Genomic DNA, 144,179 nt, shown 5'->3' on the forward strand with positions numbered 1-144,179 from the left:
CTAAGCATGCCTTTCATCAGATGAAAGTTGTTATCGCATTCATTGAAGTCCCACAGAATGGTGAGAAAAGTTAAATTAATAGGTGAGACCTGCCGAAACAGGATATTTCTGAATAGTACTGTTTTTTTGGAATCTGCGTATGTTGTCTTGTTCGTTTCCATGGTACAACTAAGCTATAGGGAGGAATCAAACAAATAGAAGCACAGGCAGTGAGGAGAGAATTGCTGTCATTATTTGAAGAGATGAAATTTTGGTTTGCGCATTATAGAAGTTGCTGCTTGTCCAATTTTACATTTAGGTGGTGAATATGCTGTTATTTCCATTTGCTGGAGGTACTACTAATCATGATTTTCTGGAGTTGCTATTAAATGTGACATTGTTACAAAATATTTCAAAGCACCATATAAGTCTCAAGCTGTGCAATTCATTGGGATTCCCACCCCCCACCCCCACCCCACACATATGTGTTGCGTTCCTTGTGGAGCATTTAGTGATTGCAACAGAGTTCAGTATTGAAACTTTGAATGCTTTACTTGCTCTCTTGTTAGTAACCTTCTATTATTCATTCCAAAGTGCGCTGGACTGTCAGCTAAATGCCATGTTAAGAGAAGGCAATTCCTTGAAGATATTCTTTTCTTAGGAACAGGCTGTTGCTCTCATTTACCTTAACCAATGTCAATCAATACCCCCAGTTCCTAAGCAAAAGCAGAAAGCAAACTAATTGGAAATTGATGAAGCTTGAAATACTACAGTGCAACAGAGAATCTATGTTTCTAGTGGGATCATAAACACAATGGAACAGGTAGTTATGACAATAGTTCCAATGTTATTGCCTCTGTGAAAACACCAAGAGGTGCACATATTGGATCAAGAATAGTCATTTTAGCACTGTACACTGCCAACAGATCTTAGATGTCAGCAGTGTAAGTGTAATAAATACATAATAATACTAAATTATTCTTAGTGAGTTTACTTGATAGTTGACAATTTGACAATCATTTGGAATCTCTTGCTAAGGCAATGCTGGTAGTTAATGAATGTGCTGTTGCTCCCATCCTGGGGAACTTGTATTACTGTTTTGAATGCTGTCATAGTCTATAACAGTGATGACTAATCTTTTGGTTGTTGCGTGCCGACAGCACGCATGCACACCCATAATGCAATGCACATGTGCCCCACCCCATTAATGCGTGCAAGACCCTCCACATGTGCCCCAACCCCTGCATATGCATGTGCAACCCCAGCGCTCCTCCTATGCATGCACATGCACACGTGACCCCCACATGTACTCCGTGCATGTGCATATGACCCACATGTACAGTAAGTAAGTAAGTAAGTAAGTAAGTAAGTAAGTAAGTAAACTTTTATTTATAAACCGCGCCCTTTCCTAAACAGGACTCGGGGCGGTGTACAGACATATTAAAACCATATAGATACAAAATATAAATGTGCATAAATATATAAACATATAAACATATAAACGGAGGAGGTAGAATGTGCTGTACCAAATTTAAATTAAAATACAAATATAATTAAAATTTCCCTTAAAAATTACACAGTAAGATGTTTGCCAGGAGGTTAAAGATGGGACTATACATCAGTCAAGCCAGCTAATTGGAACAGATGGGTCTTAAGCTTCTGTCGGAAGGAGCGGAGGTCGTTAGTAGTTCTAATATCGGGGGGGAGGTCATTCCAGAGGGTTGGGCCCATCACAGAGAAGGCTCTACTCCTAGGCCCCGCCCGCTGGCACTGCTTGGCGGATGGCACCTGGAGGAGTCCCTCCCTGTGAGAGCGGATTGGTCGTGAGGATGTGTGAGGTAAGATGCGATCCCGCAGGTAACTAGGTCCCATGCCATGGAGCGCTTTGAAGATAGTAACCAACACCTTGAAACGCACCCGAAAAACCACAGGCAGCCAGTGCAGCTCGCGCAGGAGTGGTGTTATATGGGAGTATCTTGTCCCTCCCATGATGGCCCGCGCGGCCGCATTCTGAACTAGCTGTAGTCTTCGGGTGCATCTCAAGGGGAGCCCCATGTAGAGAGCATTGCAGTAGTCCAGGCGAGACGTCACCAGCGCATGAGTGACTGTGCGTAAGGCGTCCCGATCCAATAGGGGGCGCAATTGGCGCACCAGGTGAACCTGGTGGAACGCCCCCTCGCCACGGCTGCCACATGGTCATCCATCGACAGCCGGGTATCAAGGAGGACGCCCAAGTTGCGCGCCCGTTCCACAGGGGGCAGTTGTTCGCCTCCTATGGCCAGCGATGGCATCCACTGGTTGAACCGGGGCGCCGGTAGCCACAGCCACTCAGTCTTGGAGGGGTTGAGTCTGAGTCTGTTGTCCCCCATCCAGACCCGGACGGCTTCCAAACACCGGGACATCATTTCGACGGCCTCGTTGGGGTGGTTTGGGGTGGAAATGTACAGCTGGGTGTCATCAGCGTACAGATGGTATCCAACCCCAAAACCACGGATGATCTCACCCAGCGGCTTCATGTATGTGTTGAACAGGAGGGGCGAGAGGACCGACCCCTGTGGCACCCCACAAGTGAGTGGCCTCAGGGTCGACCTCTGCTCCCCTGCCAACACACACTGCATCCGGTCGGAGAGGTAGGAGCAGAACCACCGCAAAACAGTGCCCCCCACTCCCACCTCCTCCAGCCGGCGCAATAAGATACCATGGTCGATGGTATCGAAAGCCGCTGATAGATCTTATAGGACCAGGACAGAGGAACAACCCCTATCTCTGGCCCTCCAGAGATCATCTACCAACGCGACCAAGGCTGTCTCCGTGCTGTGACCGGGTCGGAAGCCGGACTGGCGCGGGTCTAGATAGTCAGTTTCCTCCAGGTGACGTGGGAACTGTTGTGCCACCACACTCTCTACAACCTTCGCTAAAAAGTGAAGGTTGGAGACGGGACGATAATTGGCTAGCTCCACCGGATCCAGGGAAGGCCTCTTGAGCAGAGGCCTCACCACCGCCTCTTTCAAGGCGGCCGGCAATGACCCCTCCTCAAGTGAAGCGTTCACCAGACCCAGGAGCCAGCCTCGTGTAACCTCCCAGGATGCCAGTACAAGCCAGGAGGGACACGGGTCCAATAAACATGTGGTGGCTCGCAGTCGCCCACGCAACCTGTCCAAATCCTCGGGGGCAGCAGAGTCAAACTCCTCCCAGCGTGGTGTCTCAGGACTTGCTTCCGACGTCTCCCCTGGTCTGCTGAAGGGGGCCCACCCACTCCGGATCTGAGCGATTTTGTCCTGCAGATATTCCCCAAACTCCTCTGCTCTACCCTGCAAAGGGGCTTCCCGCGGCCTCTGAGATAAGAGGGAGCGAGTCACCCGAAACAGGGCGGCAGGGCGGTTATCTGTGGACGCAACGAGAGCGGCACAGTATCTACGTTTGGCCGCTCTCAGTGCCACAAGGTAGGTCCGTAAATAGGCTCTTACCTGTGTTCGGTCAGATTTGGAGCGTGAGGACCTCCACCTGCTTTCTAGGCGTCTCTTGTGGCGTTTCATCACCCTCAGGTCCTCGGTAAACTAAGGAGCCAGGGTGGTTCATTGCCGCAGGAGAGGCCGCAAAGGCGCTACCCGGTCCAAGGCCCCAGCAGCCGCCCTATTCCAAGCGGCCACTAGGTCCTCCGTCCAGGAGCGGGTCAGGGCTACAGGAAGTGGCCCAAGCTCCGTCTGGAACCTATCCGGTTCCATCAGTCGCCTGGGGCGGAACCATCTGGGACAATCAGGTTCCGCCTCCCCGCGGTGGGGGGTAGCGCTGGGGAAGTCGAGCCGGAGAGATGAGTGATCTGACCATGACAGGGGTGTAATAACTAGATCCCCTATTCCCAGATCACTCGTCCACTGTCCAGAGACAAAAACAAGGTCCAGTGTGTGCCCACCTTCGTGTGTGGGGCCCTGAATTAATTGGGTCAGGTCCATGGCTGTCATGGAAGCCATGAACTCCCGAGCCACCTCGGATGCTTCGCCCGTCGACGGCAGGTTGAAATCCCCCATAACCACAAGTTTGGGGGTATCAACCGCCGTCTCCGCGATCAGCTCGAGGAGCTCAGGCAGGGCCGCTGATGCATAGCGAGGAGCCAAGTATACAATCAGCAAGCCCTACTGCCTCCCTGGGCCCCATTTCACACCAAGGGACTCACACCCGGAGATCTGTGGCACAGTGAACTCCTTCGGTTCCAGACTCTCCCGTATGATTACCGCCACCCCACCACCCTTACCCAGGGCCCGCGGCTGATGAAATGCATGGTAACCTGGCGGGCACATCTCCACGAGGGGCAAACCACCCTCGTGGCCCAACCAGGTCTCTGTTATCCCTGCAAGGTCCGGCTCCCCCTCTGAGATCAACTCATTAATGAGGGGAGCCTTGTTAACAACGGACCTTGCATTGCAGAGCATCAGCCTCAGGCCCTGGCTCTGTAGGTCCTGGCCACCTAGGCTGCGGGGGTTGGTACGAGCGACCAGGCGTGTCCAACAGCCACGGTCTCCCAACCGACTACGAGATTTTGTTCGGTCCTCACACCCACCCCTCCCCACGACCGTTGGAATAAAACCCTCCACCCCTGCACATGTGATGCCTGCATGCACCCCCCCAACATCCATGCATACGTGGCAGAGACCCGAAAACCAGCTGGCCGGCAGGAGTGCGTCCATGCACGGTGAAACTGAATTGGGGTGACCGCTCATGTGTCCGCAGAGGGGGCTCTGCATGCCACCTGTGGCACAGTGCCATAGGGTCACCATCACGGGTCTATAACTTGCAGTGAAAAGGATTTAACCCTTGATTTGAGCTGGGAGTGGTGCAGTGGCCTAGCTGTGGAGCTCGCCCCTCACAATCAGAAGGCTATGAGTTCGATCCTAGGTAGAGGCAGATATTTCTCTCTCTGGGCATATTGAGCATATATCTGCTGAACAAACATCCGCATTGGTGACAGGAAGGGCATCCCGCCATTAAAACAGTCTACTAGCTCCATTCAGTTACTCTACCCTGCAAGGGATTATGGGGTGGTTAAATGAAGATGATGATAGATTGTTTTGAGCTGATAATAACTCTCACTCTCACACAGAGAGAGGGGGGGGGGGATTATTTGCTCCTAACTTTAAAGTTTGCAAGATACCCATCTTCTTTCTAAAAGGAAATGAGCTCTGGGTATAGAAAATGTAAATTTGGTTCTGTCAGAGAAACAGAACTCAAAACAGTGAGAAGATGCATTTGAGGAAAATTGATCTCCTTTTATTTCATTTTATTTCAAATAGGAAATTATTCTTATTCATTTTAGATTTTAAGTCCATTAAGAGGACTTTTTAACATCTCAGCCAACACTTTGGAGGTTGTTTTTTTAAAAAAATTTGGATGAAAAACTTTCAGAAATATTATATTTGCTTTGTGTGTTTGAATGTTTCTTTTTTCTGACAATAAATAATTTTATATCTTGCTTTTTTAAAAATAATGAATTAATGGTTCACAAATGAGTATTGACATTTTAATTTTTTTTAATGAAACACGCGTCAAACATTATGCTCTCAATTTATATACAACAAACTACAGAGTAATTTTCTATCTACTGTAATTCACAATTGAAAGTTCATCCAAAGAATGTTTCAACCTTATTCTGTATAATTTTGACACTTCAGGAGAAGAGAGGCACCTGCTGGTTGAAAGAGGGATTTCTTTTTGCTGTAATAGTTGTATCAAAGAGGCAGTATAGGACATATATAAACCAGGTTTCTCTAACCCTCCAGTACAACTGAAAGACACCATGGTGCAATTAAACCAGGGGTGGGTTCCTGCCAGTTCTAACCTCTTCTATAGAAGAAGTTCCACAAATCTACAGTGTCGTTTAGAACCGGTTCCAGCTCCCTCCCCCAGCCTGTCCACACAACATCAAGATGAAGAGCAAGAGGAGGAATTCTGGGAGATGAAGTCCACAAGTCTTAAAGCTGTCACATTTGAATACCCCAGTGTTTTTTTTTCTAAAGGGTTAGGGGTACAAGGGTCTTGTAACTTGACAGCTTTAAGGCGTGCTTCAAATGCCAGAGTTTCTGAGCCAACATTTTGGTTGCTAAGCAAGAGCGTTGTTAAGTGAGTTTCACCACATTTTACAAGTTGGCCATGCCCACCCAGTCACATGGCTGGTAAGCCACTCCCACCCAGTCACATGGCTGGCAAGCTACTCCCACAAAACAGGCCACACCTACAGAAGAGGTTCTAAAAATTTTTGAAACCCACCACTGAATTAAACCCAGCTGCCTTGAAACTACAGGTCCCAGAAGTGCAAGCGATCAGTGCCAATAGTCATATTCCTTCAACTCAAAAGAGCAACATGGGTGCTAAGGCTGCTTATGCTGCTTTCAGAATTATATTTCTGAAGTACAGTTGAATTCTTAATTTTCTACTCAGAACCACTAAAAACACTGCACCTTTTACTGTGTTACAGACTGAGCCAAAGGTTTCTCTGTCTCGACTTTCTGATTGAAAATAACAGAATAATTATCTGAGCTCACAAGTTATACATGGGCAGATAAGCACGTTGGTTTGTAGCAGTGATGGCTAACCTTTTTGTTGCTGCGTGCTGAAAGTGCATACGCATGCGCGCACCCATAATGCAATGCATACCACACCCCTGTGCATGAACCCTCGTGTGCTCCCTGTTCCCTGCGTGCAAAATCACCCTGCCCCCGTGCATGCACACACGACCCCTCTCTCATGTGCCCTGCCCCATGCATGCATGCATGACCCCCCTGCATGCATGCATGACCCCTGAGCATGCCTTGCCCCCCATGCACGTGTGACCCCCATGCTCCCCCACCCACACATGCGCACACATCTCCTGCATGCACACCACCCGCTGCGCATGCTCGGCAGAGAACCAAAAACTAGCTGGCCGGCAGGAGGCGTGTGTGGATGTGCAATGGAACTGAACTGGGGTGGCAGACGTGCCATAGGTTCACCCTCACAAGTTTATAGGGTATTTATTGATCACATAAGGATCAAAAACAGATGCAAACCAACACCAAGAATAGATACACCCCAATATGTTACGAAATACTGTATATGACTGCATCAGGAAACTAGGATAGATAATCGGACTCTATATAGAGTTACAGCAGTGATTTTTGTCTAATGTTAAAATGCCTAAGTTACACAAAATAACATCCATTATCAGATGAAGGTTTTTAATTGTATCAAGCTATATCTCTGTGAGTTGCAGTCAAACAGAAGTGAAAACAGGAAACAGCCATTCTCAAAGAATAATTTCAATATTCAGAATATTTGTTTTTCCATTTTGCAGGAAATAAATATTGTGTTTCAAGGGAAATAGTTCAACGGGATTTTTAAAATAATGCCACAAGTCATGCACAGACAGACATTCATCAAATCTTGAGAAAATTAATGTTACTACTTTTCATTGATTGTTTAACTGCACCAACTCCACTCCTTACTGTTTGAATATTGGAGACGTTACTTTTTGAGGATATTGCCAGTAGATGGTGCTCTTCAGTTGTCTAACTCTTACAAAGGTTTAAATTCTAACTTCCCGGTTTGTAAACTTTAGAGTTGCAAAGGGATTGCTCACAAAGGAACTGAAGGTTTTTACCGCAAAGAGGTCATTTTTCCATTCCTCCCACAGAATCATTGTTCCAAAGCTCAAAACTCTGTTCTGAAGGACTGTGGATCAGTGGTGAAATTCAATTTTTTTTTACTACCGGTTCTGAGGGCATGGCTTGGTGGGCTTGGCTTGATGGGTGTGGAAGGGGAAGGATACTGCAAAATCTGCATTCCCACCCCACTAGGTCCAGCCAGAGATGATGTTTGCCAGTTCTCCGAACTACTCAAAATTTCCGCTACCGGTTCTCCAGAACCTGTCAGAACCTGCTGGATTTCATCCCTGCTGTGGACCATCCAGAAACATATGTGAGGCATCATGAGACTGAGAAAGAGCAACTGATCCATTAAAAGTTTATCTGTTCTCCCCTCCCCCTCTTCTCACCTTAGAAAGACTCTGATTCATCCTGGGTTCTTTCACTAATGGCAAAAAACTCTTGTACTGGAAGAAATTCTCAGTTGGTGCCAACTCAATGTTTACAATACATTCCTCAAAGCCATAAGTATACACATAATGATTGCAGATAATCGCTTGTGCTGCAGTTTCACCACAAAGTAGCTCTAGAGAAGAATCTAGGAACGAAGGCCAATGTTTGCACTCTGGACTTTCAACTATTACATAAATCTGATGATTGCCTAGACTTGTTGGATGAAAATAATTGGGATTTTGATTTCGTTTTTCAACTGCAAGTTGTATGCCTGTGAAAAACCTGCAGGTCCAGTTCTTACATCAGTGGTTATAACTGGAAATGTTATTTCTACTTCTGAAACATAGGAGAAATCTGACAGAGCTTGCAAACTATTGGCTGGACAATGCTGACTCAATGGAGGAAGCTCCATATTGGGAGTTGGGCATGTTGTGTCTTATGTGGTTAAATAATTCTATATATATATATACACACAGACAGTTTCCACACCATTCCTTTGCATTTCTGGCTTTTCTGTTAATGTCATGCCACCACAGGCTCAAAATGCCATACAATATATATGGCTGTGTGTGTGTATGTTCCAGCATAACTCTGGAATGCCTTGAGCAATTTCAACCAAACCTGGCACACAGATGACTTACTCTCTGGAAACAAATAATGTGGGATAAGACACCCCTAACACCCTCGGGATGTGTGTTCTGGTAAGATACAGCATGTTGTGCCTTAAAATGGCTTCTATTGTACTGATGTAAATGGCTTCGAACCCACCACTGATTATCTCCCTATAAATAAATACCCAGGCAATGCTGGGTTATCAACTAGTACTATAATAAAAAATAAGCACACGCTTTGAACATCTTCCATTAAGCGAGTTTCCCTTGAGTTTGTTTTTTTTAAATTCCCTTTCACCCCTATGGGTAGTGTGTGACTTCCTTAGCCTCAGATCCTCTCTTAGAGGCCTGGAATTTGGGGATTTTGTGTAGTATCTTACCCTGTTTCCCTGAAAATAAGACCTCCCCGGATAATAAGCCCAATCGGGCTTTTGAGCACATGAGCTAAAATAAGACCTCCCCCAAAAATAAGCCCTCCCTGAAAATATTGCAACACAGTAGGAGCCAGGAGGTGACCACGCTCGCCGCCTCCTGCATCTCAAAAATAATAAGACCACAGTAGTTGTTACTAGCATTGCACTCTTCTGGACAAAGTGCTCTGATGTTGTTCCTAGGATCTGTGGGAGCCACTCTCCCAGCTTAGGTGTCACAGTTCTGAGAGCTCCTACCCCAATGGACTACTTTGGCCTTTACTTTCCACATCCGCTCTACTTACTCCTTCAGGTCCTGGTAGTTCTCCAGCTTCTCATATTTATAATGTTACTGTCACTAAGCACCTGTACCTTGATCACCACTGCTATGTCCTGGTCCTTCTCTACCACCACAATTTCTAGTTCATTGGCCAGTACTTGCCTGAATCTGGAAGTCCCACGGGATCTTAGTTCCTATTATGCTCCACAATCTTCTGTGGAATCTGCTATCTGGGCTTGGAAAAATCTACATAGTGCAGATATTTATGCACACAATACCAGCTATTTGTGCTGTTCAGTGCATATTATTCATGTCTGGATCTTATACACTACCACTGTATTTGTATGTTGGACTGTTTGAGGTCTCTCTGCACAGACTGTATCCTGCATCCTGGACTGCCACAAAGAGGGGGAGGTCAATTTCGTTTCCAAAGTACCAGAGAGCAGGTCAAGAAACAATGGTTGGAAATCAATCAAGGGGAGAAGCAACCTGGAATTAAGGAGAAACTTCCTAACAGTGAGGACAATTAACCGGTGGAACAGTTTGCCTTCAGAAGTTGTGGGTGCTTCATCACTGGACGTTTTTAAGAAGACACTGGACAGCTACCTGTCTCAAATTGTATAGAGTCTCCTGCTTGAAAAGGGACCTTGGAAGACTTCAGCTCTATTCCGATTGTGCATGTGTAATCATTGAATTTGGAAGAACTGCCTACTGAGCAGATGGCCAGTGATGGCAGCAATAATCCGCCCTGCAAGGCAGGGCAAACTGACGAATGCTTCCAGCAAATGATAGCAATAAATACCGTATATTTCAGAGTATAAGACACACCTTTTTCCCTCAAAAAAAAGGATGAAAACCTGGGTGCTTCTTATACACTGAATACAGCATTTTTGGCCTCCCGAACCCCCCCCCCCTTTGCAAAAATGGCCATGCATAGCCTTTAGGAGGCTTCTAGAGTGCTCCTGGGGGCTGGGGAGGGCAAAAAAAATAGAAAAACGGGCTGTTTTTTGACAAAAAACGGACCCATTTTCACGAAAAATCTTAAGGAGAAAACACAACTTAAACATGGTCTGGGGATGAGATTAAACACAATATTGTGACATCATGGCAGAAAAAAAATTTCATGGTAAATGTTTTAGTTGCATTAAGTACATTTGGGCAAAGGTTACCTTTAAAACTAAATTCCATAGTTTTGCCACTGTATCAACTTCAGTGGGGTTTTATCCTAGCAACCCCAGGACCTATGCATCATAATTAAAAGATGGCAATGGATATCGGAAATGCATGAACTGCTTTGAGCATTATTTCTACAAATAATAGCAGTAAATTGCAATCCTAGGGAGTGGGACCTTACAATATGTGTGATTTCTATGTTACTTTCTGGACTTATTTTTCATCCTGATCAAAATCTATTTGTCAGACTGGAGGAGCATCTTATCCTCCTGTTCATGTTTCCCAGAGAAGAGTATTCACATGCCTTCAATATTAGGGGTAAAAATATAGCATTATAACTTGTAGTCACTGGTATTTTGAGCTTTACTCCCAAAGCATTAGCCTCTTATGGTAGATGGTAGTTTTAATTATACTCTGCATGAAGAAGTGCTTCCTCTTATGTGTCCTGTAAGTCCTTGTTTCTCTTCCTTGTTATTTTTCATCTGCAAAATAGAATTGAAGAAGATAAATGAAACTGGCATGGTGAAGTTGCTTGTTTCTGCATTTTATTTCAGAAGGAAAAGAGAAGCTTTACATCAAACTCCATGGCTCAGGACCTAGGTACTTGCGGGATCGCATCCTCCCACACACTTCCCTGCGACCGATTCGCTCTCACAGGGAGGGGCTCCTCCGGGTGCCGTCCACTAGGCAGTGCCAACGGGCGGCACCTAGGAGTAGAGCCTTCTCTGTGATGGGCCCAACCCTCTGGAATGACCTCCCCCCCGATATCAGAACCACCACCGACTTTCTCTCCTTTCGATGAAAACTGAAGACTCACCTGTTCCGTTTAGCCGGCCTGGACCATTCATAACCTCATTATACCTCTTGGCAGATATATTTTAACTGGGTAATTTTAATTGGGTATTTTTAGGATTGTTGATATACTGTTTTTATCTGCTTTACCTGTACAGTGTTGTATTGCCTCCTCTTCTATGTTTGTATGTTTGCATGTTTGTAGTCCATTTTATCTATTTCATTTGACTGTACACCGCCCCGAGTCCCTTTGGGGAGAGGGGGCGGTATAAAAATCGAAATAAAGGTAAGGTAAGGTAAACTATCATTTTAGAGCAACTTTATGCTTAGATCAACAGGAAGCTGAGTTTGAAACAAACTTAACCTATCGTAAGAAAGAAGCAAAGCATTTTCATCTTTCCATCAAGAATCCCACTGGGGTCAATCTTTTAAGATTAGCAGAGGGACATACTGAACAGTGAAGGTCACTTCTGTTGATTTCCTTTTGTTGCCAAGTTGCTCTATTCAAGATACGTTGAGTGTGCCATTTACAGGTAGTTCTCGACTTACACCAGTTCATTTAGTGACCATTCAAAACGACAATGGCATTGCAAAAAATGACATGACTGTTTTTCACCCTTAAGACCTTTGTAGCAGCTCTACGATCATGTGATCAAAATTCAGATGCTTGGCAACTGGTTCAAACTCAGTGGTGTGATTCAGCCACTTTGCACCACTTCAGGATAACCGGTTGTTAAGTTTCTGAGCGGTTTGGTGAACTGGCTGTTGGGAGAAATCATTAAGGCAGAGAACCGGTTGTTAAATTATTTGACTCCCACATTGTTCATACTTGTGGCCATTGCTGTGTCCCAAGGTCATGGGATTGCCTTTTGCAACTTCTTGGCAAGCAAAATCAATGGGAAAACCAGATTCATTTAAAAGCCATGTTACTAACTTATCCACTGCAGTGATTCACCTAACAACTGTGGCAAAAGAGGTCGTAAAGTGGGGCAAAACTAACTTAATAAAAGTTTCACTTAACAAGAGAAATTTTGGGCTCAATTGTGGTCATATGTTGAGGACTGTCTCATTGTTTGGTTTTTATTACTCATTATATGACTATAGTTTTAACTTCGCTCTGGATTTATTTTACAGCATATCTTTTCCCCACCCAAATCTACACAATTATAGATCTGAATGGGGGGAGGGGGGGAATTGGTTAGGTCCTTGTTTTAGAAGAGCGCAGATACTGATTAATTAAGAGACTATGCCACCAAGAATTCAGAATTAAACATATTACAAAGAACCAGAACAGTATTGAAATAATTTAGAAATGATCACAAGAAAGTTCACACGTGTCTGAAACAGTGTTATAGCCTATTCCTGTGTCAATAAGTCTTTGGATGCCTGACATGGGCCCTTTGGACATCTTCATGCACTGAACAACTAAATAATCCTTTGGGCACTGGAGTCGTAGCTCATATTTAATGGCTTGCTTAACTGTGTCTTCTTTAAAGCACCATTGGCTGGATTCACACTATGCACTAAAGTATGCAGCACAGTATACAAATTAAAGTGGTATGGTTCATATAGCATGCTAAGCTGAAACCAAGTAAACTGCATTCATGGCTTAATGCAATGTATGGACCAAATCTATTTTTTGACATTTCCCTATTTCCCATTGATTTTATTGTTACCTGTTGTCTCCAAAGGATAGAGAAATACTTCAGCATCCTTTATAGCTTGCAAGGATGCAAGGGCTCATCTTCTTCTCTACTGGCTGAATGCAGACAATATTGATTTCAATTTATCCGCATCACCGGGTAATTGTAGCTCATCAAATGTCTATTAAATGTACAAGATAAATCTGTGTTTTAGGTGGTCCTCTGGCAACTTAAATATCATTAAAACTGCCCATAATGTATGGCAACAAAACTATGTGTACAGTAAAATAGGTATGCTATAACTGAGCTGTAAAAATCCAAAATTCTATTGGGTGGCAGTAAAGAAATACAGAAAGCTTTAACTCTGCTGCCAGCTAGTGGTCATCTGGATTTTTGCAACCTTGAGATAGCGTACCTAGTTAAAAAGTAATATCTTGAGCCTTTAGGGTGTGTATATTTAATACCAAGTCTGTTCATAGGACTTTGAGCCAATAATATATTGCTGGGTGTAGTGCAGATAATTTTGCCACATCACTACCCGCTTCTGAAAAAAATGTTATCACAAAAACTGCACGGACTGTTTTGAATGCATACAATAAAACTGATCAAAAACTTCACCAGAAAACTAACTCTTTCCATAATGTATGAAGTAAAATTATTTTTTTTGAAATGCAACACAAGCTATACATTCCGAAACAAAAGCTTGTAATTTGGTTCACCGCTATAAACATCAAGCATGTACAAGCAATGCACCTTCAACTTGTTTAATTTAAACTGCTGTTAAAAGCACAGTGACAAAAACTGACAAGCCTAATGTCTGTGCCTCTGTTCAAAAGCAGCAAAATATCTGAATGTTGTATACACCTACTATGGAATAAGGGAAAATTAAAGCTACTTTGCATGTATATTAATATATTTATACTTTCAGTTTCTTTTTTACGCAACTATTGGGATCTCAACAGACTAGAAATCTTCCCCCTGGAATTTCCTCCCAGGGCAAAAAGAGTGGAGTTTCATTAGGAAAACAAGGTGGGAGTGAGTGTCAAACTCATATTTCTCTTTCTGTCTAGGTTAAGGCCACCGAAACTGCTTTAAAAAGATACATAAGTATGATTCTGTCTTTAACATACCATCTACTTTTACTCTAAATCCATAGAATACAGGAGGCCAAAATTCTGACCAAACATATTGTAAGGTTCCAGCAGTTTTCCCGAGCCACTGAGATGCCAAAGAGCGTGAAACTCAAGATGAGGCTTGCAAAAAGTATCAGCTTTTATTTATGGCCATAGCAAAAGCTGGGTGACAAAACTATATCCAAAACATACAAACAAAAAACAAATGCATGTAAGGAATAGCCACACTATTCAAGAATGGTTCAGAGTATTATATACATTTTAGGCAGATAGAAACAAAGTTTATCCAATCAGAGACAAAGATTTGTTACCAATGTGATCCTTAAAGTGTTCTTTTGTTCAAACTCCTGTCTCTGTCTACCTTATCTGTGGAGTATTCCTATAGCCTTGTTAGGGGGTGGCAGCCCCCCTTTGCCAAGTTGGTTTAAAGATTTATGAGCCAGGAAAACTCCCTAGTTTGGTTCCTTTATCTATGCGGCCTGCTATTCCCGTGTAACGATTTCTTCTTCTAGCTTGGCTCCTTTATCTATGGGGCCTCGTATTCCAGTCTAACAATTTCTTCTACTAGTTTTCAAAAATGTGCCAAGCTTTGAAGCTAAGAATAGAAGCGAGACGCAACAATGAAATAACATTTGCAGTCCAGTATTAAGGTTACAATTTGCTATGCTAGAAAACAACTAATTTCAGACAGTATACAATAATATAAGCAGAAGCTAATAGCAAAGCTTAATTCTTAATAAATGATTTCTAGTAGTATATCATATCAAACGCAAACAGCAAATATTGGTTTAATCAGTGGCAATTATATAATAACATAAGCAATTCACAATAAAAGCAAATAGCCAATATTAATTCATATCGATTCATATACTCCTTCAATATAAAGGATTGTGTTTCTATTATCATTCCCCATATAGGGCTAAGAAGTATCATGAGGCCATCTTTCAGGGCTGAAGCTAGCAAGGCTGGAAAGAAGGAATCGGAGACCCAGATTGTATATTATCAATGTCCCGTGAAGGTGCCTTCAACAAACAAGGTCAAGAAATATGTTGCCATATAAAAGCAGAGAAAGAGATAGACAATATGAATTCTAGGTCTCGTGTAACTATGATTTGGAAGATCCTATAATAATTATTTCCTCAATTATTAGATTTTCTAAGCTAATAACATATCTATCCAGGCTCTGTCTATGAGTCTTCAATTGCAAGATCCTGCATATGTAAGTTTAAGCTTCTAATCTACAGGTAGATTCTGGTCCATGCCCTGGGTGAAACTTTGATGCATCTCTGTATAAAGAGTTTGATATCTTAGGCATGCCTCATACTTTTTAAATAGAAAACTCAACAAGTTTTGATTGAGCTGAGGAAGTAACCACCCTACTTGGTTTTTTATTAGAAGATATTTGGCAAAGGTTCAAATTTCAGGTGAGTTTCACTTCCTGACCAGGGAAGTTTAATTCTACTGGTAGAAGAGTACTCTTCAACATCTTCATCAATGATTTGGATGAGGGAATAAATGGGGAACTCATCAAATTTTCAGATGACACCAAGCTGGCAGGAATAGCCAACACTCCAGAAGATAGGCTAAAGGTACAGAAGGATCTTGACAAACTTGAACATTGGGCACTATCTAATAAAATGAAATTAAATGGTGAAAAAAGTAAGGTTCTACATTTAGGCAACAAAAATGAAATGTACAGGTACAGTGTAGGTGGTACCTTGCTCAATAGTAGTAACTGTGAGAGGGATCTTGGAGTCCTGGTGGACAACCATTTAAATATGAGCCAGCAGTGTGTAGCAGCTGCCAAAAGAGCCAACACAGTTCTAGGCTACATAAACAGAGGGATAGAATCAAGATTACGTGAAGTGTTAATACCACTTTATAATGCCTTGGTAAGGCCACACTTGGAATACTGCATTCAGTTTTGGTCGCCACTAGGTAGAAAAGATGTGGAGACTCTAGAAAGAGTGCAGAGAAGAGCAACAAAGATGATTAGGGGACTAAAACATATGAAGAATGGTTGCAGGAGCTGGGTATGTCTAGTTTAATGAAAAGAAGGACAAAAGGAGACATGATAGCAATATTCCAATATCTCAGGGGTTGCCACAAAGAAGAGGGAGTCAAACTATTCTCCAAGGCATCTGAAGAAACAATGGGTGGAAACTAATCAAGGAGAGAAGCAACTTAGAACTGAGGAGAAATTTCCTGACAGTTAGAACAATTAATCAGTGAAACAGTTTGCCTCCAGAAGTTGTGAATGCCCCAACACTGGAAGTCTTTAAGAAGATGTTGGATAGCCATTTGTCTGAAATGGTATAGGGCCGTGATGGCGAACCTATGGCACGCGTGCCACAGGTGGCATGCAGCGCCATTTGTCAGGGCATGCGTGCGCTGGCCAGCTGAGTTCACCGTTTTTAAAAGCCATTTTTTCACCCTCCCCAGGCTCCAGAGGCTTTATAGGAGCCTGGGGAGGGCGAAAAGAGCCTCCCACCGCCCGGAGGCCCTCCGGAGACTTCAGGGGCTGTCTGGAGGCTTCCCTGAACGCTTAAAATGACCCTTCGAGCAAACCGGAAATGACTTCCGATTTGCTCGGAGGGTCATTTTGAGCGCTCCGAAGGCGTCAGGGAAGCCTCTGGACGGTCCCTGGAGCCTTCGGAACACTTAAAACAACCCTCCGAGCAAACCGGAAGTGACTTCCGGTTTGCTCAGAGGGTCATTTTGAGCACTCCGAAGGCATCAGGGAAGCCTCTGGACGGTCCCTGGAGCCTTCGGAACACTTAAAACAACCCTCCGAGCAAACCGGAAGTCACTTCCGGTTTGCTCGGAGGGTCGTTTTAAACGCTCCGAAAGCGTCAGGGAAGCCTCCGGACGGTCCCTGAAGCCTTCGGAACGCTTAAAACAACCCTCCGAGCAAACCGGAAGTCATTTCCGGTTTGCTCGGAGGGTCATTTTAAGCATTTTAAGCCTCCGGATGGTCCCTGAAGCCTCCGGGGGGGCGGGGGAGGCTCTTTTCACCCTCCCCAGGCTCCTATAAAGCCTCTGAAGCCTGAGGAGGGTGAAAAAAACATGTAAAAATGGGGGGTTGCGCCTGTTGTGCGCGCATGCGCACTGGGGGGGTCGCGCATTGCATTATGGGTGCGGCACACTCGCACACGACCCCCCTGCGCTCCCCCCACTTGTGACACGCAAGCCAAAAAAGGTTCGCCATCGCTGGTATAGGGTTTCCTGCCTAGGCAGGGAGTTGGGCTAGAAGACCTCCAAGGTCCCTTCCAACTCTGCTATTGTATTATAACATATTTCATTTTCCAGTTCCACATCCAAGCTTAAAGTATCTTTAGTGTGTTCCTCAATAGCTGGTAAAAATTAATACTTCCATATATTTTTGTAATCCTGTGTCTTTTGATAATAAAACTCAAAAGAAACAAATTATTAATTTATCAAGGGAGTGGAGGCAAAATTTGCATGTATCCATGTCAAAATGGTTTACACCAAGAGCAGGATCTCCAATAAAGTAAAGCTACCACGCCTTAGGCACAGTTACATTTTAGATCTTTCCCAGGTGGTTCACCTGATTTGGGGCTATAAAATCTATGTATATGTGATTGCTAAAAATTGACACTGACCTAATGGTATATAATCAATTAAAACAGCTAATTTCAAAAATATTCTCTTCATTCACATACACTGGCTAGATTTACACATTTGCTAAACCCTACAATGATGGGACTAGTTGGATTTTGTATATTACATAAATCCGGCTTTGATGATTTAGGAATCCCAGGAGTAATACAATCTCAGTCACAACATTTAAAGTAGCATCTGTGCAACATCAGCAAATGTTGAGCAACACAGAATTATGTAGAAATCATTACTGCTTTTTAAGAAAGGAGAATTTTGCAAGCTGTGGTTTCTTTTCCTCAGAGAGCGAGCTGGGCCTGTCACAACTACTCCTTCTCTAGGTCACTATTTAACTTTAAAAGCCTGGGATTTCTTTGAGTCCGATCACTAAACCAATTATAGAGGGGTTGGGTTTTTTTGTGGTCATGGGATGAACCAGCCCTGATGCATTCTGGGAGTCCTCTGCTAATTTTGCTGAATGATATCCTAGATTTCAGCCCCAAATCACTTCCCAAAAGTTGTAAACAACCTCAATTTCCTATTAGACAGTATCTGAATGACATATAGATTTGCTCCGAGATGTCTGTGACACTTTGTTTTCCAGTTTTACGGCCAAGCTTAACTTTTTTTTTCCAATGTGTTCCTCAATAGGCAAGACTCCTAGATATTAGAGGTGAGAGACAGAATTGGCTATTGGCTAGTTGGGAATTGGCTAATATGGGTTTTAATCAGCCTTCTCCACCCTGGTGCTATCTAGATGTGTTACACTCTATATCCTGCCGTCCTCAACTCATTGGGAATATAACCCAATGCATCAAGAGCTCAGAATGGGCAAGACTAATTGTAACTAAGCTGCAGTTGGAAACAGTGGGCAGATATACATTTCTGCTTGGCCTATAATTACTATGGGCCACTCACTATGTTCTGAGTACAGGCTTAGATTATATCACCCTCACCTTCTCCTTTGCAAACATAGCCTCTGACCATGATTTCCAGCTTCAACTAAAAACTGTGGTTTTCTGACCGAAGCTGTTTTAAGTCCTTCAGAGCAGATGGTCTCCAAAGCTTTGTTCTGCTCTAGTAGAACCTGCCACATTGAATGGCTGCAGAGTAAAAGCAGGGGAATCAGATCCTGGCTTTTCATCCATGCATTCACAATATTGTCAGCCCATGGGCACCACCATTGATCCCACCAGGGATCTTGGAGTCCTAGTGGACAACCATTTAAATATGAGCCAGCAGTGTGCAGCAGCTGCCAAAAAAGCCAACACAGTTCTAGGCTGCATCAACAGAGGGATAGAATCAAGATCACGTGAAGTGTTAATACCACTTTATAATGCCTTGGTAAGGCCACACTTGGAATACTGCATTCAGTTTTGGTTGCCACGATGTAAAAAAGATGTGGAGACTCTAGAAAGAGTGCAGAGAAGAGCAACAAAGATGATTAGGGGACTGGAGACTAAAACATATGAAGAACGGTTGCAGGAACTGGGTATGTTTAGCTTAAGAGAAAGAAGGACTAGGGGAGACATGATAACACTGTTCCAATATCTCAGGGGTTGCCACAAAGAAGAGGGAGTCAAACTATTCTCCAAGGCACCTGAGGGTAGAACAAGAAGCAATGGGTGGAAACTAATCAAGGAGAGAAGCAACTTAGAATTGAGGAGCAATTTCCTGACAGTTAGAACAATTAATCAGTGAAACAGTTTGCCTCCAGAAGTTGTGAATGCCCCAACACTGGAAGTCTTTAAGAAGATGTTGGATAGCTATTTGTCTGAAACGGTATAGGGTTTCCTGCCTAGGCAGGGGGTTGGACTAGAAGACCTCCAAGGTCCCTTCCAACTCTACTATTGTATTGTATTGTATTGTATTGATAAAGGAGCTTTTAGGGCCATTTTCAGGATGTCTGCATTGTATGTTGCAAATTTGAGAAATCAAGCAAGAGTTTCTTTTTTTTTTAGATTGGAGGTGTGGGACAACTTTTCAGAAATTACCTTTCTATATCTTGGAAGGGTTCCCTCTATCTAATGCTCTCACATGTTCTGTCAAAAAAGGTTACAATAGTCATAAATTTCCCTCCTTTGTATAACTTTCCCCCCCCCCCTTTTAGGCTGAATATAAAAAGAGGAAATTGGATTTGCTTCTTGTTTCCTTCTGCAACATCTGTGATACCACGATTATCTTGCATCTGTGCCCAAGTCATATGCCACCTATTCATTTTGATTTTTTTCTGCCATAAAAGTCTGCTTGCACAATCCAATATAGACTCGTGGGGCAAGATATCTAGAGGTACAGATAGTCCTTGTCTTACATTTAGTAACCGTTCAAAGTTACAAAAACACTGAAAAAAGGGACATGACCATTTTTCACACTTGTGACTTATTTTTAGCATTCCCATGAACATGTGATCAATATTCAGATGCTTGGCAACTGATTCTTATTTGTGATGTTTGCGGTGCCCCCGGCTGACATGATCACCTTTTGTGACCTTCTGACAAGCAAAGTCAGTAGGGAAGCCGGATTTATACAATACAATACAATACAATACAATACAATACAATACAATACAATAGCAGAGTTGGAAGAGACCTTGGAGGTCTTCTAGTCCAACCCCCTGCCTAGGCAGGAAACCCTATACCATTTCAGACAAATGGCTATCCAACATCTTCTTAAAGACTTCCAGTGTTGGGGCATTCACAACTTCTGGAGGCAAGCTGTTCCACTGATTAATTGTTCTGTCAGGAAATTTCTCCTCAGTTCTAAGTTGTTTCTCTCCTTAATTAGTTTCCATCCATTGCTTCTTGTTCTACCCTCAGGGTTAGGGTTATTGCATCTCATTTCTGCATCTTCAGTGGCACTGCTTAATTTCTTCAAACAAGGCAGAGAAGGAACAACTTCTATGAACAGGAAACTTAGTGTGGGTGGCTATTTCTGAACTTTTCAAACTGTCAGACTATCATCTGATCTGACCACTAACCACAGAAAGGAAAGAGTGAAGCCAATACAGCAGAGGGATGGATAGTCCCATTCATGTCAAAACGGAACTCATCCAAATCACAGAATAAATTGTTGCTTTGAACCTGAGAATGATCAAGTGCCTTTTAAAAATGCTCTTGTTGCAGTGACATAACAGTTAATTATGCAGACATAAAATAGGTGATTTTCCTGGCCTGTAATAAATGGAAGCTTTAAGTCATAATTTGGTCTGCTGATGAAACCCCATTGTTGCTTTTTTGTTAGCTTAAATAGGATGTGTGAACCTAGCCACTGCTGTTGGTAATCCATTGATGAATGCTTTAGTGCTGGGTTTCAACACACCAGCTCGCTAACAATAGTAAGTGAACCAAATTGCAGAAACAGAATCAACAAAAAAATAGAAAAGCAAAATTTTACATTGAGGCAGGAAAAATTAAAGGTATTAAGTACAGGTTAGGCAAGACGTGACTCAAAAACAGTAACTGTGAGAGGGATCTTGGCGTCTTAGTGGATGATCACTTAAATATGAACCAGCAGTGTGCAGCAGCAGCCAAAAAAGCTAATACAATCCTGTGTTGTATAAACAGAAGCATAGAATCAAGATCACCTGAAGTATTATTACGGCTTTATAAAACCCCAGTAAGACCATACCTGAATATTGCAACCGATTTTGGTCACCATATTATAAAAAAGATATTGAGATTTTGGAGAAAGTTCAAAGAAGAACTAAGGTGATCAAAGCAGAGGTGGGTTTTAATTTTTTTTTACTACCAATTCTGTGGGCGTGGCTAGATGGGCATGTGACAGAGTGGGTGTGGCCAACTTGACATCGCGCGCGCGCACACGCACACACACACACACACTCATTCACATGCACCCCTGCCTACCCACACCCACAGAACTGTGAAAATATCTGTTTTGCCAGCTAGGAGGCTGGCAAAGAAGCCTCGCTTTCCCCGCTGCTGCAGCTCTTGGAAGAAGGCGGCAGGGATGCTGGCCCAGGGCTCACTTCCCTTACCACTCACCGCTATTCCCTCCCTCACTTTCTCGGCCAACCCCCCCTATGGTCTATTCTATTCTATTCTATTCCAGGATTTTGCAATAGCAGCCACCAATTTTAACAGCTGGATGCCTTCTGAAAAGGCACCAGTTGCAACAGATGTTCTCAAATGCAGCTGGTCAGCCATTATGGGCTCCTCCACATTTGCCCCTAACCACAGCACAGAGACATCCAGCAGAGTTGTGTGTCAAAATCAGCAAGATGATGGATCTTTGTCACACTGCAAGCCCAGCCCCTTTTATACAAGTGCATAAACATACAAAGACACTGTCAGCGTTCCAGAAAACCCCAACTCAAATGAAAGACATTTTCTCAAAGCTCTCATTTATTAGAGTAGGTATACAGGCACATCTGGGAAAACCCAAATCGGAGATTTCTGGGCTTTCCCTCAGTAAGTCAAAAGTCCAAACCCAACCCCTGCACCCATCAGTCCATCAAATGGTCCAATCCCAATCCTTCCCAACTCCAGACATCACTTCAACCATTCCTCCTCCAGATGCAGGAATGCCATGACCTTGACCGTAAAGCTATCATGTCTAACTACATTCCCCCTACTAAATCCCCCCTCCTAATTTCCCAAGCACAAGAATGTAGCAGCGTGGAAGTTTCCGGTGTTAATATGGCTTGCAATGCTGACAGACACATTGTTCGCACTATGATGCTGCTCTGCTGCTTTGCTAGTTTTGATCCTTCTGTAGGTACCTTTGCTTTGACATGAAGATTCTCTGGGAACCACGTCTGGCTTTATCCTCTGGCACTATCTTCATTTCAATCCCAGCCCCCAACTGGAGTGACCTAAAATCATCCTTAGTTCTGAAGGTGCTTTTTCAAGAGAAAACTGGACTTTCTGGTTTTTCTTTGAAGACGTTTTGCTTCTCCTCCAAGAAGCTTCTTCAGCTTCATCTTCAAAAAACCAGAAAGTCCAGGTGCCTCTTGAAAAAAAGCACCTCTGGGACTGAGAATCTCCATAGACATCCTTAGTTCTAGTTTTAAAGTAATCTGTTTCCTCTTCTCCTGACACCATTTTGCTGTGGACATTATTGGGCAATAAATCATGGTACAGTCAACCATGGGTGTATTGTACAAACATAGCAAATTGAAATTTAAATGATAGTATAAGCATAGATATGACGCAGCAAATATACCATAATTGACTTTTAAAGTGAAGATTAAACTGCCAGGTTTATGTATATAAAGAAGTGATCCTTAGCTGGCACAATTTCAGAAAGGTTTTGTTTTATGTATGACCTCTGTTTCTAACACATTTAAACAGTTCTTTTCCCCATCCAAAGGCCTGCTGCCTATTCTCTCAATGCATGATGTCTGCTGGCTGGGCTTCTCCCAGTATGGTTTTTACAGTCTCATTTGCTCGGTCTCCCCTGAAGTTGTACAAACACTCGTCATAAAGAGAACTCTGGTCCAGATGTTACTGTGTGCCTCTAACCTGACTCACTTCACTTCCTCCTTACTCTGAAAGGAACGGTTGGGGGTGGGGGGGGGAAATAATGTTGGGGCTATGTGTGGTTTGGAATCGAGATCAAATCCTGTGGTTCAGGTGACTCTCATCTGATTCTTTAGGCTGATTTTGTTTCCTTCCTTCTGACATTCCAGAAAGATCTTAGTGTGCAAGTGTCAACAAGATGGAGTTCTAAAAATTACCAGTGGTGTCCTTTTATTGTATTTAGACCCATCCCAGCTGAGGGAGTGGGAGGGGGGAAAAAAGGTAATAGAGCTGAAGCATTCTGTTTTGCAGCTGTTCTTTTGTGGAAGAGAGTCCATTCTATCAGGTTGGTGAAAGTTTATGTGCTAACTTTATCACAGTAGATTTTAAGATGCCAGGAGACTGTTTATAATTTTTACACGTAGTCTTTGACTTATGACCACAACTGAGCCCAAAGAGTCTGTTGCTAAGTGAGACATTTGTTGAATTTTGCCTCATTTTACAACTTTTTTTTTGCCATGGTTGTTAAGTCAGTCACTGCAGTTTTTACCTGCATATCACAAAAATACCACCTTATTTTCAAAAATGACGGGGTATTTATTGCCTTCATTCTTATCAAAGTACAATTCTATTTTTAAAAATAAACTTCAGAAAAGTCCTTCACTATCAGAAGGAAGTACTGCTACCACATTGAAATTCATTTTGTTGGATAGGGCCTGTTGTTCAAGTTTGTCAAGACCTTTTTTTATCTTGAGTTTATCTTCTGGGGTGTTGGCTATTTCTGCCAGTTTAGTATCATCTGCAAAAATTCTTTCTCTCTCTGACTCTCTCTCCCTCCCTCCCCAGTTTTCCCAGTCACCTTATTTTTACAGTAAAATGGTGCACCACACAATCACTGCTACTTTTTTTTAAGCACAAGGAAAGTAGAGACCTAAGAACAAAATAGCAATTAAAAAGTTCTTCTGCTGGCTTTTAAAGCAGCAAGCTTTTATTTACTTGGCAAGAATTGCAGCAATTATGTTGTTAAGAGACCTATAATAAAACATAGGCTTAAAAGATGTTGGAAAGAAACACAACGATCATTAAGAAATAATTTTAAGCTGCTTATTTTGCCACAATTTATGTCCATCTTGATATTAATTCCACATAATTTTATGTGTGTGTATGTTTTATTATACATGCAATACACATTTGAACATGTACACATCTACATACACAAAGGTACGTATTTAAATATATACTGAATCCCTTGTAAGTTGTTGTTGAACTGTCTATCTTGACAGAATTTTCTTAACGCAGTTTAGAGTTACATCAGCATGAGCACAGAACAGGAGCACTTAAAATAGGAAGTGCTGAAAAAGTAGCATCTATGGGTTGGGGTACTTTAAAACATCAAGATGGAGGTTGCAACCATGCAATCCAAGATTCACACCTTTGTATAAACCTACGATACTAACACGAGTGGGATGGGGATTTGATTGCATGGTCTTAATTGCCATCTTAAGCGTTTTTGATGCCCCTTCCCCTCTAGGACATTGTTCTGCAGTAAAGCCTTCATCCGATTATAGAAAGCTAACATTATGGAGCAAATGATCCTAAAGAAGAAATGCATGCTCTGAAATGGATTTGATTCATCTTTATTTATTTTTATTTACGGTCTGTACATTTTTCAAATGAACAAATCTCTCTCAGACACCTTAGAACTTGGCCTATTCAATAATGAACTCGACTAAATTTGAAATCCTTTCCGCCTTAAATCCACAAGCATTCCAGTTTTCTACAGATCTTGATTGTCTCAACATGGTTCTTATCACTCCCTGGACACCTTGGCTCTATACCAGGGGTGTCCAAACTTGGGAACTTTAAGACTTGTGGACTTCAACTCCCAGAATTCCCCGAGCTGAAGTCCACAAGTCTTAAAGTTTCCAAGTTTGGACACCCCTGCTCTATACGATAGACGTTGTACAGGTATCCCTCGACTTACAACCACAACTGAGCCCCAAATTTCTATTGTTAAGCAAGGTATTTGTTAAGTGAGTTTTGTTCCCTTTTACAATCTTTCTTAGGATGGTTGTTAAGTGAATCACCACAGTTGTTAGGAACAAGTTGTTAAGTGAATCTAGCTTCCCCACTGAGTTTGCTGGTCAGTCTCAAAAAGGTAATCCTGTGACCCCAGGACACTGCAATAAATCGTAAAGATGAAGCAGTTGTCAAGCATCTGAATGCTGATCATGTGACCATGGGGATGCTGTAAGGCCGTGATGGTGAATCTATGGCAGGGGTGTCCAAACTTGGGAACTTTAAGACTTGTGGACTTCAACTCCCAGAATTCCCCAGCCAGCATGGCTGGCTGGGGAATTCTGGGAGTTGAAGTCCATAAGTCTTAAAGTTCCCAAGTTTGGACACCCCTGATCTATGGCATGCATACCACAGGTGGCATGCAGAGCCCTCTGTGGGCACTCCAGCCATCGACCCACCCAGCATGCGTGCCTGCTTCCCACCAGCCAACTGGTCTTTGGGTCTCTGCCGTACATGCGCGGGGCGGGTGGGGGTGGGAGGCATGCAGGAGACACACACAATGTGGGGGGGGGGTGCATGTGCAGGGGACACTCACATTGCATTTTGGGAGTTTGTGCAGATGCATGCAGAGTCCCTCAACCCCGTTTTGGGCCTGGAAAGCCTCCTGCACCAACCTGGGAGCAAAAAATGGGTGAGGGGGGGGGAACGGGGTGCATATGGGGGGGGGCGCTCACATTGCAATTTGGGGTTGGGCGCTCAGCACCAAAGAGGTTAGCCATCACTGCTGTAAAGGATACATGTGTGAAAAACGAAGTCACTTTTTTTAGTGCCGTCACTTCGAACGGTCACTAAACGAACTGCTGTAAGTGGAAAGACCATGTTTAATCTAACACAGTTGCAGGGCACTCGTTTGGGAAAGGCCAGACACCTGGAAAGCCTCGAACTTTCTCTTCCTACGCAAACTGTTTTAAACAAAGCAATTCTAACTGCAGTTTCGCTTCCCCGAAAAAAAACAATTGTAGATACTTCTTTTCCAGAGGAAACCCAGCTGGCGAATGAAAGCTTAGCTTCTTGGAAAGCCGGGCCGTGTAACGGGATCGCCCTCGACTGGGCAGCACCGCTCAGATGGAAAAGGAAACTTAAACTTTCACGAGGGTCACGCGGTTTACAGGAAGAGCGCAGACCAGAGCCAAAGGAAGCCCGAGTTCCTCCTCCCGACTGTGCAGTCCCTCTTGGCACCGAAGGAGGCGAGCGAGAGGCATGCTCTGGGGGAGGGGGAACATGCCTCCCCCCCCCGGAAAGTGCCAATGCGAAAGGTGTTTCTCTCTGATTGGCTGTCATTGGCCAATGAGCTTGCCTTCCGATTCGTAATATAAACATCATGCAGCTGGCCGAAGTTTGTGGTTTCTGCGTTCTCCTCTTGTTGCGTCCTAGGAGATCTCCGCTAGTGAAAAAAAGGTAAGGATTTGTCCTTTTCATGCAGTGGCTTTATCTGGCAGAAGGGGTTAGCTGAGCCGTAGTTGAAGAAGAAGAAGGGGAAAAAAACCACTTTCTTCTTCTAAGTGGGTATTTTCCCCTTTTCTGTATCTTGCTGGAACAAGAGATTTTTGCGGATGCTTTTCTGATACAGCGTCCAAGTGTGACCATTTTTTTATTCAACTAAATTCAAACTACCAAATTAAATTATTTTTTTAGAAGTTTCTTGAAAATCCATTTGCAAATATGAGCCGAAAAGAGTGCAACACCGAAGCGGCATCTTTATGCACCTGAGCTGACCCACCACGCCCCCTCCCCCCCCATCCCAGATCGCAGGTGTAGAGATTTGACCTGTCTGCGATCAGGAAATACTGGGTGCGATTTGCTCGTCGGTGGCTCCCGGCAATAGTTACTCAGTAGATTTATACAGGATTTTCCCCTGTTGCAGTTCCCTCAGTCCCTGAGAAGAATTTAGATGCAAGTGGTGATAGCAAACGACTACATGGTGCAGAGAGAATCCTGCAGTATATCGCTTTATATAGTTCTGCAGATTGCATGCAACAAAAATTCTTGCTTGCTGGTAGGAGACCTACTTAATGTTATCTCTTAATGTGTTCTCTGGTAATGTGCCTATGGATGGGGTATTAAGCAAGTTGGCAACCAATATAGGAGGGGACACAGAATGTTGAAGCCTTTGCTTGCTGCTAAGTTTATTTTCACCAGCATTTGAGCTGATGGAAAGCTATCTCTGTGCTACTAAAACACTTGAGTCTGTTTTGTAGCCTTCAATTGGTTGTTTCAATTGTTGCCATATGATGCACTGAAATGATGCAACAGTTTTTGAATTGACATACTTCAGATGGGCTAACTAGAGAGGGACTAACTTACAGAATGCATCCAAAATCCAGGACCTATGACTATTGGGTTAAAATTTGGCAGTTGTGGCGACTTCATTGCTGTTGCAGCCAGCTGTCATCATATGATCGTTATTTCCAATACTCTGTCAGCTTCTTACAAGGAAAATCAGTGAGTAAGTTACTCCTGCTCTCACTGCTCTTTTGCCTGCCAGTAATCCAGGGACCTGCCTCACATGCTGCCCCGCCGGATTTAATGAAGGGGGGAAATGTCCCCATATGTCACATGATGACACAAGTTTGACATCCCAGCAGTAATCATTCTGTTTCTCTAAGTAAGGAAATACCTTTAAAACACAAAGTAAAATTTCCTGCTTTCATTGTCAACCTTTGTTTTCTTTCTGTAGTTTCTGATGTTGAGGGAGGGAGATGATGAAATATGATGACATCATGCAAATGAGGTTATGTTTTATAGCTGTTTTCCCTGAAACAATGACTCTGTATGGTGGGTTGGGCTGAGGGAGAATGTGACTGGCCCAAAGTCACCCAACCAGTTTTGTACATATCCAGGGCTGAACTAGGACTCACAATCTCCTGGTTTCAAGCACTGTAATGTGTTTTGGCATTATTATAATATGCTGGAGATGATGTCTGCATTCACAGTTTGAACAAGTGTAGCACGGGTTGACAATTTTTTTTTTGCTGGATTTCTAATTTTATTTTTCTCCCTTTCCCCTAAACATTAGCAGTTGGAGGTGATTAATCTCCTTAGCAGATAATAGCATAGGAAGGGAGAGAACAATATACAGATTGTGACAAATGGGTAGACCTGTAGCTGCAAAACCTGTTCATGAAGTATTTTGTATGGCTAAGTTCAAAGGAGCTCAACTAGCTGCTGACCACTTGTTTAGGGTACACAGTGAAAACCTCGGCCTACCTCCTGGTCATCTTAGCTTTTTGATCCCCACCAAGTCACAGGTGATTGATACTAACAACAACTCTGATCTGGACCAGAAGGGGTGGCAGGTGAAGTAGAATTGTTTGTTCTTCAAAAGACTTTGGGGATTTCTGTAACACAGTTTTTTTTCAAAATGTATCCCTTGCATATCACACCTTGTGATGGTGAAGTTTTCTTAACTGACTGTGATTACTCTTAAGTGCCACACAGTTGTTTTAGGGCAAAAGACCTCTTGTCATCTTCAAGTGCACAATATAATCAGCTGAACATTGGTGCACAAATTTGTTGTGGAATACAGTAAAATGATAAAGTACGTGTGGGTAATGATTTAGAAATGTTGTAAGGAGTTGCAAAATCTTTTAAAAGCTCTTGTGGGTCTGTTACATAGAGACTAAAAACATATTTTCATTATGGGCTTCTATCATATCAAACAGGAATTTTCACCTATTTAAGGCAAGTTTTGTTCATTCATTGCTTTAAATATTTATATTCTTTCCTCCTGTAGTTCCTTGAGATAAACTTTCAGTTTGAGAAAATCAAGCTTGCAATATAGTCAGAACAGTCAAAATCTAAAAATAGTGTGAAATTGTCCTAATTAACATTTCACCCTTTAAAAAGCAGGGATTTTTTAAACAAACAATCTTTACAACATATTACTATGTCATTAAAGTAAATTTAAAGCAAGTCTACTGCACAAAATGAGATGTTTGAATCCTTATCACCTGCTATCCCCATCCCTGAAAATCTGAAAGAGAACACACAGCAATGATTATTTTGGTGGTCAGGCAGATCTATTTAGCTAAAGGGACACATGTTTTGACTGATGCGCCCTTAAGTACAGCAAAATATCTCAGTTTTTGCAAAGCACTTGAAGCATGTATTCATGTACATTGTGTGGGGTGGGAATATTTGGGCTCAGGGCTAATCACATGTTAGATGAAGACTGCATAGCTCTGATCAATAGTGTTGGACCCTTATCTGATGCCAAGTCCAATTACCTCAATGTAATTTGGAGACTCCCTAATTTGGCTTTTGGTCCCTCTTTGAAACTCCCCAATTTAGTACCTATCATTTGAAAACTATGTTTCATGATATAGGCTGGATTAGAAATCTGGGAATTGGGGACTCAAATGGGTGAATGGTTGGAGAAGGTAGGAATTGTCATCACTACTTGCAAGGACAACAAGCTTAATTTCCCTACTCCATCTGGAGGCGGTGCATAGTTGCTTTTCTTCAGGGAGTGTGGCCAAGCTATGGTGTGCTTCTTGAAATTGTGATAGAGCACTTTCTGGGAGGAATGTGATAACTGAATGAGTTCAATCTGCCATAGTGATTACTTCACTGAGCTAACTATTACAGTATGATGTATGCCAGGTTTTATTTATCTGTCCAATGAATATGGCTGCCATATCTCTATTGTGGGCACTATGGGCAGTAAACAGAATGAAAACAGAAATTCATTAAAAGCCAAAACCCAATTAAAGGCCTGCATCAAAGCTCAATAAAAACACAAAACCACCACAGGAAGATTATTATACAGTAGTATCAGGAGCTATTTCATGACAATTTATTTCATGTAGGTAAAGGTAAAGGTTCCCCTCGCACATATGTGCTAGTCGTTCCCGACTCTAGGGGGCGGTACTCATCTACGTTCCAAAGCCGAAGAGCCAGCGCTGCCCAGACGTCTCTGTGGTCATGTGGCTGGCATGACTAAATGCTGAAGATGGTGCACGGAACGTTGTTACCTTCCCACCAAAGGTGGTTCCTATTTTTTCTTCTTGCATTTTTACATGCTTTCGAACTGCTAGGTTGGCAGAAGCTGGGACAAGTAATGGGAGCTCACTCCGTTACGCGATGCTAGGGATTCAAATCGCTGAACTGCTGACCTTTCTGATCGACAAGCTCAGCGTCTTAGCCACTGAGCCACTGCGTCCCCTTTTATTTCACATACATGTGCACCAATGGGGAGAATGCTTAAGAGCGCTCTACCTAAATGAGATTAGAGGTATGTAAACTCACAGACAATATTTCTCTGGGGAAAGCCCAAGTTTTGTAGCATCCTGCGTTTACAGGTAAACATTGCAATCTCTTCTTGGTATTTCATATTGCTTAGTTATTAATTCATCATTATTGCTAATTAATCAATTGATATTGCACGTTTTGTGGGCTTATTTTGAATGGACTACCATGATAGTGTGACAAACATTTATTGCTGAATTCTGGTCTGAAATGATTGACTTCTCTATTTCTAAAACTGCCTAGGGTACTATAAAAGTTGAGAACGTGATATGTGAGCTGAATTTGAAGCCTACTTGACTATGAAGTAATACTATCATGTAATAAAAGTTCATAAACCTGTAATTAACATGGGTTACATCATCTGATTGTTGTTTTGGAACAGGTTCTCCTTGGAGGGTTCTTCCATTAATCCATAAGTTACTCAGTATATGAAATAGAAAATTCTTTCATATTTCACCTGGCAGCTACACAATGGCAACAGCAAATAAGGGGTGAGTGCTCCTGAGGTAGAATTGTAAAACAACAATAATAAAAATGTATGTTTGTGCAGAGGAAAAGTAGGTTTGGGTATCCTTACTTTTATTCATACACTGTGCTTTTCAGTTAGTGAATAGTATGATAAATCTGTCAATGAAGCCAAGCACTTTTCTTTTCTGCAAATAAGAGCTTTTGACCTAAATTACATGGAGAGGGATGGAAAAAAGCAGCAAAGCAAGAAGAAATTGGGACTTCTTTATTCAAGCATTTGGAAGTAAATTCAATAGCATTTTCTTCCCTGTATATCTGCTTAGAATTTCAACTTTGCACATCAGATCCTATAAATAAAATAACAAAAACCAAAATAATACTTTTTACAATTCCATGCTGACCTTAAGATGCTGGCAGAAAGTGAACACAATATATCACAAACTTGTGAGCCACCTTAATATTTCAGCATAGCATCTAATACATTCTGACATTTTGCATTTACACTCCTGGGTTGGTTGCAAGTTACATCACTTGTGCTGGGATGTAATTTTAATATTTTGCCCTCCCTCTACAGATACAGTTGATAGTGTCTGTTCTATTTTAGATGAATCAGAGAGTTATACACATTATTACAACCTTGGCTAACCCAGTACTTTCCATGTATCTTGGACTAGAGCTCCCACAATGGTATTACTTTCCTGTCAGGTAGTTAGTGGGTGTTGTAAACTAGTAATGACACTAGATTTGGGAAGAATGTATAATCACAAGTAGCTTGTGGCCCTACAACCTCCATATAGCACCTTGTGCTTCTATGTAGGAGCTGGAAATGTTCGGTTTCAGAACAAAAAGAGGACTAAACAATGAGCATTACACTGTAAAGGGTGGGGGATTTACAACAGCCATAATTCTGCACTGACGTAATAGTGTAGTATAAGTTACTTATTAATAATTAGGAAGACTCTTGAGTTACTGCCTGTGTTATTTCTGGAGGAGTTACTCATATAAAAACATTTCCTATCTTATCTAAATCTGATTTCATTGCTGGGCATGTACTATAGCTCTATAGCTATTTTGCTTTGAAGGGGAGAAAGTGATTGTACACAACAGGTACAATACCGTCAACACTCCCTTAAATCAAATATACTCTCTCCTTAGGATAGTAGAGTATCAGCCAGACTAGGTCAGGAAAAAGCGCAGTTCTTCCTAATTGTTGGCAGTTGCCCAGCGAACATCCCTCTCACAATTGCACAACTCTATTGTGTCAAATTAATGATTTGTTCTTCTTTTGTCTGCAAATTCACTCTCTTACTGTTGTCAAGAAATAATTAAGTGTTCCAGAACAGGCAAATTAACATCCACAAGCTAAACAAGTTCAAGTACAAGTTCAAAATAAGCACATCTAACAGCTATTGCCTGCCATGTTTGTCTTTTGACATTTTTCAACTTTGGAATAAAGATCAAGTGAGAAAACCAGGAAAGTCCAGACTAGATAAGAAAGCTGAAAAACATTCCAGAGTAGTGACAAACCATATTTGTATTGTTACCAAGAGAAGAATGGATGTTGTCTGTGCATCATCACGTGTTAAGCTTGGTTTGAGGGAGAAAAAGTACTTAAGTTACACAAGGTTGCTATACTGTATATTGTGATTCTCAGATTCACCTAAAATGGAAAGGAATGATCCAATCAACCTATACCATGAAAAAAAGGCATTTTTGTAAAGTTCAGGGGGAAAGGATTTGATTCTGGCTTCTTTATTTGAAAACTCTATTATGAAAACTGCACTTCTTTTTCTTAATTAGAGGTTTTATTGTTTTGTCTAAGGTCTGCAATCAGATTTTGGAGATCATCCTGCATGTGGACTTTACATGTGGGGAATCTGGGCTATAATTTTCTAGGAGTAACGTTCTTCTCTTTGTTCACTCAGGGATCCTAAAAAAGTTGGGTTTTTTGACTGGTTGATTGAACAGATCAACAGTGGAAGATACAAGGGTTTTTTGGACTGGACAGACGAGAACCATACAACCTTTCGTATCCGTTGGAAGCATATTTCAAAGAAGTCTCTTGTGGCAGATGATTATGAGATTTTCAGGGTATGAATATCATCTCCTCAAAATGATTATATATATATGTGTTTGCCCTGCCAAATGGAGTACTATCTTCTGTAACCATTGCAAGCTTCTAATATTTTAAATAGATCATGATGTAAGCTTTCACAGGTCTACTCATTGATGCTGAAAGAAACTAACATAGCAATTTTTCTGAAAGCTTGAAGAATTCATAAGGGATCCTAAAGTGACACTTCCATTGTAGGTTGGTCTTCCAGACTTTTGATTGTTGCTGCATATATCTTCCTTTTTATTTTTGATAAAGGAGAAAGTGGTAGTAATAATATCTGATAGTTTAATGAAAACCATCTCTGAATAAAAAGGTATTTTAATCTTTGTTCTCATTGTAGTTGCATTCAGAAACTGCCCGTAAGCACACCTGTTATTTATAATGGGTGGAGATTGGCATCAGTTCTCCCATTTTGAGTAGCAGATGCCTCTCTCAGTATATGTGATTACTTTTATTTAAATAAAGTTTTATTAAGGTTTATTATAAGATAAAATACAATGCAAATCAAGATTAAAAACTAGAGAGCGCGGGATAAAAAAGGAGAGAAAAAAAGATTCTGATTTCCATTTCTTTTCAACACAGTAAAATATTAGTACATTTATGACCTCAACTTTTTACATTACCTATAATTATTATAAGCCAGTTCCATAACTATAATTATTAAATGTTCAAACCAAATCCTAGATTTCAGGCTTTTCTGTTTCAAAAAAAAAAAAAAAAACAGAAGTAGTAATCCAATAAAAACAAACCAAATCTCCTTGTTTAAAACAGTTTACATCACCATCTAACCAAATCCATTTTCCCCCTATTGTAAGAAATATATATATGTGTGTGTGTGTATGTATATGTGTGTATATATGTGTGTGTGTGTATGTATATATATATATATATATATATATATATATATATATATATATATATATATATATATATATATATATATATATATATATATATATATATCTGTTTACACTTACTAATCTTTCTAAACTATGATCATCAGTATTAACAAAAATCATCATATTCTTTCAAATTCTTTAAACTTAGAGGGAAAACTTATATTTATTTTAAAACTAAATGTTTCTTAAGAAAGTTTATCTTTATAACTAAAACAATTCTAATGCATCTTTTTAAACTTTCTTTTAAGATACATATGTTCAATCATATTTTGTAAACTTAGGAATTATTCAAGCATTATGTAGAAGAAAAATGACAGATTAAAAACTTCCTTTTCTATCCCTCTTCCTCTTCCAAGTTTAATTTCAATAAGATTGTACAAACTTAACAGTAACCCATTCATCCCATTTTCAAGTCCACTTTATAAGCACAAAGCAGTGCATTGGAATTTTCTTTTTATTATATATATCAAACCAATAGAAAATCCATCTTGACTAATAAGCTTAACTAAATTTAAGTCATTCCCTCCAACTTGTCTACATAAAATAAAATATTTTGCTTCTTTGGAATATATGTCAAATAAATAGAAACTTCCCTTTTTCTCAAAAGAGTTTCCAATATGATTTTTAAAACAAATACGTTAATGTTTTCAATTTCCAATTCAATTTTGAAGTGGAGATCTCAAACTTGTACCCTTGTGGATTGTAGATTTACTTGCAGTTCTTTCAACCACACTGGGAGGCTTGTAATTAAAGCCATCATTTTGTGGGAACTGTTGATGTCAGATTTATGTTACAAAATTATTGTTGTCCTTTGTATTGTCAAACACTTGTGCAGTAGCCTCAGTAGTTTGATAACTTTCTGCTCTTGGTTGCATCGCTGGATTACTCCTCTTTCTTCTTTGAGTAATTTGCGTATCTTGCTTCTCATTTGTGACATCATTTGAATATGGTTCTATAAAGTGAATTATTTTGTTTAAATAATCCTCCAAAATACTTTTTGCAACTTCTTAAGTGGCTTCGATGTTGCATCAGCTTCTGTTCTTTAACTGCCTCTTGTTGCAAAGAATAACTTTTTTAAAACAAAAAGCTTTTTGTAATCAGTATCTCCTGACCAATCAGAATCCATTAAGTTGGAAGATTTCAGCCTCCCACAACAAGCTATCCAAAATTGTAAATTATAACTCCCAATGTTAAATAAAGGTCGCAAATTCATGTAAATGACAAAATAAAAACCTTTTATTAAGAGAAACAGGTTATGACTGAAAAGAACCTCTTTTAGCTCAGCAAAGGTAATAAGAGTAGTCTTTCCCAACGTGGCATTCTCCAGATGCTGGATACTTGCATTTTTGAAAACTTGCATCTCTAACACACATTAGAAAGGGCACAAAATTGGAAGAGGCTATACATGAAAAACTACACAATGAAATAATATCTCTAGTTACATCTTTACCTTTCATCAAGTTTTGGACTATTTGCTTTTTTGTTAGATTCTGATTACCCTATTCCTGATTAGTTGAATCAGGAATTAGACAAGGTGGGACCTGACTTTCTATTGAATGGAGAGCTATCTTTTGTGTTTACATTTTAATCTCTTTCTTTTTTGTATTTTCATATAAAAGGCATGGGCTATGTATAGCAACAAATATATTGAAGGTATACCAACTCCTAGTAAATGGAAAATCAACTTCCGCTGTGCCCTGAACAGTACAAAGAGATTTGAAGTACTGATGTCAAAGGAACCTGACTTTCACGAATACAGAATCATCCCCCTGAAACCAAAAACTGATTCAACAGCTAATACCTCTTCTGGTACAAGTGAGAGTTCTTGTGTTATATTTTTACCGTAGAAATAGAGAGGGATGCACTTCCTGTGTATAGGAAATGATGAGAAAAGTTAAAAGTCTGAAGTTTTGAAAGGATATCATTTAAACATAAATGGTGGATATCCATACAGGTAATCCTTAAACTTACGACAGTAATTGAGCCTACCCATTTGAATTGTAAAGTGAGAGGAAGTTAATTGAAACTCTTAAGTGAATGAGTCCTCATCCTGGATCAGCCCAATGTATACATTAAACAATGTAGGGGTGAATGCAGGGGTGGTTAAATGTGCATGGGGTGCCTCAGGGATGCTTGCCTTGGGCCTTCCAGGGCTTCCCCCACCCCCTGAGATACCCCCATGCTCTGCTTCCTTTCCTTGGGGTTCCCACAGCCATCTCCATCCCTCACAATCCCTTGCTTACCTTTCAGAGATCTGGAGAACTCAGTATTATGGGCCAGACATTTGCAAACTGACCTCAGCAAAGCAGCATTTTTTCTGCCTTTCTGCATGGCCTCTTTAACTCAAAACAGGATTACTAGCTAAAGTTTGTGCTTCCCAGTTTCTGTATTTCCTGGTGAAAAAAAGTTTTACAAGGAAGGGGGAGAAACAGGAGCGTGGTGCAGTGAGACGTCTAAACAATGAAGGGTTAAGTGTTAGAAGGGCAATGCAAAGGGAGGGGGAAGAGAGCAGCTTTGCCTTCAAGGTCAGGTTGCAAAGAAGGCCAAGCAGCTCCCTCTGTATTGCCCTTTTAATACTTAACTCTTCACTGTCTACCTCTGTCTCACTGCACCATGCTCCTGTTCCTCCCCCCTTCCTTTTAAAACTTTTTTTACCAGGAAATATACAAACTGCAAAGCACAAACTGTAGCTCATAATCCTGTTTTGAATCAAAGAGGCCATGCAGAAAGGCAAAAGGCAGGGGAAATGCTGCTTTGCTGAGGTTAATTTGCAAACGGCTGCTCTATGGGCCCAGTAAGAATGGCCCATAACACTGAATTCTGCAGATCTCCAGAAGGTGAGGCATTGTTAGGGCTTTAATGGGGAAAAAGCAGGCCAAGTGCCTTTAAGGACCTGGCAGGGCAAGGATGGGTGGGGGAGATAGGTGTGCATGCTGCCGCATCTCTACGAAATTAGAAGCCACCCAGTCATTCATAAGTGCTAAAGATGAGATAACTTTTGTAAAATTCTTATCTTCAAATCATGGCCGTACGTGGCTTTTGGGAAGTCTGTTTTAACTTTGAGCAGGCACTAAATGATCTGTCATATCTTGATGATTACCTGTATTATTCCAAGCTAACTTTGCCAAGCCTTATCTTAGGGAATTTAGTTGCAATAGCAACATCTGCGTACATCATAGACTAGCAACTGCATCTTAAAGTACTTCAGGTTTCTAGAATCATTTCATATATGAAAATTTGCAGTGGTACAGCATTGGATTTTTGAACAAGGATTACCAATTATTAGGCAATGTGCAATAAGTACATTTCAGTTTAGTGTTAATTAAGATAGTATGTTTGGGACTGGAATGAACCAAGAGAGTGAACCAACTTCATAGCTTGCTTGTCTTTGTCGCGCAAAGATTCCTCTTGATGAGATGGGGGCTGTGATGTGTCAAGATTGTGGAACCCAAATAAATGAGCTTGGAGGTGATCCTCCTGAGGGGGAGTATGGTATTTTCAAATGCACATAGTAATGTGCAATTTGGGTATCCGCTTTTAAAAACAGCTTAAACACTACAGAGTGAGGCTAACAATCAACATATTGGGAAAATAGTTCTGCTGATGTGAATCCAACTGCAAGAGAGAAATTAGAATTGTACAACATGCTTTCTTGACTCAAAAAACAGTAACAAATTACCCAAGCTGAATAAAAGTTGTACATAGACTACTAGGAGGAATTACTTGTGACTCAGTATATGTAGCTTATGCTGGACAAGCAAGTATTTGAATTTAATTCTTAACAAGTAAAACATAAAATTCTAAATATCGCAATAACAGTATTTTTGCTGTTAATGCCCCTTTTAAGGTAATGGGAGTGACAATGAAGCTGAAGCATTGCATTTCAATCCATACAGTGAAGAATGTCCGGCTCTGCACCAATCTACTCAGCTATACCAGGTACAAATCTGTAGCACTTGCTGCAATAACTAGATTTGAAAAGGCAGAGGAGTCGCTGAAAACATGAAGTTTTGGAATTAGTCAACACTGATAGTAAATTGTATGGAAAAATCACTGAAGGAATTCATAACAAATAATCTCAGCTGACAAAATTGAAAGGCATATGGCTACAGAGATTATGGGAATCTTTACAGGACTGCAAAAAACCCTCTCTCTAGAGAAACAGCATGTAGACCAGGGGTTCCCACCCACCCCCACCCCGGTCCATAGACCTGCATTGGGCTGCGGGGTGCCAGAAACCGGGCCATGCAAACAAACAAAGCCCCATCCACCGGATGCATGTGCATGCCAATTCGCAGAAAAGCCTCTGTCCATGGAACTGGTCCCTAGTGCCCAAAAGGTTGGAGGGCCCTGATCTAGACAATCAGCTTATTTATAAATAAAGTATTTTGCATTAGCTGCAAATCTACTTCTGATTCAGAGGTTATTTTGTAAAACGTATTTAAAATGGAATGCAACAAAAGAGTACAGGAAACAGGTGAAATCTTGAAGTCATACCAGTTCCTGATTTATCTTTCTGTTTAACCTATGGATCTAGTATTTTTCAGAAATCCACTATCTAAAGTTTTAGCAGGGCCAATCGTGCCTAGCTTTTAAAGAACATTCAAAGTTAGAGAGATGCTTCTCTTTGTCTGTTTTATCTTATACGTGAGGCCTATTTCAAGGGAAATAAAGCATGTGCAACTTCTCCCAGAACCATTCAAGGCCTTGTGAAGTGCTCTTCCTTTGCCTTCTCTTGCTGCCATTGTTTGATAGGTTAAAATGTGAATGTCTGAAGATTTTTTTCTTCATTGTAAAACACTAGCAAGTTAGATTAGTATCTTGTTATTGGAAGGCTTTGCGTAACTCGCTAAATGTGAACATCTAAGTACCTTTTTAGGCATATCGGTTGGGAGCATCCTTCATTCTATGGTGTTTAGGAAACTTTTATCCAAGAATTTTCCATTTGACTCCCATCTACTGGTGCTTAGACTATGATAATTTTCAGATGTGAGACCAAAAGTTCTTGTTTTGATCAAGTTTGTACTAAGAATATAGAACCTATGTTGCCCAGCATTTTTTTCTATGGAAGATATACTATATTTTGGTACTAGAATATGCTACTGAAGACACAACCATTTTGTTGATTTGGATTAGCTGTTTTAATGTGCTGAAAGTCTGCTAGAATAGCTGCCAATCCATTTTAATTAACTAATTAATCTAGAGATGTTCAATGCCTAGGTAGAAAGAATTTCTAGAAACCCCTGAAGTTGCCTTATGCTAAGCCAATAATCCTTTGGATCAAGTATTGACATGGATTGTCACCATCTATGTAGTAATTTAGACTGGAATCCTTGCTCACCCTTCCTGGACATTGTAAGGGTAAAATTTGAGACTCTCTACTTGCCAAGTGTACATTTACTATTGAGTTGTCATATCAGGATCTGTCATCTTAAATCCCCAACTGACTAAACATTTTAAAGGAGGACCTATACTGCTTTTGCTGTGGCTTTTACTTGTTCATGGGGGGAAAAATACATACTGTATTTTTTGGAGTATAAGACGGACATTTTTCCCTCAAAAACGAGGGTGAAAATCTGGGTGTGTCTTGTACACTGAACACAGCATTTTTGGCCTACCGAAACCCCGCCGCCTTTGCAAAAATGGACATGCAGAGGGTTTGGGAGGCTCTGCAAAGTGCTCCTGGGGGCGGGGCAAAAATGAGCAAAAACCGGTCCATTTTTGCTTGTTTCTGCCCCCCCCCCAGCCCCTAGGAGTACTCTACAAGCCTCCCAAACCCTCTGCATGTCTTTTTTTTTTTTTTTTTGCAAAGAAAGGGCCGTTTTTGCAAAAAACTGGCCGCTTTTTGCCTGTTTTTGCCCCCCAGCCCCCAGGAACAATCTACAAGCCTCCCAAAACTCTGAATGCCCTTTTCTTTTCGCAAAAAACAAGGCGCACAGAGGGTTTAGGAGGCCTGCAGAGTGCAAAAACTTTTTTAAAAAATTTACCTCTTCAAAATCATGGTGCGTCTTATACTCATGTGCATTTTATAGTCTGAAAAATACAGTAGCTGTTTACTGCCTAGTAGAAATGAACAATCTGATTCATATAGATTTAAATGGGAGACATGAACTACAAACTTTCAAGTCTGTGGCTTTGACAGCAATAACTCTTGCATAATATGCATGTAACTCAATTTGGAAGGCCTGAGGTAGCTTTTGTGCTACTTTAAGTTGAGCGTGAATGGATTACTGAAAAATGTGGCAGGGTCATGAGGTAAGCTTTAAATGTACTATCAAGAAAGGTTGATCAGCATATAAGGAACATTTTCACATTGTATTTCTCAGTATTTGCAACAAAGCGATTCATCTGGTTCACAGCTGGAAATTGATGCTGCTTTTCAAACTTCGACACTGGAAAATGGAATGGCAGGTAAAGTTGTGAGTGTGCATTTATTGCTCTAAGAGTTGGCTGGGATAGAGGCTTCAGTTGTCTTACTAGGCCGGGATGAAACATGCTTCATAATGACAAGTATAAATTTGCCCATTTTCACTACTATGTTTCAACTGGAACCACAGGTGCAGGCAACTTTATGCCTATGAAATGGTAAAACCATATTCTGTTTTTTAATTATTGAAACTTAGACGGGTTTTTAAAATTAGGAATTTGGGCTGCCAGTTATGTCTCGTAATGCCTATTGCTGCAGGACTGAGTTATTGGTGTGTAAATGAAAGGGAGTGGGGAACTTTATAATTTGTAGTATACTTCTTAGGTTTAATCCACTGTCCTACTGATGAGCACTGTTTGGCCAAGATGAGAACCTGATCAATGTACTTTATTGATAATGCCTGAAGAGGCTATATCGGTCCAGCTCCGTTGGATCCCTTGTAAGCAAATGTTTTTGAGAAAGGGTTTAGATGCAGCTGCAAAGTAATCTTGGACGAGCAAATTTAGATAAAATGCCCTTTTCGGTCAGAGTTCAGATTTGGGGTTGTCGGACTGAAACTGCCCTGATCACACTGGTGGATGATTTTCATTTGGACCTGGATGGCCTGAATGAATCCCTCCGAGTCCTATTTATTTTCTTAGAAGCACTCATTACCATGAATTATGGTGTTTGTTCTTTTTGGGGCCCCTGCAATGTGTGGGAATTGAAGGCATTATTCTGCACCCTTGTTACTTCCTATCCAGTTTCAGGTTTAGTCAGCTGTAAGGCATTGAGTTCCTAGATGCTTGTTCCTGAGGTACCATAGGGTTCATGTATCGCCTATATATATATAATATCTCTATATGTTTTCTGAGGTTTTCACGGGTGTTTGTATGTATGTCTTTGGTTGTTCGGGTTTTCTCCCGCGTAGAATTGGAAGTATCTTCACGACGTTTCGATGAAGTCTCATTCATCATCTTCAGGCTGCTGCTTCCGGCTTGGTGCTTCCAGGAGCAATGTGAGATCTCAGCCGGTTCCTCTTTTTAACTGCCAGTGGGGGTTTGTGCTGATTGGGTGGGAGCTTGGCTGCATTCTGATTGGGTGGAGGTGTATTCTGATTGGTAGGGGGCTTGGCTGTGCTCTGATTGGATGGGAGTTTGGCTGTGCTCTGATTGGATGGGGGCGTGTTCTGTTTGGGTGGGGGCCTGGTTGTGCTTGTGTTAGTCTGAGTTGCAGAGGGATTTGAGCTGGTGAGCTGCGTTGCTGTTAGTTTGGCTTCGCGTTTGTGGTCGTGCCACATCTCCGTGGTGGGCATCAGTTTGCTTCATGTATGGATTGGAGGGGTTTAAAGTGGCTAATAATGCAGCTGTGGTCTGGCTTCTGGTTTGTGGTCGGGCTTCTGGTTTGTGGTCATTATCGGTGTGGGTTTGGGCTTGCTTTTTGCGTGGATGTGTGATAGTGACATCCTGTGTGGTTTTCGTGAGTGTGGGTCTGGTATCATTCTTAGTGTTAGGGACTCGTTTGTCAGTGAGGGCGGGTTTCCAAATGGCTGGTAGGCGGGAGGTATCATCTCGTTTATTCATGCTGTGTGGTCGTTTTTCTATCTCAATAGCTTCTCTGATTATTCTGTTGTTAAAGTGTTCAATTTTGGCAATAGTTCTGGTCTTTTTAAAGTCTATATCATGTCCTGTGGCTTTGAGGTGTTGGACCAGGGAAGAAGTTGGTTCCTCCTTTCTGACTGAGTTTTTGTGTTCTTCAATGCGTGCCTTTATTCTTCTGTTGGTTTGTCCGATGTATGTGGTGGGGCAGGTGGTGCATGGGATTTCATATACTCCTTGATTTTCTAACTCTATTTTGTCTTTGGGGTTTCTCAAGATGGTGGATATTTTTCGGTTTGTGTAGAATGCTGTCTTGATGTTGTGTTTGTGGAGGATCTTGCTGATTCTGTCTGTGGTGCCTTTTATGTATGGGAGGGGGGCTTTGCCGTTTTCTTGTTCACTGTCTTGGATTTTAGTGGGGTTTTCTTTTTGGATTAGGTTAGTGATATTGTTTCTTTGGAATCCGTTGGATGTTAGTACGTTGGTGAGAGTGTGTAGTTCGGTTTTGAGGTGTTGTTCGTCAGCTAAGCGTTTTGTTCTGGAGATGAGTGTCTTGGCTACAGAGTTGATCTGTGCTGGGTGGTGGTGTGAGAGTGCGTGCAAATAGCGGTTTGTGTGTGTTTTCTTCTGGTAGATGGTGTGTCCTAGGGATCCATCGGATTTCTTATAGACTAAGACATCCAGGAAGGGGAGTTGGTTATTGGCTTCTGTTTCCATGGTGAACTGTATTTTGGGGTGTAGGCTGTTGAGGTGTGTGAGGAAGTTGTCCAGTTTATCTTTCCCGTGTGGCCAGATTATGAAGGTGTCGTCTACGTATCTGAGCCAGAGTTTGGGTTTGTGATCGGATTTTTCTAGAGCTTGGGTTTCAAAGTGTTCCGTGTAGAGGTTAGCAATGACAGGTGAGAGGGGTGATCCCATGGGTGCTCCTTCTATTTGTTTGTATTTTTGTCCATTATAGATGAAGTATGTGTTGGACAGGCAGTGGTTGGTCAGATCTAGGATATGTTTGGGGGGTTGTATTTGTTTTGGATAGCTGTCAAGGCTTCTTTGATTGGAACTTGGGTGAAGAGTGATACAACATCGAAGCTCACGAGTAGGTCGCTGGGCTGTAAGTTTTGTTTCTTTATGATCTCTATGAACTGGAATGAGTTTTTTACGTGTGAGGTGATGGATTCTGCATAGGGCTGTAGTTGTTTGGCGAGAAATTTGGCTAGGTTTTGTAGAGGTGAGCCTATGGAGCTGACTATGGGTCTGAGTGGGGTTCCTTCTTTGTGGATCTTGGGGAGACCATAGAGCTTAGGGCATCTGGATGATTTTTCTCTGGGAATGATTCTTTGCTGGATCTCTTCGCTGATGGGGGAGGCTTTTATTTTGGATCTGGTGGTTTTTTCTAAGTAGGTGGTGGGATCCGTGCTTAGGGGTTTGTAAGTGGAGTCTTGGAGTAGGTTGGTTAATTTGGTTTGGTAGTCAGATGTGTTCATGACCACCGTGGCGTTCCCCTTGTCTGCTGGAAGGATTATTATGCTAGTGTCTTCTTTTAGGTTAAGTAGTGCTGTCTGTTCCTCTTTGGGTAAGTTGCTTTTGGGGGGCTTGCTGGTGCAGAGGATGTTGGTGATTTCGAGTCTGATTCTGTTAGCGTCATCGGGGTTGATTTTGGTCAGGCTGGTTTCGACTCCGCATATAATGGTTTCAGTGGGGATGTGTTTGGGAGCGACTGCAAAGTTGAATCCTCTGGCAAGGACATTGGTTTCAGCTTTGGTGAGGATCTTATCTGAGATGTTATGCACTGTTTGTTTCATGTGTGGATGTGAGGGAGGAGGGGTTTGTTTCTGGCGTTCCTTTAGTCTTCGGAGTTTATTAGTATGTGTGTCTGTCTTGAGGGTGGTCTGTGTTTCGGCTCTCCAGGTGGCAAGTTGTTTGGATTTGTCCCAAAGTGTGGGGTGGATCTTGTTGCTGAGTTTGAGGTGAAGTGTAAGGAGATTTTTGTTGATTCGGTCTAGGTGGAATCTTTTTGTGTGAAGTTCATTTCTGATTAGGGCCATTTCTGTTCTTTTCAGGATGCGTTTGGTGGCTGCAGAGTTGGAGTGGAATTTTAATTGGAAGCATGTGGGGGTTAAATTTTGATCTCGGCAGTTGCGTAGGAATGTGAGGTCACATAAAATGGAAGCTCTTTGGACTTCGAGTTTTTCGTAGGTCCTGGTCAGATGGTGGATTTCCTCCCCGTAGAGGTACGATATTTGTTTTCTGAGGTTTTCGCGGGTGTTTGTATGTATGTCTTTGGTTGTTCGGGTTTTCTCCCGCGTAGAATTGGAAGTATCTTCACGACGTTTCGATGAAGTCTCATTCATCATCTATATATATATATATATATATAATATCTACATGAAACACCTGGCTGAGGTCCTTCTATTTGGAGTAAGCAAATATTATGCTGATGATATCCAGTTATGTATCTCCACCCAGGGCCAGACAGGAGATACAGTAGATCTCCTACCCCAGTGGTCGGCAAGCCGCGGCTCGCGAGCCACATGCGGCTCTTTACACACTTTAATGCGGCTCTTCTGTGTGCCGGGCGCCCGCTCCCCTCCCTCCTCTCGGGCGGCCGCCCCAAAAGTCAGGACTCTGCAGCTAGCCTCTGTAATTGCGCCGCTGCTCCACGCCGTGGAAAACATAGGCGCAATTACAGCCCGGAGCAGGAGCAAAGCCCCTTTCCCAACTGGCCCTTCCTCCCTCGGAACGCTTTGGAGGGAAGCTTCTGCAAAAGCCCAGGCGAGTGACAAGTTTCCGCCGTTACGAAGTGTCCGAGGCTGTAATTTTCTGAGCTGTGCGCGCGCACCTGTTTTCCACGGCGTGGAGCAGCGGCGAGCGATGATTCCGGAGGCCATCAGTGGGGGGGCAGGGTCCCCCCTCGCGTTCCTCATCTTCCCGGATGGCCCCCGGAATCATCGCTCGCTTTGCAGAATCTCGCCGCTGCTCTACGCCGTGGAAAACAGGCGCACGCGCACAGCTCAGAAAATTACAGCATCGGAGACTTCGTAACGGCGGGAACTTGTTGTCACTCGCCCGGGCTTTTGCAGAAGCTTCCCTCCGAAGCGTTCCGAGGGAGGAAGGGCCAGTTGGGAAAGGGGCTTTGCTCCTGCTCCGGGCTGTAAGCTTCCCTCCGAAGTCTTGGGATGTTCTGAGGAGCCCCCCAAGGCAAAACGCCGCTGCCAGGTAGTTAAAAGTACCTCTCTGATTCTGTCAGACTCTGTCAGTCTCTCTCTGATTCCCTCTCTCACTCCCTCTCTCTGTTCCTCTCTCTGTCTGTCTGTCTGTCTGTCTCACTCACACACACACACACACACACTGTGGTCACCTTGTTGAGTGTTCCAATCACATTTGAAACACTCAACAACTGGCCTGCATTTATGGTATTTTGCAGCATTCTGCAGTCATAGGACAGAGGGAGAGACAGAGACAGACACACACACACACACAGAGTGAGTGAGAGACAGACAGACACACACACACACACAGAGTGACAGAGATGGGGGAAGGAGGAGAGAGAGACAGAGATACAGAGAGAGAGAGAGAGACAGATAGACACCCAGAGAAAATGACAGAGGGAGACAGAGAGGGAGGGAGGGAGAGAGAGACAAAGAGCCAGAGAGAGAGAGCCTTGAAAGAGGCGGTTGTGAGGCCCCTGCTCAAGAAGCCTTCCCTGGACCCAACGGATCTAGTCAATTATCGTCCAGTCTCCAACCTTCCCTTTTTAGCGAAGGTTGTAGAGAGTGTGGTGGCACAACAGTTTCCACGTCACCTGGAGGAGAATGATTATCTAGACCCGCGCCAGTCCGGCTTCCGACCCGGGCACAGCACGGAGACGGCCTTGGTCGCGTTGGTTGATGATCTCTGGAGGGCCAGAGATAGGGGTTGTTCCTCTATCCTGGTCCTATTAGATCTCTCGGCGGCGTTCGATACCATCGACCATGGTATCCTGTTGCACCGGCTAGAGGGGCTGGGAGTCAGGGGCACCGTTTTACGGTGGTTTGGCTCCTACCTCTCTGGCCGGACGCAACGTGTGTTGGCAGGGGAGCAGAGATCGACCCGGAGCCCCCTCACATGTGGGGTGCCACAGGGGTCGGTGCTCTCGCCTCTCCTGTTCAACACATACATGAAACCGCTGGGCGAGATCATCCGTGGTTTCGGGGTGGGATATCATCTGTATGCTGATGATACTCAGCTATACATTTCCACCCCGAACCACCCCAACGAGGCCGTTGAAATGATGTCCCGGTGTTTGGAGGCCGTACGGGTCTGGATGGATGGCAACCGACTAAAACTCAACCCTTCCAAGACGGAGTGGCTGTGGCTTCCGGCCTCCCGGTTCAACCAGTTGCTTCCATCTCTGGCCATTGGGGGCGAGCAACTGGCCCCCATGGAACGGGTGCGCAATTTGGGCGTCCTCCTGGATGCCCGGCTGTCCATGGATGACCATGTAACAGCCGTGGCAAGGGGGGCGTTCCATCAGGTTAGCTTGATGCGCCAATTGCGCCCCTTATTGGACCGGGATGCCCTACGCATAGTCACCCATGCGCTGGTGACGTCTCGCCTGGACTACTGCAATGCTCTCTACATGGGGCTTCCCTTGAGATGCACTCGGAGACTGCAGTTGGTCCAGAACGCGGCCGCGCAGGTGATTATGGGGAGGACTAGATACTCCCCCGTAACACCTCTCCTGCGCGAGCTGCACTGGCTTCCTGTAGTCTACCGAGTGCGTTTCAAGGTTTTGATTATGATCTTTAAAGCGCTTCATGGCACAGGACCTAGTTACATGCAGGATCGCATCCTGCCCCATACATCCCTACGACCAATCCGCTCACACAGAGAGGGACTTCTTCGGGTGCCGTCCGCTAAACAGTGTCGGGGGGCGACACCCAGGAGCAGAGCCTTCTCTGTGATGGGCCCAGCCCTGTGGAATGACCTCCCCCGTGACATCAGGATTACTTCCGATCTCCGCTCCTTCCGTGTACAGCTGAAGACCCACCTCTTTCAATTATCTGGCCTGGCTCAACCGTAAATTTTTTCTTATTCCTCCTGACAGTCCTTTTAAATTTTAAATTGTGGTATTACTAATGGGGTATTTTAATGGTGACTTTTAATTGTCTAAATGTGATGTAATTTGTTACCTCCTCCGTGCATGTATGTCTTTGTATATGTGTGTATTTGGATGTCTATGTGTTTGCACATGTTTTATGTTTTATATGTTTTATTGTACGCCGCCCCGAGTCCTTGGAGAGGGAGCGGCTAATAAATTTAAATTAAAAAAAAAAGAAAGAAAAAGAAAAAAAGAAAGAAAGTGGGAGAGAGAGATGAAATTAAAAACAACAACATACAAACCTGACTTACTCAAACTATCCAAGGAAATGCAAGGCCAATGTTCACATTAGTGGTTGTGACTTTGTCAGTCATTGTCAGGATGTAATTTTCTCTACATTGTAAGGCAAATTTTACGGAATTTAACGTTATCGATAAATAATATCGTTCTAAAGTTTTTGTTTTATTAGTTGTGTTATTTGTATCCTCCCGACCTATGTGGATACTTGCATGCAGAATATTCTCAATAAAAACTTATTGAAACTAAAAACAGTGTACCATCCTATGTATTTTCGGTTTTAAAAATGTGGCTCTCAAAATAAATTTCAATCGTGGTTTTGGCGAGATTTGGCTCAGTTGAAAAAAAAGGTTGCCCACCACTGTCCTACCCAATTGTCCCTACCCAAATGCATAATTGAGCATGCATATTTGCCATTGGATTTCCCTTTGTTAATGCTCATTTGCAGACAGTAAGGGTATGGCTAGCTGATGAGAGCTAATTAGCTCGAAATAGATCTATACTAGTCTCCCTTTATTTATTTATCAGTACAAATACAACACACACACACACACACACACACACACACACACACACACACACATATATATATATATATATATATATATATATATATATATATGTTTTCGTAGATTTTCACGGGTGTAGGTATGCTGGTTTTGTTGTATTCGGGTCTTTTCCCGTGCAATCTCAACCTTACACGGGAAAAGACCCAAATACAACAAAACCAGCATATATATAAAATCTAAATGTGCATTAATAATAGAATTATATGGATTGAAGAACTGGAAAGAACATAAATATAAATATCCTAAATGTAAAAATGATTATGATTGATACTAAAACTGTATAAGGAGATATTGAAAAATGGAAGAATGAAGGATGGAACGTAGAATTGAATAATGGAAATATGAACAACAAAATAGGTGGAAATAGGTCTTTGAATATTATAGCGATATGAAAGGGGGGGAAAGTTAAAATAGGGATAGAAAATAGTGGGGAGGGAATAATAATTATATATTAATATGTTAAAAGATACAAAAGGACAGAAAGATGGTTCAGACAGGAAGGATGATCATAAAAGAGATGTATAAATAATATGAAACAATGGAAATGAAATGTAATATTTAGGAATAATAAGACTATGTGTACTGAAATGTATGTTACCCTACCACACCATTCACGCATTGATATGTATAAAGAATATAAAAAATAAAAATTTGATTGGAAAAAAACAACAACCATTGCAATCCAATGGTGTAGATTGCAGAGATTCCCCAAGTATTTGTGCATAATTGATGCTGAGTTTTACATTTAATGTTGATCAAGTGAGTTTATCCCATACATGCCATTGCAAAAATCTTCGAAATGATGGATATTAATGTGTGTGTAGGTTCTGCAGTGCCAAATGAGAATGCAGCAGGCAATGTTTACCAGACCAATGACGACACACTCCAGTGGATTATTCAGCAGTCCCAACTAAATCTGACTGAAATGCAACATGTCACATGGGCCCCAACAGTAATTACAGATTCCAGTAATCTTATAGGTAAGTCTAAACATGGACTTTAAACAATGAATCACAAAATTATGGAAGTGGAAAGGATCTTGGAATTTATTTAGTCCATCTCCCTTCTTAGTACCAGATGCAGTAGAGTGTCTCTGACAGGTGTCTCACCAGCCCCTGGATGAAGACCTATCATGAACTCATCCAGTCATGTAACAACCTATTCTAGTGGCTGATAGTTCAATTAGGAAATTCCTCCTAATGTCTAGCTTTAACCATGTTTCTTCTAATTTTACCTGTTAGTTCTAGTCAAGACTTCTAGTCAACCTAGTAATCTGGAATAACAGAAAATAAGTCCTGCCTCTTCCAGATGTTAATCTTCAGATGTCGAAGACTTGTATCATATCAAGTATTTTCTCCTGTATAGTAAACTCTCCCATGTCCTTTAATCATTTCTGTTTGCTCACTCACTGAAATGTTTCTCGGGCCTATCATTTAAACTCTTGATTTCTGGGCTGTCTTTTTGACTCCATTAAATTAGGCATGTAATGCCTTTATGCCAGGTTTGTAGCCAAAAGAAACAAAGGGAGTCTTATGGAGAAGATCGGTGGCTGGAGAATATATATTAAGAGGGGCTACCTACGAAGCTCTTTTTATCATCTTTTTTCCTATCTTATAAAGGCTGTAGGTTCTTTCTGCTAATTGCCTTGTTTTATTTTTCTAAATACAGCAGGAAATGCTATTCTGTATGAGCAAAGAAGTTCCCGTGAAGCCCCTCAGGTCACCCAAAATGGCTGCTCGCCTATAGCGAATGGAGTAGCAGTTGAACCTGTGGCAAGTAACTGTTACCAAGAAGAACCCCACTGGCCACCTGCAAACCCAACAAATGAGATTTCCCAGTCAAACATTGCTTTTCCAGTATCGCATGCGCAACAAAACTTTCCTGGTGCAAATCAATTTAATCAGTTAGGTGAGTAAAGTATTCTGCAGCATACTTGGGTGAATTCGGCCCAAATGGAGGCCAAAACTTTCCTTAAATTGCATCACTGTAGTGGCTTAAATTCCTATTGCCACTATCAAAAGATAGCCCCTCTCTTCCTAGTTCCATTTGCCCAGACTTTGCAAACTTATTAAAGGTGGGAGAGGACTGAAAAAATCCAGGCTAATTGCTTGTTGAACAGAAAGTGAGAGCTTACTTGGCTGTCTCCTGACTCCCAATTAAACACTTCATACTTGAGAAGAGGAAACCTATCCTTCTTAGGAAACTAGTAAGAGGGCAGAGGAACATTGTTATTGAGTTGTTCAATAAGGCAATGCAGAGAATGGCTGTTGTCACTGGAGACACAGAGAAATGTGTTCAAAATGTGATAGGGATAAGGCAATATCACACAATTTTCCTGACTTTCCTCTTATTTTATTCATTAAGACCGAAATAAGTGGTTTGGCTAAACCAAGCCTTCTAAGGATTTACAAGTGGTTTCACTTATCCCCAGCTTCATAACTTCTTCGAATTCTTAGCAGGCATTTCCCCACCTTGATAGCTTGATATATGGTCAAAGATAAAACTACCAAACATTTGCATTTATTTCCAAAATCATTGTGAGTAAGCAAATCTGTGTACAGTATGATATATTCCTAACATATATGTGTTCATATTGTGTGTATCTGCCCTCCCCCAATCCCTCCTCTTCTTACTTATTGACCACTGTGGATCTGTTTACATTATACCGGTTGTACTTCAAATACTTCTCCCAGTCTTGCCCAATGGTTCATAAATTCTAAATAGAGTCACTTGCGAATCCATCTTAGGTTTATTAGCCAACATTGTACTGGATAAAAATGAACAGTACACAGTCCATATGCATCAGCTGCTAGAAGTATCTAACCCATGTTGCCATTGTAGGACTTTTAACTTCTAGCCAATGCCTCCGTTGTTTAGCTTCCTTTCCCCCAAACTCTCTCTGATCGTGACATGCCTCCCTGGTATTCCCCCAATAAAATAAAGGTTTTTGTGTTCATTGAGCAAGAAGTAGACACACGTAAAAGTGACTCAATGGCCAAAATATAATGCTTGTGACTTTTGATTTGAGAATAATTGTTCTTTCTCCTCCGTCTTAGAAGAAGCTGCCTGCAATACTAGCTGTTTCGTTGATAACATTTATCTGAATGAAGAGCCTCAGGATAATGGAATGAGGAATAATGAAATGAGGAATGACTATCCACTTACAGCAAACCAGGAAGTTATGATGGAACAGAGTGTATTTGTACCTTCAGCTACTCTCCCAACAGATGAACCAACCATCAATAATGTTCCTTCTCAGGACCCTCTAGGTCAGTGGCCCCCAACCCTTTGGGCACCAGGGACCAGTTCCATGGAGAGAGGTTTTTACACAGACTGGAGGGGGCGTGGTTTTGTGTGCTACCTACATCCGTGGATGGGGCTTTGCTTGTTTGCAAGGCCAGGTTTTTGGCATGCCACGGGCTGGTATGGGTCCACGGACTGGGGGTTGGGGATTCCTGCTCTAGGTCAGTAAAAGAATTTTCTGTGGGCTCACGTAGGCAACGAATAAAAATATCTGAGCAGCAATAGGTACCAAAAAATATACCTTTTATTTGGAAAGTAGGGAGTAGTTCCTTCCCAGACTCCTTTTTCTGTCTTCTTTGTTTTCTGCTAATGCTTAGTCATTATGCAAGACTTTGCAGACAAAAGGATACTGAGTCTGCTTTCACTACACTGTGTACTCTTGTGTTTTGCAGAAACTGCTGCCTTTAACATAAAGGTCTCTATCTACTATCACAACAAGATAGTACAAGACGAAGCAGAAGTAAATAGCTGCATGCTCACCTACAACCAGGAGAACTGCCACCAACCACACAATACACAGGTCATACGGTTTCCAAATCCAGACATGCTGGCGGATCAGAAGCGAGTTCAATATATCTTGCAGGCCTTAAACGCTGCAAGTTTATTATTATATCAGAAAAACGGGAGGATCTGGGCCAAACGACTTGGAACGTGTAATGTCTTCCATGCATTCTCCAAGGAGCTGGACGATCTTTCTCAGGACCCTCCACGTAAATTACTGCCAAGGAATGTTGAAACTGAAATCTTCAACTATGAACAGTTCTATAAAGGTGAGGATCTAGAAATGAGGCAAAGAGTCTTATTCATTGAAAAGACTGTGTGCAGTCTTGAGTGTTCAGATCAGGTGCTGTGGTGTTTTTTTTTTTTTAAGATTTATATGCCACCCTTCTCCCAAAGGACTCAGGGCGGTGTACAACATTAAAAAACACATATCACAAAAGTTAAAAGGAAATTAAATAAATATCCCAAAAAACAAACACAATTAATATGACAATAACATTAAAAAAAATAGATAAAATTAACAGGCCAGGCCGGCTTGCTGGAAAAGGCAACTTTTTAGGGCGCGTTGGAAGAACCGGAGGTCAGGGATTTATTTATTTATTTATTTATTTATTAGATTTATAAACCGCTCCCTCTCCCCGAAGGGACTCGGGGCGGTGTACAAGACACAGCTAAGACCACATACAAAATACAATATCGAAACCCATAAGGACAAAACAATATAAAACCTTCTAAAACAAAAATTAAAAGCAATCTAAAAAATCTATGCGAAGCTCCGGGGGCAGCTCATTCCAGAGGGAAGGCTCTCCCACAGAGAAGGTTCTCCCCCTGGGGGTCACCAGCCGACACTGTCTGGCCGATGGCACCCGGAGGAGGGTGTTGACATCTGGGTTTAAATAATTAAAAGGAAGTTAATTGCAGGCAGTCCCCTCTTACAGTCATTTGTTTAATGACTGTTGGAAGTTACAGTGGCACTGAAAAAATTACCTTACAAAAATTACCTTACCTGGTCCTTGAATTTGTGACTGCAGCATCCCCATGTCCCATGATCAAAATTTGGGCGCTTGGCAACTGACAGTTGCAGCATCCTGGGGTCACATGATTGCTATTGGTGACTTTCCCTGAAGGTTTCCAAGTTAAAGGGGGAATGTTACATTTGCCTAGTGATTGCAGCAAAAGAGATTGCAAAATCACCCAGTTAACAATCGCATTGCTTAGTGACAGAAATTCCAGTCCTGTTTGTGCTTGTAAATCGAGGGCTAATTGTAAAATCTTTCCCTGCCATCTTTTCTTTAATACTGTTACAGCTATGCTATCACTGTTTTATCCCTTTAAAAACTGTTGTCTTGGAAGACTCAGTGAAGACCTCTAAGGATAGAAACCAAACAGCTTCTTCTCAAAGACTGCACTGGTTGGCATTTTCAGACTGTAGGTCTGTAGCAGTTAGAATAGCAGCAGGAGAGATGGTTGGAAGAAGCTTTACTCCAGGGATCATGATGCAGCTGAACTCAGGCAGGGGCAGCAAAAGTGCAGCTATACAAGTATACTCAACGTAGTTTGGCAAAAGCTCTTCAGGATTTCGTTCAGGCATTTTCTTTCATGCCTAATCTATAGATGACAGCAATTGAATGCAACATTTTATATGAAATGTACTTGATCTGGCCCTAGTTACCATCTTATAGTTCAAGAAAATGGAACGTCTTTTAGGCTTTGTAAATAAATAGAATCTGGCATCAAACAACATGCTAAACTATAATGAATCGGCTGGTTTTGGCTTAAATGATGCCAGATTGAAATATTAAATTGATATTTGCATAGCTGTTATCCTTTGGTATAGAGGTATTATATGGGGAAATTGTTTCATTGCATTCTTTCCTGCTCTGCTAAAAATATGTTTGTATCTGGGAGAAATGCTTGAAATATGGATTGGACCAGGAGATTTTATGGTGGCATCTTGAGAGGTCAGAAGGTCCCAATAACCTGTTATCACATTCTGGAAGGCTTGGTTAATGGGTTATTGATGATCAATCGATTCTAGGTTTCTCCTTACTGATGCAAAATAACCTTAGATTTTATTGTATTTATTTGCCCCGTTTTTCTGTTTATGAATCCATATATTGGTTTAAATAGCTATGAATCCCGGATTTTTCTCTTTAATAGAACTGGTTGAATTCCGTGATGGTCAAAGACGCTCGTCTCCTGACTATACCATTTATCTGTGCTTTGGACAGCGGTTTACTGCTTCCAAACCCAAGGAGTCCAAGCTGATCTTGGTGAAGGTAAGGATATCGGTGTCAGGAAACTTACTGAAGATTGTTCAAGGTGATTTCAAAGGGATCACAGTAGTGGACTTCAGTCTGTTGCCACCCCAGCATGATTTCCTCTTGATGCCTGGATGGAAGGAAAGCTTAGCCAAGTGGTTGTGTGGATGAGCCCTAAGAACTAAAACTTTGCAGGGTTTGAGACTCTGTCTCCAAAAGCTGCTTTGGAGGGTGCAAGATCACAAATACAATCCCCTCCAGACCAGATTTCTTCAGCCAGAAAGTCCAGCTTTCATTCAGATCTGAGCTTGCTACAGCTGCATGTCTGGATTTTGAACATCAAGCATTACAGACTATAGAGTATGGCACAGTTACCTTCCAGTTGGATTTGCAAGATTGCTCCGGGGGCAGAAGGTATACCAGGTAAAGAAGGGAAATCTTGCCATGAGGGTTTCAGTTCCTCAGATGTCAAATAGAAATAAATCAGTGTCAGAAACCCAACATATTAAAATGTGAGGTTGTCTATATTTTCAGCTTTCAGGAGACACTCAATTTACCTACATCAAACCTCACTCTTTCTTCTTTCCTGCTCCTGTTCTTTTTCCCTAAAAATCCTGGGGTGCCACCCTTTTAACCCTTCCATTCAGTGCACACCAGATTGTTCTCGGGGGGGGGGGGAGGCTTTCTATAATATTGATCACGGGCAGCTTTATTTAATAGGGAAATATTCGTTAAGCGCCCTGTAAATATTTCATATCTCTGTCAATATTTTGTACAGGTTGTTTATCTTTATCACAATCTTTGACCAGCGTTTACCATAAAAAGAGTGTCACCCAAAGAGAAATAGCTTAATACAGCAATGAGTTATTGGGGAAGAGAAACAAATAGTAATAGGGCAATAAACAGCATATTTACTTAAAATTTTTGCAGTGTTGTATAACATAGTAAAAATATTTTGCCACCCGATCAGTGAGTGTAGGATTAGCATCCTTTAAGTGATAATAAACATCATCATGTATTTGGGTGGCCCTAGTATTTGGAAATGATTAGAGCAATTAAAGAGTGTCGGGGCATCATAGGGCACCTTATGAGGACATGGGTGCGAGTTTTCTTCCTCTCTGGATCCACAGGAGCAAAGTCTTTCTGAATAGGATGCCCTTTAAAATCTTCCCTCCAGTGTATGTTTCTTTGGTACAGCAATACCGGTTACATATAACCTGGGTTTCCGTAAAGCTATCGGATTCTGGTTAGGAAAATAAGGCTAGTCTCTTTTAATCCCTTTATTCCCTTTCCACAAAGTTCCACCTTCTGCAAGGTCTTAATCACGAGGTGGATGCCAGCTTGTTTAGACCATGCTGGAAGGTCGCAGCTGCTGTTACCCTGTGGATATTTCTGCCCATTCACAGCAATAAGCCACCGTGAGCATCTTCATCAATGTTGTGGCATTTGCAGAGCAGGAATGTGGTCCTCGGTCTCTTTCTTAATTCCCACCGCCTTATAGGACTAGCTAAGAACATTTAGGTCTTGCTGCCGGAGTGAGTGGGAGATACAACCCAATTAAGGCTACCTTCTCTGTTCTTTCAATCACACTTGCTGATGAGCATTTTTTTGTTCAGTTGTGCATCACTCATTTCTGTATTTGTCCTTCATGGAAGGAGAGATTATTCAACTGTATTTATGTAGTCATTCATTCTGGAGCATCTAAGCTGTTGTCTTGCATTCTTGGACTCTCCACTCTTTCGCCTTAATCCCAGAATATCTAACGTTAAATCTAATTGGGACAAGTGACCTCCTTTTTTTTTCCTGAGCTCTCCCATTTCTAAGCAGGAAAGCCACCGTCAGCGAAACCTTTTGTTTGCTTTTTGCAATTCTCCTAAACTAGAGAGTCAGTCTCATCCCTAATCACCTGTTTTTTTAGTGAAATGTATCCTTGCACAAGCTAATAATGTTTATTGTCTTCTGTGTATCTTACAGCTGGTTCCAAATTTTTGTAAAAATTCGCATGAATTCGTGCAGAGGGAAGGCTGCTCATCCCTGAACAGCGAAAGTGTGAGCCTCCAAATCTCCAACAGCCTCTTTGATATGATAGAACAACTTTCTACTATAATCATGCAGACTGAGACAGCGTACTGAGTGCTTTGTTTTGTGTGCCAATTAATAGGTTTTTGCAGAGGGTGAGGCTGGTTCTCTCCATTTGTTTCACAGGCCGAAGTACTACAATCTCTAGGTTGCATCTCAGCCTTGTTATTAGGGCAGATGATCTCCTAATTGGACTATTATTTATTGAGATAATCACACCCCGGGGATACAGATACTCTGCCCTGTGAAATTCTTTCCAAGAACTTATTGGAATATATATCTTGCTATGGGGCATTATGACAAGGATTCTTTGTTGCCAGTAATAATCGTGGCACGAAGTTGAGGAAATTCTTTTCAAGAACATATTTTTATGTGATAATAAATAAAATAATAAAATTTTATTTGTTAGCCGCACCCTCTCCAGAAGGACTCGGGGCGGCGTACAATAAAAACACATAAAATACAAATATAGACAGTACATACACATAAATATAGACGTATACGTGGAGGAAGTAGACAGATAAATGGAAATAGAATTAAGATTGCAATTTAAAATCCCCTAAGTAAAATTACAAGATTAAAAACCCGTCAGGAGCGATATGATCAAATTTCCAGATGCTACGGGGATGAATTTAGTTTTTGGAATGCACTTTTTACCTCCTATGTTTTGTAAGTGAAAAGACATTAAATATACATTCTAACCTGAAACTCGGCGGAAACTTGCTTTCTCCGTGTTTCTCCGAGCAAGACTATTCCCAAATGCTATGGGACAGTGTTAGAAGCAAGGTTTTGTATTTTCAGTCCTAAAACGAAAGGGACAAACTTACAAAGGACTTCTGTTCCTCTGTAAGAATTTAGTTTATTGTCCACACAGATGCTGCAGTTTTAAATATTTGGGGAAAAAAGATAATGTCCCTTGTCGCTTGGCTGGAAAGGAGATGGGAGAGAGATTTAATTTCAGACTTGCAAGATTGAAGTCAGCCTTTCAAGATAAATCAGATAGGAAAGATGAGCTGTATGTCTATTGAAATTCTCAGTCATCCATGTCATGGTTGCCCCAGAGGTGCTTTTTCAAGAGGCAACTGGACTTTCCGTTTTTTCTTTGAAGACGTTTTGCTTCTCAAAGTTGGATGAGAATTGAAACATCTTCAAAGAAAAACCAGAAAGTCCAGTTGTCTCTTGAAAAAAGCACCTCTGGGGCAACCCAGTGAACTTATTCTACTTCATTGCAAAGCTACATTAACAGAATTTTGCAACTGTGAAATTACATTTCTTTCCTATCTTTTTTTAGAGCCCAAGAAACGGGCTCTCTTCTGAGGCTTCCCCGCGACATTCCGAGGTGGATTCTGACTGTTCCCTTGGATGTGTGTCTGTGCCTTATCTCCCAAGATAATTCCCAAAATCACTCCCAAGATCATTCCCATCCTTACAGGACCCTGTTTTCTAGCCTAATTCATATTCAACACACACACACAAAAGGTAGAGGAGAAAAATGGCATTTTGATTGCAGAGTTTTGGAGGAGACGGGGGACAATCAGACTAGTGGATTATATCTAGCCAGTAGGCTACCTAACCTCAGTTCAGAGGTGGTATTCAGCCAGTTCGGACTAATTCTGGTGAACTGGTAGCGGAAATTTTGAGTAGTTTGATAAACTGGCAAATACCACCTCTGGCTGGCCCCCGCCCCTTCCAGGAGTCCCATCACGCCCCATTTTGGCTCCCGGGTAAAAGTCCAGAAAAGACCACTAGGCCCAAAATGGGGCATGGGGCGGTACAGCACGCCCCCTCCCCCCCATGGCCCATTTTTGCTCCCAGGGGACTGCAGGGAGGCCTAGCCTGTAAGGCTGGACCACCCAATAAATCTATTTGCTGCCTCCCAGCTGATTGGCATGGTCGGTTTATTGCTGCCTCCCAGTTGATTGGCTGGGTCTTCTTTTGTTGCCCTGCACTGAAGAATGGAGCTGGAAAGCAGGTTAGTGGGGTGGGGAGGGAATGGGGATTTTGCAGTATCCTTCCCCTGCCACGCCCATCAAGCCATGCCTGCAGAACTGGTAGTAAAAAAATATTGAATCCCACTACTGCCCAAGTTGTAAGTTGCAGGTAATGTAGCCTCATAATATGTGGTCTATGATATGAGAGCATATACCATTGAAGAATGTTAGCCAATCCCTGCTGAATCAGACAAAGGCCTCTCAAGTACAGCTTTTGCCTTCTCATAGAGGTCTAGGACAATTGGCAGTGGCCACATTGCCACATCCACTTCTTCATGGGTCGCTCACCATAATTGACCCATCACGGGCTGTCATCTTTGACTGGCCCTCTGCTAGTGCTCCTCCCCGACAATGCTGAGACTCCTCTCCTGGCCCCTTTTCCTGAGTGATTCACCGAGGGATACTTGCCCCCTGGTGATTCACTGCATGGGACAATTAAATGTGCCTTGAATAATTTCAAAGCAACTTCTCTGTGTGAAATCAAGTACCATATATGCACCCAATTAGTAGAAATGAACTTGGCTGGTAAGGGTGACCAGGTTTGCCTTCACCTACAGCTGGAGTAGGACAAGATAAACAATTATTAACGTAGCAAGTAGTTACAGGCATACTATCCACAAAATTCCAAGAAACATTTAGCAAAAACCTATGAAGACATAGAGTATGAAATATTAAGATTTCTTATTTTGTACTACTGCTGAATTACTTTATGCGTATTAGAATTTGTTAATGTTATTTATTATTTAGTATGCGTAGAACTGAAACCACGATGCATTTTATCTTATATATATATATAAGATGCAGTTCTGGAAGAATTCCCAGTACATACGAAAGTGGAGTTTTGGTTTGTTTTATAGTGATGCAATGGTGAATAAATACCAAAATGCATCCTCCGTTGCACACTGCACCCATCTATTTCCTCTTCTCCTTCAACAGCTCCATGCATGTCACCCAAATCTGTGCAGGCAGGCAGGCAGGCAGGCATGGAGGAAGGCTGCAGAGGAGAATTGAAATCCATTTGCCAACAGTCTCGGTTCCTCGGGCAGATGGATGGTTGGACATCCCAGGACCAAATCCACCTGGTTTCATTGCTCAGATGATAACCCAATGCCTTTCTTTCTCTGCTTAGCATGATTGGCTACAAATTGGGTAATTTAAGAGGAGGGGATCTAATACAGGTAGTCCTCGACTTACAACCATTTGTTTAGTGACCGTTTTAAGTTACAATGACACTGAAAAAAGTCACCTTATGACCGGTTTTCACACTTACAACTGTTGCAGCATCCCCATGGCCATGCGATCAAAATTCAGGCGCTTGGCAACTGGTATGTACTTATGACAGTTTCACTGTCCCAGAGTCACGTGATCCCCAGTTGTGACCTTCCTAGATAGCTTCCGACAAGCAACGTCAATGGGGGAAGCCAGATTCTCATAAGATTATTCGCTTAATAACTGGCAGATTCTCATAAGTTATTCGCTTAATAACTGGCAAAAAAAAAATCATAAAATGGGGCGCACTTAACTGTCTTGTTTAGCAGTAGAAATTTTGGCCTGGATTGTCATAAGTCGAGGACTACCTGTATTTAAACCATCAGAAGCAGCATCATGTCCATATGCAAACAGGTCAGAGGAAATGGAGAAACTTGTAAATATCTCTCCTCCTTTCAAGATCCAAGGCTGGAAAGAGCCAGGATGGGGTTGATGGTAGTGGATGGACAGTTAAGCAAGGATAGTCTGTCTCAAAAGCAAAACCTGCACTTTTTAGTAAGAGACCTATATATCAGATTGCATTCAGCTTTGGTACAGTGTTCCTTGTTTAAGGAAACAGAAGCTTAAATGTTCGGTTTTTTTTTTTAATCAATGCTTTCAGGCCACGAAGAGCTATAAGCATAGAGTACATTTTCCAGTTGCTGAATGATTGGGGGGGAGGGGCAGCAGCAGCAGGGGACACATGGCAGGGGGTCGCAGTGGTGGAAGCAGCCCTCCACCACAGTCCCAGGTTCTTATGTGGCTCCTTAGGAAAATTAATTGCCCACCCCTGCATTGCAGGAAGATGAAATCTAGTCCCCAATTTTGTCTGTCGCACCCAAAGTCCATTTTAAGTGGAAGCTTGTTAAACTGATATTGTAAAACCCGTGGGCCACATGGCCCATTATTGTGCCGTGAGCTATTTGGAACCAGGCCACGGAAGCAACACGAGCAGTGAGCGAGGGTGTGCACGTGCGCTCCATTTGCATAAATGACATGCAAGCCGCTTGCACAAATGGAGCTGTAAATGCACACTTGCCAGCCTCTCAGGTGGAACCATTCCCTCCCACCCAAAGGCCCACAGAGCCAGAAAATTTGGGGAACTCTGGTGTAGAAGATTGGAAGTTTATTTTTTTACTGTTTGCTAGATAATAATACTCTAAAGCAGGGGGCCTGGGCTTGGGTGTTGCTGAAGTTTAGTTTCCAGTATCCCTCATTCAGCCAAGGTGTGTCTAGGGCTGTGTTTATAACACCTCTCATAATAAAATATCCAGGAACTACTCATCTCTTCTATGTACAACTACTATTATCAAATCCGTATGAAGTAGTTTCTCTGTGGCCAAATTGTGTTATGCTGTATGCAAAATTAGGCAGACTTTAACTTGCCCACTCATAATCCACCTCCAATCACAATATATTATTTTGTCTGCCATTTATTTTTATTTATTATTGTTGTTGTTTTTAATGCTAGTCTGTGACCACAATCAAAACTGATTGTCTTAAGACTCCTGGGAATGCTTGCAATAGTTGCAGGGCTCCCAAGAGCTAATCTTCAGCAAACCTGACCTAGCCTTGCTCCATTAACTCCAACTGATTATCTGTAAAAGAACATTGGCTCACTCAGACAAAATACCTACATTGTGATACACTGATCGGACTTCTAGGGAAGCTGCTTTGAATCCTTTATTGGTTTCACAGTTTGACTTTTGTAATGGCTGTGAGTTTTATTATACATTTCCCCCCCAAATTTTGCTGTCAGTCCCTATTTCTAGACATGAAGCCACTTACTGTGCTTTTGGATCTCAAGAATATGTTTAGACTATGAATGTCTGAAAATCTTACTTGTACTGAACTGAATTAAAGGTAGTCCTCAACTTACCGCAGTTCGTTTAGTGCCCATTCAAAGTTATAACGGCACTGAAAAAAGTGACGTGACTTTCTTTCACACTTACGACTCCATGGTCATGTTGATCAAAATTCAGATGCTTGGCAACCGGTTCATATTTATGACGGTTGCCGTGTCCTGGGGTCACGTGATCCCCGTTTGCAACTTTCTGACGAGCAAAGTCAACAGGGATGTCAGATTCGCTGAACAACCGTGTTACAAATTTAACAACTGCAATGATTCGCTTAAGAACTGTAGCTAGAAAGTTCATAAATTGGGGCAAAATTCACGTAACGAACTAACAACATAAATTTTGGGTTCAATTGTGGTCGTAAGTAGAGGACTACCTACATGTTGTAATGTTAAAATTTAATATTAAGTCTTAATATTTTTTTGTTTGGGTTTCTCACGGAAATATTTATTTCATAAAATGTGAAAAGTCTAATGAGAACTTGTAATGGGAAATCAAGTCTTTCTGTAACTTGTGTAAGTTCATTAAAGTACAACTTTGGTCAATAATACCGTACGGAAATAAATTGACATTCCATTAAATCTAAGAAGTATGTCTTTTTTTTATTTGAAATGATCCATGAAATAACATTGACAGAAATGATGTTGGCTAGTGATTTATCCTTTGTAGTTGTTTTCATTTATCCAAGATGTTCTACAACAAAAAATACCAGGAAATGAATTATAGATTTTGTTTAACAGATTAAACAGATTTAAAGCCAAGTATTACAATGATAGAATAAAGTTCTCTATTGCTTTTGAGGCTATAGGAAGCCCCAATGTGGAACTTCTTAACAAGAACGGTTTACAAATCTTTTGCAACTTTTTAAAGTATTGCAAAGAGGTATTTGTGTTTGCGCTCATGCATCGTCCAAAGCAGCTTTTGGAGATCCAGTCTCAAATCCTGCAGAATTTTAGTTTTTACAGTGCATCCACACATCCATTTTATCATACATTGTTTCTACCCTGGGTAGTACGAGAAAATCATGTTGGCAAAAATTATAGTGTGCCCACATCTTGCTATTAATGTATCACTGGAATGGGACCATGCCCGGCTGCTATGTATACAACTTCACATGTCCCTGTAAGAACAATAATTAGCAATTTTCCCTGGCTGAACGTCATCAGCCAGGGTGAAACCACCACCAATTGCCATGTGGAATGTGTGCCGGGATGATGGTTTAAGATCTCAGCACATTGCATATATGATCTTGGAGCAAGAGTTCAAGGAACAGGATTCACTAATGTTCAGCTATGGGGGTGTACATAGTAGATATATAAAATTTCTCCCAAAACCTTACAGACTGGTTAATTAACCACTAAGTCATTTCCCTATCAGATGAGAGGTTCTCTTCTGTTTTCCCAGAGAAATCTTTATGTACCATATTTTTCGGAGTAGAAAATGCACCAGAGCATGTCACACAAAGGTTTTGAAGAAAAATTTTTTTAAAAAGTTTTTGCACTCTGCAAACTTCCCCAAAATGGCCCGTTTTTTGCAAAAATGGGCCTGGTTTTTTTCCCAAAAAAAGGGCATGAATAGCCCTTAGGAGGCTTATAGAGTGCTCCTGGGGGTGGGGGAGGGAGCAAAAACGGGCAAAAAACGGCCCATTTTATATATATAGATATATATAAAGGGCATGGATAGCCTTTAGGAAGCTTATAGAGTGCTGCTGGGAACTGGGGGGCAAAAATGGGCAGTTTCACTCATTTCTGCCCTCCCCAGCCCACAGGTGCTCTCTGAAAGCCTTCTAAAAGCTATGCAAGGCCATTTTGGTGAAGGGGGTGGAGTTTTAGGAGACAAAAAATGCTGTATTCAGTGTATAAGACACACCCAGATTTTCAGCCTCTTTTTTGAGGTAAAAAGTTATGTCTTATACTCCAAAAAATACGGTATTTCCAGGCTTGTTACTCCTTGAACCAACTTCAGCCTGCCTCAGCAATCAGCTGCCTATAATACAGAGGTTCTGTATTGTAGACATGTCCTTTGCATCGTATTGAACAAGTGGATGAAATCTTGTCTGTTTCATAGCAGTATAGCTGATGCTAGAATAGAGATACACGAAGGTTCCAATTCATAACCAGAAATTCTGTACGTTACAGTTGTGACCTGCGCTTTTGACTTCATGGTCAAACTAACATTCCATTTTTCTGGCCAGTTTCCCCTTACTTGATGTCCTCCAGGTATGTTGGGCTAGAATTCATAATTCCAAACTAGTTTAAGGAAGGCTGCTTTAGACTGCCACTATAACAAACCTGTCTTTCCACATGGACAGTGCTGGTTCCAAAGGTAGCATTCCCATAGCTGGTGATATAATATTGGCTAGGAACCTCGGTTCTGCTTGGTTTGTTTGGAACTGTGAAAAAATAATGAAATGCTTAGTAATATTACGCCTTTGCAATAATGTGGCATGCTATGGCAGTCACATGTGGCAGGCTGCCCTCCTATCATCCAAGTTTATGGTTAATTCAAGAGAAGTATCAAGTCACTAGGCTATGTGTAGAAAATAAGAGGCAGCGACTCTCTTTCCCATTATCCAGTTCAGATAACCTTACCATGGCAAGATCACTAGCTCGGTCTCCTAAGAATTTTTAGTGTGAAGTGCAATCTCCAACATTGGAATAATTCAAGATTATTCTGCTTTAACCCTCCAAAACCAATGGGCTATAGCCCAGTGGTGGGCTGCTGCTAGTTCGGACCGGTTCAAGCGAACCAGTAGTTCCAGTGAGTAGTTGGCCCCGCCCGCCTGCCCCTGCCCTATCCTGTCCTATATTTCTGTATTTTTCAGCTCAGCTGATTCGCGTGGCACAGCAGATCGCTGCACCTCGGCTGTTTTACTCACCGGCATTGCAGTAGAAGGTACGTTTTAGAGCTTAAAATGGGCAGTTTTTGAATGCTAAGGCAAGCAAGTGCGTGAAGTATGAGTGCGCACGCAAAACGCGCGATCACCGAACTGGTTGTTAAAACGATTGCAGCCCACCCCTGCTATAGCCATTATACCTGAATTGCAATAAAACACTACAAACAATCTAAACACAGAAAAGCACCACGGAATTTTATATCTACAAGCTTTTTGAAGAAAACGTGCCATACTAAGCCTATATTTTTCTGGATATTTACCTTAAGGCCATGATAGCGAACCTATGGCACGTGTGCCAATCGCCCCAGGTCAGATCTCCATGCCGTTTCTTTCATGAGCTGCAAATGACGAAACAGAAGCTCATGAAAGAAAAAGATCTTACCTCTTACCGCACTGCTGGTGTTGGGCTGCCCTGTCTCCCGCCTTCGGGTCTCTGCTGTGCATGCACGCATGTCTACGCGTATGTCCCAAGCATATCAGCATGTATGTCCCACACATGCATGTACATATGTCCTGCACATGCACACTAGCATGTCTGCACATGCATGCATTCATACAAACACACGCACCTTTCATTTTGCGCATGCACACGGGCACATTTTGGGCACTCGCTGTCTAAAAAGGTTCGCCATCACTGCCCTAAGGGCAACTCAATTTCATCATGCAGCATTCTAGTTTATTGAAATAACAAGATTAACTTTGGTATTTAAATAATTAAGCCAGAACACTGACATTAATGGCAAATATTCGAACCTCACCTTTGGGTAACAGGAGCTCTGTTTCAAATCGATGGGCACAAATTCCACAAGTTTTAATGTCTTCTTTGAACCTGGAAGGAGGTTGGATGAGAAACAGGACCAAGCATCACTAAACAGATTGGCCTCTAGTCCAGTGGTGGGTTTCAAAAAAATTTTTAGAACCTCTTCTGTAGGTGTGGCATGCTTTGTGGGAGTGGCTTGCCAGCCATGTGACCAGGTGGGAGTGGCTTGCCAGCCATGTGACTGGGTGGGCATGACCAACTTGTAAAATGGGGTGAAGTTCACTTAACAACGATCTTGCTTAGCAACCAAAATGTTGGCTCAGGAACTCTGGCATTGAAGTATGCAAGTTTTAAAGCTGTCAAGTTACAAGACCCTTGCACCCCTAACCCTTTAGAAAAAAAACCCAGGGGTGTTCAAACTTGACAGCTTTAAGACTTGTGGACTTCAACTCGAAGAATTCCTCTTCTCGCTCTTCATCTTGATGATGTACAGATGGGCAGGGGGAGGGAGCTGGAACCAGTTCTAAATGGCACTGTAGATTTATGGAACCTCTTCTATAGAAGAGGTTAGAACTGGCAGGAACCCACCCTTGCTCTAGTGTGATAGGTATTACTAAGGTATCAGACTAAGGACAAGATCAAAGTTCAAATCATTATACAAGCATGGGATTTACTGATTGACTTAGGCCAGTTACACCTACAGTATTTCACACCAGCTTATCACTAAGATAAAGGATGGGATAAAATTTAGACCCTAATGTACCTCACCTTGAACTTTTAAAAAAAGGCATTAAAATAATTCTTAAAATGTGGATGGGTTTGTTTAGGGTCAAGTTTGCTTCGGTTACCAACAGTGATTTTTGCTAATGCCTTAAAGATGAACATTTGAAAAGCTATAGAAGTACAAAGGGATATTTAAAATCCCACTGCTGTAATTTGGGGGTGGGGAATGCAAAAATGCATGGAAATAAATTGTCTTTTGAGCAATGATCACTATTCTTTCCTATTGCTATTCCTGGATAAGTAGAAAGCCCTCAGGAATAATGTGTATTCGTCTTAATTGTAGACACCAATTTTGTGGTATGGTGATGGACAGAACAGGAAATATTTAAGTTTAAATCCCCAGTGCAGCCTGAGGCTCCTGTGGACCCCTTGAGAAAGGCACAGATTTCAGGCTGATTTCTCAAGACGATCGCTTTGGAGACCTTGTGTTAGTAATATAACATCTCCAAATTTCATTTGAATAAGAATATGAAAACATTAAGCTCTTAGCTTGACTATAAATATATTCTCTAACTTAGGTTTAATGAGGTTAAAAAAAAAGAATGATGAAGCCCTATCTATAAACTGAAGAAAAAAACCTTACATAATAACCATCCTGCAGCACAGCTTTTTCTAATCTAGTGCCATCCACATTCCCTAATCTCCTGTCTAGTTTGTGCTGTGCTGGCTGGGAACCATGGGAGAGGAGACCTAAAACATGTCAAAGGAAGCAGATTCATGGAGATTGATACACCAAATGAAGGAGGACTATAAAAGTGGTAAAAGTGAAACCCTCAGTAACCCTATCAGAAGAAATGCTTAAATAAAAACAAGCGCCTTATTTGAAATATTCTGCAGGTTTTGTTTTCTCTTTAAAGTCAATATAGAGGGTACAGAGCCATCCCTCAGTTAAACTTAAGAAACAAGGATTCACAGCCAAGTATCTCAGCTAAGGATCTGCTTTGGAAAGAGAAATGTTATAGTCAGGGTATATTTTCTGGATAAAGGCCAATATAGAAGGAACAAAGTAATTTAAACCGCAACCTCTGAAAAAACTTCACAGTCTTGGTTTTGCTGGGGCACAGCATGAAATACATACACAGGCATCTTATCTTCCAGATCTGGCCAGACAAATTCAGCAGGACATCCAACGGTCCGGCAAGGAGCCTTTATGCAAAGATGGAGCCCAGGCCATTCCTCCAGCAGTTTTTGATTGATGGAGATGATTGTTATAATAAAGTCCCAGGCTAACTGGAATCCTGTAAAAGGCAACAGGGAGAGCGGTCTTCAGAAACATTCAGAGCAGCCAGCCTTCTCCAACTTAGTGAATCCCAAACGGGTCTAATTTCAACTCCCATAGGCATCATCTAGTCCAGCCGAAGGCTGTGAGTTTGGGAGGGGGAGCTGATATTTGATGCTGTTGGAGAGCCCCAAACTGCAAAAGGCTGGCCTAAACTTTAAAGGATGCTTTAAAGCAGATGCGATTTTGCTGATTAAACAACTGATGTGCACAAAAGTGCTTTTTAAAAGGCAACTGGACTTACTTGTTTTTTCTTTCTTTCTTGAAAACGTTTCTGAAGAACTGAGGAAGCTTCTTGGATGAGAAGTGAAACGTTTTCCAGGAGAAAAACAAAACAAGAAAGTCCACTTGCCTTTTGAAACCTTTGGGACAACCATGACCTGGATGACTGAGACTCTCCATAGACACACTGCACACAGACTTTATCTTGGTCCCTGTGCGGCAACAGGAGCTCTTGTTTCATCGCTGTTGAGAAGAATGACTGAAAGAAAACAATAAATCCATTCTCTAAAGTTGGTTCTTCAGTTGCACTGTTTGGCTTAGGACAGGGATGAAGCATGTCTCTAATCTACCACTATTTGTCAGTGGGTCCTTCTCCCATATTCAGCATCAGTGGGATTTGCCTGTATGAGAAACAGATTTTTTTTTAGCTGGCATCCAGAGGTGGGGCTGATCATTCATCATATGCCAAGCCACTCCAAGAGTCAAGACTGTCAAATGGCTTCCTTCAACGGAGACTCCAGGAGCAATTTTATTAACAACTAGCTGATAACCTGGCGCTGCCCAGGTATTTATTTATCCCAACCCTCCTTCCATTAATGTCACCGCAATTTCGAATGTTGGATTTTCTCCCTTGCCAGAGGGAGCCCCCTTGTGGAGTTCTGTGAAGCCGTTACCATGGCAACTCCACAGCGCTGTACAGTAAAATCCATTTTACAGTAGTATGGTAGAAGTCATTTGAAGGCATAACAGGCTGTATCTTAACAGAACACACACCCTGAGGGATGTTAGGGCTGTATTACCTCAAAAAAGGGTGAAAATCTTGGTCCATCTTATACACTGAATACAGCATTTTTGGCCTCCCGAAACCCCACCTCCTTCACAAAAATGGCCGTCCATAGCCTTTAGGAGGTTTCCAGAGTGCTCCTGAAGGCTGGAGAGGGCAAAAATGAGAAGAAAATGGGCCTTTTTTGTTCGTTTTTGCCCCCCAGCCCCCAGAAGCACTCTATAAGCCTCCTAAAGGCTATTCATGCCCTTTTGTTTGACAAAAAACGGGCCGGTTTTGCAAAAAACGAGCCGGTTTTGGGAGGTCTGCAGAGTGCAAAACCTTTTTTTAAAAAATTTGCCTCTTCAAAACCTTGGTGCGTCTTAGACTCTGGTGCGTCTTATACTCGGAAAAATACGGTATATATAGATTACATAGATTCCAGCCTTAGATACAGGTAGTCCTTGACTTACAATATAGTTCATTTAGTGACCATTTAGTGCCGTTGAAGTTACAACAGCATGGAAAAAGTGACTTATGACTGTTTTTCACATTTATAACCATTTCAACATCCCCATGGTCATGTGATCAAAATCCAGACACCCGGCAACTGACTCATAGTTATGACAGTTACAGTGTCCTGGGGTCACGTGATCCCCTTTTGCAACCTTCTGACAAGCAAAGTCAACAAGGAAGCCAGATTCATTTAACAACCGCGTTACTAACTTAACATCTGCAGTAATTCACTTAACAACCGTGGCAAGAAAAGTCGCAAAATGGAGTAAAACTCACTTAACAAATGTTTCTCTTCCCAACGTAAAATTTGGGATTATTGTGGTAGTATGTTGAGGACTACCTGTATACTGTTTTGTTCTGTATCATTTACATGACATTTGAACCAAAAAAGCAGTCAATGCCTCTGTACATACCAGTCCACTCTCCTGGCTTTCTGCATCTGAGCTCCATGTAGCTGTAACCCTTTTGGTTATTTGCTTTGATCAGTAAAGGTGTGCCACTACATATGAGCAGGCAGATGGCTTTAGCAACCCAGTGAGTTGAAAAGAAGGAACAAGCTTTCACCATGAGTCTGGGAAGAAAGTCGGGAGGGGGAGGGAGAAACAGTCAATACTTTCAGATCCTATTTTAAGATGTTCTCTTTTTCCCCAGCATTACTCGTGCTGCTAAATTGGGCCCAGGCAGTTGCAACAATAATCAATTCAAAAAGGGACTAAACAGCCCACATTCTAGAGAGTCCCTGATGCTTAAAACTGCTGGGGTGCAGTTATTACTGATGGCTTAGAACTTGAGAGATCAGATTCAAGCTCACACTCAGCATGGAAGCTCCTGGAAGAATTCTGGTGTAGTCACTAATGCCTAGTGTTGAGAAGAAAACCTAGGTAGAAATGTTCCGTAGGTGGCTTTGAGTTCTGGGAACGAAGGAGGGTTACTCTGAAGGCTATTATATCTTTCAGAAACATGCTGCAATCAATTCCCAGACTTGAAGCTTCTTGCCTGCAATCAGGCTACAGAATTAAGTAGCTTGGTTACAACCATTGGTGGGATTCAGCTAGTTCGCACCACGTCAGGAGAACCGGTTGTTAACTTTCTGAGCAGTTTGATGAACTTAGTTGTTGGAAGAAATCATTAGGGCAGAGAACCGGTTGTTAAATTATTTGCATCCCACCACTGGTTAACTGCATGTTCCACTGTTGTATTTGCAAAATCGTCCTAAATTTAAAGATCAGTAGTTCGGCGGTTCGAATTCCTAGTATAGGTCTCCCGTGTGAGCTAGATGGACTAGATGACCTCTAAGGTCCCTTCCAACTCTGTTACTTTTCTGCAGATTAGAGCGGCTCTCCGTTTGACAGCCTGCAGAAAAATACTCTAACAGAGGATTAGGACAGATTACTTTAAAGACAAGAGAGTATCAGTCAAACTATCAACACCCAGCAAAACCCTCACAGTTTGGTAAGATAAAAGTGACAAATTATCAAAAATTGTCCAGTAAATAGTGGTGGCCTCGTCCTTATATTTGACCCCTGCTTGTGCAAATCAACTGGCCCCCATTCAAAGAGGCCCTCAATTGTAGATATTGGCCACAGGATGGCTTGTTATTATGTATGACACTTAGTAGATACTATTCAATACCTTGGGAAGAAGCCCTCTGGGATCTCAGGAGAAAAGTACAAGCGAATATGCAAGTCCTCTTTTTGATCTTCTCCCCACATTGCTGAAACCTCCTGGCTTTGATTGAGATAGTTAGGAAATAAGTAGTGTGTGTCCTTCTCCAGGTTTGGCAGAGTTTCCCATGGCTCCCCAGGTATAAATGTTCTGGCTCTGGGATTAAGTCCTTCTACATTTCTGATCTCCAGGCAGATCTCAAAGTGCTCAAGTAGGCTGAAGAGTTTCCCCTTCTGGAATCTGCTTCCCACCATTTCCTCAAAGATGTCTACCATGTTGTCTAAAGAAAGCTGCTGCTTAAGCAAAGCTCTCATGGCTTTCTGGCATAGGATGGCTTTGGATTTAAACGTCAATGCCCAATTGGCCCGGTCTCGGATGGTGGCACGTTCTCCTATCAAGATGTCCACAGAAATGCTCTCCAGCTGTTGCATTAGACCATACCTCACAAGAGTCTACAAAAACATAAAGACATTTGCCTAAGTAGGCTCACAATTTTGCTAATGGAGTTGACTGAAGATAATCAAGACTTACAAGTAAACCTCTTGGTGTCTTGTAGTAGATTGTTTTCTGATTCCTAAAATGTTTAATCATTCCAACAATAAAACCATTCAACTCTTGTCCTACCTCCTTTTTAAACAAGTTTATACATTGAAATCTTAACTCAGAAACAAAAATAATTGGGTTACTCTTCCATTCTCCCTGTACTCCCACCTTCAGACCACGCTTTTGTATCTGACTCTTGGGGTTTGAACATGTCCCACATGACATGAACCTGTCCCACAGGTCTAAGGCATGCCCTAAAATAGTCCATTGCCTTTTAATACTTGTTGGAAGTGGAAAGTAAAGGAAACACGGTGTCTAACTAAGTTAAGCTGAAACATACAAAGAATGTTCAAAAGTTCTCAGTAAGTGGTAAGGGCATATAGTTAAATTAATACATATGCTCACCTATTCCATCTTGCAACATAATCTGGAATCATATTTTGAATTCCTGAACTGGATGGCTGCAACATTTAGCTGATGCTTCTGGATAGAATATCCACTTCTATTCAGACCAGCTGATTATTACAAACCTTTGATTTTCTGCGGCAAGATACAGTCGGAATGCCAAGTGACTATCCATATTTCCAAATCATGAACCCCAAGCACTAATCTCGTTTAGATAAAGATACTGGGTAGGAACTTAATACATTGCACTTATACAACTTGACTTCCATCTGCCAGTACTACTTCACATTATATTTTATTCTGTTCTGGGAGAGGGGGTGTCTCTCAACCTCAGATAGCTTGTCAGAAAGCCAAGGAAGAAGAGTAGAGCAGGAAAAATAGGATCCTCCGCTTCCCGCCACCCAAATGGAAACATTTTTCTATGTGAAAGTCACCTCATGGGCATTTTGGTTTTAACTGCAGTTCTCACTTTATTTTCCTTGTAAAAAAATTACAGGAAAATGGGATAAAAGCATTTACCAATACACCCTTGGTTTAAATACAGAAAAAAAATGTAGAGGCTGTTCATGAATGACCCCACCTCTTTTCCGAAATCCAGCACTTTTCATTCATATCAATAATAATCTTTGCTGAATGAGACTTGGGAGAAAACTTAAGGGGACGTTTGGACAGCTAGTGTTGAGTCCATGGAAGATTGTTTATGCCATTATTTTAATGGTTTAAATTTGTTTTTTGGTTTTGTTTTGTCTTTGTAAAGGTAAAGGTAAATGTAAAGATTCCCCTCGCACATATGTGCTAGTTGTTCCCGACTCTAAGGGACAGTGCTCATCTCCATGCTTTTAGACTGCTAGGTTGGCAGAAGCTGGGACAAGTAACGGGAGCTTACTCTGTTACCTGGCGCTAGGGATTCAAACCGCCAAACTGCCGACCTTTCTGATCAACAAGTTCAGTGTCTTAGCCACTGAGCCACTATAATAATAATAATAATAATAATAATAATAATAATAATAATAATAATAATAATAATAATAATAATAATATAATACTTTAATTTATAGACCGCACCCTTTCCTAAACAGGACTTGGGGCGGTGTACAGTCATATTAAAAACAATGTGAATACAAAAATATAGATATACATAGATACATAGATAGACGGAGGAGGTAGAATATGCACTGTACAATAATAAATTAAAATTCGAATAAAATTAAAAATTACCCTTAAAAGACTACCCAAAATAAGATGTTTGCCAGGAGGTTGAAAGTGGGACTATAAATCAGCTAGGCCAGCTAATTGGAACAGGTGGGTCTTAAGTTTCTGTCGGAAGGAGCGGAGGTCGGTAATAGTTCTAATATCGGGGGGGAGGTCATTCCAGAGGGTTGGGCCCATCACAGAGAAGGCTCTACTCCTGGGCGCCGCCCATTGACACTGCTTAGTGGACGGTACCCAGAGGAGTCCCTCCCTGTGGGAGCGGATTGGTCGCAGGGATGTATGAGGTGAGATGCGATCCCGCAGGTAACTAGGTCTGCCTCCAATTGACTTTGTAGCACCCCACAAAGTGTCTGTTACTATTGGGAGCAGGTTATACACATGGGAGAACCATTTTTTTAAAACCTATTGTCTCTGGAAATTTGACTTCTAGCTAACTTCAGAGAAGCAATGGGCCTCTGATGCTAAGGTGGAATCAAGGAGGTACTCACTCTGAAGAGAGTGATCAGAATAGTTGGACGTAAGAACACGGTGTCCTTCAGCTGCTTGATCTTTTCATACCATACAATTAATCCAATGCGATGAAGGTATCTCAAAATATCCCGCAGAAGTTCTCTATCCAAATGATACTGCCGGGAGAGCTTGCTGTGTAAAAGATTGAAATTCGCCATCCCTAAAATATGACAAGAGAACTTGTTGAGGTCTGCTGCGAGAAACAGAAGTCTCCGGCAGTCAGGCAACAGTACGTTCTATGCTTCAAGCTACATGTAGTCTTCAAAGTACGACCATAATTGAGCCCAAAATGTGTGTTGTTAAGTGAGACTGTTGTTAAATGAATTATGTCCCATTTTACAAGTTTTCTTGCCACAGTTCTTAAGTGAATCACCGGTGTTATTAAATTAGTAACACGGTTCTTAAGTGAATCTGGCTTCCCCATTGACTTTTCTTGTCAGAAGGTTGCAAAAGGTGGTTGCAAGATCCCAATCAATTAAAACATTGATTTGTGTGGATTTTTATGTTTTTAAATAAATACTTGCCCATAAATAATAAGGAAACGTAGCACCCAAATAAACTTAGCTTGCACAGAGAGGAGGCATCCATCAATGGCTCTAGATACCCAAATGAACTCAGAGTTTTAATTTAGGCCCACACAAACAGTTTAGGAACTATGCCCCAAATAATTGTTCTGAACTAGTTGTGGCTATACAGCTGTGGCAAAATACACATGTTCCATTGCACGTGTTCCCAAAGGGATTGCCCCACTTAACAACAGCACAGTAGAGAAAAGAAAGAGGAAATTATAAAATGCCACTAATAATATTTACTTGCCATGTTCGGTGATCTCTTCGTTAATTTGCATCATATCCACAATTGCTGCTTCTACTTGTTTATAGATAGGGGGGAGCACTTGGATGACATTGGGGAAGAGCTCTTCATTCTTGACATGCTCCAAAATGATTTCTTCGAGTTTTTTAATGTCCAGGTAATCCATGCAGTTGACAGGAACAAGATCTAGAATCTAGAACAGAAAATGCAGAGACAAAGAGAACTTCAAACAAGCAAGCAGAGAAGAGGGGAATTACTAACATACTGCTTGAGGTCTAGCTTTTGTGGAAGTTGAGTGGAGAACGGAGTGGAATAGGAGATATCGTACATGTTTATGTATAGCATGACCAAATTAGAGCAACTGTAAAATGTCTCCCTCTCTCCTAAAAGTAGGAGTCATCTGATAGGCTAGAGATTTGGACCAAAAAAAAAAAGGAACCATGTCATCGCTGCTTTAGATTGCTTCCTAAGATGTTTGGACAATTGCATGCCTGCAGTTTCAGGGTCGAGATCATTGTATATGACAGCGTTTCTTACTGTAAGGGTGCAATTTTCCATTTCTTTCACTCGAGTCCACTGGTCTTCATAGAACTCCGATTCCTCATTGTCTTCCAAGTTAGCAATAAGGTGAGTTAGGTTGGTCTGTCTCTCCTCCAGCATGGCCTGTATCTTGGACATGATATCCTTTTTCTTTTCTTCAACCTCCTCTTCTGAACAAGTGTCCACGTGAGTTCCCACGGGAAGGACTACAGAATTTGGCACTCGCATAAAGAGGTTGCTAATCCAAAATCCAACAAGATCCTTGAAGGAGTCGTCGGTATGCTGATACCTATGAAAAGAAAAGTGACGGATCACTGAGCCAACTGACCCGCCAATCTATTCATAAACTAGCTTATTTAAATGCAAATATTTTCAATACAAATAGTCCTCCATTTACGACCTAAACAACAACTACAACAAAAAATTAAAAATCAATGTTTTTTAGTTATAAAAGATGAATATGAACATTTTAAAATAATCTCATAATATCTGGCAACTTACATCTTTGCAAGAGACAAGTGCAATTAACAATAAAAAAGCTTTACACGGAACTCAAATTGAAGATTTGTCCTTGAGAGAGTAAAATGCAAGTCTACTAAAAATTTGGACAACTAGCCAGATTCTACTCCCTTCTTTAATACTAGTGGATAAAGTATTGAACCTAAACATCTGTTGCTAAATAAGACATTGGTTAAGTGATTTGTGCCCCAGTTTACCACCTTTCTTGCCACCTTTGTTAAGTGAATCGCTTCAGGTGTTAAGTTAGGAACACGACTGTTAAGTGAACCTGGCCCCCCCATTGATTTTGTTTGGCAGAAGGTCACAAAAGGGGATCACGTGATCCCAGGCCACTGCAACCGTCATAAATATGAGTCAGTTGCCAACCATCTGAATTTTGATTATCTGACCATGCAGATTCTGCAACAGTCATAAGTGTGAAAAAATGTCATAACTCACTTTTGTTCGGTGCCGTTGTAACTTTGAATGGTCACTAAACAAACTGTTATAAATTGAGGACTACCTGTAGTCCCAATCATCATGTAATACTGGCAGCTCACCTGGAGTTTCTTTTTCTTCCTCAACTTCCTCATTAAATTATATACGTACTTGTTGTGGCCCAGCAGGATCTGGTTGAGCTGCTGATGGACTCGGATAGCGAGGAACCATATGAGTCTGCCCTGGACGATGTGGAGGACCCTTTGCAGGGTTCAGACTCAGAGCAGGGACCAGAGAGGCTGGTTGGCCACCAGGATGCGCCTGAGGCATGGAGCAGTGGGGAGGATCAAAGGCAGTTTGTCCCTGATGCTAGATTGAGAAGGGCTGAGAAACGGAAGCAGCAACTCCGTAGGCAGACTCACAGAAGATGATTAAGCACAGGTGGTTGTGGATTGACCCCTCCCAAGAGAGATTATAGGTGAGGCGTTGGGAGGGGACATTTGCAGGAAACAACCGTTCGAATTAGTAGTTAAGAAAATCTATCTGTGTATTCTAGCCGTGTCTGTTCGTTTGGACTATCTGCGTTGCTTCATTTGAATTGTCTGGGTTGCTGCAGAGCTACTCTATTGAACGTGAGTTGTCTGGGCCCTCAGCCAAAGGATTCGTTATCCTCAGTCATTAAACAGTGGCAAACAGCCAAGCCTGTGTTCTGGTTTATTCACAGACGTGTGTGTGTGTGTGTGTGTGTGTGTGAGAGAGAGAGAGAGAGAGAGAGAGAACACGTACTATTATTTGTAAAGTAGTGCAGAGCTCCCTAAGTCAGAGGTGTCCAAACTTGGGAACTTTAAGATTTGTGGACTTCAACTCCCAGAATTCCCCAGCCAGCCATGCTGGCTGGGGAATTCTGGGAGTTGAAGTCCACAAGTCTTAAAGTTCCCAAGTTTGGACACCCCTGCCCTAAGTAAAAATTCAAAGCAAGGAAGACACTAGCTTAAACAGCCATCTGCCAGGCTTTACCCATCAGTGACAGTACAAGCAGTTCATTTCTCCTGAAATAAAAAAGGCTGGACCAGAGTATCAAACATATGATCTTGGCATACTGCAAAATGAATTGAAGTGTGACATTATTTTATATATCCATCGTTGGAGGCAAAAGACAAACCAACAAAAATGAACCATTTAAAAAAATGTGCAAGAAAGCATGAAGTATCTGTAACTAAATATGAGAAATACATTCTGTGGTGTGCTCAATTGTTTTTCAACTTTAGACAGAAACAATAGGGAATCGATCTTTCAATTGCTATATTTGGCTTGCTGGGAATTCAGCTCAGATATCCATTGTTGAAAATTCAAAACTCTGGGCCGGACTGATTAAAAGGATACTTTTTTGGGGGGTGGTAAATTCCTTCTGGGTCGAAAAACCTTACAAGAATTAATTTTTAGTACAAAAAGTGCCTATTTTCTTCAGAAACCGTGCAGTGCAACCCTATGCTGGTTTATTGGAAGTGATTTCGGTTGGGCTGGCATAAAATTTAGCCTGAGATGGCCCACTAATCAGATAGCAATGAAGTAGGAGAAAAACAGCGATCGTTGCCTCTATACTATCACCCCCAAGAGTCAGCCAAAGTTTGAAGCATTTCAATGTGACTCATTTAGAACTTGGTGTGCGTGTTTAGATCTGTCTGTTCCACTTAAATTAAAGGGAACTGTCACTGAAAAACATTTCACATTTCTTGGCATTAGGGCCAGGATGTGGATGAGCCTGCTTGATGGTGTCAAGAATGTTAGGGGTATCTCCATTGGGAGACAGAAAATAGAGCAGCAGAATGTATAGCTAGAGAGAAAGAACGTTGCTAGTAGCAAAAAACACACGAATAGAGTTTCAGACACTGCTAGTCAAAAACAAGTAGCTTTACTACTAATAATTGCTTCACAAGCAGTGATAGTAGATATTAGATAGTAGATATATGTCCAAACACAATTCAAAGAACAAACAATTGCTTACAGTCGCAGTTCACGTTCCAGTCATCAAGCGAGCAAGTAGTTATCAAGCATAGGACAAGCAGAGAGAGAGAGTGAGCTCTCCTGACTCCCTCTTATTGTAGAGTTAATTACAGCTGATAAGTACATTCACCCATTTAAAGCAACAATGGCCATTTGTTATTGCATATAGATATATGTTGCCTACCCAACACTAAGAGTATACTCCCAACAAATAATATAAATATGATTGCTGTTCAGCCTTGATTATATTGCATCCTATCTTTGTGTTTTAAAAATGTATTATTTTTTTTTGTGTGTCCTAAAACCCGCACTAGCTATCCTGAATTACAACTTGGGTGACCATTTAAATCTCATCCATAAATAAGTACCACACGTTCGCAAAGAAAGCCAGAGAACACTTACTGGTGAAGGTTAATGACCAAGATGACAAGGGCTTGTGAAGTAATGAACATATGGTGGGTGACATAGTATTCCAGCTGGCCAGCAAAATCCCAAAAGAGAAAGGTGAAGCCTTGGATATGGAACTCGCTTATCTCAATCCCAATGGTGCGTTCTTCCATGGATAGACGCACAACTTGTCCCTGCTTTAAGCTTTTGCACACTGTAGACTTTCCTGCTAAGGATGTCCCCAAAAACATTGTCTTGACACGCTTGTCTTCCTCAGCTTGGCCGTTCTGTAGCTGGTTGAAGTAACTGATGATCTGTTTGATACCCCCTGCGCATACTTCGTCTGGGGGTTCCCTCAGTGAGTTCCCACTTACTTTGAACATCTTCAGGGACAGCTCTGTGAACAACTCTCTGGGGAGCTGATGCAAAACATTATTTTGCACGTAGAATTCTTGCAAGTTTTTCAACTCCAAGACTACTTGAGGGATGGCTTGAAATACATTTGTGGACAAGTTCAGATACTGGAGACAGTCCCGGCAGGAACGTAAATCCTTAGGAAGGCTGTCTAAATGGTTGTTGTTAAGTCGAAGATGTTTTAACTTAGGGAGAGAACAGAAGATCCCCTCTGGGATACCTCGGATTTGATTTTGATTGAGCTCGAGCTTCTCCAGATGGATCAGGTTCCGGATTTCCACTGGGAAATCTGTCATAGCATTTTTCGACAAAATCAATTTTTTCAGGTTGTAAAGACTTGAAATCCCAGTGACATGTTTCAGTTTGTTCCGGTCCAAATTCAGGATCTCTATATTCTTATTTTGTAGCACTTCAAGCGGAAGAACTCGGAGTCTTAATCTGGAAAGGGTAACTTCATTGACTTCTTGCCCTGGGGAACGAAGAACACAAGATGATGTCATTAAGGGAGAAAAAAGATTGAAGGGGCCTTGGTGCTCTCCAAAGTTGGTTGTTTTCTTGCAGACGTTTCATTACCCAAACTAGGTAACTTCATCAGTGTCGGTGGCAGACAAAAGACTGAAACATGCTTATTATTAAAAAAGCTCTGTATTAGGGAAGCCCGTTTACTTGATGTAGTGACAGTGGAGGAGGGGGAAAGTGGTTAAACTTTCAAGTTTTCTAAAATACGTGATGAAGCCAAATGTTACACAGAGGAGGCAGGCAAAGGGAAGAGGAAAGCAGAAATAGTAGGAAGAAGAGCAAGTGGACAGTGCAGTATTGGGAAAATATATTATATATAGCTTGAAACAGAATGAAGGGAAAGCTGCAGATAGAGATAATTTCATATTACTCAGGACTGTCCGCATAATTGGAGGGATAACAATAATAAAAATGGCTGATGCTACCCAGTTTAAAAATAGAACAACGCAAGCCATTTTCTCAACAAAACGCATTCTTTCTAAAAAGAATTTAAAAAATAATAACAATCTAGATTATTTCTGTATAACAACACTGAAAATAATTTATTCTGTACTATAGACATGGAAATAATATCCCAGTTCTGACAGTGCAATCCAAAATAGTATATTAAGGAATAAATTCTATGTGGTTAATTGGCCATCTCACAATCGCATAAAATGTGAGGCAAAGGATCGACTTTGCTGAGATTCATACAAACTTGTACCATAATTTGGCAGCCTGATTTCAAGAATGCAGGTCAATGATAAGTAAGTTATGAGTGAGTCCGATTGTTGAACAGATGATTAAAGTTACTGCTTAGTACGTGATGTAAACCATGGTTAATGGCTTAGCAATTTGCATGAATCCAATTGAAAAAAAAATCACTTAAAAAAAGTTGCCTAAAAGTTGCTACAGCCCAGCCTGTAAAAAGAAGGGATGGGCAATCCCTACACCACGAGTGCCCTAGTGGAACTATCCAGGTAGTATAAGGCTGTAGATGTCTAGACCACCTCTCACCTAATCTTCTCAACTATACATAGCAATTAATAGGAATTAAAGATTGATACTTACTAGGTCTGTGCTCAGACATATTTTGGCCTCTGCTCTCTATTTGTCAAGCAGCAGCTGTGTCCTTGCCTTCTATTTTCATTTCCTGAAATCTTTCCATTTTGAAAAGACTTGCGCTCCACATTCTCCTCCCCATATTTCTAAATACTGTATAGCCCCTCCCTTCACTTTCTGCAATCCAAGGGAAATGAAAGAGGAAGAACTGGATTCCCCAGAGGGCAGACTGATGGCTCTCTGATAATAAAATGCTCCCACCACTTCCAGAAAAATGATGCTTACAAACTTTTTTTTAAAAAAAGCATCGTTTCATATGTTCAGTTGTAACACTGTTCTTTCTTAGAGCTTTGGTGTCCTTTTAAATGTCTAATCTTACCAATTTCAGCTAATGCCATGAAAAGTTAGGCCTTTCAGAGATCATCTGACCTAGGGCGAGAATCTGTTGATATTCTTAGAATTTGGTTTTACTTTTAACTTAGTAGTTGGTTTGAGAACACATCCCAGATTGCTTGTGTATGCAGGGTGTATGAGTATTTGGGGAGGGATGATAATTGTTTGATAGGTGGATTCTTTTAGTGATGTGACAGATGATATTACATGCAACTCTTATGTTTGGTATTCTCCACTTGCATTGTGTCCATTGACTGCAGTATCAAAAGTCTGAAATTCGTCGATCAGAAGACAATGAATCTATTATGTGCAGAGGGGAGAAACGACAAGAATAACATGTTAAAAGTAAGGTTCTTATCGTGTCAACTCCATTTTTTAGAACTAATGTCTACATGGGACCTGTTATTTCCGCTTTAGAGGCATCATATTAACATTTGATGAGCATTTGCCAAGAATACTATCGAATGTGGAAACTAATCAAGGAAAGAAGCAACTTAGAACTGAGGAGAAATTTCCTGACAGAACAATTAATCAGTGGAACAGTTTGCCTCCAGAAGTTGTGAATGCCCCAACACTGGAAGTCTTTAAGATGTTGGATAGCCATTTGTCTGAAACTGTATAGGGTTTCCTGCCTAGGCAGGGGGTTGGACTAGAAGACTCCAAGGTCCCCCCCAACTCTACTATTGTATTGTATTGTATGTGTTTCTAAGTAGGAATGGATAAAATGGCCAAACTAGATTTTAATTTTGATTAGCAGAAGCAACAAAGAATATTTGGGTTCCAAATCTCAGCTAGGCAAGATGGGAACTTTCTGTAGGTGTCCGTGATGGCTCATTTAGCTTCACTGAAATAGCTCATTTAGCTTCACTGAAATTGAGTAAATTGAGAAATGTCTAAAAGCCTATTTGCAGATCTAAATTTAATAGTGTGTTTTAATTTAATACATGATTTAGGATTATTTATCTTACATATTTGTGAGAGTTTTGGTATATTTAATTAGTTGGAGATCTGGGGGGAGGAGGATGAGAATGAGAGCTCCAAAGTAATGGGGCAACCAAACAAATAAGTAATGATTTAAATGTTACAAGTTGGGGTTTCATTTCTGGTGACTGTAGATTGCCACTTCAAACTTAATTCTAGCAGTCACTAGAAGACATTACAATATGTTCTTTGACCTCTTCCCTTCACCTTATTTATTGTCTATATCATCTTTCTCTATTATTGCAACCTTGCTAAGCACAAACATCTTTTTAAAACTTCATTATCTGCTTCCATGGTGCAATGACCAGATTTGGGTCTAGGCAACCTAACCAGCTAAGGTGCCAAATTTTGGGGGGACACCAAAATTGAAAAAGCTTCTAACAAACGGCAATAAACCCATTAAAAAGCAAAAAGCAGTAAACCATACACTTAGTGTCAGTGGATCCGCTCAAGTGGTAAATATCATTTCAAAGAACATTGTAAGCTCAAAAATTGAGGGGGGGTGACGAAGGGGTGAAATCAGGGGTGAAATCCAGCAGGTTCTGGCAGGTTCTGAAGAACCAGTAGGGGAAATTTTGAGTAGTTCAGAGAACTGGCAAATACCACCTCTGGCTGGCCACAGAGTGGGAAGGGAATGGAGATTTTCCCCTACCATGCCCACAGAACTGGTAGTAATTTTTTTTGAATTTCACCACTGGGGAAAATGCATTTTTCAAATTCCTAACAAAATCAGAAGATGAGTTAAACCACTGGAGATACAAGAATAGGTCTTTGCCTAGTGTACCAAAATGTCTACAGCCAAGCCTGATCATGTTCCTGCAAAGAACATCTACAGATGGGTTTCTCCACTTTTGGAAAGGTACTATACAGAATATATGGAAAGCCCTTCCTATGGTAGCCCCCAATTTTTGAAATGTCCGTGTAGTATTTCAGGTAGCCACTATCTTGCTTACCTTTTGAAAACTAAACTCAACAGTGTCCCAACATGATTAAACCCATCCGATTATGGATGACTGTCATAGGTATTATTAATGATACCAATGATTTTTGGTTTCAGTTTCTATTGTCTTTATTGCACATTTTTAATTTGGTGCCTCCAAACCAAAAGTCCTTTTGGATTGAAGTGGATTATATATTAATTTGATTTAAAGTTTAAGGCTTAATGTTGATTTTTTTACTTCTTTAAAAAGTCATATATTTCATAATTTATAAAAAGTAACTAAGAGCTGTAACCTCTGTGACATTTTAGATTCTATTTTACTTATTTGTACAACTATACAGTGTTTTTTTTTTTGCATGACTTCTACCTTTCCTTGTCTATAACTTTTTATTTAAATTAAAATATTTTAAAGAAAGCGAAGTTCTTGAGAACTGTGCCCGCTTGACCTTGATTAACACTAGAAATCAGGAATAAGACCAGAATCAACAAATAAACAAATATGAATAAGAAACAATTCAAAATAATTTTATAAATTGTAAGATTTCTGCTGTATACATGGTCTGGTTACATTCCTTGTGTTTGCTTTCCAAACTCTGGTCTTCTCCATCTCTCTTGTTCAAAGACAGCTTGTTGAATGCAAGATGGACTTTAAAACCAGCCTTCAGTACATTATTCACAGGAAGCATGACACACTTCAGTTCACGGCCACGCTGTCCCAGAGACCCCAAATAAAGTTCCTCATTGCGACATTGTTAACAGAATGTAAACTATCACCATCTCCATAGCAGGATTTTCGGGGGGAAATTTATAAAGGTTAACATACGTTTGCGTGTCCCATTTGACTGAACAAGTCCAATATTTCTTTCACAGGACAGGCAAAAAATAATTCAGTTCAAGTATGAAACCAATTCTTGAGAATCACAAAAGAACCTGCATTTTTCATAAATAAGAACAACAATGGGAGGAGCACACGCTGTTGTATGCCGGATATAAAAGTGTCTATTTTAAATTCTGGTGAGTGGTGCAGAAATTTAAAAAATAACCCAAAACTGAGGCTGAAGTAAAACCATGACAAACAATTAGGCTATCCCCACGCACGCACATGTGCATCCTTTCCCCAGCGTTTCCTCAAAGGTTAAGGAGCCCAGGGGGTCCTCATCAGCAATCAACTCCAAGAAGACAGGCTCCTATGTGAAAATGTGTCCAGCTGCAGGAAGGTCTTCTGCATCCAGTTTCCAGGGTGGGGTGGGTGGGGAGGGTGAGAAGGGATTGCAACATGCAATGGTGTATTTCTGCCTCCCTCGAAGGGAAGGAAAACATTGTCATCCGGAGAAGCTTTTCTGCTTCTCCCACGGTTGTTTCTCATTTCTTAGTTGAGTCATGAGGCTCTTCAGCATCAGTCTTTTTTGTGTTTCCTGACATGTTTGTATTTCTCCACGTATGCCTTCACAAGATTAGCCACCTTCATGGGATTGATTTCACCGCTTTTGCTGTGACAGATCTGTAAAGAGAGCCAAAGGGTAGGTCAGTTCCAGGAGTTAATGCAAGCAGCACTTTCTGTATTTCTCAAGATTGACTTAGCAGGCTATTGCAGTGTCAGCTGCTAAAAACTAGCCACCAAGACAACCCCACTGAGACTTGTTTATTTACCTTTCTTTTCTGTCTTCTCTTTCACTCACACACGCTAAAACAGCCACCCTAAAGAAGAAAATATAACAATGCCCCAATTCCAACCTTTTGCACAGCTTTCCGAAGAATATCCTTGTATTCCTCCTTTGTGATCTCCCTCTTCTGGTAAAAGGGTTTAATTGCAAGTTTCACTTCTTCCACCGCCCTCTCTTGCATGTGAAGCTTCTTCATGTACTGCAAGGACAGACAGGAGGCTAATTCAGCGATCTCTGTGCTATGAGCATCTCACAACATGTTCAGTCAAAACATCCTCTGTTACATAAATTTTGCCACGTACATTTTTTTGCTGCTTTTTTTTCTTTTCGCAAAATAGTTATTTTACTGACTGATCGTCGATATGCAACACAACAGAAGTCAGATTTTTGAGATCATTCCAGATGTTACTCATTTCTTGAGAGGAGCAGAGGTACTATACATACCAATAAGGTTCTGTATAAACTGTTCAGATTTGTTGTACAAGTAGTCTTCTCTTACTGACCACTCATTTAGTGACTGTTCAAAGTTATCATAGCACTGAAAAAGGAGACTTATGACCAGACCTTGAAGTTGCAGTTGTTGCAGTGCCCCCATGATCACGTGATCGTGATTTGGGCACTGGGCAACCAGCATGCCTTTGCTTGCAATGACCACAGTACCCCACAGTCCTGTGGTCACCATTTGTGACCTTCCCTGCCAGATTCTGACAAGCTCAGTCAATGGGGAAGCTCACAAGAAGTCGTAAGTCAGGAACATGTGATGTCATGCTTAATGACCCATGGTGATATGATGACCAGAGGTGACATTGTAACTCAGGGTGGTCAAGTGATGTTTCACTTAAGAACTGCACCACTTAAGTGTTGAGTTGGCAGTCCTAATTGTAGTCATTAAGTGAGGACCATCTATACTAGGTTAAGAGTCATGTTGTATCAGACCCCAAATCTGTATAGTCTTAGGATTTTTTTTCCCCGTAGCCACTTCTACATGGCCTTGGATGTACAGAATATAAGCACAATACTGTGTTCTCTAACTTTTCCTATAATTAGTATACTGCCATCAAATCAGTAGCCATCGATACACTGCATGCATCTGTCTTGAAATATAGAACTTGAGAGCCATCCCTGTTTTTGCAATAGCAAATGCTGTATTTTTTACCATATTTGGCCATTCATCTAAAAGCAGCCCCATAAGACTCAGCTGTAATGGTGGAGTTTGTAGAAACATTTGATAGATAAGTATATTTAGACAGTAAGCCTTCCAGTCACCTTGTAGGGGAGATGGTGGCATAAAAAGCTAGAAAGAAAGAAAGAAAGAAAGAAAGAAAGAAAGAAAGAAAGAAAGAAAGAAAGAAAGAAAGAAAGAAAGAAAGAAAGAAAGAAAGAAAGAAAGAAAGAAAGAAAGAAAGAAAGAAAGAAAGAAAGAAAGAAAGAAAGAAAGAAAGAAAGAAAGAAAGAAAGAAAGAAAGAAAGAAAGAAAGAAAGAAAGAAAGAAAGAAAGAAAGAAAGAAAGAAAGAAAGAAAGAAAGAAAGAAAGAAAGAAAGAAAGAAAGAAAGAAAGAAAGAAAGAAAGAAAGAAAGAAAGAAAGAAAGAAAGAAAGAAAGAAAGAAAGAAAGAAAGAAAGAAAGAAAGAAAGAAAGAAAGAAAGAAAGAAAGAAAGAAAGAAAGAAAGAAAGAAAGAAAGAAAGAAAGAAAGAAAGAAAGAAAGAAAGAAAGAAAGAAAGAAAGAAAGAAAGAAAGAAAGAAAGAAAGAAAGAAAGAAAGAAAGAAAGAAAGAAAGAAAGAAAGAAAGAAAGAAAGAAAGAAAGAAAGAAAGAAAGAAAGAAAGAAAGAAAGAAAGAAAGAAAGAAAGAAAGAAAGAAAGAAAGAAAGAAAGAAAGAAAGAAAGAAAGAAAGAAAGAAAGAAAGAAAGAAAGAAAGAAAGAAAGAAAGAAAGAAAGAAAGAAAGAAAGAAAGAAAGAAAGAAAGAAAGAAAGAAAGAAAGAAAGAAAGAAAGAAAGAAAGAAAGAAAGAAAGAAGGAAGGAAGGAAGGAAGGAAAGGAAAGAAAGAAAGAAAGAAAGAAAGAAAGAAAGAAAGAAAGAAAGAAAGAAAGAAAGAAGGAAGGAAGGAAGGAAGGAAGGAAGGAAGGAAGGAAGGAAGAAAGAAAGAAAGAAAGAAAGAAAGAAAGAAAGAATAGCAAGCATAAAGTTAAAACATTGGTAGGATTTCCTATTCCAACAAGGGCTTTAGTGTGAACACTGCACACTTTCCTACCTAAACAAAACATCCTAGCAATATGCAGTTCAGAATATTAGATTGGGGAGACCTGAGTCCCCAGCTGACTTTGAGAGTGACTGGAGTGACTCTGAGCTCAGTGTTTTTTTCTTAGAAAGAGGAAGTACATGATGCAGATGAAATACTGAATGGGCAGAAGCTAGAATAGGAGATCATCCAATGAAACTGATCAGCAATATTTTACAAGAAATATTATGAACTGCAACATTAATGTATGCAGCTCCTGGCCACAACCATGGTTATAGTAACTAACATAGATTCCTTAAAGTAGGTGGCACTTTCACAGAAGACGCCTTGAGCAATTGTTTCCCCAATGAAGAAGTGTCAGCCGTGTTCTGCCTGGAACCAAATAACAGGTTAAACCATCAACAAAGACATTCAAGACCAGCAGTTCAATTTTCAGATTTTATAACCTTAAAAATGGATCAGCTGGACTTAAAGACATCATCTAGCTAGCCACCCACCTCTTCATTTTTTGTTTTATCCACTGGAGACTTAGATGCTTTGACTTTTTCTTCTGCATCTCCTGTGGAAGCCGCCTGAATACTTGGTTCTGAAGCTGTGGTCAAATTGCTCCCAGATTCTGGAATTAACCCCTGCTCTGCCATGCAGGTGAGCAGAGGAAGATTCTCTTGTACAATGAACTGAACAGTGGGCTGACTGACTGGTGCATAAGGGGGGAGAGCTGAAGGAAGTGGTACGGTCAACGCCAGGTTCTGATTGTAAACCTGAAGAAGAGAAACAATAGTTAGTCACCATTTATGCTTAAACACCGAGTCTGCAGAACCCTCTCCCAACAATCCCAACCCAAGAAGGGCTGTATTCACCAGAACTTTGCATGACCAGTTGCCAATTCAAAAGGGCTTGGTTCCTACTGCTGATGAACAATGAATGGTCCTTGACTTATTTTAAAAAGTGTTTTTATGGAACTTAAAACCTTGTTCTGAAATCTCATCCAATAAATTAGGGGAAGGAAGAGATCATAAATAGAACAGGTTGTAATCCAAAGGTTGCTGGGTAGTCTGGGCAATATGTAACGTACTGCAGGTAGGGAAGGAAGAGCATTCGGCAATGAAATCAGGTGGGACACAAGTTCACAGATGGGAGTGGAATGGCCTTCCATCATGCTCAACTTCTGGAGTGGGAACCAACCTGAGAGGAATCTAGATCGGGAAACATAGGCTCAGGAATCATATAATTGGTTGGAGGAGATTCAGTTAACTGCACCTGATTTAACGACTGGGTCAAATCCTCAGCTTTCCAGACCCCTTCTTTAGGTTTCTGCTGTTTACAGAATGGCGTCCCTAAAAATTCCCCAAAAGAAGAAAACAATTTCAGCATAGTAATATATCCAGATGATCACAGCAGATAACATATCTTTATCTAATCCACATTAGGACTGTCTAAGAATATATTTGAAGCAAATCTAATACAATACAATAGCAGAGTTGGAAGGGACCTTGGAGGTCTTCTAATCCAACCCCCTGCCTAGGTAGGAAACCCTATACCATTTCAGACAAATGGCTATCCAACATCTTCTTAAAGACTTCCAGTGTTGGGGCATTCACAACTTCTGGAGGCAAGTTGTTCCACTGATTAATTGTTCTAACTGTCAGGAAATTTCTCCTTAGTTCTAAGTTGCTTCTCTCCTTGATTAGTTTCCACCCATTGTTTCTTGTTCTACCCTCAGGTGCCTTGGAGAATAGCTTGACTTCCTCTTCTTTGTGGCAACCCCTGAGATATTGGAACATTACTATGTCTCCCTAGTCCTTCTTTTCATTAAACTAGACATACCCAGCTCCTGCAACCATTCTTCATATGTTTTAGTTTCCAGTCCCCCTAATCATCTTTGTTGCTCTTCTCTGCACTCTTTCTAGAGTCTCCACATCTTATCCACATCGTGGTGACCGAAACGGAATGCAGTATTCCAAGCGTGGCCTTACCAAAGCATTATAAAGTGGTATTAACACTTCACGTGATCTTGATTCTATCCCTGTGTTTATGTAGCCTAGAACTGTGTCGGCTTTTTTGGCAGCTGCTGCACACTGCTGGCTCATATTTAAATGGCTGTCTACTAGGACTCCAAGATCCCTCTCACAGATGCTACTATTGAGCAAGGTACCTCCTATACTGTACCTGTGCATTTTGTTTTTGTTGCCTAAATGTAGAACCTTACTCTTTTCACCATTGAATTTCATTTTATTAGATAGTGCCCGATGTTCAAGTTTATCAAGATCCTTCTGTATCTTAAGCCTATCTTCTGGAGTGTTGGCTATTCCTGCCAGCTTGGTGTCATCTGCAAATTTGATGAGTTCCCCATTTATTCCCTCATCCAAATCATTGATGAAGATGTTGAAGAGTACTGGGCCTAAAACAGACCCTTGGGGTACTCCATTGCATACTTCTCTCCATGCAGATGCAGTTCCATTCAGGACTACACATTGAGTGCGGTTGGTCAGCCACTTACAAATCCATCTGGTGATGATGCTGTCTAACCCACATTCTTCTACTTTATCTAGTAGTAGGTTATGGTCTATCTTATCAAATGCCTTACTGAAGTCCAAGTAAACTATATCGATGGCATTCCTCTGGTCCACTAATTTTGTCACTTTGTCAAAGAATGCAATAAGATTAGTCTGGCATGATCTATTTTTGACAAACCCATGTTGGCTTTTGGCTATTACTTTGTTTACTTCTAGGTGTTAGCTAATTCGTTGCTTGATTATCTTTTCCAGAATCTTCCCTGGTATTGAGGTCAGGCTAATAGGTCTATAGTTTCCTGGATATATTTTTTTCCTTTTTTGAAGATGGAACCAACCACATCAGCTCTTTTCCAGTCCTCTGGCACTTCCCTGGTGCTCCAGGATCTCTGAAAGATATAGTTCAGTGGTTCTGAGTTCTTGTCTGCCGTCTGGTCCTGGTGATTTGAACTTGTCTAGGGTAGACAGGTACTCACTTACCATTTTCTTTCCTATTTCAATTTGTGTTCCTAATCTGATTTTTGTGGTGCTGTTTTTGATAGGTTGGACTGTTTTATCCCTTTGTGTAAAGGCAGATGCAAAAAATGATTTAAATAGTTCTGCTTTCTCCCTGCTGCTTGTCACTTTTTTGCCACTTTCTCCCAGCAATGAACCAATTGTTTCCTTAATTTTTTTCTTGTTTTTAACATGTTGGAGGAAGCTTTTTTTGTTATTTTTTACTTTTGTGGCAAGCCTTTCTTCATTGCCTTAGCTTTCCTTACTTCATCTTTACAGGCTCGGGTTATTTGCTGATATTCTGCCTTAGTTATGTCCCCCTCTTTCCACTTTTTCTACTTATCTTTTTTGTCTTTAAATTTGTCAGAGAGTTCTTTATGCAGCCATGCTGGCTTCTTTTGGGAGCTGTTATTTTTCTTCTTCATTGGTATTGTGCTAGACTGGGCTTTTGTAATCTCATTTTTTCAAAATTTCCCAAGCTTCTTGAGTTGTTTTCCCCTTGAGGATTCTCATCCATGGGATTCTTCCCAAGCTCTCTCTAAGTTTATTGAAATTAGCTCTCTTAAAGTCCAAGACTCTACTTTGATTTTGTTCTACTACTTGTGTTTGCATAATGCTGAATTCCAATATTGCACCCTTGCAGGGAAGAGCAAAGGAGTTTGGGGAATATCTGCAAGACAAAGTCGCTCAGATCCGGAGCGGATGGGCCCCCCTCAGTGGACCGGACGAGCCGACATCAGTGAGTCTTGTGAGCCCACTCTGGGAGGAGTTTGACTCTGTTGCCCCCGAGGATTTAGACGGGTTGCGTGGACGGCTGCGACCCACCACATGTTCAATGGACCCGTGCCCCTCCTGGTTGGTACTGGCATCCTGGGAGGTGACGCGAGGCTGGCTTCTGGGCCTGGTGAACGCCTCATTGAGCGAGGGTTCCTTACCGACTGCCTTGAAAGAGGCGGTGGTGAGGCCCCTGCTCAAGAGGCCTTCACTTGACCCAACGGAGCTAGCTAATTATCGTCCAGTCTCCAACCTCCCCTTTTTAGCGAAGGTTGTTGAGAATGTGGTGGCGCAGCAATTTCCACGTCACCTCGACGAATCCGTATATCTAGACCCACGCCAGTCCGGCTTCCGACCCGGGCACAGCACCGAGACAGCCTTGGTCGCGTTGGTGGATGATCTCTGGAGGGCCAGAGATAGAGGTTGCTCCTCTATCCTGGTCCTATTAGACCTCTCAGCGGCTTTTGATACCATCGACCATGGTATCCTACTGCGCCGGCTGGAGGGGATGGGAGTCGGAGGCACCGTTTTACGGTGGTTCGGCTCCTACCTCTCCGGCCGGATGCAATATGTGTTGACTGGGGGGCAGAGGTCAACCCCGAGGCCACTCTCTTGTGGGGTGCCGCAGGGGTCGGTCCTCTCGCCCCTTCTGTTCAACGCATACGTGAAGCCGCTGGGTGAGATCATCCGTGGTTTTGGGGTTGAGTACCATCTGTACGCTGATGATACTCAGTTGTACATCTCAACCCCAAGCCACCCCAACGAGGCTGTCGAAGTGATGTCCCGGTGTTTGGAAGCCGTCGGGGTCTGGATGGGGGACAACAGACTCAAACTCAACCCCTCCAAGACTGAGTGGCTGTGGCTACCGGCGCCTCGGTTCAGCCAGTTGATTCCATCACTGGCCATAGGGGGCGAACAATTGCCCCCTGTGGAACGGGCGCGCAATTTGGGCGTCCTCCTAGACGCCCGGCTGTCAATGGATGATCATGTGGCAGCCGTGGCAAGGGGGGCGTTCCACCAGGTTCGCCTGGTGCGCCAATTGCGCCCCCCTTGCCACGGCTGCCCTTCTGGACCGTGATGCCCTACGCACAGTCACTCATGCACTGGTGACGTCTCGCCTGGACTACTGTAACGCTCTCTACATGGGGCTTCCCTTGGGACGCGCCCGAAGACTGCAGCTAGTCCAGAACGCAGCCGCGCGGGTAGTCATGGGGAGTACTAGGTACTCCCATGTAACACCTCTCCTGCGCGAGCTGCACTGGCTACCTGTGGTCTTTCGGGTGCGTTTCAAGGTTCTGATCACCATCTTTAAAGCGCTCCATGGCATAGGGCCTAGTTACCTGCGGGATCGCATCCTCCCACATACATCCCTGCGGCCAATCCGCTCTCACAGGGAGGGCCTTCTCCTGGTGCCGTCCACGAGGCAATGCCAACGGGCGACACCAAGGAGTAGGGCCTTCTCTGTGATGGGCCCAACCCTCTGGAATGACCTCCCCCCCGATATTAGAACCACTACTGACCTCCGCTCCTTCCGACAGAAACTGAAGACACACCTGTTCCGACTGGCTGGTTTGGCATAATTTTAACGTCTACCTCCTGGCATACACATTCTTACTGGTTTTTAGAGGGATATTGTTTTAAATTTAACTTGATATTTTAAACTTTTGTATTGATTTATTTATTAGCTGTACAGTTTGGCATATTTTACCCTCCTCTTATACATGTATTTATATAGTTATTTCTATGTTTTAATCTGTTGTATTTTAATACGGACTGTACACCGCCCCGAGTCCCTTTCGGGAGAGGGGGCGGTATATAAACGCTAATAATAAATAAATAAATAAATAAATAAATAAATAAATAAATAAATAGCATGGTCACTTGCCCCCAGGGTTCCTATGGCTTCAACACCTTCTATAATTTCCTCTCTGTTAGTGAGAATTAAGTCCAATATGGCTGATCCCCTTGTTCCCTTCTCTACTTTTTGGGAAACAAAATTGTCTGCTAGGTTCATTAGGAACTTGTTGGATCTTCCACTTGGTGCAGAGTTTGTTTCCCAGTTGATGTCAGGGTAGTTAAAATCTCCCATTACTATTGTGGTGTGCTTCCTACATACCTTAGTTAGCTGACTAGCAAAAAGTTCATCTACTTCCTCTGCTTGGTTGGGTGGCCTGTAGTATAGACCTATGGCAATGTCGTTTCCCCCCCAACCTTTAATATTGACCCAAATGCATTCAACATACTTCTCATCATTGTTGTGCTCTATTTCTGTAGAGATGTAGTTATTTCTTATATATAGTGCAATTCCACCTCCTCTTTTATTTGGTCTATTTCTTTTAAATAATTTAAATCCTTCTAGCTGTATGTTCCATTTGTGAGTTTCATCCCACCACGTTTCTGTAATGGCAACAATATCGTATCTGCCCTCATTTACTTGAATTTCTAATTCACCCTGTTTATTCCTCATACTCTGTGTATTAGTGTATAGACATTTGAGTCCATTTTGACTGACCCTGTGTTTACTGTCTACATAACCTGTGTTATGCCTGACTGCCCCTATTTTCTTGCCACTTGTATGATTCATGAACATGGTATGGCACTCACAATTAAATGCTTGGTTTTGTTTGACAGCAGGAGTGATAATCTTACTCACACAAACATCTATGTTATATGCACTGATAACCCTTTGAGTTTTAGATTGCTGGAGACAGAAATGTTCTGTATCATTTAATTCTCTGTCCCCGCTGTTCAGTTTAAATGTTCATCCAGAAAATCTGTGAATTTAATGCCAAGTAACTCAGTCCCTTTCTTGGATGGGTGCAAACCATCTCTTTTGTACAGTTTTTCATTGGATCAGCTGCAGGCATCATGACTAATAAAACCAAAGCCTTCCCTTTTATACCACTCCTTTAGCCACACATTAAACTCTGCTACATGCTGGCCCTTCCCTTTTTGTTCCTTATATACTGGTAAAACCTCTGAAAAGATAAGTCTACAACCTACACTACTAAGTTCATACCCCAAGCTCTGAAAATCATTCTTCACAGAAAGTACATCTTTTTGGGGCAGATCATTTGTGCCAAGATGTATAATAGCATCAATGTCACAGTCCTTACTTGCATTCTTGACTATCTTAAGAATACGCCTCTTGTCTCTGCTGGCAGTAGCACCTAAGACTGCTCTTCTCCTGCAGGATCTTTCTGGTAGGGGGGCTGATAGCATGGCATCTCCATAGAGTGGAATGGCCCAATTGGGCACCTAATTTCTGCTTGGAGAGCACAGATTAGAGATTCTAGATAGGCAATCTGTCTATGTAGATTAGTAATTTGTTTACAAAGGGGACAATATCCAAATTTGAAGAGAGTACTACAAAAGACAGGTGCAAAACAGCTATTACATTGAACTAAGCTGGTCATTTTGAAATAAAATAAAATCACAATCTCAAGCACACTAATCCAGAATGTATTATTGCTATTTTGGTTTATAGATATATGATTCTAGAAACCACTACCTAGTCCTCTTTGTCTCTCTGACTCCCCCCTTGTAGCCAGCAGGGCCCCTACCTTTGTCTCTCTGACTCCCCCCTTGTAGAAAACAGCTCCAATCACCAGCCTCAGGAAGGTTCAAAAGGTTTATTTTAGCACAAAGGCTATTCTCTGTTTTTAGAAAGACCTCCACACTCAAACTGACTAGCATATTACATCCTAGGTTGAGTGATACTTAGCACATCTGTTGTGATTCCAGAATAAGGGTGAAGGTAGCTGAATCCTAAAGCTATATAACATTCCTACTGATTAATAACATACCACGTATACATTATGTACAGGAAACATGGGTCAGTTAACACTATGCCTGACTTTTCCTTTGACACCCGCATCTGAACTAGAAAGTTATGATTTGCAATTGCCTCCAAATTACAGTCAAGCTTTGGTTTACAATACTGGCTAGGAGGTTAATTGTCAGTTCATAAAACACAAAAGAATGAAGGAGACCAAAGGAGGGGGGAAAAACCCACTAAAAATTAAAAATCCATCATATGACAATACAATACACAAAGGACATGATAAACAGAGCCAAGAGGGATTACTACTCAGGAAATGTTCTGAGAGATCTGTAATTACCCTCCTAAATGTAACATATACCTGATCTGTACCTGTCTATCACAATAATCCTCAACCTTCTCCTTTATAGACTACATACCTGAAAAGTTTTCAGAACAATCATATGACACAGGAATCAACAACCCTGCATCCATGGAACTGGGGCACATGTGTCTCCCCCAATCTCCCAATGTGTATCTGCACAGTTCCCACTTACACATTGTAAATGTGTACCAGAAATCACATCAACAGTGAATCTCACAAGATGTTGTTTGAATCAAGAGGAACATAATTTTTAAAATGGGAAAATTGGATTTTATTCTAAATTGTGCTTCAATTTTTTTACTTTTTTAAAAAAAATCATCTTACTTACTTGCTGTTTTATCTACGGCCACCGTATCACTTTCTTCTTCTTGAAGATTCCACGTAACTCTCTTCACTAATGATTTAGATTTCAACACAGGACTCTGAGCTACTGCTTCCAGTTCAGCCTTATTTGTATCAACTGTACTTTCAACTAATGCAGGCTCCACATCTTTTGACAATACTGGCATTTTGCTTTCAGGCAAAGTTTGAGATAGACTTGCCTCATCACAGCTTGGTGTATATGCCTCCTTTTCGGGAAGAGAATCTATTAAGAAAGGACATATATCATCGTCATCTTCTTTAATTTCAATTTCCTCCTGTCTCTCACTGCTTTGGTTATCAAATATTGATGAATCATAGTCTATTGTCAATTCAGTGGAGGAATCTATATTATCAGGTAACGCTTCAAAATCTGTGAAATCCAGTTGGGAAGGAAGTACCTCATTATCTAACTTATCATCATCCACTCTAGTACTCTCATCAAATGAAACTTTAATTATGTTATCTTTTGAAGAAATCTCTTGTACAGGTGTTAGATCACAATAAATATTTGTCGCTTCTTGCTCTGTGTTGTCCAACTCCTGTTCCCAAGAAAGAGAATGCTCAGAATTTCTGATTTGGTCATCCAAAGATCTGAGCTCTTTTTCCTGAGGAGGTTGTAGAGACATCTTTTTTGGTTTGTGTTTCTTTTCTTTGGAGCAGGATTGAGATTGTAAAGGCTTTTCCTTAGATTTAGATCCTTTTGATTCATGGGGTTTTAATTCGGGAGGTGATCTTGAACGCCTTTTATGTTTCTCCCGAGATCTAGATCCTTTTGTAGTTCTTGAGCTTGAGGTCCTCTCCTTCTCATACCTATCATAGCTCCTCTCTCTTTTGTGTTTCTTTTTTTTAGCTCTCTCAGCACTATTTGATTGGGAACTTTCTGGATCTCTCGCTCTAGAATGCTTTTTCTTTTTCTTGGTGCCATATATTTCAAAAGAAGAATTGCCAGGACTACCAGATTGCGACCGAGATCTCTTATGCTCTTTGGGCCAGACACTTGGTTTTTTGTCTTTAGTTTTACTTTTTGCTTTCTTTTTTTTCGACCGCTCGTGGCTACTGGAACAATCACTAGATGACCGACGGGTTTTTGCTTTAACTCCGTGGCTTTTGCTATATTTTTTTTCAACTGAGTGGGACGCTGATCTGGAACTTCTTTCCCTTGAATGTGTCCTTGATCTAGATCTTGATTTCCTCGGTTTGCCTTCTTTGATGTCTATCTTTTTAATTTTAACTTCTCTCTGACCTGGAGAACTGGAATTTGATGGGGATCTCGAAAAAGACCGTTTTCTTGCTTGCACGCTTTTAGCATTTTGCTGCTGTTTCCCTATTGAGGGGCTAACTAATTCCTTTTTTACCCTAACTGTATCCCAATCATCTTCAAAATCAACCCCAGGGCTATCTTTATCCTCGTCGTTTATCTGCTCTGCATCAGTAACTTGCTTAATAGCTGAGGAACTACAGGGTGTACCTGAGTCTTCGTTATCATCAATTTTATCTTGTTCTTCATCAGAAACCTGTTCCACAAATCTCTCCTTTATTACCATGTCATCATGAGATTCTGCGTTACTTGAAGGGGCCTCCAACGAATCAACCTCAGATTCAAAGATATTTTCCAGTGGGTAAGGAGTAATGCGGCGCACGGTTTGGAAGGTCTGAACTTTTGAACTTCCTATGGATATTGTTCTGGTAATATTAGTGAGGGGTAGCCTTTCAGGGCTACTGTGTGTCGAGCTCGAGTCAGAGCCTGTGGGATCAAAAGGATCATATATTTCACTTTTGACGGGTTTCGCTTTTTTCAGTGAAAAAAGGGGTGAAGGATTCTCCTTCTGTTGCACTTTATTGTCCACCGGTCGAAACGTATTGCAAAATCCAGGATTACACAGTCTGTTAGAATGAGCCACGTTTCCAGGGATGTTGATTTTAAAGCTCTCAAAGGAGGAACTTCCAACTTTCCCTCTTGCTGAAGAAAACAAGGAACTGCCATGAGCAGAACTTGCAGAAGTTGAATGCGTTTGTTGCTGAGTAGCTTGCGGCTTGCTGGTTTCCATTCTGTTGCTTTTGATTGGCTGGCTTGTGTTTCCTTTGCCAGTCAACTGTGTTATACAGGAGCTGGGAATGTTATTATTTTGGTCAGTGGCAGGTTGTAGTCCCAGGTGTCCACTGTTTGTTTCCTTCTTAATCTTTGGTATTCTTGGAAGTTCAGAGATATCAGGCCTTTTAGGAGAAGATTTCAAAGGCTGTTTGCCATAAACTGCTTTTGAAATGGAACTGGAGTTGTTGTTTAGTTTAGGAGGTGCAGAAAGAGGGCCTAAAGGTAGTTTAGAGCTTCCATTAAATTTGAATGAGTCACCCAGTTTGCTCCCGATTCTATTCAGATTGGTTAAATTATGAGTCTGAACAGATCTTGGAGTCATGGAGTAATCAAATCGAATTGGCGCCCTTCCAATTGTAGCATGTGGAGAAGTCACTGTTCTGTTTGTTACGCTTAGTGACAATGGCGATGACGAGCAAGGCTTTGAGACAGGAGTTTTAGAGTTGAAAGAATCAGTGCCAGAGTTTGTAATTAAGGTCTCCAAAATTGGTGTCCTTGATTGGGAATTGTCCTCCAAAGCTTCGTCTGCTTGTGAGCTGCCACGCAGTAATGGGACTGAAAACAATGAAGAGAAAAATGAGTTTTCAAACATGTGCTTGTATTAATACAAAAAAAAAAAAACATTGCAATGTTAAAATGAAAGAAAAACATTTTGAGCAGTGGTTATCCTTATGAAATGAGCTATCACTGAAATGTTTTTAGAAAATTATTTTATTGCAAGTATTTTTATATTAGATGAAAATATAAAAATTCTGGCCGGCTACAAAACCCCCAAGAACTACAAACAAAAATTAAAAAAAAACAGAATACAATTAATAAAAAAGGAAAAATTATGGACTATTTAGAAAAGTCACTTGTAAATTAATTATTAAACAATGTATAAAAATTTCAAATTAAAAAATGTTTCTTCTTGTAAAATATGCAATCTGTGACAAAGAGGAACATATTGCATTATTTTTGATTAATGGGAAATGATTTCTCAAATACTTCTCTTGGCAATTGCTTCGTGATATAATCAAAGTTAATTACCACATATTGAAATACTACATTCAATCTTAGGGGCTTTTAACATAGCAATAATGCTCTTTTTCTAAAATTAATCTTAATTTTAGAAAACCCCTCTTATATGATAAGCTATTGCAAAACAATTTCATAAACATCTATTTGTATTGCTTCCAGATTTAAAAGTAAGTTGTCTCCTTTTACAAAATCTAGATATTCCATATATATTGAGTTCCTTTTTTGAAACAAGTAAGTGTAAACACTCTCTAATTGCTTCCAACCCAAGATTTTAATGTTAGCAGAATGTGAATGTAGTAATTATCTTATCTTAGCTTTGACCAAATATTACAAAAATTAGAATATTCTTCTAAGGGGAAAAAAAAACCCAGAACACATGTATAGATTTAGACTCAGTCCACCTATGCTTTGCATTAACAATACTCAGTCCTAGTGAGACCAAATGGCTCTGTGTATTTGAACGCTTCACCCCCGCCTGGCTCTGGGCACATTGCAGCTTTGGTTTTGAACAGGATGGCAGTATTTCAGGCAAAACCACTGTGCAATCTGGAGTTCTTTCTAGACTCAAAGCTCTTGCTTCAAGAGCTCCTGGTCCTATGTCTGTTGCACCCTTTCCTGGATCGGGAGACTCTGTTCAATCACTCATGCCCTAGTAACCTCTTGATGTGACTGTAAAACACTGTACATGAACTGCCCTTAAAAGAGTAATCAGAAGCTTTACCTGGTACAGAATGTGACATGTGACACCTCTGCTCCAAGAGCTGCGTTGGCTACCAATATGCTTCTGGGTGCAATTCAAGATGCTGGTGTCCCCTCTGAAACTCTCCATGGCTTGAGGGAAGGCCACCTGCAGAACCATCTCTCCCTGAATATTTCTACCCATTCCCGTCAGGTTCTGCAGGAGAGGCACGCTTCAGGTCTGTCTGTTTCAGAGTGTTGTTTGGTAGCATTCAGGAAGAAAAGCCTTTTCCTCCATGGCATATATGCCCTCTGGAATATCATTCCTCTGGAGAGCAGAATGGCCCTGAATGTTTTGGCATTCCACAAAGGCTTGAAGGTTTGCTTCTCTGCCCAAGCGTGTGTGTGTGTGTCTGTGTGTGTGCGCGCACGCGCTGCTGCTGCAGGTTCGCAGAGACTCTGGGAGGGCGAAAAACAGGCCTCCCAGAAGTTCCGGAAGACCAGAAATGGGCCCGTTTCTGGCTTCCGGAGGGTCTCTGGAGTGCAGGGGAGGCCATTTTTGCCCTCCAGGAGGCTCGAGGAAAGCCTCTGGAGCTTGGGGAGGGAAACTCCCCCCTTCCATGTGTGCATGTGTGTGTGATATAGCTTGCTTTCTGATTGTTTGGATTGTGTGATTTTGCTTTTCCCTATGTACATTTTGTTAACCACTTAGAGCCGGGGTGTCAAACTCGCGATGACACATTGTCGTCCTGTGACGTATTACAACTTTCCCCCCTTCGCTAAAATTGGGGTGGGGGTGGCCAGCATGTGTCACATCCGGCCCGCAGGCAGCGAGGTTGACACTCCTGACCTAGAGCCACATTTTTGAAATGGGTGGCTATATGAATCAAAATAAATAAAATAAAATAAGATAAAACTAAATAATAAAACTAAGATAAAAACTTAAGGCTGTTAGAAGCTTTAGATCTCACCAGTTTTCTTTGCTGTTAAGGATCCATCTCTATTAATAACAACATCAGAACCACTCATCATAAGGAGGCTCTGTCCAGTCAGGATGCTCCCCAACAAGTCGGGCACAGGGGCGGGTTCAGCTTCTGGCTCAGATATCAAGGCAGGAACACCCCTCCTATAAATCAGAGAGTTTTTGGATTGCATAGAAGTACACCAATTGCGTCAACTTAGTAAATTAGCTTTCCTTAGAAGTTCAGAAGTATAGTTCATGAACTCAGCACAATGATATGGTTTTACACAGGCAACACTTATTTTTAAATGACTGCTGCCCGTTCTTTCTTTTAAAAAAATGCAGCACAAAAAAATGAAATAAAACAAAATATGATAAGGAAACAAAAGCTCAGGTACCGTTTTTTTCTCTAGAGACTGCAGAAGGAAAAGCATTGGAAAAAATGCAATATTGTATCCCATACGTCCATGCAAGTTTAGCCATGGTGTGGTAGAAGGCCAAGAAAATGAAAATCCTGAAAGGGCTGAAGATGGGTAACATGTGTTTATGGGAACTGAGGACATCTCAGACTCCGAATGGGTTGGCACCGATCCAGAAGGGCCAAGTGCAGAGCAGACCAGTGTTCTCTTCTCTCTTATCAGCACCCAATTGGCCTCAGTTACCTGGAATGTATTTGAGCAATTGGGCTATGAAGTGCAATCTTTACTGGGCAATAATGACCAAGTCAAAATAGTCTATCTTCTACTACAGGGGTGTCAAACTCAAGGCTTGTGGGCCAGATTCAGTCAGTGGGGTGCTCAAATTTGGCTCGCAGGGCCGGCCTGGAAATAGCAAAGGACCAGCCTGTGGTGCCTCTGGCAGTCAAAACAGGGTGCAGGGGTGCTGCGCACGATGCCTCTGGCAGCCAAAATGGGGCGCAAAGGGGCTGCACACAGCCCCCATGTCCCATTATGGCCGGCAAAGTGCTGCAGGAGGTGTCCATTCTGTCTCAACCAGTAGCCGGCCCATGGAGAACTACAATGCTGATCCGGCCCTCAAAGAAATCCAGTTTGACATCAGTTCTATTAGGTTCATGGTTAGGCTACCCCAATGCTTGTTACACAGGGCCATCCTTGAAGACAAACTGAAAATGCAGCTGGTGGAAAATATAGAAAAGGCTTCTGTTTGAAACATTTTCCAGAAAACATGTAACACAGGTTTTAAAGGAACACACAGTGTACCCAGTAGCAACTAATCTTCAAATTTTAAATTAAGAGTCTAAGATTAGTATGTTATATGTGGATGCAGAAGTGGGCCTTCCTTGCTGCAGATTTTGTACAGGTAGTCCTTGACTTACAGCAGTTCGTTTAGTGACCATTCAAAGTTACAAAAGTACTGAAAAAAGTAACTTATGACTGTTTTTTTCACTCCTAAAGTTAAGCTATCACCTATACTGTTTATTTTTCAGTGTCAAGTGAAGACTTACTTTGTATCCATGCATTTGGGTTTTAACTAGTGAATTATATACTCAAATAAATACAATGGTCAAAAACAACCAAATGTAAAAAGAAAAAGCCACAATTCTTTAATCTCATTGAATTAAACGTGTTGCAAGTTTAAGAATTCAATGTAAGTATCAGATGCAACAATTCAGTTTCTTAAAAAAAATAGTTGCAAAGTGGGCTTTTAAATTGTAACATAGCACAATACAAGCTAAGGCACATCCCATTCCTCATGAAGAGTAACAAGTAGAAAAGGAATTGCAAAACAGCAATATGTGGAAAGGAAGAAAAAACAAAGGAGAAATAAATCTTAGAATAATTGAAGCTTTTTTCTTTCTTTCAAAATGAGCATTTGCTTGGAATTGGCAAATGAAATATATATCTTCAATTTTATATCCTCCGTTTTGACTAATAAGTGATCCTAAAATCTATAACAGAGCACCTTAAATCCTCCTCTATCTATACAAATGTGTCTCAACCTTAAGATCATACGCAAGAGGCCCTGCTTTGTGTTCTCAACTAGAAATACGATGAATTCAGAATTCATACATTATTATTTTTTTGCAATACCACCGACTTTATGGTAAGCCATGCCCAAATAATTTGCCCTGCCTACAGGAACTACTCTTTTTTTCAGCAAATAATTACAACCTGCTTTTTTAATAGGATTTGAATATTATTTTGACTGAGCGGTTTTAAGTAAACTTATTGAAATTTATGTCAACTTCGTGGGATCATCTCAAAACATGTCAACTGGCAGAACGGGAAGAGGTAATATTAGTCCACTCTTCTTCCCATTCTCTCTTCCCCAGCAGCAACTCTCCCACTGATCTATGATCCACACCCCACAGCAAGATGGAGAAACCTCAGAGCATTCAGCAAACAGCAAAACTGCACCAGATCGAAAGCTTTCTGGTAACTGAAGGCACCGTTCCAGCCAAGGGAGGCTTTTGCTCTATGCAACCCATTGCTTTGAGTTTTGTCACTACGAATATTTCTTGCAAATGCCGAAATAATGAAAGATAGCTATGTAAATACATCACGAGTTAACGCTAGATAGGCAATCACTTTGAACGAGTGACATCTAAAACTATCCAGGTAGGCCTTGCTTACTGACCACGTTTAGCAACCATTCAAAGCTGTAACAGTGCTGAAAATTTAACTCTTATGATCAACCTTTGCATTTATGGCCATCATGGCATCCCAGGGATCATATGATTGACATCTGAGTCCTTCGTAGGTGCATGTTTATGACCACAGTAGTATCCAGTCATGTGATCACTATTTGTGTGATTAGCAACTGGGTGGCAACAAGCAAAGTCAATGGAGAAAGCAAGAGTGCAAGTCATTGTCATGTGATGTCTTGCTTAACAACTGCAGGTGATTTGTTTAACAACCCCAATGGAAGTGAGTTCAAGAGTCCACCATGGTCATGTGAGGTTTTGCTTAGCAACCCTGGTGCTTAGCAAGAGTTACTAGTTCCAATTGTGATCACTAATTGAGGACTACCTGTATTTCTTTTCTATTTTAAAAAAATACTCTGCATCCAAGAACTTAATTCCGAAGGACAGTTTACAAATTTATAAGTAAACTGATAAACCCTTACGTTCAACTAAAATTCAACACATATTTTGAAGAAAAAAAAGAAACCCCAATGAATTGCTCCCATGTTGGAATGTCATTCTGGCATTCCTACTGGTGCCATTTTGGTTTCACCTTACCTGTAGAAACTCACCTTCAACTTGCCTTCCTTGGAGGTTAACATTTGGCTGCATTCCTGCTCTTTAGTAGATTCTCCCCTAAATCTCAATGAGCTTTGGCCCTCTGGCTCTAGAGGGGACATCTCAGTGTATTCAGCTTACAGTATGGCTCCTAATAAAAAGGAAGCAGAAAGCTCCCTAAACTTTAAAGCATATTTATTAATAGTAATAGTATTTTACAGGCATGGATCCACATGACAGAAACTTCATTTTTTTATTATAATTCTTGGGGAGAGGAGCAGGAATCCAGCCAAATGACCCTCTTCAAATCCTAAACATGGAAACTATTTCTTGTATACAAATTTACTAGTCAAAACTCTAGGATCCTTTCTCTCTTTCTCACCCCCTACTACCTATTTCACAGCATACCTAGGATAATAATATGTGGGGGAAGAGAAAACTGAAAAGAAAGCCAGGCAAAATAAATAATACCAAGTAATTTAAAAAATAATAATCTGGCACATTCAGTATCACGTAGGAATTGTGAATTAGCTACTTTTACAGAAATGTTGAAGGAAAAAAGAGCCAAATGCATTCACAAAGCTCTTACTTAAATATATCTTCTAGTACTCCTGATATGGAAAACTGACTTCACTGATTCCTATATTGACTGTGGACAGGAAAGAATAATAAACATGGTTTCTTCTCATTATGTGTAGTTTGCTTCTATCTGAATACCCTTAAATATCATCATAATATCCAAAGGTGGTTGGCAAAAAAGCAGCCTTTGACAACATGGCGTTTTCAACAGCAGCCGTACTGGCTTGGATTTTGGATACAAATGTTATTGGGTTGAAAAAAAGCTTCCCAGAACAGCTTGGAACCACAAATTCTAGCACTGCTGGATGACTTACAACGTCCCCTTTTATTCTTCCTAACCAACAGTGAAAGATTTCACATAGGGTAGCAAAGATCCAGAAACAGTTATTCACTCTGAGCCTGCAAGACCTATGATGCCGCTTCTCTTATTGCCGTGTTCTCAAGTTCTTCCTTGAAACCCACTTTTCCACAAAGCGTTGGTCAAAGTTTCCACCATAGCTAAGTTTAAGCAATTCATAAATTGCTTTAAGATGATATTGATACATTTCACATTTTTAAAAAGGGACCACAGTCACTTCAGGTACTTCCTCTGATTAGCTCATGACTTTTATCTCCCTATATTTCAGTTGTCAGCTGTTTTAAAGCAGGGGCCTGTTTTCTCTTCCTGTAAGAAGAACCAAAGAGGTAACTGATGCCATCTCTAATTAAATAAATAAGAGTTTTAGGCCAATGATGTAAAGCTGTCTCACTCATTCCTCCAAAACTTGAAGTAAGCCCCCCTTTGCCCTTTCCTCTCATACCCACAAGCAATCGTCCTGTCTGGCCAAATCCCCAATCCCTGATTTAAGTCTCCAACTGCAAAAGAATACCCCCAGACCCAACATTCCTTCTCATATGCCTGTTAAAGGAACATGGTCACTATTTAAAAGGAAGTAAACGAGTTGCATCCTACAAACTCATCACTAGAAGTGGTTACTCTAAAGATCTCAGGAATTTATGACTGGCTGGGCTACCAGCTTTTTTATAGATTGCTGAACATCTGGAACACTGCATCCTTTATGTTTTGAATTTTGTATAAAGTGCTTAGTATCTAATCCTGGCCTAAATAAGCAAACATAAAAAAGGGAAACATTAATACACATAAATAGTCGTACTTACAACCATTTGTTCAGTGTCCGTTCAAAGTTCCAACAGTACTGGAAAAAAGTGAATTGTGACCATTTTTAATACTTACAACCACTGCCAGCACCCCTATGGTCAAACACTTGGCAACTGGCATGTATTTATGACGGCTGCTGGTGTCAAGTTATCACCTTTTGCAACCTTCTGGCAAACAAAATCAATGGGGAAGCTGGATTCCCTTAACCGTGTTACTAATTAACAACTGCAGTGATTCACTTAACAACTGTGGCAAGAAAGGTCACAGAGTGGAGCAGAACAAGTGCCTTGCTTAGTAATGGAAATTTTGGAGTCAATTGTGGTTATAAGTTGAGGACTGCCTACATGTAGAAGTATGCTTACACAACAACAAAAACATTTCCTTTATATTTTCTGTTACAAATTAAGAAACAAAAATGTTTATAGTGAAATGCGGAGTATGCTTAAAATAGAATTTGAGAGAAAAAAATGTATATACTAACCATGGCTTGTTTGAAAATGGTTTGTTAAACAACCCATGCTGTGTTTTCCCAGTATACAGAGCCAAAAACTATGGCTTATAAACAAAGATTTACACACCACATAAAGCTACCTTTCGTCTTAGTTGATTTCTCTAAAACAGAAATCAACTTTCTGTTGTCTATAAATCTGGTTTGTAACATTTCCTCCGTCCCTTCCTCCTCCCCTCTCCCACACACCAAAAAAAGGCAGAACTGGGTATCAAAGAAAGGAATAGGGCTGTGGCCTTTCTCTTTCTCGGCTTTCTCCATCAAAATAGAGGATACTGATGACAATGTACTTCAGAAATATACACACCGTACATTATGTACATTAGAAAAATATTTCCTGCATCCTTTAAGACACATCCCCAGGCTGAAAACAGAACTACCTCATTCTGACCATCAATTGTTTAGTAATTGTTTTGAGTACCTATAAGATTTTCTATAGAAGAATGCAATTTCTTAAACTACATTTATTTCAACTACCATACCGTCCACATATTGAGAAAACTATTAAATGTTTTCATATTCCCACAAAAACAGAATCAACTAGGATGAAGCTAGTGTATATGCACATATTCATGTAAACATTAACCATATATTAATATTGATGATTATCACCCAGGCACACATTGAAAATTTTCATTTTGCTGAACTCAATTTTGGTACAGGCACGTTAAGCTTTTTTAAAAGGGAAAGCTAGACAGAATTGTAAAATTCTGTATTTCTCAACTAATTCTAAAGCCATACATGCAGGTACAAAATAACAGCAAAACGATCCCCTTTTGCTACTCTGTCAGCAAATTCACTTTTTAATTCAATGTTCTTTTCAGTATTTTAAAAAATATTCTAAGTTAAATATTCTGAGCTTACCACACGTATCTTTCATTCACTTTATACCCCATCTTTAATTCAGGGGCTCAAAATAGTACTTGTAGTCCTTTCTCCTATTCCCCCCCCCCAATCCAACACAATTCTGTGTGATCAGTTGGGTTGAGGGAGAATGACTGACCCAAAATTACTCAATGAGATTCTGTAGCTGAGGGTGGGCTAGATTCTGGGTTTTCTTTCTCCTACTCAACACTTCAATTGTTACATCATGCTGGCTTTTCCCAATATTCTTGGAAGTATATGTTTTTTAACTGAACACCCTACAAAAAGTTTATAACAGGATCCTATACTCGTTATGTCAAATAGGCTTTATACTGGAACACAAATTGTTAGCAAGCAGCACAATAAATGCAACTCTTGAGAGTCATTATTATTGCACTCCTTCCTCATTAACTTTCCTTTGTTTCAGAATTCAGTGAAAATGTTCCTTTTGTAATATAAGCTAGATATACTAATTCTTCCAATATATTAGTTGTGATCTTTTCAGCAGAAGAAAAATGGAAAGAAACCATCCATATCTTATCCAAAGACAATTAACCATCAAGACTGTCAAGGTGTATGTTCTGTTTATATTACTTGCACTGGAGGAAACGGTAGCTTTTCGATGTGGCATGCAAAGAAATCATAAGAGATTCACCAGGCAGAAGAAAACTTTGTTAGAAAGCTCAAGCAAGTACTTTATACAAGAAAGCATCTTCTCTGACTAGTCTTACCCTGGGAGCCCAACAGCCACTGGCCTAGCAACAGGGCGATGTGATCTAAGTGCTGACTGGGAAAGACATCTTCTTTTGGTGCTCATTGGTGAAGCTGAGTTAGCAACAGGAAGTTCTTCATTGCTAAAGAGAGAAAAACTCAAAAATCACTGAAAATGCCCAATCATAGCTCATTTTTATTACCTATTATTATTATAGTGGGTCCCACAGTCAACCAGATGTTTAGACTGGATTTGACGATTTTGATCCACCTATGGAGTCCTTCCCAAGGAGCTGGATAGGCAGACATTATCGTTTGATGCTGTTCAAGGAATTGTTGCAGGATGTCAACTATTCTAAATAGAGCTGCCTTCTGCAATTGACTGATTGGGATTGTCAATGCCGATGGTGTTCAAGTAGTGCTATTATTGTTGTTGTTGTTACTGTGATGATGATGAATGTTTGAAATTGAAGGAAAGCACACGTGCAATATATTAATTTCTCTTGAGTAAATTTTAGGATGTACTTTGGCACTAGACCCACATTTTTTTCTTTCCTGGTAAGTTTAATGCAACTTACAATCACTGCTGTATTAGGAGTAAGTATTCAAAAAGACACAAATATTTCTTTCTGAAAACTGTCAAAATTGCCATAAACTTTTTTTTTAAGAGCCCCAAATGGGAAAGTACACATTTTAACATTTAGAGAGTGAAACATTCTGGAAAACTCTAGAACATAACATTTTTCCTCTGGCATACTGATTGAGCTATTTGTGAGTTTTGTCATATTTTATGAACAAAATATAGCTTATGGTGTTCCAGACAGTGTATTTTGATAAACAAGTCTGCTTCAAGGAGCCATGTTCAAAACATCAAACTGCTTCCAGTTGGAGAATTAATTTCTGGAAAATCATCAGATCACCCCTAGAGTGGTCATACTGGCAAAGCCCAGGCAGGAAATGGAATATTCCACAGGTTTTCAGTTTCAAGCAAAACAAAATGAGAAAACCCATTACATTGGAGGCATTGATATGAAACATTTAACAAACTGCTGTGTTAAGAGGAAGAAAAAAAAATTCAAGAGGAAGAAAATGCCAAGTAAAATGTTCAATATGAGGGAAGCATCAATATGAAGTTCTCAAAAGAAGACAAGTAACACACTCAGACTTGAAATATGTACCGCTGAAAATATCAAAATACACAAATGAAGAGATACAGAGCCGTGCTGGTGCAGTGGTTGGAATGCAGCACTGCAGGCTAACTCACTGCTCACTCCAGTTCAATTCTGAATGGCTCAAGGTTGACTCAGCCTTCATCCTTCTGAGATCGGTAATATGAGGACCCAGATTGTTGGGGGCAATATGCTGACTCTGTAAACCACTTAGAGAGGGCTGTAAAGCACCATGAAGCACTATATAAGTCTAAATGCTATTGTTATTACTACACTCAGATTTCATGCTAGAATTTGGGCAACCTTTACAGAGAGATTCCATCAATTGAAACGTTAATCTTCAAGATGAGTAACTTATGAGCCACAGTGGCACAATGGTCAGAGTGCAGTACTGCAGGCTACTTCTGCTGATCATCAGCTGCCAGCAGTTCGGCAGATTGAATCTCACCAGGCTCAAGGTTAACTCAGCCTTCCATCCTTCCGAGGTGGGTAAAATGAGGACCCAGATTGTTAGGAGTAATATGCTGACTCTGTAAACCGCTTAGAGTAGGCTGTAAAAGCACTATCAGCGCGGTACGATATATAAGTCTAAGTGTTATTGGTTATTGCTATTAGTAATGCACTGAAAATTCTTAAAGAAAAATGAGCATCAGATAATAACCTTGATCTGTTCAAAGCCATTCCAAACATGACATCACTTGGAGTCTTACTCTGGTTTCTTTAAACATTCATTATCTTCTTCCCACTTATCTTATGCTTACCTGTTGTATGGATCTAGTTCAAAGGGATCCCCAAAGACAGAGAGGGAGGCAGCTCCAATATCGGCTCTCATAAACCCAAGTGACGGTTCTATTGGTTTGCAGATGGAAGGGATTGAAGTACCACGTATAGGCTTGCCAAGATGAAGAGTTTTTGCTATTCGAGAACGAGCTGTCACCTCAGCCCTCACCTGGATAGAACATTAAGTTAGCTAAGCTAAAAATGTCCAGTTAACTTAAGAGGCAAAAGAGAAAATACACAACAGCAGCCACCAACATCCTCTTAAAAATTATCACTGATTTTTTTTAAAAAAAATCCCAATAAAACATGCCACTTGATTAATCAACTATATTTCTGCACTCCTAAAAACAGTGTGGGAGAATACCTGGGTTTTTTTCCCCTTTCTCCTCTTTGTCCGATGCTTGCGTCTCTTAATCCACGTTCCAGCGCCTTTTTTCCCAGCTGATGATTTGGTGCGCCATTTTTTACTGGTGGTTTTTCTTCTCCTGCCTGAATTAAATGGAAATTACAACAAAGAGATGATGCTCTGTTGGGACTCTTATTACACTGCACCACCCCAGTTGGCAATTTCAGACAGACTTTCTGGAATATCTGCATGAGCGAGAAAACTTCAAGATCCCCAACAGGCTGTTGTGCTCACCACCACCCTCTCAATCTCTTCTTTACCCACTAGTTAAATTATGACGCAGAACAAAGAACTCAAAGAACCAGCATTCATTTTATTTTCAGGAATGCTTCACAGTCTCTTTTAGAAAAGAAAAACGCGGGTGGCTGTTGTGCACTTTTTAGTTTAAAAATGTGCCAATTTCCTCAGAGAGAAGAGAAATACAAGTCGGAGCTAGAGGGAATGGTAGGGACTATTACCCCCATCAGCTACACAGTGTTCTAACCAGCACATGTATTGTGATCAGCCATGTCTCTATGCCATCCCACCAGAAACAGGACGTGTTCTTAAAATTCCCACAGGGAACATCTATTTGCCCAAATAGGAGGATTGAGATATCTGATCGTCTGAGTGCGCTGACAATTTCATTGACTGCATAATGCAAAGTATTAGCTCATGCCACATTTCTCATGTTTACCAAGCAGCACGAGTTCCACACTCCTTATACACCTCCGACCTACATTAATCACCAATTGAATGGTTTTTTCTCATCAAAAGCAATTCTATGCATTAATATAGGGATGCACAGATTTCATTAGGTCTATGTATATATATATGCTTATCAAAGCTTATCACCATTAATTAATACGTTTCTGTATACAGAAATTGCATTGCTCTTTACTGAAAGCTACAGTCACCACATAGAAAGTCCGCCACTCACTTGTATTTTTCAGCTGTAAAGTTTTGGAAGAAAATTTTTCTACCTATTCTGCCATCCTGAGCCCTTTGCTATTTTCCCCCCCAAAAAAGAATGTTTCATGAGAATGTTCCTTTTTATCTTGTTTGTTCAACCTCTGCATTACTAAATAGAAGTTATTTAACTTACACTGAGGAAACACATTGTGGAATGGAGACATTATATAAATAATGAAGTCTATGGGGGTGGGGGGCATTTGAGTTTAAAGGCAAAGAGATCTGAGTTCAATCAGAACTGTATGAGCACGATGGGTGGATAAGTCAGGCACGTTCCTCCAATTCTACTTTCCAGGACAGGCAGGGGGAGGGAAATATATGACAAGCTTCCCTAGAAAATGTGACTAAGTGCCATTATTGTGACTGAATTACCTCCTTTTCGTTTTTTCCTGGTTGTGCTCCGAGGAGTTAATGGTCTCTGGTACACAGCTGTACTCAGACCCGCTGCAACTGCCTCAATTGTTTCGTCAAGAAAGGAAGACATAAGGTACCTTGGTACATGCTAAAATCAAGACAAATGTTTATGATTACTGGCTGAAGCTAACTAATAATAATAATAATAATAATAATAATAATAATAATAATTTAAATTTATTAGCCGCTCCCTTTCCGAAAAGGACTCGGGGCGGCGTACAATGGAGTAAAAAACATATAACATTTACATAAATCCATGACATACATAAGTACAAAGACACACATGTTCGGAGGAGGTTAACAGATACAATACATAGACAATTAAAAACCATTAAAATACCCTAATTACAAAACCCCATGTACAATCCAAATTCAAAATGTTAAAAAACAGACAGTCAGGAGGAGTACGAGAAAATTACGGTTGAGCCAGGCCAGATAGTTGGAAGAGGTGGGTTTTCAGTTGTACACGGAAGGAGCGGAGATCGGAAGTAATCCTGATGTCCCGGGGGAGGTCATTCCACAGGGCTGGGCCCATCACAGAGAAGGCTCTGCTCCTGGGTGTCGCCCCCCGGCACTGTTTGGCGGTCGGCACCCGGAGAAGTCCCTCTCTGTGAGAGCGGATTGGTCGTAGGGATGTGTGGGGCAGGATGCGATCCTGCATGTAACTAGGCCCTGTGCCATGGAGCGCTTTAAAGATCATAATCAAGACCTTGAAACGCACTCGGAAGACCACAGGAAGCCAGTGCAGCTCGCGCAGGAGAGGTGTTACAGGGGAGAATCTAGTCCTCCCCATGATCACCCGCGCGGCCGCGTTCTGGACCAACTGTAGTCTCCGAGTGCATCTCAAAGGAAGCCCCATGTAGAGAGCATTGCAGTAGTCCAGGCGAGACGTCACCAGCGCATGGGTGACTGTGCGTAGGGCATCCCGGTCCAATAAGGGGCGCAATTGGCGCATCAGGCGAACCTGATGGAACGCCCCCCTTGCCACGGCTGTTACATGGTCATCCATGGACAGCCGGGCATCCAGGAGGACGCCCAAATTGCGCACCTGTTCCATAGGGGCTAGTTGCACGCCCCCAATGGCCAGAGATGGGAACACCTGGTTGAACCGGGGCGCCGGAGGCCACAGCCACTCCGTCTTGGAAGGGTTGAGTTTCAGTCGGTTGCCATCCATCCAGATCCGTACGGCCTCCAAACACCGGGACATCACTTCGATGGCCTCATTGGGGTGGAATTTAACTAATGCTAAATTCGCAAATCTCAATTGAAAAGATGTAAGAGAAAATCTTTCCCCTCTAACTTTTCTCCCAAATTATGTCCTCTCTTTGTTACCAGCAGATGTTTCCCTCTCAATCACTTCAAAGTCCTTCAGCCCAGGAAGCCGTACATTTGTCTCTACTATAAATTATTGGTAGAGCAAATAAATGGGGAATCAGGTTCAATGTATCCATCATTCCATTAGGAAACACAAGTGAACATAACGTCCTGCCCACACAATGCTTGTGTGAAAACTATCTATTTTAAGCATTTCTTGACCTTCTGCATTGATCTGCAGGAAGAAGATATAAGCCCAAGGCAAACAGTCTCTCTTTCTGCAATTTAACCAGTTACCTTTAGACCATGGATGTACTTTTGCCAATGTCAACATTTTAAACTATTGTGAATTTGACTGCATCATTCATTTTTGAAGTGGAGTAGCTCTGGATGCTTATGTAGTACTGCAGACATGTTATTACACACGCAGACACTCACACACACAGTTCTCAACGTACGGACTATTCACGTTATAATGTGATCACATTTTGGGCACTCAACAACTTCCCCACATTTATAGCTGTTCGTATTATTCTGCAGTTATTAGACCACAATTTATGGGTTGTTGTTTTTTTTACTGGCAACTGGCTTCCTGAAAAAGATGCTGCAGACAACATTCACTTAATGAATCTGATTTATTTAACAATCATCGCAAAAAAGGTCATAAAATCAGACACAATTATGGGTGACCCACATAATGACACATACAACAGGCTCAATTTAAGCTGTTTGTTGAGTGTACATGCCTACATACCTTTAAATGAAATTATATATTTAGAAATATATTTATATATTGCATGTCTGCAGTGACACAAAGTACAGGTAGTCCTCAACTTACAACAGTTCACTTAGTGACCATTCAAAGTTGCAACAGCACTGAAAAAAGTGACGTGACCATTTTTCATACTTATGACCATTGTAAAACGGCAAAAATTCCTCACCAGCTGGAAACACTTTCTCTTTCCGTATCTTTCCTTTTTGGAGCCCCTCCCCAACTTCATCAGCCTAATGGCTGGATTTTTTGTCACCGGCTTGAAGAACTTCTCTTGGATCCATCAGGGACTTTGTGATGTCCCTGAGATCAGCAAGATGTATTCTTCCTGTTCACAGTCTCTGCGGGATGGTTTAGGTCCGATTGGACCACCCAAAGGCAAAAGCATCGGCTGCGGTCTCGGAGCATCGAGACCGCATGTCCGTATCATTGTGACGTTGGCTCCTCCTCCTACATTATATTTTTTGTTGTTGTTAAACATGTACCTAAATCAATGGGCCCAAGAACTGTTACCAGAAATCATCACACTTTTGATTTACATGCCAGAAATGATTGCAAGTATGCACCTCATTCCTTTCCTATGGGCAAACAGTGCTATGCTGCGTACACTTGGTCATTTACAGGATAGCTGTCTGTAGACTATATCATTCCATCAGATTAAACTGTACCTGAATTCTCTGCGCAGTTGTTATCCTATTTCGGTTCACGGTGGCTCGCACACGCTCACTTTGCCGTGTTCTAGCAATAGCTCGTGTCCGGGCACTGGGACGCAGTCGACTGGTGGTAGGGATTACATCAGCGATGAGTGAAGCAACCTCCTCTTCGCTCACCTGATCTGTTTCTTAAAAGAAGATCTCTGTCAGTTTTCAGCTATATTTCAACCATCACTTGAGCACCTTTCTAGAGACCAAGTGCTAGGTAGTTCACAAATAAATGAGTTGATCTATAGATATTTAGATTAACAATTTAAGTATGCAAGACATTCAACCATTCTGAAACCTTTGTCTACATCTAAGCAACAAGATTTGGTTACTGAATTTTGCTGCCATGTAATAGCACTAGGTAGAATAAATCTTTTCACAAGATTTTTCATTGCAAGTATGCTTCTATAAGATAACAGTAATGTTAAAATTAAATTCCAGTATGTTTTGTAAGACTAATTTCTGTCATTCAAACTAAAAATATGTTATAAAGAAAATACTTGCCAGCCTCAGCAGGCATAGCATTTGCAGGTGCACATGGCGGACAGAACCATTCATCTACAGGTACCTCGCTTAAAGGTGGATTAAGGCATTCCATATGGTAACTAAAGAAAGAGTATACAAGGGATTCTTACAAAACTGTAAAGGTAGAAGAGAACACCAGGCCCTTTTGCCTATTATGCAGACTAATCCTTTATACAGAGAGTGATGTACATGCACAATTTCCTATTCTAACCATACAAAGACATTTGTTGATATGGAATTAAGAAATATTCCAAGAGCTAACAAAATACCAAAATATTATTTTTGTGTTGAATTTATATTTTCTGACAGAAAAATAAAGGGAGACTAGTACAGATCTATTTCAAGCTATTTAGCTCTCAACAGCTAGCCATACCCTTCTGGGATTTGAACCTGGGCTCTTTACATATTAGGTAGATGTATTAACCTCTAAGTTATGGGCTCCTCTTGGTTTGTCAGCTACACCACGGGAGACATTAAGTGTTTTTCACGGTGAGATCAGTCTATCAGGGCAACCTGGTCTACCCCAATATGGGCAGAGCATACTGCTTCTGCTTTTGCCTTTCAGCCCCAATCCAGGAGCCTTTGCAAGAAGTTGCTTTCGCGACAAGCTATTTTTGATGATTTGTCGCGAAAGCAACTGCCTGCAAAGGTTCCTGGATTGGGGCGGAAAGGTGAAAGCAGTATGCTCCATCCCATATTTGGGTAGACCGGGTTGCCTGATAGACTGGTCTCATCAGAAAAAAACATTTACCAAAAATCTAAGAAACCAGAAAAGGTTGCATGTTCCAATTAGAATGATCACTTACTTAAAATATAACACATTTATAAGGTATGTTAACTAAGAGCGGTGCTAAGGAGAGAGATAATATATATTTCAAAATTCTCTGTATGAGGGTACCTCTTTAGATATTCATAACCTGTAACTGCAGAGTAAAACAAGAAAGCTCACTGTGGCCACACCCTGTCCATCTTTGAGCAACCCATCTTTGTCAATAGATCTAATAGAAAAAATATAATGGTAGGTAAGTAAGTACAAAGTGCCCTATGGTCAGAGGTCACGGTGAAAGCGTGAAACTTTATAACCAGATTCACCTGAAAGCAATTATATTTCTGCCAAAGGTTTCCAGTTACCATGTGATACAGCAAAGTATCCTTGTCACTCTTCAAACATACAACTTATGAATGACTGGAAAGATTTAAAGGACTCATCTGGTCAGCTATGTCAACAAAAATGTGGTATCGTCTATATTAAAAGCAAACTAACACCCTCAAGTGGAATCCTAATCTCAAGAAGCATTTGACAAATGTTACAATCAAGGAAGATTTTTTAAAGGCAAGGACTCTTTACCCTGCATCACATCCGTCACAAAGCAGTAAGCGATCTTCTCTGTCGCTTCGACCACATACTTCACAAAAGGTGGGATCTTCCTCCAGACTATCTTCCTGAGATTTTGTATTCTCAACAGGTATCTAAAGAAAACATTTTAAGGAGATTTTGCATTGTTCACAGTAAAACAAGCAAGAGTTCCTGTTCAAACAAGTACCACAACTCAGCTTTCTCTAATTCTGTCTAAACATGAGCTTTTTGTGTTTTTTTTCATGATGATGTCAGATTTAAGGAGAGGTGTCACCACATTATAAAGTTAATTTCTTTCCATTTTATATGGATTTTTTTTCCTTCAAGAGTGCTTAAAGGGTAACATTAAAAAAAAAAAACGTAAACCTAAAGCATTTTCAGTTTAAATATCAGAGTTTCCAAATGTTACTTTGTGTTCTTTCTACATATTCTTACTTGTTGCTTGTTTCAATTTCATGAATGGATCAATGAAAATAAATTAAACAAGGAGCAGTAAGATATGTATGTATGTATGTATGTATGTATGTATGTATGTATGTATGTATGTATGTGTATATGTGTGTGTATATGTGTGTGTGTGTTTTCGTGTATGTATGTATACATACATACATACGTGTGTGTGTGTGTGTTGTATTTGTGCTGATACCAGGGGTTGTAACACAAATACATACATACATACACACACACACACACACACACACACACGCAAGTCTTGGCATATTCGGGTCTCGGCGACATTTCGATGTTCAAAAAGAGTACTATAAGAACTTTATATATATTTCAAAAGAATGTTTCAATCTCAGAAAATACCCATTAAACTTTATTTTGAAGTATAGCCCATTTTACTTAACAGGAATTATGCTCAAGGCGGCATAGGTTAGTGGCTAGTTGAAAACACTAACTTGCAATCAGAGCAATACAGTAATATATAGCAATTCATCTGATCAATTCATAGAAAATGCAAACATCTTTCACTATTACCTTTTATTGAGTGGGATTTAGCATTCATTATTTCCTTTATCCTCCAATTAATAATGATTTATTAATATTTCTGTTGCAGTAGAAGTCACAATGTTCTTTACTAGAACAATTTTCTCCCGAAAGGCCATGAGACAAAGTATATTCAAAATGAACATGTATAATATCCACTGTTCACACAAAAAACCCTTGCAGGTGTTCATATAAGTAGCTCATTCAAATGAGGGGAAACAATTCATAAAACTAGAAAATAATGTATTCAAAAAAATTGTGTATCATTATAAGCTGGTGAATACTATCAACTGTGTTATTTCAGAAACATTAAATCCAGAAAAAGCACACAACAGTGAATTATGACTTGATTAGAAACGAGAAAGCAGATACAGAAAATGCTGTTTATGTTTCGCAAAACATACTCTTGATTTTTGCTATTTTTAAGAAAACAAAATACCTACTTTCTTCAAAATTTCTCCATCAAAGCGCACACGAACACAAATAGATTTAAAAATGATCCGATCCACGGGACAAGAGTTGGCATTCTGTTTAAAAAAAAAAAAACGGAGGGGGAGACGAGACAATTTACCAATTTCAAAAGCATCTTTATTTTTAAATAAATTTAAAATTCATAGTTGTTCAACGGGTTAAATTGAACTGATTAAGTTCTTAATGATTGTGTAGCTGAGGACCTGCCTTAAAAACTTGACATATTTCTATTTTCATAGCTTAATAAGTCTGAACTGAAATAATTGTATGTACATTGTCAGCATTTGTTTCATTGTTATAACATCTGGCTTTATATTTCTCAATTCTAACCAGAGAACACTAAACTATTTTAAGAGCAGACAGCAATTATTAACCGTAAGAATTGAAAAAGAATAATAATTAAAATAAGCCGAGGCCACGTATATACAAATTCGCTTTCTGGGGGAACTTCAGAGGATCTTTAATGATTATTTGCTACCAACCAAATATGACCTGTAAAAAGACACATTATGAAACAGTCACAATGCTCACAAAATAGCATCAACTTTAGCATAATTTTATCAATTAAATGAGTTCTTACTTTAGACCATTCAACTATACAATCCAAGCAGAAATAATGGGCACAATTCTCAGGTGTTCCAACTGCCTGATCTCTGAATGTATTGAGACATATTGGGCAGTTTTCAGCATCTTCATCAGTAGAAGAATTAATTTCTCCATTAAGTTCAGGCTTCGTTTTAATACAATATTCTGGTTGCTCAGAAGTCATTTCCATGTCATCTTCTGCCTCCTCCTCTTCAGTATCTTACGAAGAAAAAAAACCCAATAGTCTCATACATACGTTATCACCAAACCTGTTCTGAAAGGCTGGAAAATTATTTTACTTGGAACATGAGACAGTAGAAAAGAGTAAAGCAGCTTAGGCAAGAGTTGAAAACTATCTGTATAATACTGGATACATATTTATTAGGTATCTCCATTGTCATTGGTGACCCAGCAAGAAATGCACAAATCAAGTATAACTGAATCAGGTGTAACATTTATATCTCCTCCTAAATCCTGATTGCCAATAACAAAGATGAGGGCCAGGGTATCAGACTCACATTGTATGTGACAAAGAGTACCCGTGTTTGTGTCTGTGTGCGTGCACATGAATGGGTGTATACCATGCCTGGATGGCAGCCTTCAATACTATGAATGACTAGCAAGCAACCAAAACAGTTATAAGAGCAATGTGCTTGTCTACAGTTCAACTATTATAGTGAATTGATGCAAATTAGGCAAGTTAGCAACTACTCTCATCTAAAGTAGCTTTAAAAATAGCTCACTGAATGTAAAACTTCTTTAATTAATATTACTGAAAGAGTTGTCATAATCACCTTCTAGATCTTCATCTTCACTTTCTTCATTCTCTTCATCTCCATCTTCATCAGTATCACCTTCATCCTCACTTCCTGTGTCACCAGAGTCTCCGCTATTTCCATCACTGCTTTCTTTTAAAAAACACAGTAAAGAAAATCAAGAAAGGACATTCTCAACTAGAATGTAAAGTAGTAAATGAGGCTTTGACTGAATTCTACCTGGAGAAGGGTGTTAGCAACCAAATGGAGAATCTGGAGTAAGGATCTCAGAAATTAACATTGTACAGCTTCTAAGGCCCCACCGATGTCCTTGAAAATGCAACATTGTGTGCCATATAACAAAACACTTAGCACTCTGGGTTCAAAAAGTTTAATTGCTTAGGGCACATAGTTGTTACCCTTGTGGGTTGAATATCTAAGGATTGCATTAGTGCTGTTTGAGATTGCAAAGAAAGGTTTGAAGAGGAGAGCTTCCTGGGAAAATGACTGGAAATAGATGGCAAGACATTTGAAAGCTTTGATCTCCTCAGTTTTGATCATTATTGCTCCTCCAGGTAGTTTGGTGAATACAAGGACCTTAATTTTCACATGGTTGATTTCTAGCATTTCAGATTGGCAGTAGGATGCTGGGCCCAAAGGCTAGGTTGCAGCTTTATTTGGGAAACAGACAAGATTGCAGCAGCATAGGCATATAGCAGAATGGAGATTCGTTTACTGGTCAGAGCAGAGGGGTGGGTGAAATTTGGTTTTAGTAAGGGCTTGAACAAAATAAATAATGCCTACATTAAATAATAGAGGGGGCAGGACACACCCCTGTTTACTCTCTTTGAAGTTGGAATAGGGTCAGTCATTTCTCCTGCACTGCAATCCATTCATTCAAGATCATAATTGACTGCAGGAGCCACTGGTCAATGGAGATTATGCTGCTACTTTTTGCCACAACCTCTCACATGAATGAATTTAAAGAATGAAAAAATGCCTCTTTCAGATCAATGAAAGTAACTTGGAGAGAACCTCCAGGAAGGTTAATATACTTTGCAGAGCAACACACTGAACCGCAATAGAAAAACTTTATCTAAAACCGACTTGCTGTACTGTGAAGATTCTTTTTTTGACCAGTAAATCAGCAAGCTTATAAAAAAGTTTAGACTATTATTTGCTAATTACACATAGTAAGCTGACAGGATGACGATTAGATTGGCTTTGTTGTCCTTTTTGTAAGGTATTATAATTAATTAATTAAGAGACAGTTTGGTGTAACAGTTATGGCACAAGGCTAGGAAAGGAAGGGCTGTGAGTTCTAGACATGCTTTCGGCACAAAGCCAACTGGGTGCCCTTGGGCTTCTCACTTTAAGCCCTTGGAAGGAAGCAATGGCAAACCACTTCTGAAAATCAGGACAAGAACTGCAGGGACTTATCCAGGCAGTCTCTGAAAATTAGACATGAGTGAATGGGCAAAAATAAAAAATCTGTTCATTCTTTGGAGATCTACAGAGAAATGTTGATGTTAATGAATAGAGGGGGTCAAAACAGCAGCCCACCAATTAGGGTTTTCTTTCAGCACTTGTGGGAAAGTGAAGTCCCTTCCAGTAATTTTACCACTTTTAAGCTGGTTTGGAGATTGGATGCCAAGTTAGGAGAGTGGTAGTGATTACTGGATGTATATCATAATTTCTGGCTGTGGATTTTATCATTTGACATACTTGTTTCTTCTTACAGAGAACCTTATATTTCTGTTTCTGTCAATAATTTTTTTTCGGGAGTGAGATCATTACTATCCATAGCACCTAACCATCAGATTTAATTTTTCAATTTTAAAGATTCAGCTTCTGGACACTCAAAGGGACAGCTCACTTTCTGGGAAGGGAAAGGAGCCAGGATGCTTGATATGTTAATCATTAGCAATCTGATCACTTGTCACATAAACTTTGCAACCACCAGCTACCACTACAAGGGTTTTTTAAATCCTTTCTTTAAAAGCTAAAAACGTTGACCCTAAATGACTCAGAAATTACAAACTGAGATATTATTCAGATCCAAGGGGGTCACATAAGCTACAAAATTAAGGTCCATACTGACTTCATGCATTCATTCAGATATTTTGAGCTGAAACAGATTATAATTGAACTAAGTGTAACACAGACCATTTTTGATAAATTTCCAAGATATTCTTAGATCAATGCAGCAATGTGCAATGTATACTTTTGAGCCAATGCAAAGGAGCCACACTAAATTCCTCAGGCTCTGACCTGACCAAGAATGTGTTTATGTTAATACTTTAGAGACTTAAACCTTAAAGGTGCTAGGGCCTAGAGCAGTGATGGAGAACCTTTTTTGGCTCATGTGCCAAAAGCAGGGGGAGCACAGAAGGGTCGTGCGCGGGCATGCCACGCCTGCAATGGTATGTGCACGAACCAGTGCGCATGCACACGCTTCCCCTCTGTGCATATGCGCACGTGACCAGCGCTCCCACCCGCTTTTGCCACATTTTTTTTGCCCTCCCCAGACTCCAGAGGCTTTCTAGGAGCCTGGGGAGGGCGAAAACAGCCTTCCCCGCCACCCACCCTCCAACAGGCCCTCTGGAGGCTTCAGAAGCTTCCCGAGCCTCCGGAGCGCAAAACAATGGCCCTATGGGCAAAACGGAAGTTTGGGAACGGACTTCCAGTTTGTTCATAGGGCCGTTTTTCCCCCTCCAAAGCCTTTAGGAGGCTTCCCTGAAGGCTCCGGAGGGTGAAAAACAGCCCTACAGCCAAACCGGAACTTCCGGTTTGGCTATAAGGCTGCTTTTCGCCCTCCGGAGCCTTCAGGGAAGCCTCTCTGAAGGCAAAAAACGGCACTATGGCCAAACCAGAAGTGACTTTCCCGAACATCCGGTTTGCTCATAGGGCCAGTTTTTCACCCAGAGGGCGAAAAACAGCCTTAAAAGAAGGCCAAAGTCAGCTGGTCAGCACACACATGCACGCTGGAGCTGACAGGGCAACGCCTCACGTGCCCTAACAATTGGCTCCTCGCGTGCCATAGGTTCACCATCATGGGCCTAGAATATAGGCAGGAGCCCTACAGTATGAATTTCATACTGTAAATTTCTCCTTGAGCTCTTAAACATTTACCAGACTCCAAATAAAAAAACTTTCCACGGTCCCAGAAAAGGTCAGTCTGATGTGAAGGAATGGATAAGAAGTCTTTTTTGTAATGCTGCATTCCTTTATGGGCAATCTCTGGGAACTAAATGATCTCCACAAGCAAGTTCAAAGATATGGGTGGGTGGAACCACTTAAGCATGAGCAGAACTACAACTTTCTCTCACCTAGCAGTGTACCAGAAAAGAGAGCGCTTGCTCTCGCCATGGATCTGAATTGATCACTTAACAAAGGGCTTTGAAAACTGAAGCAAGGGCATCAGGCTCCTCATCCTAATGTGAAAAGAAAGCAAAAGAATTCACGGGATATTTTTATCCTGTAGGAATTCTTAGCTCCTTAATGCCAGCCAAGCATTAAACTGAATAGGAGTTAAAACCATGTCTATGCTTGAATGTTTACAACTATAGAGCCAAGAAATTATCACTAGGAGATATTTTATTATAAATACTAGTTGATTATAAAGACCAGAAAGCTGGAATGCACACTGAGTAATTTCATTTACCTGCATCACTAAAGAGCAGTGCATTTGTTCTTTTAACTTTGCTTACTGCAGCATTCTTGTTTATGAGTTCATCCTGGCTGTCTTCATCCATTGTGGGGCATTTGGAACTGGCTTCCTACAAGTATAAAGCAGAATGAAATTATTTGTTTAAAAAAAACTCGCACAACCCTGATGTGGCCCTCAATGACATCGAGTTTGACACCCCTGTGGTTGGGAACTGAAATCAGGGAGACCCATATTCTAGTCCAGGGGTCCCCAATCTCTGGGCTGTGGCCTACTACTGGGCTGTAATGGCCTATTCAGAACTGAGCTGCGTGAGGGGTGGCCGGTGCATGTGTGTGCACCTTGACTTGCACAAGTACTGGATCGGTATTGCACTCTCACATGCGCACACCAGCCCATCACTTGCACAAACGGGTTCCCCTCTCCCCCCCCCTCCAGCTGGGCCACCAAGCCACAAAGGTTGGGGACTGCTGCTTTAGTCTGTCCTCAGAAGCTCATTTGGTGCCTTTGGACAATTGTGAAGAAAAACACAAAGAATGAATAATATGCCTGCTACCTTAAATGAAAGACCGAATATAAATCTAGCAAATGTTATACGCAGTATTTCTCCTTTCTAATCTATTTAACAGCAATTATAGCAATAAATACAAAAATTAAAATGCATAGCTGCTGCAGAGGTATTTCAGCCAACAATACTCATATAGGCAGGATTTGGTCCCTTCACACATTTGAGGCCCATGGCCCAGACACATTCTTTTCTATTGAAAAAGAATCCGTTCAAAAGCAACAAAGAACATACATCAAGCATTACAATTATATACATCAGGCATAGTTCTTCTAGTCCTATCGGTATCCTATGGATATGCATAACAGTCTAAAGTTATATAAGTGTCCTTAACAAACAGAAATAATCAAGGTTATGTTAACAATTTTATGGATTCTAGTTCAAAATATAGTGAAGAGGAAAATGAACCCAACAATAAGATTTTCTGCTTCAGTTCTACAGTTACATTGCCAGATATGTTGAATGAGAAATTAAAAAATGAATCCTCCTCGTTTCTAATACACAACACTATTTCAGGATTTCCTTGTAAATGCAGATTTTGCATAACTTTGTTGAACAAAAGTGAGGCAGATAGATATATATCTTTGTATATACACTTTGTATATATACAAAGTAGTTTCTAACTGCTGCTTTGAAAACCATACATTCATATGTCCATATTAGATTCTTATGCACATTATAGACAAATCAGTTTAATGAAATGTTGTCCGAAAAGATATGGCTTCAAATACAATACTAATACACTAGAATGCTGGAAAGATTTTATATGAAAACTTCAGGTAATTAAATTGTATACAGTATGTGCAAGGCAGTTAAAAATTAATAAAGTGTATGCTAAAAAACAGCATGCCGCAATAAATTCATCTAAACCCATATTAATCAGGGGATATTTGTTGCTTATCTGTCTCATGTTCTCACTTATCTGGAAGCCCTATTGAACATAATGGGGATTATACATGTACACACACACACACACACACACACGCACACGCACACGTAAGAATCTACTCATAATGTACTTCCAGATAATTATATACATTAGGATTTTGCTTCTGAATTTAGACTATGCAATATTATTTTAAAAATGATATGTCCTTGCTGATTAAATAATATTTTAACATCTTCTGACATACTCCCTTCCTGCTACACTGGAAGTCTTAGTCATTTCTGGTTTTGTCCTGACCTACACAAACACAAATCAATCTTCATATTTAAATCTTTATTAAAGAATATCAGTCCAAAATTATATGCAATTATACTGAATTTGTTTGGTATATGGAGCAGAAACTTTTCCTCTATTATCAATGTTGTTGCTGATCATTAAAGCCCACAATGACCATTCAAAGGACATCTTCCCCAACATGGGCTTGCCGAGGCTCTCCAACCATCCTCAGAAACCTTCACCCAATTGTCCTTTCCAAGCGAAGTTAGAAGACCTTTTCCAGGAATAGAAGCTTCCAGACCTTCCCAGTCACATTGCCCTTCCCACTTAACATATTTTCCTGTCCCAAACTGAGACATTTGGTATTTTCCAAGGCATTTTTTTTATTAACCGCCGCTGTGATTCTTGTATCTCTGTCGCTTCTTTTTTCCCCCCCTACCGTTTTTTGTAAGCGGTCTTTTGAGAATATAATAAGCGCACACTTTTTACACACTCGACTAAGAGCAAACCATTCGCTCCAACGTTTCAAGCTCGGTCTTAGTAGAGTTCCGTGGCCGATACACCCAGGCGAAAACCAGGCAGAGCACAACAAGCGTTGCAGCCACGTCATTACGTGCGAGACGAAAACATTGCCCAAGAGAGGAGAACGCGAAGGGTAAAAAACCGGGGCGGTCGCCCAGGTTCCAGACCACACCGGGCTCAGAAACACGAGTGTCAATAACAACACAACGACACAGAAAGGGATGTCCTCGCAGATACAACCCTCCCCGCCTCTCCGACCCTCAAATCTTTCTGGGACACCAGCCGCAGACCGCAACGTCGCAAGGCTCCAAGCCCGTCGCCGGTTGCAGATCAAAAGCGCCTCTGCCCGCAGCTTTAATTTCGGGCCGCCTGGCTGCTTCCCCTCCCGGGCAGGTGGAGGGTGGCATTCCGGCGGGGGTGGGTGACACTAATGAAGCACAGTTGATTTCCACTCACCTGCCAGGAGGCGAGCCCGCGGGATAATGTCGAAAAGCGGACGGAGGGTGAGCACGAGCGCCCGTGACCGTTACTAACCGTCTGTAAACGGAGAATCCCGGAAGGAACCGAAGCGACGCGAAGCTGGGCCTCCTCGAAGGCCGAAAGCGCCTCCAATGGCCGCGCTGACCCGGAAGAGGATGGAATCTCTTCCGGGTTACATTACTTAATCCGCCAGATGCGAGGAACAGAAAGTATGAAACCGTTTGTTTCGGGGAAGGAGTAGATCGTCATTAAAACACGGAACATTGTTCCGGCTGCACCAATTCCGAAGGAAGATTCGCGTTAAAACTGCACTTTCGAATCTGCTCCCGCCGCAGGTGGCTCTGGATACGATATCGGCCTGAAGTTGGCCAAAGAAGGGCACCTATGGGATTGCTACCGTGGCTTTTGCCAAATCGCTTTATTCCCAATCTTCCTTGATATATTTAAATTTTATTAACATTTTACTGTAATTGGCAGCTGCTGCCAAGCAGGCCTTCAGCGATCTTTTTAACTGGACCCATCACCTTTCCCTTCTGATAGGGATAGCTGTGTTTAAATGTAGTCTTAAAACGAAGCGCGATTTCTTTCCATGGACTCTGCACATTATTCGGGGCGCTTTATTTTTGTGCAGCTGCAAAAGCGAACCCACATTATGATCCTTCGGACAACCCGGTCTATTCGTACTTACTCAAGAAATAAGTCAATGTGATGCATACACATCGTTTTAATTTGAGCAACACAATCGTTCACGCAAATGTCGAGAATCCCTCTTAAAAGTTACAAGAAAGTAACAAAAGCCTACTAATGATTTCGATAGAAAGTTAAAACGTGCAGATTTTCAAATGAGTATTAGGATTCTAGGTAATGCATTCTTGTATGGTCCGTGATTTAAGCAAGGTTTGTGGAATAAAATACAATTAGTTGGTTTAAATACCACTACCGTATGCTCTTAAATCGGCTTGTGTGAACCCAGTTCTTACAAAGCATGATTAATAAACTACGGTAATAGTCGAGTTCACACAACAAACTCAGTAAAAAGCAAGCAAACTGCAATGATGGTTTAGACAGGTTCATATCTGGATGTATTATTTGGGAGAAAGGAAGACCTAAATCAGCCCAAACGCATTGAATTCAGGATAAGAGTATGGAGTTTCTTGGGATTCTTTAAAGCAGTTAAAGTGAAGGATTAATTGTTCTGCTAAACGTTAAAATACAAACGTTTGTCTTCCTTAATTAACATTACTAGCTAATTAGTAGCACTGAGTCCAATAAAGTTGCCAAGTAAGATGCCACTGGACCTTCTCTTAGTTTAAGGGCTCCCTCGCATCGGGTCCTGTGAACGTCTGAACGTTTTCCTCCAGTAGAAGAAACGCGCAAGCCTTCCACAAGAGGTCTCTGCAATATCCCTCCGGTGACCCCACACCCTGCAGTCTGACAAGAGCGAGCCGTGCGTGTTAAACCCCGCGGAACCGGGGTGGGGGTGGGGGTGAGGGTGAGGGAGACGACAGGGCTGCATGCCAGCGTTATTCTCCCGCTAGGGGCGTTCGGGATTATAAGGATTACGTAGCTAACACAAACAGGAACCTACCGGGGTGTAACTAAAGCTCCAAATAGCTCAGCGAGATCAAAACGTCGCTTTCTGCCTCTGTGTTGTACCGTACACACCACGGTTGTAGAAGAGTAGGAAACGAATCAAGCTGCTATCGGATGCTTCCAGGAGTACAGTATATTAATTTGGCTAATCTGGTTTTATGGCTCCGATCGTAAACTAGGCAGCCCTCCGTGCACATGCTGCCAGTGAATTCCATCCATTTACTTGGGGGTGTTAGAGGAAATGCTTGCTTGCTTTCCTGCTAGGTGTGGTTTTATAATTATGATGAAAAGCTTGCTCCCTTTCATCCTAACAGGCATCATTTTATAACCCTTTATCATCTTTCCTGCCAGTTATTTTACAGCACAGTTATATATTCATTTACTTATACTCAGAATTTATTTTCAGGTAGAAGTTACATTGCACCCTGAGGAAAGGAGATGCAAACCTTACCAATTATTCTACAGTGATTTAGTTTTCTGAGTTCTTAGAAGGAATGACTCAAAAATCCAAATATACAGTATCCATTTATTGTACAATAACTTTTTGGCTGGATGATTGTTTAGATGATCAAATAGTTCCCCAAGAAATGGCATCACAATACATTTCTGATTCCAAACAAAACAGTACTCTTCATTAATAACCTGCTCCATATCAAGCTGGTGACCTACCATTGCCAGAAAAATTGATAAATACTTTAGGGCAGGGGTCCCCAACCCCTGGTCTGTGGACTGGCATCAGCCCACGGCATTCCAGACACTGGGCTGCGCAAACAAGCAAAGGCCCATCTGTGGGATGTAGGTAGCATGCAGGTAGCATTCAAAACCATATTCCGGTCCACGGAAAAAATCTCTCTCCACAGAACCGGACCCTGGTGCCCAAAAGGTGGGCCTTCTTTAAGGTTATTCTGGATCTAAAAAGAAAAGGATGCTTAACTGAAAGATTGAGGAGATCCTAGATGTAGGATTGCCAATTGATGAAGCACTTCTGCAGGCAGGGAAGGATAAGTTTCCCATTTGCTGTGTATCAGTTGATATTAGTGCCCTCCCAGAGTAAACAAAAAAAACCCAATCATTACTCCTCAGAACTTTCTCCTCTTCATCCACCCTCAAAGATAAGAGCTACCAAGCTGATCCCCCTCAATCAGGCTGGGATAGCAGTGCTGGGTAAGAAAGAGACTGTCCTTCACACCAGTTTCCTAATTATTTATCTAAGCTGCTATTTGCCTTGAGGGGTCTGGGTATGTTCTTCTATTCAATCATGTCCATTTTGTGGAACAAGTCCCTGCAGTTTCCTGGGCAAGGGTTTTCAAAGGTGGTTTGCCATTGCTTCCTTCCCAGGACTGCGGGAAAGAGATTGGGAGATTCTAGTCCCCTTTAGGCATAAAGGCAGCTGGGTAATCTTGGGCCAGTCACTTTCTCCCAGCACTGGGTATGAGGCAATGGTGAAAAAGTCTGAAAAACCTTGTTTAGGAAATCCAGGGTATTTAGAAGTCCTCAGATTAGGGGAAAAGATTGGATTTCTCAAATAGTTAAAGAGGGGAAATGATGGATTTGTTAATATCTGTTGAAAAAGTTGGAGCTCTTGTTTTCTTTTTTCCCCATTTGCATTGTACTATATTTTTCCTTTCTTTCCTCTTTTCTTTTTTTTTTCTTTATTAGATTTGTACTTTCCTTCTACAACAAAATATTTTAAAGAATTTTTAAAGATTTGGGGAAGAAAACGGATTAATTGAAAGACAGACAACAATTTCAATATGGAATACTGGAGCATAATAAAGTTATTACTAAAATGTATTATGATACATTTTCTCTGATATTGTTATTGGAGTGCTTCATCTCCGTCTGTTGTAATATCTGCCCACCCTGTAAGATTAAAGAGTAAATGGGAGAGGGAAAGAGAAAGAAAAATATAATGTTTTGGCACCTAATCATGAATGAAACTGTGTTCTGTTTCTGGATGCTGTTAGCAACACAGTGAATAGACCAGGTGTGCCGTCCTCATGTTTGTTTCTCAAAGGAGAGGCCAGCAATTACTCTTTTTATTTGCATATGTATTCTAATACAGTTTTTATCCTATGGGATTTAGAGGAACCAGTGCAAAAGAGAGAATTGTAGTTTCTGTGGTCCAGATTAAAATCTAATTTGGTGTAGACATTCTCTACAATTCATTAATTCAACTGGTTCAAACATAGGTTCGGCATCATAGAAGAATCTCCAATATAATAAATCTGACCATTTATTCTATCATCGTCTTGTCAAGATTTTCAACACTACTTGGAACTGAACCTAGGTCTTCCTACATACAAAGTCAGATTATCTGAATAGCATTGAATATAGTTGTTTGCCAGGAAACCTAGTTAGGATGGTATGGGTGAAAAAAACAACACAGGAAAATTGGAACGTGTATAGAGCAAGCTGTCTCTTTCCTTTCTATACAGGCAGCACAAATCATGCTTCTTCCTTTTCAAAACCTTTACAAAAACAGAGTGCTAAATGCAGCTAAACATGGGGTACCTGTCAGCTGTCCCTTTCCAACATCTTCAACAGTGAGCTGAAGCAAGAAGAGTGAGGAAACAGACATATTGAATATTCTGGAGAAAACAAAAACATCTCACTATAAAAAAGTGGCTACCCAGATGTCATTTTAAGTACTGCAATGTTACAAGAAAGGAGGCTGTTGATTTTCTTGCTGGAAAAACACAACAGTTCATTAGAAACTGCGGGAAAAGGCGGCCCTGTGATTTGCAGAATCAGCCTACAGCTTGAGAAGTCCCAAATCAGTTTCCTTCATCAACTGCAGTTCTCTTCCTCCAATTAGTGCCCTTCTGATTCTAAGAATTCCCATGACCCATTCTAGGACCCCCTTTATTTTTTTAAAAAAAATGACATTTTTAATATAGCACTTTGAAATTTGTAATTGTAGCACATGAAGACGTTCCTTGCATTGAAATAAGACCACTATCCCTATGAAATATAGTGTGAAAAATTGAACCATTTCTGACCAAAATGTTTCTGAGAGATAACAAAAATAAGTATGTGCAGATGATCTTACCCACCTTTCTATTTCTCCTCAGGTTGGATTTAGGAGGCTCGGGGGTATCAGGTAGTTCATTCTGATCGGTAGCTGTTTGTTATAAAGATCTTTTATGGAGAGTCTTTGGAAGAGAGTCTTTGCCAATGAGGGACTCCCCGTTATCATCCCTCCCAGTTTTTGATCCAGAAAGCCTCCACAGGAGACCCTTTCATAGATGGGGCACTTTTGCTGAAAGGTTCTTTGCTGTGCCTTTTCTTAAAACTGGCAGAGTCACTGCAGATAGCAACAGCTAACTCACTTTGGATCGCTTTGGAAAAAAACATGCAAAGTTGGGCATGATTAGTCTTTGATAGGAGACCACCAAGATATCCCAGGGCTGAAACTAAAGTGGAAATATCCATAATAAGACAATGGCAAACACTTCCATATGGTTAGCAGAATTGAGGACCACTGGAGAGAATCTTAGAGACTGAGTCCAAGTAATGATATGTGCGAGATTATAACCCGTAAAGTTACATAGTATTTGGCTGTTCAAAATCTCAGATACGTACCATCTTAAAAAATAGGCAACCCTGGTATCATGTGGAGGATTTGATTGCTTTTTCTTGTTTATATAGAACGTTAAACTAGTTAGCAAATGTAGTTTTTAGTTTATTCTTTTCCCGATGCTTTAAATAATTCATAGGAAATTATACAACTAAGATACATGAAAGGCAAGGCAACAACTGTTAATAGCTAATGTCATTCTCAGCAATATAAAATATTACTCATAGGCCTTGGTGAGTCTCTAAAAATGGACATGCACATCAGCATAGCACGTACATGTCTGGTTTGGACAAATGCATTATCCAGAATAAAGGATTATAATATTTAACTTCCTAAAAATATATAAAGCTCAGAGCTACATTGTCAGGAACACATATTATTAAAAAGAGAAGAAAGCATTGGTCAAAACCCAGGATAGTTACCCCCTTGTGGGCCCCAACTCTCTTTTTTAAGTCCACTGAATCTTCCAAAACCTTTAAACAAGAGTAGAATTATTTTCTCCTGATGTTTAAAGGTTCATGGAGTAATTAGATGGAGTAAGATTCAACAACTCTTAAAGAATATATACACTTTAAAAGAAAAACTTTTAATCAACCCCAAAAAGTGAAATTGGAGGGAGGTAAATCCTACCTCAGCTTCTCCATGTATCTTCATCATGTAAATGTCTTTTCCGCTGTTCTTCTTGGAAGTGAAGAAGTAAGTATAAGTATGCCTGCAATTCTCTAACTTTGCAACATAGATAGGAAAAAAGTAGTTCAATTACTCTAAGAAAAAGCTCATGTACCTTGACAAATTTGGATCATTTTTCCATTGGGATCCTCCAAAGAGACAAAGTATTTGTTTTCTAAATAAAATCAATGATGGAAACCTTTTGCTCAATCTATTCAATAATATGAGGGTTTTTTTAATGGACTAAAATAATCTATCGTGTAGAACCAGTGTAACATTTCTTCTAGTGGGAATCATGACTATTTCTTGATTGTGATATCTGTAATCCCTGATTTTGACCGGGATGATCACACCCTTTGTCTTCACAGAATGGATTTGAATCTACTCCAAACTCCAGTGTCCTTCTCTGTATGTCACGCACAGCTAAACACTGGGATAATTAGAACTACAGACACATTTTCCACGTAAACACCATCATGAAGTGCTCTGTTTTATCGCCTGGCTGTAAAGTTTTTTTCTCTGAACCACATAAGTGAGTCACATGAAGGCAAATAAAGGTTTAATTATTGATTTTTAAAAGGGATCTCAACATTGGATCTGATTGAAATTCAGAGAATGCCAAATTGCAAACATTTCAGTGTTCTCATAGGGTTTTATTCACATAAATATTAGTCAGGAAAGCAGTTAAATTTTCTTCATGCATGCAAGCTCCTCCAAAGTTAAGTTTTGTCAAGAGAAGGAGAAATCAATATTTATATTATATACCATATTTAAAAAGTCTATAAACACCATACAGGTCATAACAATGATGTCCCAAAGGGAGCAAAGCTAAAATTTCCCCCCAGTTTGAGGGAGGGTGGGAACACTGAATAGTAGTAATATTGAATATGTAATGTAAAATATGTAAGTATAGTAAATCAGTTAGGTCTAACAGTTAAAGCACCAGGATAGAAACTAGGAGACCATGAGTTCTAATCCTACTTTAGGCATGAAAGTTGGCTGAGTGACTTTGGGCAATCACTCACTCTAAACCCAACACACCTCACAGGTTTGTTGCTGTAGGGAAAAATAGGAGGAGGGAGGAGTATTAGGTATGTTTGGTACCTTGAGCTATTTATTAAAAAATAAGTGGGATAAAATTAAAAAAACAAAACAAAACAAAATTGTTGCTAGCCCAGCAGAGCTGTACTATGGATATTTTGGGCTGGATTTAGGATAATTGGAGTATTCTGGTGACTTACAACATGGAGTTGGTACATTCATGTATCTCATAAGCTACAGTTGCCTAATTTAGCCCAGCTTAGGAAGAATATCAGTGAGAGAGAAACTCCCATGCACTTGTGGTTTATTCTAGTATTTATATGAAAGGTATACCCAGTTTTGTGCTTATTTTCCTGTTGCATCTTATATATAGTGTCTGAATACTTACAGTGACTTTTTTTGCAACATTGGTGAGTTGGAGCTTTTCCTCACTAGGAATTTTAACATAATTCAGCCCTTCTTGTATTGATTTGCTGGTAAGATGCAGACCTGATTTTGCTAAACTAAGCTATACTCCTTCCAGGAAATGTACCAGTCTGACCAAAGATGGGCTGGTTGCATGATCATATCTCTCTAAAGGGACATAGAGCACTATAAAGTTTAAACCATATGGCTCAATGTCAAATAAAGCAGAAATAACCAATTATTTTCCTGAATATTAAGAATCTGTGTAAGGCTGTTTAAAACATGGGTGTGGAACAGTGGTGGGTTTCAATTTTTTTAGAACTTCTGTAGGTGTGGCCTGCTTTTGGGGAGTGGCTTGCCGGCCATGTGATCGAGTGGGAGCAGCTTGCCAGCCATGTGACTGGGTGGGAGTGGCTTGCCGGTCATGTGACTGGGTGGGAGTGACTTGCTGGCCATGTAACTGGGTGGGCATGGCCAACTTGTAAAATGTGGTGAAACTCACTTAACAGCACCCTTGCTTAGCAACCAAAATGTTGGCTCAGAAACACTGGCATTTGAAGCATGCAAGTCTTAAAGCTGTCAAGTTACAAGATCCTTGCACCCCTAACCCTTTAGAAAAAAACAAACCCAGGGTGTTCAGACTTGACAGCTTTAAGACTTGTGGACTTCAACTCCCAGAATTCCTCCTCCAATCTTGTTGGCTCAGGAACTCTGGCATTGAAGCATGCAAGTTTAAAAGCTGTCAAGTTACAAGACCCTTGCACCGCTAACTCCTTAGAAAAAAACCCCCAGGGGTGTTCAAACTTGACAGCTTTAAGACTTGTGGACTTCAACTCCCAGAATTCCTCTTCTCGCTCTTCATTTTGATGATGTCCGGATGGGCGGGGGGAGGGAGCTGGAACCAGTTCTAAACGGCACTGTAAATTTGTGGAACCTCTTCTATAGAAGCTGTTAGAACTGGAAGGAACCTACCCCTGGTGTGGAATGAGATAATAAACCAATATCATGTTTTCAGAAAGGAATACTGGTGTTGCCAGAACACTCATATGCTAATGTGAACTGCAAGGAAGGAAAGGCCCAGAATGCCTTTTGTTATCATCCAGCAATGAAGGAAGGGGTCAGAGCAACAAAGATTTTCACAGCCCTCCATGCTAGTATATGTGTATCTTAATCCCTTCAGCATCATTCAGATTTGAGCCCCAATGGTTTCTGCATGCAATAGGCCCATAGGAAGGCAGCACCTTCCATGTTATCCCCAAAATAAGACCCAACCAGAAAATAAGCCCTAGCATGATTTTTAGGATGCTTGTAATGTAAGCCCTAGGTTAGTTTGGAGTCCCATCTAGTGTGCCAAAGTGTTGGAAGAAAAATCCAGTCCGGTTTCAAGCCAGGAGAATGACGTTGGAAATAAAATGGAGGCAAGCTGCAGGAAAGGAAGTCTCTGTTTATTTGGTAGCCAGAAACTAGTTGACAGTAGCATGACTCTAGGGTGGCTGACAAAATGGGAGTTGAGAGTAGGTAGGTTTTTATACATTCTTTGGGGCTTTGTGATTGAGTTGCCTGTTCTTGGGTATTTTAAGGACTGTTGCCAGATTCCTAGGACCTCCTGTAGGGGTCATGGCTGGCTTTACAGGCAAAAGGGGAAATGCACATCCCAGGTGTTTGTCTGAGGTAATCTTGTCAGTTTTGGCTTGCCTAATTGTGTTGCTTATTTGGAATCTCTTTGCTTATGAATAGATTGACCCAGTCTTTCTTTAGGAGATTTTAGGATACAAAATCTCCTAAAGACCAGCCTCTTATGCTTCTGCTTGAGGCTGTTTTCCAATGACAGAAAGATTGGGGCTGCTTTCTGCCTTTGTTAAAAAATCTTCTTCTCTTCTCCTTTAGGGGAAATATTCCATCCTGCCTCTTTTTAATATTAAGAATAAAGAATATTTTAATCTGTGGCTTCCTACTTAAGTAAAAGCGTTCCAGAAGGATTTGCTTGGTGGATCACTTTTCTTCAGTGCTCTTAAATGCATCTTCTCTGCGTTATTTGTTTATAAAGGCCAGCTAAGAAGAATTTGTTTGGAGCAAACAAGGGACGCCAACGTGTAAAGCAGGAGACTCAGGTGGGGTGCCCATGAAGTAAGCGCACCATCCCAGGCAGCATGCAAGATTTGCAGCGTCTTGAATGTCCTGTTCCAGTACTAAAGATAACTAGGTCCCTTGAGCTTTTTGCACGCACACACGCTCGCGCACGCGCATCCTTACCAAAAAAAAAAAAAGCAAATGAGGTAAAAAAAAAAGAGCGGGGCGGGATTCCTTTTACTTCTTCTTCCCCTTCCTTAGAACGGGGCCAAGGAAGGTTCGGGCGCTCAAAAGAGCCTTTGAGGACAGCGCGCGCCAGCTGCAAACAGCAGCTGCCTCGGCGGCCGTCCGGGGAACATCCAGGGGCGCGCGCGCGCCCGCCCCGTCGGCACCGCGCGTCGCTTGGGACCCGTCCTTCTGCTGCTTCTGCGCTTGCTACGTGCACACTGACACTGTCCTCATGGCAAAGCCCAAGCCGGGCTGTACCATTTAGCATCCTCCCCCCACCACCCCCCGAAAAAGGGAAGAGAAGGCGGCGAGCCGAAGCAAGCGTGTCAAAAACAACGCACGGAGTCCTGAGACTCACCCTGGCGTGAAAGCTTGTCCTCCCCCAGTGAAAAAAAAAGGAGGTTGGCTGGCGGCAATCATTGCGGGGAAGGGAGGTGTGGGAGCGCGGTACTGAAGCTCGGGCAAGTACAGTTGGTTCCTCCCTAAAGTAAGGACGTGCAGAAACGAACGCGCCGCACCCCGCGCTGTAACTCACAGGGAAGGGAAGGAGGGAGTTGCCCGGCCCTCGGGCACGGAGAGCATCCCTCGGATTGGCCGGGCCGACGGAGGGCGCGACTGCCGGGTAGCCGGACGCAGCTTCCATTGGGCCATCGCGGCGTTACGTCACGAGCTCGATTTGCATGGAGTTAGGGCGGGGCGGGGGAGCCAAAGGGAAAGCAGGTTGCACGGCTGCAGTGGGTCGGCATGGGTTGGTGTGTGCGAGCCGCGCCGGGCTGGGCTGACTGGCATAGGGAGCGCGGAGAGAACAAGAGGCTTTGCCACCGCCCTCTTCCTCTCCGGTTGAAAAGGGAAAACGGTCCCTGAAGGCTCGAAATCCCGGAAGCTGGCGCCGTGGAAGGAGAGCGCGAAGCTGTACCAGGCAGTGCCTGGCAAGCGCTCTCGAAGTTCAGGCACTTCGGAGAAGTCCGCGGAGAGTGGAAGGGAGGCATGGGGACTCCGACCGCGGTCCCCCTTCGGCTAACGGGCGCAGATTAGAGGAAAGCCCCTTCTTTCCAAAGCGGCAAAAGGAATTGCGTTGCAGGCAACTAAAAAAAAAAACAAGCAAGGCGGTGGGACCCTCGCCCGAGTACCCGGAGTCGGTGGGGTTCGAACGAGGTTACGGACAGACTTGACTTCGCCCGGCAGGTAAAAAAAAAAGAGCGCTTGAACTTTCGGTGTGGGGATTTGCTTTTAGCCCCTTTGCCCGCTGGGTATTGAAATTGCAAATTGGGAGGGATGCTTTGACGAGGAACCAGCCCTGCCTGGTCGCTGGAAAAGTTTATCCGGGTCTGCCTCGACACCCTCTGAACTAAGGATCGCGGAGAGAGAGAGAGAGAGAGGATCGCTGTTTGCTTCTGGTGAACTGCTTGTTGAACTGCGGGTTTGAAAAGTAATAAAACACCCAAGTTGGCTTGGAGGAGGACGAATACCGTGGAGTATGTACTGTGTCCCCGAAGAAAATCGCTGCAGGACCAAAGATCCGATTCATTCCGCTAAAAATCAATGGGAATTTTGTTACTACTCTTGACAAGTGGGAGAATTGTTCTCCAGAGGGAGACGGGACTTATTGCAACAGTGTAAAAACCCCTCTGTAGCATCTCTTGCCTTTCTGAAACATTTGGGGTAGTGTAGTATTTTGCTAAATATTTTTCCAAGCAATTTTGTCTTGGGTATGGAGAGAAAGGTCCCCTAAATTTATTTAAAGAGTGGGTTTATATTTTACAGAGCTGAGGATGAATATAAAACAGTCTTTTGCTCTCCTGTTATGTTAGACTACAATTCCATGCTCCCCAACTCAAATCCAACGGCTATCCTGAGGAATGGAGGCAATTGCACATCTGGGCGGCATAGGAGAAAGTAAGGCTGTGGCCAAAAGTTCCGCTGTTTTGCTGTTGTGTTACAGAAGTTGAAAAGGACAAGGAGACTGAAAAGGAAGCTGCCTTATTTATTTAGAATTTAGAATTCTAGAATTCTATTTAGAATTTATTTAGAATTGGGTCTAAATGTCTGAAATAATGCAGACAAGCAGTTAATAAGGACAGTGATCCTGCTGATACATGTTTTTATTTCAGGTGTTCAGTTAGAGGGTGAGGTGGGGTGAGATAGGGTGATTGCCTGTCATTGGTACCCTAGAAGCGGATGCCTGTTTGATTACTTCTCCAGAAGCAGGTGAGCCACTGACTAACGCACATTGTGCTGCTATGTCCCCACTGTGCGTGTGACAGCGGCTAACCTGCTTCTCGGACATCACTGTGTCTTCTTCTGTAACTCACCTGCCCTCTAGAAGCAGCTACATCTTGGAGCCTGATGACTGCCCTTCCAACCTGAAGGCCATAAGGAGAAAGGTTTCTCTGAAAGAGTTGAATATCCAACCTTTTAACAGTTTGCACAACCATATCTACTGTAAGAAAGCAGACTTGCACTCCAAATGCTTTTTCCCCTTGAGTGTATTAGAAAGACTCAGAATGAAATGCATTTGTTATCATTTTAAGCAGTCGGGAGGTTTTTTTGTCCAAGGAACTTTAGACTAAAAAAGGTCTGGATTTCGTTCAAATGACTCAGATTCTTCCAGTAAAATGGTTATGTGATGAGATCTAAATCTGCCTAGAAAGATTATAAAATAAGTAAGGAATTGAACATCCCCTCCCTTAAACATGCACGTACAGATCGCATCTCACCCAATCAGACAGTCATCCTTTTCTTGAAAACTTCCATAAAGGAAATTTTATTGAATTTAAGATCTGTCACAGCACACAGTAATGAAGAAATGTATTCTCCAAACAGGTAAGGAGACTTTAATCTTTGGACCATTAATTTCCATTACCTATTTTTATATGTAAAATATCTCTGGAGTCATCGTCCTTCCTAAATTTATCGTCCTCCCACAATGAATGCTTGTTCCTTCATTTGAGGCAGATTTTGGCTGGTGCTATTGAAGGCACTCTGGAATCTATCCTCAAATTTTGATGAAAACAACAATGCAGTTTTAAATCATTTATTAGATACTTCAAAATGATGCAGAGAACTAGCTTTACATTTGCTGTTTAATTTTTCTTTCGTTCACTGTCATCTGCCACAAAATGTGTCGGCTCAGACATGCAATTTTTAGTCATCTTTCCTTTTTTCCAGACAGTTTTTGCACTGTAAAATGGCTTATTTTCACACATTTTCTATTTTATACCAGAATGTAAAGAGAAATGGTTTATGGTCGGTTTCATCCAACACTGGGAAAATACACCTTTTCCTGGGCCTCATTTTGCAGCTGCTCTTCAACCAAGGGAAAAGGACATTATTCTGGTTAGCTTTGCTGGTAACATAAATGAATCAGAACAGAAAAGTAGCTGAAGAATGACATCCGGAAAAGCTATAGGCTGGTTGGCATCTGAGTTAGGCCAGCTGAAGATAAGCCAATTTCCCTCATATAAACTGCAATAGATTTAATGGAATTTAAGGGGAAATAGCATAATTTAGAAAGCCAGTTGGTGTAGTAGTTAAGGCACAAGGGTAGAAATGGAGGCTATGAGTTTTATGCTTGCATTGGGTATAAAGCCAACTGGGTAAACTTGGGCCAGTAATTTCTCTCAGCCTTAGGAAGGAAGCAATGGGAAACCACTTTTGAAAAATTGCCAAAAAACTTCAGGGAATTATCTGGACAGTCTCTGAGAATTGGGCATAATTGAATAGAATGGAGGGGGTGGGACAGGGGGGGTTCCTGTCAGTTCTAACCTCTTCTATAGAAGAGGTTCCACAAATCTACAGTGCCATTTAGAACCGGTTCCAGCTCCCTCCCTCCGCCCATTCGCCCATCATCAAGATGACAAGCGAGAGGAAGAATTCTGGGAGTTGAAGTCCACAAGTCTTAAAGCTGTCAAGTATGAACATCCCTGGGGTTTTTTTCTAAAGGGTTAGGGGCGCAAGGGTCTTGTGACTTGACAGCTTTAAGACTTGCATGCTTCAAATGCCAGTGTTTCTGAGCCAACATTTTGGTTGCTAAGCAAGAGCGTTGTTAAGTGAGTTTCACCACATTTTACAAGTTGGCCATACCCACCCAGTCACATGACTGGCAATCCACTCCCACCTGGTCAGATGGCCAGCAAGCCACTCCCACCTGGTCACATGACCGGCAAGTCACTCCCACAAAGCAGGCCACACCTACAGAAGAGGTTCTAAAAAAATTGAAACCCGCCACTGGGGGGGGGAGCATAACTTACTAATATGCAACATATATTGGAGAGAAGATTCATATAATTGGTATTTTAATGTTAATTATACCAAATTTTGCACTTAGGTTTGGAAAAGAATTTACATTATATGTGTGAATGGATTTATTTAGTTCATTGGAAATAATATAGTGTGATGAAAATATTTATTTCTTATATAAGAGTTTTCTTTTAGGTTATAGAAACTTTATATTCCAATTCACTGTGTGTCTCAACCAAAAATTATCAGATTTCCATGGTTTCTACCACTTTAATTTCTTTTATTAAGCTTTTTTGTGTATTTTATTATTTAATCATTTCTTGCAACAGTCTCAACAAATAAATAATGAAATTTCCACATTACTGAGAGGGAACTAAGTTTCAGAGAGAGGGAGGGAGGGAGAGAGAGAGAGAGGGAGAGGGAGAGAGACCACTCAGCATCTATTAAAGACATGGCTAAACTGGAATGGAATGTTCATGCTAAATTCCCAACATAATTGTCTTCCAAAGTTCCCAATACAGCAAACTGTAGTGGTTCGTTATTAAAATAATTCTATTTTACTTTTTCACAGTTTACTTATTCACAGTCTTGGGACATTCAGGAAGATGATATTGAAAATGTTAAGAAAGGAGTGTGCAGATGGAAACACAGATTGCTCTACTTAAGTAATATTTTTTCTGGTTTCCTTGGTTAAATAAGAATCTAGTTAAAAGCTGTGCTGGTTTGTTTGTGGACATTCCAATATGTATCTGAAGAGCTCGAAAAGCAAGTGATGATTTGCAGGTTGTAGAAAGTCTGTCCTACAGAAAGTCTGATTGTAAAAAGCAGGTGCAAAAAAACATACCTTACACTAACTCAAATATTTTGCAACCTATTTATGTACATTTATTAAAAAGTGTTTTTGTGAGTTGTAGTGGATCATAATCCTCAGATTAGTGGAGCCTCTATAGTTTTATATTTGCCACATAGTCAGCTTTGACTGACTTAGAACACTAATCAAAGTCAGTCCTTGATATATTTATTATATTGATTTATATAGCTAACAATTTCATTATTGTAGCTCTGGGTGTTGAACAACCAGAATTAACAGAACACTCAAAACCAACAGAATAAAAATAATAACAATAGACAACATTGACACAATAATGTCAATTACCTTTTAATATTCAATGCTATCCTGAATCTCACATGCTTATGCTCAAAAAAGGTTTAAATGACTTTCTATACTTTTTTTAAAAAGTTCATAATTTTAAGAGAGGGATGTTTCAAAACCTCTTGCTTATATCGGTACTAAGCAGCAATATTTATTTGTTGGATTTATGTCACATTTTTTCCTTCAGGAGCTCAATGTGGCAATTGTAGTATCAGTGGTAAGTGCCTACTAATCTATTGTGTGATTAATTATCAGCATGTTAAGAACTGAGATAATCAATAACTTTGTATTGTAAATGTGAAAATTCTGGTGACAGGAGTCAAGCCCACAGCAAACCCTTTCAGGATTGAACTGTAAGATCCTTAAGCAAAACAGAAAAACAAAATTATGCAATCTGAGAAGCAGATAGGAAAATGCTTTCAGTCTGTAAAGAATCTGCATTGAAGGATGTTCAATTTCTTAATGTGTTTTTCACTAAGATGCTTGTTTTCCTTCTTTTTATTTTTCTGGAGAAGGCATCTGGAGGACGAAGCAAAGATGAATGAAATGTTCTGGTTTCTAATGTATTATGGAGTCTGTAAGTATACCAGCATGATCCTAAGAGACTATAAATAGCATTTTGGGCCAAGAGCACCAGAACGGCACATGTTCCTTACATAAAAATGTAAGCACAGTCTTATGTAATGCTTCTTAAAACTAGTTGGCAGGATATTCCACCAGGAGATAGTACTCAGTCAACCAGAAACAGCAAGAATCTTCTGATCCAGATCAACCAAGATTGGCTGATACTGCTAAAACCATCTGAGTATATAGAGTACCCTCCAAGCAGGTTGGCTGAAAAGAATCCTGTAGCCTAGGATATTAACTACCCTGGCAGAGTGAGGCCTTTGCCCCAGGAACCAGGCCTAGGTTGTTTTTTCCTTTTTTGCCTCTCCCATCCACAGTTACCGGCTTTCCCACTTACCAAGGGATCAGCTTAGTGAAAAAGCATATTCCTCGCCAGCATATGATTCTACATTTAATCTTAGCTGTCTTTTTGGAAAAGAAGAGTTATTCCTGAGAGCAATAAGGTAGCCAGCCATTGTGATTGAATCCTGCCATAACCTTACTTGAATAACTTTTTCCAGGGGGCTATTTACATTAAAATGCTGCAGCAAAAGAAGAGTGAAGTGTAGTCCCCTATACAGCGTGGTATATAATAAATCTATGATGCTTCAAGATGCCACATGACTCAAATTGTAAAGTTTGACGCACCATAGTAAGCCAAATGAAGGTTTGTTTGTTGCTTAATGTGATACATGAATGCAACCAGTATGGTTTGTAAATCATCTTGGATGCTTTACTGTGTTACAGGCACCCAGCTAATTATGCTTTATTCTGTAAACTATGATTAAACAAAAAAGTGGCTTAGCATTAGCTATATGCAAAATATGTTGTTAGGGACCTCCAAAATACTACTTTTTTTCTTCAAGCTGTGCCAATTCCACCATTTAAGGGATCTAGCATTTGGGGGGAGAGTTAATCTCTGAACCAATAATAATTCAGTGTGTTCAGGATGAAACAGGCCATTCCTGGAAAAACAGAATTTGCCCACCTCTGTCATGTTGTTTTTTCCACCTCTGATCTACTGAATCCAGGGTGCCTTCCATTTTGCCTTTCATCTCAGCATGAGGGAACCCAATCTTACACTGCTTCGGTCTGTTACCAGGAACTGCCTAGATTCTGTTTTCCAGGGAAAGTATCACTTTGTCCTCTAGATACATAAATATTTTTGGGGTGGTCATTTTATTAAACATTACAAATATAAAGATGAAAACTAATGCAATCTTTTAAAAAAGACAAAAATAGCAAAATCGAAAGTGCAGAAAGGAAAAAATGGAAAGAAAATAAATAGCAAAGAAAAAGAAAAGAAATATTGCATATAAAGTAATTTTTCCCCTTCATCACAAATAATTTCAGTAAGTTAATCACTTTCTCCTAAAATGCTACAAATGATCTTCCCCTATCTCACACATAGATGTTTTCTATGAAGCCATAATTAAGGGGGAAATATTTTGGTCCATAAGCTGGTGAAACATCATCTTTGATGTTTCAGTAATAAGCTACAGAATTAAATTGCTGAGGATATTGTTGCTATTCCTTCTGCCCTAGAATAGCAGAATTCTGTAACTTGGTTTTCTTACGCACCTGTGCATTTACTGAGATTCCAAAGTTGGTTAAAATCCTGTGTTGTGAAGCTGGAGGGATGGGAATTTAGTAATGGGTTATCATTTGCGTGCTTAACTTGCATCACTAGTAAAGAAGCAATTCCAGCAGTGGTCACCTCATTTTTTAATAGCCCTATTCCTATTCAAATGTTACTGCTTGTGGAATTTTACTAATACTAGAGTAAGGACTTCACTAAAGCCAAGGTTTTTTTTTAGTGTCTTGTCTGAACTCTCCCCCCCCCCCCCATGTTTGTGTGTGTGTGTGTTCGTGCATGGGTGTCCATGTGCATATATAGGAAAATTTGGACAAGATAAACAGTAAAACCTTTCAAACCTGGCTTGCCTCTTAGTGTCTCAGTAGACTTGCTATTGCCTTCTTCTAAGAGGTTTGTTGAAGTTCCGAATGTAGCTTATAGCTCTGGCATTTCTGAAGGCATTCAATCCAGGTGTACGAATTAACTAGGTCCAATTCTGTGTGGCTTCTTGAGGGCAGCCAAGAGTGGCTAAATTCCAATAAAGGATAATATTTGTATCTCAGAGTTGAAATGAGGGCTCTTTGGTGCTCTGAACTTGGTTGTTTTCTTGCAGATGTTTCATTACCTAAATTAGGTAACATCATGAGTGCACTGGCTAAATTCTGCCACCTAGCTGGGTGTGGTAAGAATTGGTTCACAATTATTATTACTCAGGTGGCATACCTCATAGTTGGGATAGTTCTTTAAATTCTGGAAGTTTTGTGTTGGGTTTCAGACAATCTGTTTTTAAAATATTTCTGTTGACCTCTGTAATATAAACTATATATTTGTACTTCATAAATCAAATTGTTCTATTCAATTTTCATCTACTTCATACAGTGATGTATTAATTTCTCATACTGCTTTTTTTCCCTTTCAATCTTAATCCAATTTGTTAGTCTACTGATTAGATTTTACAGTGTTCATTGGAATGAATAGTCCTTTTCTTTCATTTCTACTATGCCTTGTCTAAGTACTTTCATTTTCCTTTTTATTCCAGCTTCCTTTTTTTCATTAAATTTTGTGATATCTTCGATAACATTTTTTGAGATTTCATAGAAGTGAATTGAAGCCATTAATCCTTTTGGGGATAGCTAACTTCGTTTTCTACATGTGTTTTAGAATTTACTTATCACTGTCATTATCTATGCTGATTGGGACAGATCAGAATTGAAATCCACAACATTGAGAAGGTGCAATACAATCTATCTCTGTTCCCTCTTCTGTTTCTTTCCCATATTATTTTTAGTTGCCTAGAGAAAACGTCCGATTTTACAATTGGCTTTTCTATGCTACATATTCTTTAAACATTTCTATAAACTGCCTTCTTTAATTAAAATTATAAAATTGATTCCCAGTGTTAGATTGGGTAATGGATAGGCACACACAGGCTTAACGGTAACAACAGCTATTTATTAAATACAACAAGTGAGAACAATCCAGTGAAGGTTGACTCTGACATCAGCCCTTTTATAGGGAGCTGTCAGACCCTTCAACCAATAGGATTAAACCTCTGTTCCTGCCAGAACAGAGGACCTTGGTGGAAACCACTGTAGTTAGAACAAGTATCTAACACCCTTCCCCTCTTGGATGAAACACTGACCTGTTTGCTCCACAACTCCGCTTGGTGGAAGCTCTTGGAACCTTTCACAGGCCGCAGCTGGAACTTCTAGAGCCAGTTCGCTTGGAGCTCGCTGCGGGCCTGGAACATAACCAGATAAGTTTCCCGGTACCCTCAGGCTTGAGCTGGCCGTGGAAGGAGTGAGTGTTTGCTCTGTTTGGGTAGGGCTTTGGCTAACTCGTGCAGGAGTTACCTCTGGTTGTCTAAGAGTGGAGTTGGAGAGGCGGCCACGGAATTGGTCAATATGCCTTCTCCAATTCCTACTGTCCTTGAGCTCTAGGAGGTAACAGCGAGGGCCGGTGATGCCTATCACTGTGGCAGGAATCCACAGAGTTCCCCCGGCATAGTTGTGGGCGTATACCGAATCCCCTATGCTAAACGTCCAAATCTTGCTTGTGGAATCTGGAGGCGATGACGCAGAATAATTGGGGTGTAGCCAGTCTAAGTGGGACCTTAGCTGGCGACCCATGAGAAGCTCGGAGGGGCTTCTCCCTGTAGTGGCACTGGCTGTGATGTGCTGAATTAGCAAATAGTGGTCGACCCATGTTTGCCAATCTCCCGGGCCCATCCTAGAGAGGGCCTCTTTTGCAGATCTCACCAGTCTCTCTGTCTGACCATTGGAGGCTGGATGGAATGGCGCGACCAGAGCATGCCTGATTCCTTGAGCTGCTAGGAAGGTCTCAAATTACATGGCCCTGAATTGGGGCCCGTTGTCAGAGACCAAGATGTCGGGCAGGCCGTGCGTGGAGAAAAGTCTCCGTAGCACCTTGATGACCACTTATGACATCGTGGAGGTCATCAGGACTACCTCTAACCATTTCGAGTATGCGTCCACAACTACGAGAAATGTCTAGCCGTGAACTGGGCCAGCAAAGTCAATGTGCACCCTAGACCACAGTGCTTGAGGTTGCTCCCACTCCTTAGCGGGTGCCTCTGGGGGAGCTGGTCTGGACTCCTGGTACGGTGTACAGGTAGCCACCCATTCTTCGATCTCCCTGTCCATGTTAGGCCACCACACGTAACTCCTAGCCAAAGACTTCATCCTGACATTTCCAGGATGCCCTATGTGTAAAGCCTCTAATGCTGCAATGTGCAGTTTGGGTGGAACAATGACCCGGTCCCCCCACAGTAAACAGCCTTTAACAACAGAAGATCATTTCTCTTATGATAATACATTTTGAAATCAGACCCAACAGGCCCCTTGGGCCACCCTCTCTGCACCCAGTTCAAAACCTGTTTGATCGTGGAGTCTGGCAGACTGGCGGGCAATGTCACTAAGCGAGATGGAACCAGTCTCTAAACAGTTAATGCGAAAAACTGGCATCTCGGGGGTAGGGTCTGTGAGCAATTCGTCAGTGCTCTCGTTGACACCGGTCACTTCTAGCTCCAGGGCTTCGAACCAGTCAAGCCCCAGGAGGCTTGCAGATTTCCGCTGACCACCGTCACCGGGAGATGGCCGCTGAAGTTGTTGAAGTTCACCTGGAAGGTGCCTTGGCCCACGATGGGGACTCAGTTCCCCTGGTAATCGCGAAGGCAGATGTCACGGGTGCGTGGATGTTGTTTCTTCAGGCTAGGGATAGCCTGCTTCAAGGTAGACCACGGCATGATGGTCAGTGATGACCCGGTGTCGATCTCCATCTCGCATGGAGAGTCCTCGATGAGGACTGTGGCCTTCAGCTTCTTTGACCACCTTTTGCGGGCTTGGCCGATTGAGGTGTGATGGGTGACTGTTGTCGCCCTCTGAGCGCCATGGTGGTGGCTGCCATGCCTCTTGGTCGGGCCTCTGCTGGCGGTTAGGTCGACTTCGTGGCTGCCAGATCATCGGGGAGAGCTTGCTTTGGCAAACCTTGGCGATGTGCCCCTTTTGCTTGTAGCGCTGGCAGATAGCGTCGCGGAGACGGCAAAACGATCTGGCATAGTCTCCTCCGCAGCTAGTGCAAGGCAGGAGACACGGTTTGAATTTACGCACCAGCTGGGTGTGGCTAATGCACATGCGGCAGCTGTCATCTTCTTTGCCTTCTGAGCTTTCAGCCTCTGCAGCCTTGCAATGTGAGTGTGCGCTCTTCCGCGTGTCCTGTGAAGTGCTCTGGCGCTGCAGGGTTTCTT

General features: G+C 41.2%; 3 protein-coding genes and 1 long non-coding RNA gene across 6 annotated transcripts; 1 reads left to right on the plus strand and 3 right to left on the minus strand.

Moving 5' to 3' along the window:
- Positions 1–10,706: 10,706 nt before the first annotated feature.
- Positions 10,707–26,314, minus strand: LOC309384659. The gene is made up of 4 exons (XR_014174094.1): positions 26,228–26,314; positions 19,700–19,747; positions 12,988–13,135; positions 10,707–11,001 (listed from the first exon to the last, which is right to left on the minus strand). It is a non-coding gene; the product is annotated as an uncharacterized lncRNA (long non-coding RNA).
- Positions 26,315–30,885: 4,571 nt separating this feature from the next.
- On the plus strand, positions 30,886–61,766 carry IRF7 (interferon regulatory factor 7). 3 transcript variants are annotated; one of them, XR_014175162.1, is made up of 11 exons: positions 30,886–30,999; positions 32,902–33,067; positions 35,611–35,806; positions 37,839–37,930; positions 40,318–40,402; positions 48,763–48,918; positions 49,607–49,846; positions 50,995–51,207; positions 51,634–52,011; positions 53,903–54,426; positions 55,978–56,115. XR_014175162.1 is itself a non-coding variant. In XM_081950226.1 (11 exons), exons 1-11 carry the CDS (start codon positions 30,980–30,982, stop codon positions 56,134–56,136), a joined length of 1,824 nt encoding a protein of 607 aa, XP_081806352.1. In that variant the 5' UTR covers positions 30,886–30,979; the 3' UTR covers positions 56,137–61,766. The 3 variants fall into 3 exon arrangements, 2 of the variants coding, with proteins under 2 accessions (XP_081806352.1, XP_081806353.1); XM_081950226.1 differs by having other exon boundaries at positions 53,903–54,021; positions 55,978–61,766; XM_081950227.1 differs by having other exon boundaries at positions 50,998–51,207; positions 53,903–54,021; positions 55,978–61,766.
- A 1,470-nt stretch (positions 61,767–63,236) lies between these two features.
- On the minus strand, positions 63,237–79,445 carry LOC309390671 (malignant fibrous histiocytoma-amplified sequence 1 homolog). The gene is made up of 10 exons (XM_081950253.1): positions 79,395–79,445; positions 77,427–78,294; positions 74,082–74,373; positions 73,548–73,737; positions 72,710–72,891; positions 70,029–70,513; positions 68,810–68,967; positions 66,695–66,854; positions 64,832–64,902; positions 63,237–63,569 (listed from the first exon to the last, which is right to left on the minus strand). The coding sequence occupies exons 1-10, from the start codon at positions 79,411–79,413 to the stop codon at positions 63,427–63,429; spliced, it is 2,568 nt and encodes an 855-aa protein (XP_081806379.1). The 5' UTR covers positions 79,414–79,445; the 3' UTR covers positions 63,237–63,426.
- A 2,763-nt stretch (positions 79,446–82,208) lies between these two features.
- Positions 82,209–120,630, minus strand: PHRF1 (PHD and ring finger domains 1). Its single transcript, XM_081934088.1, is given in 18 exon segments — positions 82,209–83,106; positions 83,108–83,200; positions 83,434–83,562; positions 86,101–86,364; positions 86,864–86,940; positions 93,859–96,540; positions 98,655–98,809; positions 105,688–105,810; positions 107,598–107,785; positions 107,981–108,105; positions 109,346–109,475; positions 112,142–112,314; positions 112,679–112,779; positions 114,048–114,169; positions 115,490–115,573; positions 116,098–116,321; positions 116,897–117,010; positions 120,522–120,630. Coding segments are annotated over 18 exon segments (4,920 nt in total). The 5' UTR covers positions 120,613–120,630; the 3' UTR covers positions 82,209–83,061.
- Between the last annotated feature and the right edge of the window lie 23,549 nt (positions 120,631–144,179).

Source organism: Natrix helvetica (genome assembly GCF_964273705.1).
Source record: "Natrix helvetica genome assembly, chromosome: 1".
Lineage (NCBI taxonomy): Eukaryota > Metazoa > Chordata > Lepidosauria > Squamata > Natricidae > Natrix > Natrix helvetica.

Coding starts and splice junctions, on each gene's coding strand:
- LOC309390671 (XM_081950253.1), bottom strand. Junction 70,514..72,709: donor TTCTGATCACTCTCTTCAGA/GTGAGTACCTCC, acceptor ATGTTTTTGTAG/ACTCTTGTGAGGTATGGTCT. Junction 63,570..64,831: donor AGAGCTCCTGTTACCCAAAG/GTGAGGTTCGAA, acceptor ATTTTTTCACAG/TTCCAAACAAACCAAGCAGA.
- IRF7 (XM_081950226.1), top strand. CDS start 30,980: ATGGCAACAGCAAATAAGGG. Junction 40,403..48,762: donor ACTGGAAAATGGAATGGCAG/GTAAAGTTGTGA, acceptor ATGTGTGTGTAG/GTTCTGCAGTGCCAAATGAG. Junction 49,847..50,994: donor AAATCAATTTAATCAGTTAG/GTGAGTAAAGTA, acceptor CCTCCGTCTTAG/AAGAAGCTGCCTGCAATACT.